At 53.2% G+C, this 140849-nt stretch overlaps 3 protein-coding genes across 20 annotated transcripts in view; 2 read left to right on the forward strand and 1 right to left on the reverse strand.

The window, feature by feature from the left end:
- IL1RN (interleukin 1 receptor antagonist) overlaps positions 1-11059 on the forward strand; it is a 12667-nt gene extending 1608 nt beyond the window's left edge. The window contains exons 1-5 of one of the 3 annotated variants that reach the window (XM_019716538.3): positions 6351-6503; positions 6642-6693; positions 8128-8216; positions 8766-8878; positions 9874-11059. In XM_019716538.3, the coding sequence (XP_019572097.1) occupies positions 6449-6503; positions 6642-6693; positions 8128-8216; positions 8766-8878; positions 9874-10086 (522 nt within the window). In that variant the 5' untranslated portion in view covers positions 6351-6448 and the 3' untranslated portion in view covers positions 10087-11059. The other 2 variants (XM_019716539.3, XM_019716535.3) reach the window with 2 other exon arrangements.
- Positions 11060-32313: 21254 nt separating this feature from the next.
- On the forward strand, positions 32314-62723 carry PSD4 (pleckstrin and Sec7 domain containing 4). Of its 9 annotated transcripts, none has more exons than XM_074332575.2 (17): positions 32314-32475; positions 49494-50483; positions 51500-51616; positions 51876-51957; positions 52420-52765; positions 54694-54903; positions 55252-55332; positions 55722-55834; positions 55972-56030; positions 56110-56199; positions 56669-56712; positions 56994-57154; positions 58086-58156; positions 58235-58383; positions 58810-58954; positions 59134-59277; positions 60587-62723. In XM_074332575.2, the coding sequence occupies exons 2-17, from the start codon at positions 49599-49601 to the stop codon at positions 60896-60898; spliced, it is 3009 nt and encodes a 1002-aa protein (XP_074188676.1). In that variant the 5' UTR covers positions 32314-32475; positions 49494-49598; the 3' UTR covers positions 60899-62723. The 9 variants fall into 9 exon arrangements, with proteins under 9 accessions (XP_074188676.1, XP_074188675.1, XP_074188677.1 ...); XM_074332574.2 differs by lacking the exon at positions 32314-32475 and adding an exon at positions 44065-44378; XM_074332576.2 differs by lacking the exon at positions 32314-32475 and adding an exon at positions 44065-44378 and having other exon boundaries at positions 51879-51957.
- Positions 62724-68270: 5547 nt separating this feature from the next.
- Positions 68271-115600, reverse strand: PAX8 (paired box 8). 8 transcript variants are annotated; one of them, XM_019716530.3, is made up of 12 exons: positions 115148-115584; positions 114726-114827; positions 91824-91989; positions 89951-90151; positions 88672-88760; positions 88301-88426; positions 87919-88073; positions 84479-84599; positions 83864-84070; positions 77841-77942; positions 72737-72823; positions 68271-71534 (listed from the first exon to the last, which is right to left on the reverse strand). In XM_019716530.3, the coding sequence occupies exons 1-12, from the start codon at positions 115395-115397 to the stop codon at positions 71458-71460; spliced, it is 1683 nt and encodes a 560-aa protein (XP_019572089.2). In that variant the 5' UTR covers positions 115398-115584; the 3' UTR covers positions 68271-71457. The 8 variants fall into 8 exon arrangements, with proteins under 8 accessions (XP_019572089.2, XP_019572090.2, XP_088652044.1 ...); XM_019716531.3 differs by having other exon boundaries at positions 89951-90148; positions 115148-115577; XM_088795918.1 differs by having other exon boundaries at positions 114726-114862; positions 115173-115252.
- Between the last annotated feature and the right edge of the window lie 25249 nt (positions 115601-140849).

Here is a 140849-nt window from a genome sequence, read left to right on the forward strand (position 1 = left end):
GCCCATGGGGGAATCGAACCGGCAGCCTTCGGAGTTAGGAGCACGGAGTTCTAACCGCCTGAGCCACCGGGCCGGCCCTGACCAGTCATTTTTAATGTTACTATTGTAATTGTTTTGGGGCACCACGAACCATGCCCCTATTAGATGGCACATGTGATCGATAAATGTGTGTGTGCTGACTGCTCCCCCGACTGGCTGTCCCTACGTCTCTCCTTGTCCTCAGGCCTCCCTTGTCCCTTAGTCCCTGCGACACAACCATGTTGACATCAGGTCACCTATTGACCGACAGTGGCCCCTAAGTGCCCAAGTGAAAGGGAGAGTCGTACGTCTGTTCCTGGCGAAGATGCTTTGAAGACTGTTGACATGACAAAAAAGGACTGAGAATGTCACATAAACTCAGTTGACAAAGCGGTGGCAAGTTTCAGAGGACTGGCTCCAATTCTGAAAGCAGTCCTACTGTGTGTCAAATGCTGTCAAACAGCTTTGCACGTTACAGAAAAAAAATCATTCATGAAAGGGAGAGTCGATCCGTGTGGCAAAGCCCATCGTTGTTTCATTTTAAGAAATTTCCAGGGCCGCCCAGCCTTCAGCAACCACCCCCTGACCAGTGGGTAGCCATCGACATGGAGGCAGACCCTCTACCAGCACCAAGATGGCGACTCGCTGTTGGCTCAGACGTGGCTAGTGTTTTTAGCAATAAAGTATTTTTTAATGAAGGTACATACATTGTTCTTTTAGATATAATTCTGTTGCATTGTCTAGACTTAATAGACTATAGTAGAGTGTAAACATAACGTTTACGTGCACTGGTAAACCAAACATTGTGATATTCGCTTAACTGCAGTGGCCTGGGTGGAGCCCACGGTGTCTGCCTATAGCAGCCATCATGTCCAAGTGTCCCCTGCAGGCCAGGCACTCTGCTTTGCTTGTCACCTGGCTCGTCTCTGTAGTCCTCACAACAAGCACGTGAGGAAGGGCCATTATGGTTCACATTTCCAGAAGAGCACACTGGGGTACACAGAGGTGAAGTAACTTGCCCAAGGCCAGGTGACCACTGCACGGGGACGAGCCAGACTTGCTGCAGGGCAGGGACACTGAATGTGATTATGGGGGGCAACCCAACTAAACCACAGCACTTATGCCACAGGCAGCACAGCCCCTCCTCCCCCATGGGTGTGTTAACATGTCGGCCACAGTCTTGTGTGTTTTTCAAATGTGTAGAGGAAGGTGCTGGAACCTATTCCAAAACTAGCAATAAACTGAATAAATCACTGTACTTAAAAACAGTTCCATCCAAAACACCAGCACATGGTGCTGAATAAATGTCTGCACTTGTATTGTAATTGCATAGCTGGAGGAGATTAAATATGAATGGCTAAATTAAAAATGAGTTGATCAATACTGTACCTACTATGGCCTCTTTTCTTAAATGGAAGACTTATGGTTTGGGGACACTCTCATATGCTCTGTCTGTCTGTCTAATAAAACAGGATGTACCTCTGCTGCTAAAACCACACTGAACAGGAAAGGGGCAGTAACTGTGCCTGCAATTTGAGGCACCGGCCACCAGATGGTGCCAGCACTTCTAAGGGCTCATGTCACATGGTGACTATCGCAGTTTTCCTGGGGATCAGGAGTTCCTAGGATGTGGGACTTTTCCAGGAAAAACCAAGGCAATTGATCGCCCTAGTCTGTAAGCAGGTAGAGCTTTCTCTTTATCCCATGATAAAGAATCATCTTTTTCTCACTGCCAAAAATTTCAAAACAGTTATGGGATAAATCATTGCTTTGTAAGCTGTGAGGTCTAACTGCGGGGCACACCATAAGAACACATATAAGCCTTGCTTCTGTGAACAGTGCAATGAAGCAGAGAGGAAAAGCCAGTTGCTGCTCTGGCAGGATGGGCACGGGGACAGGTTCAAATCTTGCCTCCGCCAGGATTGGGGCAAGTGAGCTCTCGGAGGCTCGACTTCTTATTCTACAAAGTGAGCATAAGAACTCACCCATCTTGAAAATGGTGTAAGTGTGCCTGCCCGGCACAGCTTGTTACTGTTACGAGAGCCAAGCGAGATCGGCATGAAAGAGCAGGAAACAGGGCCCGAGCACAGCAGGTGAGACACACAGCCGATACCTACCCAAGCTCCTGTCCCCCTCCTGTCTGCACAGAAGCTGCCTCATAAAGTTCATCATTGGGGCCCAGACGGCAAGAGCAAACACATACCTCTAGAAACACAACATGACGAGATCAAAGTGGCTTTCCAGACAGACACATATCAAACCCAGAACCTGATGGACCAAAATCATCTTGGGAGAACCTCGGGAGGATTTACAGCCAGTTGACCACTGGGACCTGGGAGGGGAAGCAGGAGTCTTGCACAGCAGTGATGGTGACAGTCAGCTTTGCACAGTCTCTGTACTGTCATTCACTGCAGGGCCCGGTGGTGGAGACAGACAAAAAAGACATGTGATGGTGCTGGAGAGACACACAGAGAGCATGTCTGATGGTACTGCCCCTCCCCTGTGCACCAGTGTGCTCTTGCACGTCTCAGGAAGGGTAACTGGAGCCTCTTAGGAAAACGTACAGTTTGTACAGCAGCACAGCCAGTGCTATGTGTTGTGTGCTGCGTGTCCAGGCACTCAGGAGCTGGCTGAGATGTCTAAGCGTGTGTTAGTCAGTAGCTGCAGAGGCACACTTGCTGCTTTATTGACAGTGCCTGTGTGACACGGGAGGCACAGCTGGCCATGTCTGCACTGGGATTCAATAAACTTCCCTAATAAACAGGATTTATCCATGGAAAGTGTTTTCTGGGAGGGGACAGGGCCTGTGGATGAGACACTGAACTGAGGAGGAGAGAGACTGTGGTTAGAAAGTGGGACGATTGCTCTAGAAAGACTGAGGAGCAGCCAAAGCTCCCTCCCCCCCTGGAGTTTTAGGGCCAGCGAGTCGCAACATCCCTCCCCAGCTCTGCCCTCAATGACATCATGCTAGTGGCTTGAAATCACCCATGCTAAGTGTAGTCACATCACAGAAGCTAGCAATGCTGTAAGTCAGGTGTCCTCTGGCAGTCGAGCCAGCACACCACTGCCTGCCTTCGGGCTTGTGTCTCACGCATGTGTCCACTGTGACCAGGATGACCCTAAAACAAATCTGATACTGTCACCCTCTGATTCACTTTTCTTCAAGGTAAGTTCCCTTCTCCTCAGTGTGGCGTTAAGTCCCCTCATCTTCCAGTTCTCCCCAAATGCTGCTTAAACTCCAGCTCCGAGAACAAGACAGGACACATGCCACATCAAGTCCCAGCTTCGGCCAGCGTGGCTAGGGCCCAGCTTCCTGCTCAGATGATGAGTAAAGCTGGACAAAACGTCTCTCTAAAAAATTTGAGGGCGTCGAAAACTGGCTAAGGCTTTGAGGAGCCGCAGAGGCTGGAGGTGGAGCAGGGCCTCGGGCCTTACCCAGAAGCATGGGCCAGCTCCAAAGGCTAGTGCTGAGCTTGGCCAGACTCAGGGCTTGGGCACGGGCAAGAAGGGCTGTGCTGTATCTCCCACTGAGGAGCAGGGCCCGATGGATGCCCAGGTTTGGGCGGGGACCTGGAGGACCAGGAGGGAACAGAAGAGGGGTAGCTGGCACAGTCACCGAGTCACCTCTAACCCTGCCTAGGTGAAAGGTGCCTGGGCTGCAGGGCCCAGGCCTCCCTGCCCAGCAGAGGCCAAAGTGGGTCATCGCTGGGCAAAGTCATCATTTGCAGCCTGGAGGGATCCTCACAGTGTTTGCTGTACCATGTTCAGTAGTCAGCAACCGGGCACAGGCAAGGTGACCCATTCACTGGAGGAAAACATGACTGGAGGAGGCCCAGTAGGGATTCAGGTGGGGGAGGGACCGGGGACAGTGACCGGGGACAGCATTTATGAGAACCACAAAAAATAAGCTCAAGGATTTGAAAGACAAGATTGAAAATTTGGCAGAGAACTGGAAAGTACACAAAAAAGAAACCCAATGGAAATTGCAGGACTGGAAGATGCAATTGACTGAACTTGAGGACGAGCTGGCATTTGCACGGGTGGCACTGGGCTTCTGAGCACTGCACAGGCATTAGCATTGAACTCTCGACCTGCCTACTGACACCGCAGTGTGATGTGGACACGGACAGCCTGCTTTTCCCATCTCCTTGCACGTGGGACTTGGTCCTTTCTGCTGTCACCAGAGTCCAGTCGGGCAGGGCTGAGCATGGAGAGGGCACTAGTACAACGGTGATGTCTGCAGCTGGGAGGGTAGGACCAGGCCGACTGGGAGGGCTGAGTCGACTGCGTGATGCAGCCATTACCCTCAGTTAGGGAAGTGGAGTAAGGGGCCTAGCGCGAGAACTGAGAGTAAGTTTAGTCAGATATTTCCTGTCGGCAGAAATCATAGGGACACTAACCTTTTTAAGACGGAACTAACAGTGGAACTGTGGCAGGGAGTTTGCCCTCCCCCACTTTGTGCCCACCCTAGGGAATGAGGGCCAGAGCACAGGGCATGGCTGACTGGATCAGGGACGTGTGGCTGGCCTCACCCACTTCACCTGGGACGAAGGTTAGGGCTACGCATATCACAAGTGGTACCTCAGTCCTTGCAGCCGCCTATGACATGACTTCTGTTATTAGTCCCAGCTAACAGGTAACAGATAAGGAAACTGGGACCAAGAGACCTTAGGCACATGTTCTGGGTGGCCTAGCTCATAAATGACACAGGAGGACGTAACCCGGGTCCTGGGGACGAACGCCCATCCCCAGACCCAGAAAGGCCTGTGGTCCACTTGCCGGGCACAAACCTGGGAAAGGTGGGGACCCATGACTTCTGCCGTCCAGGAGAAATCTGTCTCTGAATTTGGGTTGGGGTCAGAGGACTGGTCCCAGGAGCTGCACTTTGGGCAGGACCTTGACTACTGATTCGTAAAGGATACCTCCTTCAGGCATCCCTCCCAAACCAACAAAGACAAACAAAATGCTCCCCTGGCCCTCGAAGGGAGATGTCATGTCTCACATGTACTTCAGAGGCAGAGGACTCCGTCCCACCAGGTCACACAGCTCTGAGAACAGGGCAGGGGCACACATGGGTGAGCCACTTACTCCTCCATGCAAATGCCCAGGGAGGCAACTCAGTTTTTGCAGAAATGTCTCATGTGCTCTGATGAGGAGCTTTTTAAAGATCTGGGAAATTCCTTTGTCACCTTCCTCTTTATGTCTCTTTTATTGAGGCGTAATTGACATATTATATCAGTTTTGGGCCAGAACATGATGACTTGCCTGGCACCACACGTAGTTACATAATTCTTTCCTTGTGATGAGAACTTTTGAGATCTATCCTCTTAGCAACTTTAAAATACGCAGTGTGACCTTCCTCTTCAGAGGGTATTCCCTCATTTGAACACTGATTCGTTGGTTGAAAATCGCCAGACTCATCACGTTGCCTGCAGCAGGGGAAGGCCCCTGGTTGGGATCAGGAGGCCTGGATCCCTTCCTGGGTCTTTCTGGGTCGTCTTCCACCAGCAACAGGTGGGGTAGGAGGATGGCTGAGCTTTCACCAGTCCTGAAAGGTCAGTCTGCTTCTGCTCCGCCATGTGAACCCCATCACAGAGGTCACGTGGAGAGAGATTCTCCCACCTTTATTCCCCACACACAGCAGTGTGCTTGCCTTTCCAGCTTTCTGGGATGTAGTAAAGAAGGTGTTTACTCGTGTCCACTGAACGTCAGAACTATCCCCTTCCATCCAGTTAGCCTCCCTCCCCCACTCCCTTCACTCTCCGTGAAGTGACTTGTTCAAAGCCACATGGGTGGTTGACAGCAAGTGGCAGAAGGGGAATTTGAATCCATTTCTGTCCCGGTGCTGAATTCACCTCAATGTCCCCAAGACATGGACGACAGGGACAGAGCTGGTGTCAAAGCCCCTCACAAGAAGTTGGCTCTGGAGCAGAAAAGTTCAGGCAAAGCCAACTTCACCGTTTCTGTAAATAAAGTCGGTGGGGTTCAGCCCGCCTATTGCGTTATAGGCTGTCGACTGCATTTATGTGATGCCGAGTTGAGTAATCATGAGATCATGTGGCCCACAAATCTTAAAATGTTTTCCATTTGGTCCTTTTTACAGAACGTTCATAGTCCCTCGTCCAGAGTCCAGCAAGGACACAATGTAACATGAGACTGTCCCTGTGCTGGGGCCCTGCCACTAGGCATATTGGGAAAGGGGACATTAGGTCTGTTTTTTTAAGTCAACAAAGAGTCCCAGGACACCTGTTGGCACATGAGGGTGTCTGGTTCTTGCTGTGCTTCTCTTTCCAGGAGCTCAGTATAGGGAAATGGAAATCTCCACTTTGGGGAAATTGCACAGGGAAAAGGGGACAGTCATTTACAGCACCATGTTGCGACACTCAGCAGGGCTGACGGTGACAACAGCAAGGGTTTCTCTTTTTTTGAAATGCGAGGGCATTTCCGCTTGTCAGAGTGGGGCAGGGCGGTGACAGCTGTTTGGGGTGAGTGACTATCTTCTTTATAAGCAGCTCCTGTGGGCCTGAAATGGCAGTCCCCATAGCCAGCGTGCCACAGGATGGGGGCCTGTAGGTGGCCCCCCAGCCACCTGATCTCTCTCCTCCTCTTCCTGTTCCCTTCAGAGACAGCCTGCCGCCCCTCAGCGAAGAGGCCCTGCAAGGTACAAGCCTTCAGGTAAGGCTGGCCCCTGATGAGGTGGGTCTGTACTGCCAACGGTCCATTATTAGAGAAAGGAGCTGCAATGTGCAGCCCTCTGGGCTGGTTTTCAGAATGTTCTAGATGTGCAAGCCTGGCTGCCTTTGGAGACCTGGTTGACTTTTCCAGAGACGCCAGCAGCTCAGTGAATGATGGACACGTATGTGCCCAGGCGTCCAGTGGGGGTTTGGGTCAAGTGTGCTGGGCAAAGAAGCGGAGAGGGTGCCAGGAGCAGGTGACAGTTAGCAAGGCCTGTCTGTGTTGACACCTGGGAGGATCCCGTCCCTGGGGCCTCAACTTCCCCATCTGTGACATGGGGTTCACGATGACCCCCTGCCTGCCTTACAGGTGGTTGTGAAAATAACACTGGGACAGCGCTCTGTGAGCCGTCAAGTGCCCCCAAATGATTGTGATTTTTAAAAATTGGGTCAGGAGTTTGTGAGATGTCACCATCACTGTCGTGAAGACGACAGGCTGTGATGGGTCTGAATGTGCCCTCTGCCTTGTTAGCCCAGGGCTGAGGGTATCTGGGTGACCTCATCCTCTGGCCTGAGGCTGTGGGTCAGACCTGTGCAGACATCCGGGTTAGTGCCCGCTGTCCCAGCCGCTGGGAGCTCCAGGAAGGCTGTTCAGTCCATCACATGGATACTCACCCAGAAAGGAAGAGTAACTACAAAGAACTTTACAGTTTGCCTGACCATCTCACTGAGCTCACAGGCTCCTTAAAGCTGACAGGGAGGTGGGTGTTGGCAGCCACACTTCCCAGGACAGGAGATGAGGCACAGGCCCCAGGTCTGGCTGGTGGGAGGCAGGAAGTGGAGGGTCTATATCCACCTCACGGCCGGAGGGGCCCCCCACGAAGGAAAGAGTGAGCCAGAAATGGGCTGCTGGGCAAGCTGTACAGGAGGCTGCCCCTGCCAGGCCCAGAGCAGGCCCCTGGTGGGTGGATGACAGGCTCAGGGACATAACCCATGGTCTAGGGCTCAGGGTGAGTGACTGCAAGGTATCTGTCCTTTGAGACTTCTAACTCTGTGCTGTGGTGGCCACTAGTCTCAAGTGACTCTTTAAATTGACATTTCAATTAATAAAAATAGAAATTTAAAAATTCAGATCTTCAGTTGTACCACATCTCAAGGGCTCGGCAACCACGTGTGGCCTTGTGGGACAGCTGACAGGGAGCATCCTGCAGCCTGGAAGTCCTGAGGTCCAGCACTCCTCCTGGGAGCGGACGAAAGGGAGCAGGGCTGGGGTGAGACTGTGTCCTGGCCAGGGCCGCCCTCGGGGTCCTCCTGCCACAGGGGTGTGAAACCGTCGCCCCCTGGGCAGAAGGTTGGACGCAGTCTCAGCAAAGCCTAGGGACATAGGAAGGCTGGGGCTCAGTGCTGTCTGCAATGGGATCCTTTCTCCTTTCAGAATCTGGGATGTCAACCAGAAGACCTTCTACCTGAGGAACAACCAACTAGTTGCCGGATATCTGCAGGGACCAAACACGAAGTTAGAAGGTAAGAGGTTACTGGGGACACCGAAGCTGTGTGGGCTGGGTCACCCTGCCTGGTGGTGCGTCATAGTGGCCTCTGTGTGATGTCCTGGCCACTGGAAGGCAGGGAGGGGTAAGCCTAGGTTGGGAGCTGCTACCTGCGGGTACACTGGTCCCAGGGCCACAGCCTCCAGTGCACAGGCAGCCTGCATTCCTGTATTCAGACTCCAGCTCCTCCCACAAGGGACACACCACATGGGGAGGCTGGCCTTTCCCTGCTTCGGGAGGCCCAGGGTCTCTGGGGACAAGGTGGTTCAAGCCCTGGGATGCCCCTGTGACCTCGTGTGCCAGTCCCCTGCTCAAGGGCAGCATAGCTGTTGACCTGAAGCTCGGGTACAGGGGTGGGTGGGGCCAGCTGGGTGATGTGCCTGGTTTGATCTTCTATTTGGATACAGATGAGAAAGATAGGACCTCGCTGCCCTTATGACCTGGTTCAGTTAGGGGGAATCCAGGTTCCCCCTACCCGCTGCCCCCTGCTCTCTGCAAACTGACCCTCTGCTCTGCTCTTCCCCAGAGAAGATAGATGTGCTGCCGGTTGAGGCCCATGCTATGTTCCTGGGGATACATGGTGGGAAGCTGTGCCTGTCCTGTGTCAAGGCTGGTGACGAGATCAGGCTCCAGCTGGAGGTAAGGACCTGCCCAGACAGCAACCTCCCCACAGTCTTCCTGCAATTCTGGGGGCCGACTACGACCAGCCGGGCACTTCTGCTCCATGTGGGGAGCTGGGGCTGTTCCTGCTGCTGCTCTCAGCGGGCTCAGCTGTCCCTGCAGTGTCTGGATGGTACCCAGAGTTCAGTAGTCAGCTTCAGCCTCCCTACAGCATGGCTGCTGGCTGACAAGAGGGATTATCCCCCAAACACAAGCACTTATAAAACATCTGCTTCGTAAGTCTGGTACATACTGCTAATGTCCCCTTGGCCAGAGCCCATGTCACACGGCTGAGTCTAGTCTCAATGGGGGAGGGGCTACACAGGGGTCAGCACCAAGAGATTCATTTAGGGATCTCCACCTCTTGTCCAAGGGTCCCCACCCCAAATACATGCTCCCACTTCCAGTGAAGCCCCCCGTCCCTATCTGCTCAGACCTGCAGCCAGCACCCCTCGGTCCTGTGCAGTTAAGGGCTTGCTGGCCCTGGGAAGAGATGGCTTTGTCTCAGGAGCTTGTTGAACCAAATCTTAACCCAGTTGTGAACCTTAGTCCACAGTGGCCATAACTGTGGAGTTGTCACCTTACGCTGCTCGAGGGCAGGGCACCTCTCTGGAGAGGACTGCCTACTGTGTGTAGAACAGGGCTGAGGTTGAGTGGACTGTGACACTCTCTGCCTGCCTCCATTTCCCCAAGCTCGAGGTGTGGACCCCAGCACAGCTCAGCCTTCCCAGGCTGGGGCCTCCACTCGTGGCACCATGTGCTCACCAGACTCACCGCCCCCTAGCGAGGGTGGCCAGACCTTCCCAAGCCAAGCTGTGACGAGGGGGCAGTTTCTTTGTGGGGCTGCTATCCCAACAGGCACGTGTGGCCTCCAGCAGGGGTCCCCAGGTCAGCCTTCGCCCCACCAAGGGGGCCCCAGGGTGGGGTGGAAGGTGGTGGCGTGGGAATCCTCACCTGCTGGTCCTGTCCCCCAGGCGGTCGACATCACTGAGCTGAGCAAGACCCAGGAGCAGGGTAGACGCTTCACATTCATCCGCTCAGACAGTGGCCCCACCACCAGCTTCGAGTCGGCCGCCTGCCCTGGCTGGTTCCTGTGCACACAGCTGGAGGCCGACCGGCCCGTGAGCCTCACCAACACGCCCGGGGAGGCCATCATCGTCACCAAGTTCTACTTCCAGCAAGACTAGTGGCGCTGCCACACTCCCGCCTGGGTCCCCAGCTGTCATGGGCTCTGAGTGGCAGCCTCAGTGGGCAGACCCTCAGAAGGGGCTCCAGGGACCCTGGTATCAGAACTGTGTATCCAGGCCCCTCAGCTCCCCAGCCTCCATTTGCCCCACAGTGGTCTTTCTGTAGTGCAGCTCAAAGCCCTTCAGTGTCCTTCCAGGTGACACCCAGGCCATCGGCCAGCCTTCTCTCCTTCCGGGCTAACTCTCCACCCCAACCCACTAAGTGCCTTCTCTCACCTTCCACCACATGGCTCCCAAACCCCAGGGAAGCAGCATTTCCAGGGTTTGTGGCAAAATGGAAAATAAGGATTTCACGGTGTTTTTTAAAAGCCCATTTTATCCAATTTGAAGGAAAGTCTTTTCCTTGGACAAGATGTCCTTCCTGGAAGGGGTAGGGGATCAAAATATCCCTGCACTTGTGAAATGGTGGTGAAAGTCAGTTTTCTTTTTTGTTTCTCTTTCTTGTTTTTGTAACGCCCTAACCTGTAAAAATGAGAAGTTAGCAGACCACGTTGGTCCCTCATTTTTTGTTTCTGAAATGTTCCTTAAGTCTGGACCCTACCGCCCCGGTCCCAAGCACTATCTCCTCTCCAGATCTTCCACAGCTGCTGGCAGTGTCCCCCAGTTCCCAGCCCCCAAGTCACAGCAGCTGCCTTCTCGCTCTGCCCTGTCCCCCGATCTCCCGAGGAGTGACTCTCTCCTTGGCCATTTCAGCACTTCTGACACTGAGGCTTATTTGACAGATGCATGTACGTCTGTCTGTCTGCTCCCAGACTGGAGAAGGGATGTGACTCCATGTGTCTCTGGTCGCTGCAGGGCTGAGAACATTCCTGGCCCTTAGCCGGTGCTCACAGGAATATGTTGTATGTGAGTGGAAAGTTTTCCTGCTCTCCGTGACTCAAGTTCTGTTTTACAATAAAGCCTTGAAAATGCATCTTCATCGCTGGCTGTGTTCATGGCCCCAGGCTCAGGGCAGTGAATACTAGGGAATGGGGAGGCCGAAGGCTTCCTCACCTTGGCCAGTCCAGGCATCTGTCCTCTGGGCCTGTCCCTGCTGGGGCTTTCCTGTCGCCAGACACACTAGAGCACGTTTCCCTGCAGGAAGACGTGTAGCAGCGTTGTCCCCAAACCAGAAACACCCCAAGCCCCTGTCACAGGAGAGGAAGTGCCTACATCGCATGTGTTAACACAGTGCAGCTCAACAACAGACATGGGGAGCTCCAGCTGGTGGCACGCAGCAAAGTGGGGACTGTCATCCACAGAGGCAGAGAGCACAAACAGGCAACGCTGATGGGACAAACACAAGGACTAAGAACGTGTCCTCCCTGAAGGCTGGTGGCAGTGACTGGGGGACACGGAGGGTGGCAGGGGCACAGACAGTCAGGACCCAGGCAGCATGCTGCTGGTTGGCGTGGATGTGGCACTTTTCTGTGTGTGTTGTATTTCAAATTCTGAAATGTTTCACAAATGAAAAGGCTGCCCCTGGTCTGTGGGGGAGGAGGCGTCTGGGAGATGATGGGGTTGGCAGGGGCATTGCATCTGGCCCCATGAGGTGGATGTGTGAATCTGCAGGAGCCACTGTCATTAGACGTCCCTCCCCCGATGGCCTGGCGAGTGGGGATGCTCTCCTCCCTCCTGCCCAGAGTCCCAGAGTCAGGCTACCCGGGGCCATGATCTGCCCTGAGATCCTCACCACGGGGCTTCTTCTGGGCCGGTGTTGACCGAGATGCCGGGTACAAAGGGGACTGAGCACACCTGTACCCCTCAGCCTGCTCTTCTCCCCATTCCCAAACTGGGCGCCTGCCTGCTTGGCTTTATTAGAGGAGAAGAGCTCTCTGCTGAGAAGAAACTACATCAAGCAGGTTACAAGGCAACAGACGGGGAAATCATCACCGTCTTCTCTAGATCATGCGTCCTGTGATGACTGTGTCAGCACGGCCGTCCATCTCTGTGTCTCTTCCTCGTGTGCAAAGTGGAAGGAGCCACGCCTGCTCCACGGGAACCATACAAGAACAAAATGTGATGATCCAGGTAACATGCTGCGTGTGACAAAAAGGCCCAGGTGGCTGATGTGTCCTCAGTCCTGGTAAAAGGAGGACATTTAAGGCAGGAAACGCTTCAAGGCTGACTGGTGACAACAGCAACAAACATGTGATTCTCTGCAGCCACCAAGCCAGTCAGACACTTCATGTGAGGAGGTCGCACGGTCGCTTACAGATAAGTTCCAGGCTCTGGGCCTCTAGAGCCACTTCCTGTTTGCCTGTGCGCTGCCAGATGCGACCAGTCCGGGGAGTCTTGTCTTCCTTATGCCTAAAGGCAGGTAACAGCTGGTGCAAAGGGGCCAGGTTACCTCGTCAAATCTTTGCAGTAGCTTTCTGCTGGGCATTAACATTATTTTTGCTGTCATTGGTCCTGGAAAGACCTTTTGAGTCAGAGCTCAAAAGAATGCATGTCAAAGTCTGGCTGCTTTAAGCAAGGTCCCCAGATGAGCAGCAGCATGTGGAACCCCAGGCCTCCTGCCGGACTCACTGACTTACCAGGTGGCTCCAGCTCCCTGAGGACGTGACACCGCCCCCAGTGCCTCCTGGCTGGGGAACATGTTCTTCAGGCCAGAATGCCTGCCCCTCCCCCCACACACACCCAGGTTCCCATGTTTTCTTCTGTGACGCATCGTGAGTTCCCAGATCAATGCTCCGCGTCTGCTGGGTGCTCGAAATATTTGGTGACTAAATGAATTGACCACTGACATATCAACAGGGGGTAATGTCTTACCTGGGTCAGAAAATTTGAGAAAATGGGAACTCAGGCCAGCAGAATTTTGAAAGAAGCCTAGAGAAAGGGACGGGCCTGGGTGTGGGGAGTTCCCAGGGTTCAGGGCTCTCAAGGAACAAGATATGAGCACGAGCTGGCCGTGGCACACACAGTCTTTACTGGGTGATGCGGTGAGGGGCCCTGACAGCAGGAGACCGCTCAGTGGTGGTTGCTGCTCAGAAGAGGGCCAAGGGGCTAGGGAGCGAGATGGAAAAGGGCTCCTGTGTCTGGTGATGCACTCTGTAGTACAGCGGGCTCTTGGGCACAGAGATGCCAAAGGGCAGCAGAGCTGGGGTCCCTGTGGCCTGGGCTTATCCATAGCTGGCAGATGTGCGGTATGCGAAGCAAGCAGGCTCTAAAGGCTAAAAATCTGCTCATTTGGATGATGTTTAAGACAATGGATGTGGACATATTTGAATTTGGCAGAGTAGGCTACTGAGCCTGCTGTGAAGAAATCAATTCCCCAGGGCTGGTATGCAGAGGCCACCTTTGGCTCGTTGATGGAACTCAGGGCCTGGGTATAGTTTGGGAAGCCCGGCCTGGGCAAGACATCCATATGATTCAGAGGCAGTGTGCAAGGAGGATGAGAGGTGGGGGCTCAGGTGTGAAGGGAAAGCACTGGGGGGAGAGGGGGAGGACTGGGAGGAACGTGGCTTCAGAGTCAAAGGCTGAGGTCAAGTCCCCCCAGCTGGCTCTCAGCAGGAACCTACCTGGAGCTCAGCAGGGAGCAAAGGCGGGAGATGGCCCTTCACCTTGCAGAAATGCTCTACCAAGTCACTGGTGTATCCCAATGATATTTTAATTTGGGTTGAAGGTAGAAGTTTTCTGCTTTTTCAGTCACAAGGCTGGTTAAGACACACTTCAAGCTTCACTTTTCCTTTATTGGCATAAATCGTGCTCTAATAGTTGGTGTTAAGTTGGGTTAAAATTCTTGCAAATCTTGAGGGAACCAAATAATTTTGTTTTTTCTCCTCATATAATTATGAAATCTCTAAGCCATAGTGGCAAATCTCAACATTCTTTATATTAAGTCCAGTGCTCAGAAAAGCTTGGAGAGATAGTGAAACACATCTGTGGTGTTCTCAGCCTCAAATGGAAAAAAGCTTAAATAGAGTGATGTCCAGCTTCCAAAAGATCCTGTGGCCTCTGGGTCTCCTGGGGCGGCAAGTATGAGGGAGTAAAAGAGCAGTTCAAGAAATAACCACCAGGGGTCAGCATCTTCCCGACGATAATCCACACGCCGGCCTTGATTTCGGCTCTAGGCCCTGTGCCTGGGTGATTGACATGTGGAATTACCCCTACACTCGGGTCTGGGGTAACATTTGCCCCAGACCTTCCACTACTTGCCTCCTCCGCTTGTTCATCGGTGTCTGCGCCAAAGGCCATCTCCCCAGATAATCTCTGAGCCTCCGTACTCAAGGTGCCCCAGTGGGCTCCAAGACAGGGAAAGCATAGTTCCTCAGCTCAGTACCACTAGGTGGCTGCTGTGTCCCCAAATAGCACTCAATGCTGCCCTTGAGTCCCCGGTGAAAAACTTGGACTGGGATCGTGTTTCAGTGAGACACACACACTCCGCAGAGGCAACAGTGTGCAAGCGAGTCCCACCAATTAGGGAAGAAACATGGAAGCTGTGTGCAGAGATGTGGCCCCTCGCCTCCCGTCCATGCCATCCACGCCGTCCACACTGCCCACCCCATCCACACCGTCCTCACGCACACCGTCCACACCGTCCGCACCATCCATGCCATCACGCCATCCGCACACGGTCTACCCTGTCCACACCATCCACACCATCCGCACCCTCCACCGCATCCGCAGAACCGCTCTCCACTGCCTGCTTTTGGGATGATGGCTTTTGATTTGTAAATGCATAATCAAATGTCTGCATTCTGTGCCCAGAACAAAGGACCCACCTGCCCCAAATGCCTTCCAAGTGCTCATCTTTCCAAAACAATAAAATTGCTTCCTACTTTGAAATGACAATTGCCCACTCAACTATCCACACCGTGTTTTCAAGGAGATTGGGACCGGGCTGGTCTGGCTCTGACTCCCAGCCTCCAAGCTGGGGGCGTCTCCTCCTCCTGCTCTGTGACAAGGAGGTCCCCCAGCAATGCAGGCTGAGGGATTGTTTTACCCCTGACCACCTCACACTGCTCAACCCTCTTTCCGCAGTTAATCAGGAACAAGAGAATAACATCATATTTATGACTTACCCCTTGGAGGGTTTCAGATAGAATCTGTGGCATTAACATCCATCAACATGTCTCTTTTCTGTCTGGGAGCGTAAAGTCATTTAGTTATCACCCTCAGCTCTACATAACAGTTACCACTCATGGTCTCCTAGGGATGCTGGGGGAGTTAGATTCTGAGCCATCAGAGCCATTGAGTTTTAAGCTAAAAGATGAAAGGACTTGGTTAGCACTTTTGATTGAGGTACAATTTACAAACAGTATCACTCAGGATTTATACATATTCAGCCTGTGAGTTCTGACAAATACAGACGTTTATGTAACTACTGCCTCACCAAAAATGCAGACTGTTTCCATAACTACTGAAATCTTTTTTGTAACTGCTCCCCCAGGGCCACCCTGCACTGATCTCTACCCCACAGCCTTCCCAGAAAAGGACTCAGACCAAATGCTCTTTTCTCTGGGTTTCTTCCTGTTAACACAGCGTTTCTGAGATTGACCCACATTGTTGGGGGAAGTCAGAGAGCTTCTTTCTCATGCTGAGCCGAGTTCCAATGTCTGAATATATAATAATTGTAGCTGTGGACTTGGGGCTCTTGCCAGTTTCATGCATAAAGCAGTTGTGGGCATCCTTTCAGGGAGTCTTCTAGTGGATGTTCATTTCCAAGTCTTTGGATAAACAGTGAGTAGTGGAGCGTCTGGGTTAAATGGTAGATGCGTGTTAGCATCACAAGAAATTGCCGACTGCTTTCTAAAGTGGCTGCATCGTTTTACATCTGCGGCAGTTTCTCCATTTCCTCACCAATATTTTGTATCACCAGTGTTCAAATTATAGCCTTTCTTGTGGGGTGAAGTGGGATCTCACTGCAGCTTTATTCTGCACTGATGATGTGGAGCACCTGTCACGTGCTTATTGGCCATTGGTTTGTCTGTTCCTGTAATGTGCGTTCAAGTGTTTCACCATCATTTTAACTGAGTGTTTTGGTATCTACTATTGGTTTGTAGCAGTTGAATATAACCTGGAAACGATTCTTTCATCAGGTATGTGTTTTGTGAATATTTCCTCCCAGTCTGGGGCTTGCCTATCCATTTTCCTAACAGGGTATTTTGATGGACATAATTTAAAACATTTTTTTTTTTTAGTTTTTAAAAAATTTATTGGAATAACATTGGTTAATAACATATATAAATTTCAGGTTACAACTTTATAATAGGGCATCTGTATGCTCTATTGTATGCTCCCCACACAAAGCCAAATTTCCTTCTGTCACCATATATTTAACTCCCTTTATCCTCTCTGTCACCCCCCCCCCCCCCCCCGTCTCCCTTCCCCGCTGGTAACCATCATTCTGTTGTCTGTATCTGTGAGTTTGTTTTTTGTTTGTTTTTTTGGTTCATTTGTTACTTTTTATTTTGTATCTCACATATGAGTGAAATAGTATGGTTCTTGTACTTTTCCACCTGACTTACTTCACTTAGCATGATACTCTCAAGATCTGTCATGTTGTCAAAATAGCAATACAGAAAAAATTAGTATTGATTTACTTTTTCTTTTTTTATGTCTGTGCAAAAGGAATTTTACTAAGAAATTCTCATAGAAGAGAATTTCCCACTGAATTTTTCTTTGACATTCAATATTATTTTATATTAATTTCAGTTGTAAAGCATAGTGGTTAGGCATTTATATAATTTAAGACGTAATCCCCCTGACTAGTCTAGGACCCACCTGGCACTATAAATAGCAGTTATTACCATATCATTGATTATATTCCCTATGCTGTTCTTTACATCACACTGATTGTTCTGTAACTATGAATTTGTACTTCTTAATCCCTTCACTTTTTTTTTAACTTATTGGGGTGACAATTATTAGTAAAGTTACATAGATTTCAGGTGTACAATTCGGTATTACATCATCTATAAATCCCATTGTGTGTTCACCACCCAGAGTCAGTTGTCCTTCCATCACCATATGTTTGATCCCCCTTACCCTCATCTCCCACCCCCACCCCCCTTACCCTCTGGTAACCACTAAACTATTGTCTGTGCCAATGAGTTTTTGTTTCTCATTTGTTTGTCTTGTTCTTTTGTTGTTTTCGGTTTATATACCACGTATCAGTGAAATCATATGGTTCTCTGCTTTTTCTGTCTGACTTATTTCGCTTAGCATTACACTCTCAAGATCCATCCATGTTGTCACAAATGTTCCTATATCATCTTTTCTTACCGCCGAATAGTATTCCATTGTGTATATATACCACAACTTCTTTATCCATTCATCTATCGAAGGACATTTTGGTTGTTTCCATGTCTTGGCCACCGTAAACAAAGCTGCAGTGAACATTGGAGTATAGGTGTCTTTATGTATAAATGTTTTCAGATTTTTTGAGTAGATACCCAGGAGAGGGATTGCTGGGTCATATGGTAATTCTATTCGTAATTTTTTGAGGAACCTCCACACTGCCTTCCATGACGGCTGCACCAGTCTGCATTCCCACCAACAGTGTATGAGGGTTCCTTTTTCTCTACAGCCTCTCCAACACTTGTTACTATTTGTCTTGTTGATGATAGCCATTCTGACTGGGGTGAGGTGCTATCTCATTGTGGTTTTTATTTGCATTTCTCTGACGATTAGTGATGTTGAGCATTTTTTCATATGTCTATTTGCCATTTGTACGTCCTCTTTGGACAAATGTCTCTTCAGGTCCTCTGCCCATTTTTCAATTGGGTTGTTTGTTTTTTTGCTGTTGAGTTTCATGAGTTCCTTGTATATTCTGGATATTAGCCCCTTATCGGAGGCACTGTTCGCAAAAATTTTCTCCCATTCAGTTGGCCGCCTCTTTATTTTGCCGATGGTTTCTTTTGCTGTGCAGAAGCTTTTAAGTTTCATATAGTCCCATTCGTTTATTTTAGCGTTTACTTCCATTGCCTTTGGAGTCAAGTTCATAAAATGCTCTTTGAACCCAAGGTCCCTAAGTTTAGTACCTATGTTTTCTTCTATGCAGTTTATTGTGTCAGGTCTTATGCTTAAGTCTTTGATCCATTTTGAATTAATTTTGGTACATGGTGACAGATAGCAGTCCAGTTTCATTCTTTTGCACGTGGCTATCCAATTCTCCCAGCACCATTGATTGAAGAGGCTGTCTTTCCTCCATTGTATGTTTTTTGCTTCTTTGTCAAAAATTATCTATCCATATTTATGTGGTTTTATTTCTGGGTTCTCAGTTCTATTCCATTGGTCTATGTGTCTGTTTTTCTGCCAACACCATGCTGTTTTGATTATTGTAGCCCTATAGTACACTCTAAAGTCAGGGAGTGTGATGCCTCCAGTATTGTTCTTTTTTCTTAAGATTGCTTTGGCTATTCGGGGTCTTTTGTGCTTCCAAACAAATCTGATGATTTTTTGTTCTATTTCTTTAAAAAATGCCATTGGGATTTTGATGCGGATTGCATTAAATCTGTGTATTACTTTGGGTAATATGGCCATTTTAGCTATGTTGATTCTCCCAATCCATGAGCACGGAATGTCTTTCCATTTCTTTGTGTCTTCTTCAATTTCTTTCAAAAATGTCTTATAGTTTTCAGCATATAGTCCTTCACATCCTTGGTTAAGTTTATTCCTAGGTATTTTATTCTTTTTGCTGCAATTGCAAAAGGAATTGTTTTTCGTATTTCTTTTTCTGAGATTTCATTGTTAGTATATAGGAATGCAATGGACTTTTGTACGTTGATTTTGTAGCCAGCAACTTTACTGTATTTGTTGATTGTTTCTAATAGCTTTTTGGTGGAGTCTTTAGGGTTTTCTATATATATAGCATCATGTCATCTGCAAAGAGTGATAATTTAACTTCTTCATTCCCAATTTGGATGCCTTTTATTTCTTTCTCTTGCCTGATTGCTCTGGCAAGGACTTCCAACACTATGTTGAAAAGCAGAGGTGATAGGGGACAGCCCTGTCGTGTTCCTGAACGTAGAGCAAAGGGCTTCAGTTTTTCACCGTTAATTATGAGATTAGCTGAGGGCTTGTCATATATGGCCTTTATTATGTTAAGGTGTTTTCCTTCTATACCTATTTTATTAAGTGTTTTAATCATAAATGGATGTTGTATCTTGTCAAATGCTTTTTCTGCATCAGTTGATATAATCGTATGATTTTTGTCCTTTATTTTGTTTATGTGATGTATCACATTGATGGATTTGCGGATGTCGAACCATCCTTGTGCCCCGGGGATGAACCCCACTTGGTCGTGATGAATAATGTTTTTAATGCATTGTTGTGTTCGATTTGCTAGAATTTTGTTTAGGATTTTTGCATCTGTATTCATCAGAGATATTGGTCTGTAGTTTTCTTTTTTTGTGTTGTCCTTACCAGGTTTTGGTATCAGGGTAATGTTGGCCTCATAAAATGAGTTAGGGAGTACTGTCTCTTCTTCAATTTTTTGGAAGAGTTTGAGCAGGATTGGTATTAGATCCTCTTTGAAGGTTTGGTAGAATTGACTAGTGAAGCCATCTGGTCCTGGACGTTTGCTTTTGGGAAGGTTTTGGATGACTGATTCAATTTTGTTACTGGTGATCGGTCTGTTTAGACTTTCCAGTTCTTCATGGTTCAGCCTTGGAAGGCTATATATTTCTAAGAACTTGTCCATTTCTTCTAGGTTATTGAATGTGGTGGCATATAGTCCTTCATAGTATTCTTGGATGATCCTTTGTATTTCTGTGGTGTCCGTGATAACTTCCCCTTTTTCGTTTCTGATTTTGTTAATCAGTGTCTTCTCTCTTTCTGTCCTAGTGAGTCTAGCCAAGGGTTTGTCAATTTTGTTAATCTTTTCAAAGACCCAGCTCTTTGTCACATTAATTTTTTCTATTGTCTTTTTGTTCTCTATTTCATTTAGCTCTGCTCTGATTGTTGTTATTTCCTTTCTTCTGCTGACCTTGTGGTTTCACTTGTTCTTCTTTTTCTAGTTCTTTAAGGTGTAACATGAGGTTATTTAGTTGGGATTTTTCTTGTTTCTTGAGATAGGCCTGTAATGATATAAATTTCCCTCTTAAAACTGCTCTCGCTGCATCCCAAAAATTTTGGTAGGATGTATTTTCATTGTCATTTGTTTCTATGTATATTTTGATCTCTCCTCTAACTTCTTCTTTGACCCAGTCGTTCTTTAAAAGTATGTTGTTTAATCTCCACGTATTTGTGTTTTTTCCTGCTTTCTTTTTGCAGTTGATATCCAATTTCAAAGCCTTTGTGATCAGAGAATATGCTCAGCATGATTTCAATCTTCTTAAGTTTGCTGAGGCTGATTTTATGTCCCAATATATGGTCTATCCTTGAGAATGTTCCATGTACACTAGAAAAGAATGTATAGTCTGATGTTTTAGGATGAAGTGCTCTATATATGTCAATTATGTCCATTTCATCTAATGTGTCATTTAGGGCTGCTATTTCGTTATTTATTTTCTGTTTGGATGATCTATCCATAGCTGTCAATGATGTATTTAAGTCCCCTAGTATAATTGTGTTTTGGTCAATTTCTCCCTTTAGTTCTGTTAGTAGTTGCTTGGTATATTTCGGTGCTCCCTGATTGGGGGCATAAATATTGATGACTGTTTATTATGTCTTCTTGTTGTATAGTCCCCTTTACCATTATGAAATGTCCATCTTTGTCTCTTGTTATCTTTTTCACCCTGAAGGCTGTTTCATCTGATATCATGATGGCTACACCTGATTTTCTCTGGGTACCATTTGCTTGGAGTGTCAATTTCCACCCTTTCACTTTGAGTCTATGCTTGTCATTGTAGCTGAGATGTGTCTCTTGGAGACAGCATATGGTTGGGTTTAGTTTTTTAATCCAATCTGCTACTCTGTGCCTTTTTATTGGTGAGTTCAGTCCATTTCCATGTAGGGTGATTATTGATATGTGAGGATTTCCTGTCATTCTATCTTTAGTTTTCTGGTAAGGCTGTGTCTCCATTGTTTCTTTGCCTTTTTGTTGTTGTCTATTATTTCTGTGTGGTGGCATTCTATGATGTCTCCCACTGTTTCTTCTTTTATTACAGTATGTATTTCTGTTCTGGATTTTTTTTTGAGTGGTTACCCTTAAGTTTATGTAAAAGAAAGTTTGATATTTAGAGTGTTCCATTTTCTTCAGCACGTTTACTTTCTCCATTCCCTAATTCCGGTTCAGGCCTTTACTCTCCCCCTTTTTGAGTTTTGGTTGCCACAAATTGTCCCTGTTGATGGTGGTCGAATAGCCTCCTTTAGTATTTCTTGTAGTGCAGGTCGTGTATTAGAAAATTCCCTCGGCTTCTGTATGTCTGGAAACGTCTTTATTCCTCCTTCATATCTAAAGGATATCTTTGCTGGATATATTATTCTTGGCTCATAATTTCTCTCTTTCAATAGTTTATATATTTGGTTCCACTCCCTCCTGGCTTGTAGAGTTTCTGCTGAAAAATCTGATGATAATCTAATGGGCTTTCCTTTGTAGGTTACCGTCTTCTTTTCCCTGGCTGCCTTGAGGATTCTTTCTTTGTCGTTGATTTTAGACACCTTCAATACAATGTGCCTTGGAGAAGGCTTGTTGGGATTGAGGTAATTAGGTGTTCTATTTGCTTCTTGGATTCGAGGATCCAGTTCTGGTCACAAGTTTGGGAAGTTCTCATCGACAATTTGTTTGAATATATTCTCTGTTCCCTTCTCTCTTTCTTCTCCTTCTGGTATGCCCATTATTCTTATATTGCTCTTTCTGATGGAGTCAGAAAGTTCTTGTAGAGTGCTTTCATTTCTTTTAAGTCTCAAGTCTCTTTCTTCTTCCGTCTGTGTAATTTCCAGGTTTCTATCTTCGATGTCACTGATTCTTTCCTCCATCTGGTCAACTCTACTACCTAAGCTGGTTATTTCATTCTTAATTTATTCTATTGAGTTCTTAATCTCCAGAAATTCTATTTGGTTCTTTTTTAAAATTTCAATCTCTTTTGTAAAATGCTCATGTTGTTCTTTGATTGTGTTTCTGAGTTCATTAAACTGCGTTTCTGTGTTTTCTTGCATCTCGTTGAGTTTTTTCAGAACTGCAATCTTGAATTATCTGTCATTTAAGTCACACATTTCAATATCTTTAAGTTCCTTTTCTGGAGGCTTTTCACATTCTTTCTGAGCTGTCTGGTTGCCTTGGTTATTCATGGCAATTACTGATTTATTATTTCTCTCCCTAGACATCTACAGGAGTGGCTTCTGCAACAGGTTGATAGGAAGAGGTCTTTCTTTTGTTTTCCAGTACTTGTTGGTAGGATGTTTTATTTTCTCTCCGACTGCAGGCTTTTTTTTTTTCTCTCTCACACGGTAGTGCTATGTTTTCTCTGCACTATTCCAGCTTCTCACACAATGGGGTGATTTCCCTGGGAGACGGGCTTCTCCTCTGTTAATAGTTCGCGTGGGTCACAGGGCGCAGTGTCCGTGTGGGTATGCGGAGAGCTTTTGAAGTTCCAAAGCTCTTCCTGCACCAGATTCAGAGCGCGTGTGTTTCAGCAGTTCTGTTTACTCCTGCAGGGATCCGCCCAGATAGGTGGGGTCAGGGGAGGGGTGAGTTGTGAGAGGTGGCCCAGAGCAATGGCGGCAACCACCACCACAGCCAGTCCTGCTTCCACAGTCAGTCCTGCTTCCACAGCTCCCTCCCTGTCCTGCGGGAGACCCTGCTCGCTGTGCCATTTGTTGTGCGGGAGACCCTGCTCACTGTGCCATTTGTCATGCGCGTAGGCCTGCTCGCCGTGCCATTTTTCAGGCGGGGCGGCCTTCGGGGTATCAGCTCCCGCTCCCCACACAAGAACGCAGGATATGGTGAGGCCAAAAAGGAACACCCACGGAGCCATAGGTAGGGGAGTCATACCACTATGGTCTCACTGGAGGCTGGGCCCACCGGACGCGCGACCTGCCATCTGCCTTTCTGCCAACCGACCGACTGACGACTCTCCTCCACTCTCTCCACTCTGTTCCTCTCCTCTCTTCCGCTCTCCTTGGCTCTGCTCGGCTCCTCGGCAATACTCGGCAGTCCTCGGCAGTCCACGGCTCTCCTCCATAGCCGCAGCAGTTATACCGGTGGCCAATCGGCTAACCGGCCACAGCCGACAGCCAATCAGCGACAGCCGAGCCAGCACCCTTCCACGTGAGGCCGAGAGCCTGTAAACTACTCTCTGGGGCTCTGTCCCCACACTCCCCTTTGCTGGAACTGGTTGGGCTGCGAATCTGTGTCTGTGGTCCACAGTTCTCAGAACCACAAACATTCTGTTCTTTTGATCTGACACTGCTACTGTTCTGCTTCTAGCACCGCACCGGGCAGGTGGGGGCGGGGCGAGCTCTGGGAGGATAGGGAGGGGGCGGCTAGTCTCAGTGCCTAAGGCTTCCGTTCTCTGTGACAGTGAGGGCTTAAACCACCATTTTCAGCCTTCTTCCCTCAGTCTTTTCTCCGAGGTCTCTGCCATGAGCGTTGGGTTCAGCCGTGTTATATGCTGCCCCCTCAGCCCTGTGGGCCATAAGTGGAGCCCTAGCAGTCTGAGTTCTTCCCTCTCCCGCAGCTGAGGAGGGAAGGGAGAAGTGTGGAGACTGAGCCGCAGGCGCAGGACACAGACCTAACTCAGTGCTCGGAGCTCACTGCATCCGGGAACTACCACAGCTGCGGGAGAGGGAAGAACTCAGACTGCTAGGGCTCCACTTATGGCCCACAGGGCTGAGGGGGCAGCATATAACACGGCTGAACCCAACGCTCATGGCAGAGACCTCGGAGAAAAGACTGAGGGAAGAAGGCTGAAAATGGTGGTTTAAGCCCTCACTGTCACAGAGAACGGAAGCCTTAGGCACTGAGACTAGCCGCCCCCTCCCTATCCTCCCAGAGCTCGCCCCGCCCCCACCTGCCCGGTGCGGTGCTAGAAGCAGAACAGTAGCAGTGTCAGATCAAAAGAACAGAATGTTTGTGGTTCTGAGAACTGTGGACCACAGACACAGATTCGCAGCCCAACCAGTTCCAGCAAAGGGGAGTGTGGGGACAGAGCCCCAGAGAGTAGTTTACAGGCTCTCGGCCTCACGTGGAAGGGTGCTGGCTCGGCTGTCGCTGATTGGCTGTCGGCTGTGGCCGGTTAGCCGATTGGCCACCGGTATAACTGCTGCGGCTATGGAGGAGAGCCGTGGACTGCCGAGGACTGCCGAGTATTGCCGAGGAGCCGAGCAGAGCCAAGGAGAGCGGAAGAGAGGAGAGGAACAGAGTGGAGAGAGTGGAGGAGAGTCGTCAGTCGGTCGGTTGGCAGAAAGGCAGATGGCAGGTCGCGCGTCCGGTGGGCCCAGCCTCCAGTGAGACCATAGTGGTATGACTCCCCTACCTATGGCTCCGTGGGTGTTCCTTTTTGGCCTCACCATATCCTGCGTTCTTGTGTGGGGAGCGGGAGCTGATACCCCGAAGGCCGCCCCGCCTGAAAAATGGCACGGCGAGCAGGCCTACGCGCATGACAAATGGCACAGTGAGCAGGGTCTCCCGCACGACAAATGGCACAGCGAGCAGGGTCTCCCGCAGGACAGGGAGGGAGCTGTGGAAGCAGGACTGACTGTGGAAGCAGGACTGGCTGTGGTGGTGGTTGCCGCCATTGCTCTGGGCCACCTCTCACAACTCACCCCTCCCCTGACCCCACCTATCTGGGCGGATCCCTGCAGGAGTAAACAGAACTGCTGAAACACACGCGCTCTGAATCTGGTGCAGGAAGAGCTTTGGAACTTCAAAAGCTCTCCGCATACCCACACGGACACTGCGCCCTGTGACCCACGCGAACTATTAACAGAGGAGAAGCCCGTCTCCCAGGGAAATCACCCCATTGTGTGAGAAGCTGGAATAGTGCAGAGAAAACATAGCACTACCGTGTGAGAGAGAAAAAAAAAAAGCCTGCAGTCGGAGAGAAAATAAAACATCCTACCAACAAGTACTGGAAAACAAAAGAAAGACCTCTTCCTATCAACCTGTTGCAGAAGCCACTCCTGTAGATGTCTAGGGAGAGAAATAATAAATCAGTAATTGCCATGAATAACCAAGGCAACCAGACAGCTCAGAAAGAATGTGAAAAGCCTCCAGAAAAGGAACTTAAAGATATTGAAATGTGTGACTTAAATGACAGATAATTCAAGATTGCAGTTCTGAAAAAACTCAACGAGATGCAAGAAAACACAGAAACGCAGTTTAATGAACTCAGAAACACAATCAAAGAACAACATGAGCATTTTACAAAAGAGATTGAAATTTTAAAAAAGAACCAAATAGAATTTCTGGAGATTAAGAACTCAATAGAATAAATTAAGAATGAAATAACCAGCTTAGGTAGTAGAGTTGACCAGATGGAGGAAAGAATCAGTGACATCGAAGATAGAAACCTGGAAATTACACAGACGGAAGAAGAAAGAGACTTGAGACTTAAAAGAAATGAAAGCACTCTACAAGAACTTTCTGACTCCATCAGAAAGAGCAATATAAGAATAATGGGCATACCAGAAGGAGAAGAAAGAGAGAAGGGAACAGAGAATATATTCAAACAAATTGTCGATGAGAACTTCCCAAACTTGTGACCAGAACTGGATCCTCGAATCCAAGAAGCAAATAGAACACCTAATTACCTCAATCCCAACAAGCCTTCTCCAAGGCACATTGTATTGAAGGTGTCTAAAATCAACGACAAAGAAAGAATCCTCAAGGCAGCCAGGGAAAAGAAGACGGTAACCTACAAAGGAAAGCCCATTAGATTATCATCAGATTTTTCAGCAGAAACTCTACAAGCCAGGAGGGAGTGGAACCAAATATATAAACTATTGAAAGAGAGAAATTATGAGCCAAGAATAATATATCCAGCAAAGATATCCTTTAGATATGAAGGAGGAATAAAGACGTTTCCAGACATACAGAAGCCGAGGGAATTTTCTAATACACGACCTGCACTACAAGAAATACTAAAGGAGGCTATTCGACCACCATCAACAGGGACAATTTGTGGCAACCAAAACTCAAAAAGGGGGAGAGTAAAGGCCTGAACCGGAATTAGGGAATGGAGAAAGTAAACGTGCTGAAGAAAATGGAACACTCTAAATATCAAACTTTCTTTTACATAAACTTAAGGGTAACCACTCAAAAAAAAATCCAGAACAGAAATACATACTGTAATAAAAGAAGAAACAGTGGGAGACATCATAGAATGCCACCACACAGAAATAATAGACAACAACAAAAAGGCAAAGAAACAATGGAGACACAGCCTTACCAGAAAACTAAAGATAGAATGACAGGAAATCCTCACATATCAATAATCACCCTACATGGAAATGGACTGAACTCACCAATAAAAAGGCACAGAGTAGCAGATTGGATTAAAAAACTAAACCCAACCATATGCTGTCTCCAAGAGACACATCTCAGCTACAATGACAAGCATAGACTCAAAGTGAAAGGGTGGAAATTGACACTCCAAGCAAATGGTACCCAGAGAAAATCAGGTGTAGCCATCATGATATCAGATGAAACAGCCTTCAGGGTGAAAAAGATAACAAGAGACAAAGATGGACATTTCATAATGGTAAAGGGGACTATACAACAAGAAGACATAATAAACAGTCATCAATATTTATGCCCCCAATCAGGGAGCACCGAAATATACCAAGCAACTACTAACAGAACTAAAGGGAGAAATTGACCAAAACACAATTATACTAGGGGACTTAAATACATCATTGACAGCTATGGATAGATCATCCAAACAGAAAATAAATAACGAAATAGCAGCCCTAAATGACACATTAGATGAAATGGACATAATTGACATATATAGAGCACTTCATCCTAAAACATCAGACTATACATTCTTTTCTAGTGTACATGGAACATTCTCAAGGATAGACCATATATTGGGACATAAAATCAGCCTCAGCAAACTTAAGAAGATTGAAATCATGCTGAGCATATTCTCTGATCACAAAGGCTTTGAAATTGGATATCAACTGCAAAAAGAAAGCAGGAAAAAACACAAATACGTGGAGATTAAACAACATACTTTTAAAGAACGACTGGGTCAAAGAAGAAGTTAGAGGAGAGATCAAAATATACATAGAAACAAATGACAATGAAAATACATCCTACCAAAATTTTTGGGATGCAGCGAGAGCAGTTTTAAGAGGGAAATTTATATCATTACAGGCCTATCTCAAGAAACAAGAAAAATCCCAACTAAATAACCTCATGTTACACCTTAAAGAACTAGAAAAAGAAGAACAAGTGAAACCACAAGGTCAGCAGAAGAAAGGAAATAACAACAATCAGAGCAGAGCTAAATGAAATAGAGAACAAAAAGACAATAGAAAAAATTAATGTGACAAAGAGCTGGGTCTTTGAAAAGATTAACAAAATTGACAAACCCTTGGCTAGACTCACTAGGACAGAAAGAGAGAAGACACTGATTAACAAAATCAGAAACGAAAAAGGGGAAGTTATCACGGACACCACAGAAATACAAAGGATCATCCAAGAATACTATGAAGGACTATATGCCACCACATTCAATAACCTAGAAGAAATGGACAAGTTCTTAGAAATATATAGCCTTCCAAGGCTGAACCATGAAGAACTGGAAAGTCTAAACAGACCGATCACCAGTAACAAAATTGAATCAGTCATCCAAAACCTTCCCAAAAGCAAACGTCCAGGACCAGATGGCTTCACTAGTCAATTCTACCAAACCTTCAAAGAGGATCTAATACCAATCCTGCTCAAACTCTTCCAAAAAATTGAAGAAGAGACAGTACTCCCTAACTCATTTTATGAGGCCAACATTACCCTGATACCAAAACCTGGTAAGGACAACACAAAAAAAGAAAACTACAGACCAATATCTCTGATGAATACAGATGCAAAAATCCTAAACAAAATTCTAGCAAATCGAACACAACAATGCATTAAAAACATTATTCATCACGACCAAGTGGGGTTCATCCCCGGGGCACAAGGATGGTTCGACATCCGCAAATCCATCAATGTGATACATCACATAAACAAAATAAAGGACAAAAATCATACGATTATATCAACTGATGCAGAAAAAGCATTTGATAAGATACAACATCCATTTATGATTAAAACACTTAATAAAATAGGTATAGAAGGAAAACACCTTAACATAATAAAGGCCATATATGACAAGCCCTCAGCTAATCTCATAATTAACGGTGAAAAACTGAAGCCCTTTGCTCTACGTTCAGGAACACGACAGGGCTGTCCCCTATCACCTCTGCTTTTCAACATAGTGTTGGAAGTCCTTGCCAGAGCAATCAGGCAAGAGAAAGAAATAAAAGGCATCCAAATTGGGAATGAAGAAGTTAAATTATCACTCTTTGCAGATGACATGATGCTATATATATAGAAAACCCTAAAGACTCCACCAAAAAGCTATTAGAAACAATCAACAAATACAGTAAAGTTGCTGGCTACAAAATCAACGTACAAAAGTCCATTGCATTCCTATATACTAACAATGAAATCTCAGAAAAAGAAATACGAAAAACAATTCCTTTTGCAATTGCAGCAAAAAGAATAAAATACCTAGGAATAAACTTAACCAAGGATGTGAAGGACCTATATGCTGAAAACTATAAGACATTTTTGAAAGAAATTGAAGAAGACACAAAGAAATGGAAAGACATTCCGTGCTCATGGATTGGGAGAATCAACATAGCTAAAATGGCCATATTACCCAAAGTAATACACAGATTTAATGCAATCCGCATCAAAATCCCAATGGCATTTTTTAAAGAAATAGAACAAAAAATCATCAGATTTGTTTGGAAGCACAAAAGACCCCGAATAGCCAAAGCAATCTTAAGAAAAAAGAACAATACTGGAGGCATCACACTCCCTGACTTTAGAGTGTACTATAGGGCTACAATAATCAAAACAGCATGGTGTTGGCAGAAAAACAGACACATAGACCAATGGAATAGAACTGAGAACCCAGAAATAAAACCACATAAATATGGATAGATAATTTTTGACAAAGAAGCAAAAAACATACAATGGAGGAAAGACAGCCTCTTCAATCAATGGTGCTGGGAGAATTGGATAGCCACGTGCAAAAGAATGAAACTGGACTGCTATCTGTCACCATGTACCAAAATTAATTCAAAATGGATCAAAGACTTAAGCATAAGACCTGACACAATAAACTGCATAGAAGAAAACATAGGTACTAAACTTAGGGACCTTGGGTTCAAAGAGCATTTTATGAACTTGACTCCAAAGGCAATGGAAGTAAATGCTAAAATAAACGAATGGGACTATATGAAACTTAAAAGCTTCTGCACAGCAAAAGAAACCATCGGCAAAATAAAGAGGCGGCCAACTGAATGGGAGAAAATTTTTGCGAACAGTGCCTCCGATAAGGGGCTAATATCCAGAATATACAAGGAACTCATGAAACTCAACAGCAAAAAAACAAACAACCCAATTGAAAAATGGGCAGAGGACCTGAAGAGACATTTGTCCAAAGAGGACGTACAAATGGCAAATAGACATATGAAAAAATGCTCAACATCACTAATCGTCAGAGAAATGCAAATAAAAACCACAATGAGATAGCACCTCACCCCAGTCAGAATGGCTATCATCAACAAGACAAATAGTAACAAGTGTTGGAGAGGCTGTAGAGAAAAAGGAACCCTCATACACTGTTGGTGGGAATGCAGACTGGTGCAGCCGTCATGGAAGGCAGTGTGGAGGTTCCTCAAAAAATTACGAATAGAATTACCATATGACCCAGCAATCCCTCTCCTGGGTATCTACTCAAAAAATCTGAAAACATTTATACATAAAGACACCTATACTCCAATGTTCACTGCAGCTTTGTTTACGGTGGCCAAGACATGGAAACAACCAAAATGTCCTTCGATAGATGAATGGATAAAGAAGTTGTGGTATATATACACAATGGAATACTATTCGGCGGTAAGAAAAGATGATATAGGAACATTTGTGACAACATGGATGGATCTTGAGAGTGTAATGCTAAGCGAAATAAGTCAGACAGAAAAAGCAGAGAACCATATGATTTCACTGATACGTGGTATATAAACCAAAAACAACAAAAGAACAAGACAAACAAATGAGAAACAAAAACTCATTGGCACAGACAATAGTTTAGTGGTTACCAGAGGGTAAGGGGGGTGGGGGTGGGAGATGAGGGTAAGGGGGATCAAACATATGGTGATGGAAGGACAACTGACTCTGGGTGGTGAACACACAATGGGATTTATAGATGATGTAATACCGAATTGTACACCTGAAATCTATGTAATTTTACTAATAATTGTCACCCCAATAAATTTTAAAAAAAATTCTTAAAAAAAAAAAGAAAATGTCCTTATTTGGATTTCTATTTAAAATATGTTTTTAACTGGATACAGAACTGTAAATTGATAGCTTTTTTTTCCCCTCTGTCAGCACTTTAAATAGGTGTCCCATTGTCCTCTGGCCTACATTGTCTCTGATGAGAAATTAGTCACCATTCCTCTCCGTGGGTCCTGGAATGCAGTGTGTATTTCCCCCTGTGTTCTCATAAGATTTTTCTCTTGATATGTGTTAAGTCAGGAAATGTGAAAGAACCTGAGATTTGATTTTTCTCTGCTAGTAAGCCAGTGAGTTGGCATGTCACCGTTTTCATGTCATTGGGAGGATATCAGACAGTTTATGACCCTTAGCAATGGCAGAGCAACTTCATTGCATAGGTTCCCGACACCAATTCCCACAGGGTGATATGACAAAGGCCAGATATCACCTACATGGACAGTGGGCCATGTTGTAGCAGAGGAACCCCAATATGGGGAGGTCTTGATCTGACATAAGGGACACTGACAAACTCATCCATGTCCTCTAGACAGGGAAATCTTGAGGTGTCTCTTCATTCCAGGGTAATGGAGAGAGGGAGATTTCATTCCCTGGAACAGATTTGTCTATATTCCACTTAGTTGTTTACTTTTAAAAGAATGATGATTATATTTCTGCTGAAATTCCCTATCTCTTCACCCATTATATCCATTTTTTGCTGTAGGCTCTTTAACAGCTTTGTCACAGTTTTCATTTTTAATTCTGTATCCTGTGATTCTAACATCTTACTTGTCTGCAGGTGTGATATTGTGACATAACAATAAATATATATTTGGTGTCTGCCCCTGTTCCTGACAGAGCTCATAAACACCCTTGCAATTTCATGAGTGAGGGGTGATAGGGGCATCTTTTGTTTTAACATTTGGTTTTCATTGTATTGTAAACATTGTGAATGATACAATGTAGATGCTCTGGGTTCTGTTACTTTCCTCTGAAGAGTTCTCGCAGGAAGTGAAAATACTGGAAGCTCAGCTTGGCTTTGTGGAGCCTTGGTTTTTGATTTTGGATGGTTTTCTTTTGGCTCTGTCCCTAATTTTAGGATATATTCCGTAATACTGGGGCATAGTCTTTACTTTTTGTGTGTGGCTCTTCTGGGGTCTCAGTGGACAATCCAAAGTGTTTACAAAGCCCCTCTAAGATGGCAGGACTGGAACCCCAAATTCCCCAGCAGTAGGCCACTCACAGCTCGAATGTCGGCTCAGCTGCTGTTTTCCTTCTGATTGTTCAGATTTTCTCCAGTGTGTTCACTCAGGAGGCAGCAGAGCATCTGCTGGCCTCCTGTGCAAGGGGAGAGCCTCTCCCTTTGTGGCTCCCCCCTTTCCAGAGTTTTCCCCCAGGGAGCCCTCATTCCAGCACCAGTTACCTCACACCTGTCGGCCTCATTCCACCCCACAGGGCCGGCTCAGTGACTGACATGCACAGTAAGTACACGACAATACTTGTAGAGTGAACACATGAATTGCTAATAAGTTACAGGATTGCTGACCTAGCATCAGGGCCCATCTAAAAAGGACAAAGCGTCAGTGCTGCGTGATGACAAAAAGCATGGCCTTTGACAGACTGACCTCGTGGGTGGAAGGGTGCGCGGGGTTGGGACGCAGGAAGGGGGATGCTCAGGAGTCAGTGGAGACCAGCCCTGGGTGGCCACGGTCAGACCAGTCTGACGGCTACGCCCCGCCCCGCCCCTCTCCTCTTTTCCCCTCCCTTCCCCTCCCTTTTCCTCCCCTCCCCTTCCCGCCTCTACCGGCGCGGGAACCAGTACCTCCCGCGAGCGCACCGGCGAGCTGATGGCCCAGCCCCCGCGGCCGCCGCCTGCAGCCCTTGCTGCCCCCACACCTGGAAACCTGGGCACCTGACCATGAGGCGCCCGGGCGGATGGGCAGCCGGAGCAGGAGCCTGGTGGGAAAAGGGTAAGGCGGTGGGGAGGCCGGGCTGGGGGTCCCACCGCCCCGACGGGGCTGTGCACCGCTCACGTAGTGCGGGGCCTGGAGCACCTGTCCGGAGCTGGGCCTGGACGGTGAGGGCAGGAAGCCCGCAGCCCGGAAGACCCGGGAGAGGCTGCAGGAGGGTCTAGGGCGAGTGGCAGGTACGAGGACAGCAAAGGACGCTCGGCTGTGCCCCACCGGGAGAGTCGCCCCAGGCCTGGGCGCGGTGGCTCCACCAGCTGCTCCAGCTGGGCCTGGTGGACCTGAGCACCAAGCCTGCCAGAGAGCAGGAGCGTCCCTTAAGGCCACCTAGTGTTGGACTAGGGTCACCCTAAGGGCTTGCCCCTGCCTCCCTGCTCCCATTTTTGGTGCCTCAGTGGCCCCAGCCGGCCATGACCAGGCCTGCGCTGAGGGCCCCTGCTACTGGGGGCCTGGAGGGCAGGCTGACCCCCCAGGAGAGCACGGGGTGGAGGAGAACCCCTCTTTCCCACCCCCTTTGATGCTGCCCCTGCCCTTGGCCCTTCTGGGTGTTACTGGCCACAGGCATTGGAGAGATTCCTGGGAAGATCTACAGTGTCTGCTCAGCTGACAAACTCACATACCCTCCTGGGGCCCTTTCTGGTCCCAGAACTGAGTCTGGCTTGTCCTTTCAGGGGATCATGGGGCAGCAATGTGAGTTCCTGCCCTGTTTCTGTAGGCTACATGACGGATTTTGTTGCTCTGGGCAGTGCCCTCACCCAGACTCCTGGCCCTGTGCATGTCTAGGTCAGGAAGCTGGGATCAAAGTGAAGGCCTGGGCTGCCCTTGAACCTTCCCCAGGCCCAGAGTGATGGGTGTAATTAGCAGCTAATTGTGTGTCTCTGAGCCCCTGTACCTAGAAACACCTAGATGAGTGTAGTCCGTGGATGGTTGTGCGACTCATTCTTTTTTCCAGACGTGGTTTTTCTTGTGTGGAGGATATGAAGAAGAGTCATTCATTCCTTCATTCAGCAAGTATTGACTGCAAATACACAGATGGCGCATCATTTCAGAGCGATAAGTGCTATAAAAATGAAACAAACAGGGTGGTGGTGGGTACGACAGTGGGACAGGTGACAGCACCTGGCCCTCAGCTGGAAGAGGCAGCAGGCAGACCTTTGAGTAAGGCAGGAAGGCGGCACCGTCTCAGCCCAAAGCCCTGGTCACAGCGTAGGAGGATGTCTTGTCACTGTGAGCAGGCCACGGGCTGGCTGCAGGGGGCCGGGAAGCAGGGGTGGTGTGGGGGCAGAGCCCCAGAAAGTAGTTTCCAGGCTCTCGGCCTCACATAGACAGGTGCTGGCTCAGGTAGTAAATGGCCATCAACTGTGATTGGATGGCCATCAGCTGTGGCTAGTTGGCCGTCAGCTGTAACCAGTGAGCCATTGGCCACTAATGTAACTGCTGTGGCTACGCTAGCAGAAAATGGGGGCTAGCAAGAAGATGGTGGCTGGGCTGGCAAGTGTGGATGGCGGTTTGCGGACAGTGTGGATTCAGCCTCCATTGAGAGTATAGTGCCGCCAGAGAGAATATAGTGGTATGACTCCCCTATCTATGGCTCCGTGGGTGTTCCTTTTTGGCCTCACCATATCCTGCGTTCTTGTATGGGGAGCGGGAGCAGAGACCCCGCCGGACGCCCTGCACGACAAATGGCGCAGCGAGCAGGGTCTCCCGCATTACAGGTGGGCCGGCCCTCTCCGTGTCCCACGAGTGTATTTCCTGTTGGGGGCCTAGTCTAAGGCAGACATTTATGCTTCCCCAGAAAACATGTTCTGTTTCTCTTCGCTCATTGTTCATTCAGGTACTATTGAAGGCCTAGGTGTTCTAGGCTGTATTCCAGGTGTTACGGATACAGCAGTGAACCAGACAGCCCTTCCCCTCACAGAGCTTATTTTCTGGTGGGGAGAAATGACAGTGAACAAGAACAGCGCTGTTAATGTCATGGCAGATATGGCATTTTATAAATGCCATGAAGGAAAGCAGAGCACCTTATGGGGTTCGAAGGCGACTGGGCTGTTGTGTTCAGTAGAGACGTCAGGATGGACTATGCTAGGGGACAGGATTTCAGTGAACAAAGCACAGTCAGGTGACTCTCTGGGGAAGGACATTCCAAGCAGAGGGAACAGCATGTGCAAAGGCCCTGAGTTGAACAAGGCATGAGCTGTGCTAGAGGAACATGACAGAGGCCAACAGGCCTCTCAGAGTTTCTGGTTAGAGGAGGCAGGGGTGGGCTCAGCCTGATGACCACAGGCACCCAGGAGAGCAGATGGTGCTCCCAAGCAAACTCGGGGTCAGGCCTGCTGGTTGACCCCCAAGCAGGGGACAGTTGATCACCAGAGATGCGGAGTGTGTCTCTAGGTGGGACACTTGCTGTCGTGCGGGAGACCCTGCTCGCTGTGCCATTTGTCATGCAGGGCGGCCTGCGGGGTCTCTGCTCCCGCTCCCCACAAGAGAACGCAGGATATGGTGAGGCCAAAAAGGAACACCCACGGAGCCATAAGTAGGGGAGTCATACTAGTATATTCTTGCTGGCGGCACTATACTCTCACTGGAGGCTGGATCCACACTGTCCGTAACCAGCCATCCTAACTGCAATCCGCACTTGCCAGCCCAGCCACCATCTTCTTGCTAGCCCCCATTTTTACTGCAATCCATGCTTGCCAGCCACAGCAGTTATATTAGTGGCCAATGGCTCACTGGTTACAGCTGACGGCCAACTAGCCACAGCTGATGGCCATGCAATCACAGTTGATGGCCATTTACTACCTGAGCTAGCACCTGTCTATGTGAGGCCGAGAGCCTGGAAACTGCTTTTTGGGGTTCTGTCCCCACACTCGCTTTCCTCACACCCAGCATTATGTGCCAACAGGGAGTGCTGAAGTGGGGTAGACCTGTGCTTCTCAAATCAGTAAAGACACTGGAAACTGGTGATGGAGAGAAGAACTGTTGCCTCCTAGGGACGTCCCAGTAATCTTTCATTCTTAAATTGCTTAGGTGATCTCATTAGTTGGCTTGAAAGGAAGACAGGACATTTATTGAGCATGCATCGTGTGCCAGCCCCCCACCAAGTGCCTTATGTGCAGACACATTGCCCTCACAGCGCGTCTGTACAGGGTGTACCAGCGCTGCCCCCGTTTCACAGATGAGAAAACCGAGGCCAACCTTCACACAGCTGCTAAGGATGGAAGTCAGGTCACAGTCAGGTGGCTTTAGAGCCAAGTGCTGGGAGGGAGAGACTGGGCTGACAACTGACTGGGGAGGTTTGTCCCAGGGGAGATGTTTGTCCTAACGCAGGAGGGCAGGGGTCATTACAGAACCAGCAGGGGTGCTAAGCCCAGTCTACTCCACTTTTCCTTCTTTTTTAAGGTGATATTTGCATGGGTTACAATTTCTTTTAAAAATATTTTTTAAGGTAATACTTGCATGTGTTCAAAATGAAATGTTCTCACAAATGTTACTTCAGACAGGCCTTGGGCACACAGCAAACCATCTGACTCCCTCCTGTCCTCGGACCCCAGTTCTCTATTCCATTTCTTGAGAAAACGTTCAAAAGGATGTGTTTCTAAACAAGCACGTGTGTGTATGCACACACCCCTCCCCTTTCTCTTTCTTACACAAATGGTGCTAATACTCGGGTCTATACTTTGTAATTTTAATCTACTACCATTCTGAGTCCGGACGTACAGATGTACTTGTGGGGACAGAGCCCCAGAAAGCAGTTTCCAGGCTCTCGACCTCACATAGACAGGTGCTGGCTCAGGTAGTAAATGGCCATCAACTGTGACTGGATGGCCATCAGCTGTGGCTAGTTGGCCGTCAGCTGTAACCAGTGAGCCATTGGCCACTAATATAACTGCTGTGGCTACGCTAGCAGAAAAATGGGGGCTAGCAAGAAGATAGTGGCTGAGCTAGCAAAAGCGGGTTGCAGTGAGACCATAGTGGTATGACTCCCCTACCTGTGGCTCCGTGGGTGTTCCTTTTTGGCCTCACCATGTCCTGCGTTCTTATGTGGGGAGCGGGAGCAGAGACCCCGCTTGGCACCCTGCATGACAGTACTTCATCCTTGCTGTGTTAATGTGCCAGCTCCCAAGTGGAGGTCCAACAGTGGGAGGACCTCAGAAGCCTAGGGGGTCCTCTCTGGCTTTCGGGGTCTTGTCCCCATGTTTGTGTGTTTGCAGTAACAACAGCTTATGGAGCTTACTTGTACCTGTGCACTCGCTCACTTCTGCGTCTGCCTCAGCAGGAGGAAGCCACAGATGTGGAGTCATTATTGAAAAGCCATGTGTGTTTTAGGTTTTGGCTGATCTGCTTTCTGGCTTTCCAAGACGGTGAGACTTGGTCCTGAGTGGTTCCTTGGGGCTCCACCAACTGTGTGTTGCAGCTTTCTGTTCCTACTGCTTTGACAGAAACGGCATCACACTCAGGTTTAATAAGTGTTTCTTCATAGTGAGTGGCATTGTGAGTCTCACAGAAGTTTTAAGCTATTTGTCTTCCCCTTTCTGGGTCCTGTTCATATCCTTGGACTGTGGTTTAAATTGGGTTGTTGTCTTGTTCCTTTTTTGTTATTGAGTTATAATCACCCATCAGCTCTAGCCCCACTGACTGCCTCTCACTCCCACCCCAACCCTCACAGGTGGAGGCCACTCTGATACAGTTAGGATGCATTTATCCTCAGATCTGCACGCACGTTAGAGAAGCAGTATTGATTTACATATGCATGCTGAACTTGCACACATGGCATTGAGCCACGAATCATGGTCTTATTCTTAAAGCTGATAGTGTGTTTTGGAAGGACCTCTGACCGCTGTGTGAACTTGGCGGGCGCAGGGCACTCCATGGTTGGACTTAACTGTGTAGTCATCTAACAGGTGATTGTCGTTGGCTTAATCAGAAAGGTTGGAGAAATGGCATTTTGGGCGTGTGCCTTAGAGGATGGGGAAAGGGAACGGAGCTGAGCAAGTGGAAGCACAGGGACACGCTGACTAAAAGCCCTGTGACACTCAGGAAATCCCCGGGGATGCTGGGGTCACTCAGGGTGTGGGCATGTGGCCCCAGGAGAGGCTGGGTGGGGGAATCTCAAACTCCAGGATTGGGCGTTGCCTAAAGGCACCAGGGGAGAGGCAGTGGGGCTGGGAGTCAGTTAGCAAAGGTTTTCAAGGGCCAGAGTGGTCTCAGGAGGAGACGTGGGGTGGACTGTGGACGTGGACCCTAGAGGCAGGAGGCCCTTGCAGTCTGAAGACGAGAGAGGAGCGGGTGCTGAGAGTAGTGGGGCCAGGCATCAGAGGGGGCGTGGGGTCTAGGCGGGTCAAGATTGCTAAGTCGGGAAACCAGGTGGAGTGATGGCACAGACAGGACCTAGGGATGGGAGGCTCACCCTGCTGGGGGATCCCTGTTCGCAGTTAGGCCTCCTTCAGGCTGCAGAGAGCTCTGTGAACCTTTGGTGAGTAGATAGGAAGTGACTATGTGGCAGTGGGTGAGGTTGCCCAGGGACAGAGCCCAGGCATATATGCAAGGAGGAGTGGATGGACAGGCCCAGCCATCTAGGGACTCCTGGTGCCCTTTCGAACTCTGCCCTCTCCTGGCCGGAGGACCTCAGGAAAGCATCCTCTTAGCAGGGACCCAGGCTGGGGTTTGCTGTCCTTATAAACAAGGATATGAAGGAGGGGCCCTGCCCCTGGTGTCTGTCAGGGGTCTTGGAGGATGCATAGGAGTGCTAAGGCAGACAGGAGGCTAGGGGCTCAGGAAGCACAGGCAGATGGGCTCTGTTCCTTGGGATGAGCTTAGACCGGCGCTATTCCTGCTGGGAGTTGCCGGGCTTGCTGTCCCCTTGTCCCTGAGGGTGACTTTATCTGTAGAGTGTGGATCAACTCCTGCGGGCACAGAGAGGGCACTGGCCTGGGGCCTTGTTGCTACAGGCCTGGTGAGTGTGGACACCCCCAGGGGAGTGTGCTACCCTTCAGGTGTCCCAGGAAGTGCCTGGCTCTGTGTTCTGTCTGCCTCCTTCCCTGTGTCACTGTCTCAGCACACCTGTCCTCTGTTTTGCATAGCACCTGAGTCTTGCTTTCCTGCTAATCATGAGCCCGACGTCCTGTTCAGCACTTAATGGCAGGTCACAACTAATGAGCATTATTAGGAAGACTCAGTTTTTCTTCCAAAGGAGTAAATGCCGGGCACATTTTTGGCACAGTTTTCCACCTATACTGTTTGGCACAGTTTCCACCTTTATTATTTTTCCTTGAATACACACAATTTGAAAAAATAAAATAAAGTAGGCATTATATACTTTAGCATGGTCTTAAGCAATAATATCTATGAAATCATAGGTTGGCTATATCGGTTACTTTAATTTTTTTAATTTTTTTAAGGAGGGCACAGCTCATAGTGGCCCATGCAGGGATCGAACCGGCAACCTTGGTGTTATCAGCACCACGCTCTAACCAACTGAGCTAACTGGCCACCCTTATGTCGGTTATTTTTATAATGCAATTCAAATAAATGTTTAACTATTAAAAATGTTCTGCATCCCACACACCCACTCAGGCAAACCCAGCCGTGGCTGCATAGAATCACAGAGGAGGTGATCTCTGCTGTGAAAGACAGGAAAATCTTTTCCTCTGCCCTCTTAGATTTAGTTACTGGGGACTGCGAATTATACTGACGAAAGACAGATGAACAGTACAAAAGGGTTTATTGGTATACATAGTAGACCAATCAGAGAAGTAGCTGGTTTGTGACATGGCTGAAGGCATATGTACCTAACTCAGCAGGGGAAATGGAGGGACAGAAAAGGCTCCCATGGGAAGACAGATAGGTTTCTGTGGGCCATACGAGTGGGTTTCTAGAAAAAATGGGAGCTAAGAAAGTTTGCAGGGATGTTTGCGTCTTTCAGTCCCTCTGGGCCATAAATGTCCCCTGGCAGAAGGATAGGGGTGGGTTTCATTGAGTTCCCCACAGAGAGTAGGGCTGCTCTGAAGAGGAATTTATGGCAACCTGTTTCCCAGAAGTTGCTGTTTTTATCAGATAAGGGAAGCTCTAAGAAGGCTGCTTTGTGCATCTGTCAAATCTCAAATGTCTTTGCCTTAAAATAGTTTTCATACCAACTCTGGAGCTCAAAGTGAGTCCCCACATCAATATTAGAGAGGTCACACTGGCAGCCACTTGAGAAATGGTGACGGTGAGGGGCCCAAATAGTGACTGCCTGGGCAGACCCTCTCACACCCTTTCCCATCCCATATGGGGCTCAGCCATCACTGGTGATGAGGACAGAGGTTGGCATGGAACCTTCCAGCCTTTAAAGTGAGCAGAAATATTCGATCATTATTTAATGTAACAAATATAATTTTCTAATACCTTTTTTCTGCTGATGATAAACATAATACATATTTATTTTAAAAAGTTAGATACATACCAAAAAAGCATAAAGAACTTAACTGTGTGTACTGTTATCACACACAGAGAGCCATCATCAACCAATGTTTAGATATCTCATTACCTAAATACACAAACAACTTTTTAAAAGTTGAGATAATACTGAATATATAATCTGTTTTCTTAATAATATACTGTGAGCATCTTTCCACTTCACTAACTACTCTGCAGAAACTGGGCAGTCACATGGCTGTGTGGCTGCAGCACCATCCGCTTATCCAGTCCCCAGTAGTTGGTATTGTCCAGTAAGCATCCTTCCTCTGTAAGTAACTTCATGTACATATGTGTCGGCAGATGTTTTGCGAGCATCTTCTGGATGCCAAGGTGGCTGGGGGCCGGAGGTGAGTGATCCTAGAGTCCTACAAGAGGACAGACCCTTGACAAGTGGCTGTAGGTAAGGTGCTGATCTAAGAACACACTGAGTTGGGAGGGAGCCGAGAAGGGAGCCTGGGAGAGAAAGCCTGGGCCAGGGAGCTGTGGCCTGGGTGTCTGTCCACGGTCAGAGAAGGGACAGCCCGAGGTTACTGTGCCTACCAAATGATTGGGCAACCAGATCCAAGAGACAGAAGCTTGCCATTCACTTTCGAAATCACTTCCTGCCCCAGGAAAACAAGGGTAGTGCCAGTGTGCCAGGAGGCTGGTGATGGTTTGTGCAACCAGAGGCGTTAGGGGTGCCATTGGCCCAGGCCGTGGACTTACCTCCCAGCTCTGCTCCATCCCCAGGGAGCCCACAGTCAAGTTGGCCAGTGGGACTATAACCTCTGACCTGGCCTGGGAATATTGGGAGGCAATATCTGTCCTCAGGCCTGAGGTCTGAGAGGAATGGGCCTTTTCTGGAGGAAGCAGCATGTGGCTGCCCTACGTTCAGGGACACGGAGCCCCTTGAGGTGCTTCTGGCCTGGCTGTCATCCTGCCCGGGAACTGGTGCCCTTAAAAGGACAATGGTGAGCTTGCTCAGCTGCAGAGTTTTAAGTTGGAAGAAGTGAGTTCAGACTACACTGTCAGCAGCCCTGTGGACTTGGAGGGAAGGCTGCTCCTTCATGTCCTCTGGACGCAGAGGGCAAAGGGTGAGGCAGTCCCAGTTCAAGTCCAGCCTGAGTAACTGCTCTGACGCCCAGTCTCCTCATCCATCTGCAGCGTGGTGATAATGACAGCACCCCACCCAGACTCACAGGCGTGGAGAGGCTGCTTGCAAAGGGCCCCTTGGTTAAGGCCAGTCACCAGCCAGACACCCTTCCTTTGCTGCCTCTTGGAGGGCAGACCTTGTGCTGAAACTCCCAGAGCCCCTACCCTGGGGAATCCGCTCCCCTGCTGCTCTCAGTTCTGAGACACCACTTCCTCACCTATGCCCAGTAGCTTCCTCTGTGGGCAAACAGGAAGTCTCTCACCTTGAGGGTGCGGATGGCAGGCAGGGCTGCCTGGTAGGGCTGTGTGTCCTCTGGGCTCTGGGAAGGGGAATGCTGGGTGAGTTTGGGGGGCGCAGGAGATCTAAACTCACTGCTGGCAGGGCCTTGGGCCAGAGCCAGTTTCCCCTTCCGTGCCCTCATTGGAGCCACATACCAGCTGTCCTTGCGCCCAGGGTCTCCCAGCCAGAGCCATGCACCTTGCAGTGTGGAAAGGAGATAAAATTCTAAGAACCAGAACAGAGCTGACAGTACAGGAATCTGGAAGTCTCTTCCAGAAGTTTGCTATAAGCCATGTCATAGCCCCCAAACACACACACCATCATACCCAAGGCCAGGGCCTGGAGCAGAGGGAGAGATGGGTCCCCTTCCCATGGGTGGGTCTGGAAGTGGTCAGGAAGCAGGAGGAGACAAGGGCATAGTCACTCCTCGTGGCTGTGGAGCCAGACACTGCACAACCTGGGTACCGTCATGTGGGGGACCAGTCCTAGTCTTTGAGACATTCACAGTAAAGGGGCAGGTGGACCCCTGGCCCTCGCCTGACCAGCCCTATTCCAGCCACAGGGAGTGAGGACCACTGGGCCTGTGGAGAGGCTGGAGTGAGGCGGTGGGAGACTGACCCCCATCCTCAGCTCGTGGCCGCCTGGCTCCTGCCCCGTCACACGCACCCTCCCCTGCTGTCCATAGCTGCCCTGTGGCCACGTTCAGTGGTCACTTTGACTGCATGACTCCCTAGGCTTTGCAGTAGCATTCAGTAGATCCAACCACATCCTCTTCTAACCTCACCTCCTCTCATCCTCTGTGACGACACTGTCTTCATGTCTCACTCTCCTCCTTGATAGTGCAGCCTGTTGCTGGGCAGGACCCCTAACCCTCAGTGTGGACCCCTTTCTGCTGGTTTCTCCAGCCCTCCCTTCCTGTCCACTCCAGGCATGGTATCCAGTTCCCTGCTGAGTATCTCACAGGCATTGCAAACCTAGTATTTAAAAAAATCAAACTTGATTTTGTCTCCTAAGCCTTATCTCCCCAATTCTGTCCCATTCCAGCATATCCTATCAGCATCTATCATAGTGCTCCAGCGGAAATCCAGAAGCTGCGCCTACACCCCTCTCCTTTGCTCTCTGCAATCCCAATGTGGCAGATCCTGCCAACCACCCAATATATACCCCAAGTCCTCTGTATCCCCTCTAAGCCCCATCTGCCTCCCCAGCTCACTGAGCCCCTGTCTTCTCCATTCAGCAGTGGACCACCTTAAACACTAGCAGAAATGCTCTCTGACCTGTCATCTCCCCAGGACCTGGCCCTGCTGCTCCTGCCCTCCCCAGGCCCCCAGGCCAGCTGCTCCAGCCACACTGCCACTCCTGTTCGCTTAATTCAGGGACCTTTCCAGCCTCAGGTGACGAAGTAAACTGCAGTTTCCTCTTTCTACATTGCCTGCCTCATGCTCTCCACACGTGGGCTGCTTCTGGTTTATAATCTGGCATTGATTCATTCATCTACTTGTTTAATTCTGTCTCTGCCACTGGACTGGACGCTCCCTGAGAGCAGGGGTCTCACACAGGGACCAGGGAACTGAGTCCACAATCCAGGCACGAGGGGGCCTCACATGCTGGCCTCGGTGATTGAGTCTAGGTGTACATGCTGGGCAGTGTTGTAAGCGCCCAGACAGAAGGAGCCGCTGGGGTGGGGGTGGGGGTGGGTAATGATCCAAGTTCCACTGAGTTTGAGGTGCCCCAAACATTTTCCAGTCCAGAAAAAACAGTGGTGGCCCCGTCCAATATGGGAGATGTGTCCAGGTTATAACCACAGCTGACACACTGTCTCATACAGTGTGTCCTGTTCTACCTCCCATCGTAAGTAGAAATCAGGACCCTTAGCCCCCTGGGAACATGGCCACAGCAGAGCCCACCCAAGCCTCCAGCCCCACCATGGCCCCTTTCCCTTCCTGTTTGCCTCCCTACCCACAGATCCCAGACCCCCAGGTCTAGGGCTGTAGGGAGCAGCGAGGCTATGTCCCCGTGGGAGGAAGAGGCCATATGGCAGGCAATTCCAGGCTCCTGGGGCCCAGAGTATGTGGAGAAGGGCCTGGTAGCCATGGCCATGTAGCCCCGCCTAGGGGGTGCAGCTGGAGGAAGGCTGGGGTCAACACCCGGCCCTCTGCACTGAGAGCCATGTGGCCGGTCTAAAGGCACTATGTGTGTGGAGGGGTCTCCTGGGAAGTTACGAATTATGAGGACTGGAGCAGGGGCGGGGCAAGTCAGTGGTAATGAGGCCAGTACACAGGGAGATGAGACAGCATGTGGCCCCAGACCATCTCATGCTCTGCACGCCTGTGGCCTGTGTCCTACAGATGTATGTTGGGAATTCAGCATGGGGAACATACAGAAGTCGGTTCATGTCCTCAGAGGCTCTGAGCTCTAATCCATCTGTGCATCCCTGGACAGAGGCTCGGCCTCTCTGAGCCTGCCTTGGAATCTGTATGATGGGTACCCTGATCCCTCTCCAGGAGGTAAAGGGTGCCACTGGGGAACACTGTAACTACCAGACAATTGTATTAGGTCAAAAAATCGGACTGTTGATTGCCCGAAACAGAAAGGAACAGTTGCCCCACCCAATCTCCTGTGTCCCATGGGGTGCCCTGAAGGGAACTGAGAGCTGTGGGGATGAGAACCTGGTGACAGAACCACAGCAGGAAGGGGTGGGGCCTGTCACAGCCCAAGGCCTGCACCTTCCCCTTTCTGTCCCAGGCCGTGGGGGGTGAAGGGCGTCTTTGGTGGGTTCTCTCTGGCCCAGATGGGGGCCCTGGAGAAGGGGCCTGGGGGCACAAGCCTGGGAGCCAGGCTCCTATCTGTGGGTAGGAAGTAAATGTGAGGTGCAGAGCAGTGGGGAGCCACGGGGAGGGGTGACATTCTCTGGGGCAGGGGGGAGCGGAAGTCGGAAGCTCCAGCGCCACGGTCACACGCTTACCACTCGCGGGCAGACACAGTGCAGGGACTGCTGCTGGGGAGCCAGGTCACCCAGCCTTTCCTGGGTCCTGTGCAGGTGAGCAAGGTGGGGCTGCTGGGGTGGGCATGTGTGGGAGCAGGGGGAGCAGGGCTTGGTAGGGTCACTTGTGCCCTGGTGGCAGTGACAGGTGGGCAGGAAGGGGGCAGCTGGGGGCCTTGCTGTGCACTTTCCCACCGCCTTCTCTCTGTTCCCCTCCCCATTTGGCCTTCCTCTGACTCCTGCCCAGCCTCCCCAGAGCCCTTAGGGTCTGCAGTAGTGAAGGTGGAGGGCGTGGTGACTGCTGTGGCTGGATGTCCAGTGGGTGCTCTTGGGTCAGAGGCCTCAAGTGAGTCTTGGCGTATGACCTTTGAGGGACAGAGGTCAGACAGGCCGGGTTTGTGTGGGGGATGCGGTCACTGCAGGGAGCTTTGGGGGGCTCCCAGCCCCATTCAGGCTGCATGGAGGCTGGGACCCGTTTATGCCTGCTGATCTGAAGGGCAGCAGGGCCGGGTCACTCTGTGTCCCTGTGTAGGGCACTCTGAGGCCTTCAGGTGAGGCCAGGCTTCTGGGTGGAAGCCCCTGTTCTGGAGCCTGAGATGCTGTGCTGAGAGTCACTCCTTGGCTAAAAGGCTGAGAGGGGTGACCTGTCGTTCCCTGAGGACTGTGGGGCCTCGGCCAGGTATGAAGGCTGGACCCCAAATAGGATTTTCTCCCCAACTTCCTGGGGCATCTACAGACAAGGTAGATCCCCAGCTCAGGGATCACAGCTGCTGAGCTGTTGGTGGAGTTTGGGGGAAGAGGTTGTCCAAGAAGGGGTGGGAAGGTCAGCCTGGCCGGGGCCCTCCTGGTGATCCTTGCCCTTCCCAGGCTGCAGCTGCTCTGAGACCTATTGGTGTTCTGCCCCCATCCTCCTGCCCCCATCCTCCTGTCCCCATCCTCCCTTCCCCCATCCTCCTGTCCCCATCCTCCCTGTCCCCATCCTCCCTGCCCCCATCCTCCTGTCCCCATCCTCCTGTCCCCATCCTCCCTTCCCCCATCCTCCTGTCCCCATCCTCCTGTCCCCATCCTCCCTTCCCCATCCTCCTGTCCCCATCCTCCTGCCCCCATCCTCCTGTCCCCATCCTCCCTTCCCCCATCCTCCTGTCCCCATCCTCCCTGTCCCCATCCTCCTGCCCCCATCCTCCTGTCCCCATCCTCCCTTCCCCATCCTCCTGTCCCCATCCTCCCTTCCCCCATCCTCCTGTCCCCATCCTCCTGCCCCCATCCTCCTGTCCCCATCCTCCCTTCCCCCATCCTCCTGTCCCCATCCTCCCTGTCCCCATCCTCCCTGCCCCCATCCTCCTGTCCCCATCCTCCTGTCCCCATCCTCCCTTCCCCATCCTCCTGTCCCCATCCTCCCTTCCCCCATCCTCCTGTCCCCATCCTCCTGCCCCCATCCTCCTGTCCCCATCCTCCCTTCCCCCATCCTCCTGTCCCCATCCTCCCTGTCCCCATCCTCCCTGCCCCCATCCTCCTGTCCCCATCCTCCTGCCCCCATCCTCCTGTCCCCATCCTCCCTTCCCCCATCCTCCTGTCCCCATCCTCCTGCCCCCATCCTCCTGTCCCCATCCTCCCTTCCCCCATCCTCCTGTCCCCATCCTCCCTGTCCCCATCCTCCTGCCCCCATCCTCCTGTCCCCATCCTCCCTTCCCCATCCTCCTGTCCCCATCCTCCCTTCCCCCATCCTCCTGTCCCCATCCTCCTGCCCCCATCCTCCTGTCCCCATCCTCCCTTCCCCCATCCTCCTGTCCCCATCCTCCCTGTCCCCATCCTCCTGCCCCCATCCTCCTGTCCCCATCCTCCCTTCCCCATCCTCCTGTCCCCATCCTCCTGCCCCCATCCTCCTGTCCCCATCCTCCCTTCCCCCATCCTCCTGTCCCCATCCTCCTGTCCCCATCCTCCCTTCCCCCATCCTCCTGTCCCCATCCTCCCTGTCCCCATCCTCCCTGCCCCCATCCTCCTGTCCCCATCCTCCTGTCCCCATCCTCCTGTCACCATCCTCCTGTCCCCATCCTCCCTTCCCCCATCCTCCTGTCCCCATCCTCCCTTCCCCCATCCTCCTGTCCCCATCCTCCCTTCCCCCATCCTCCTGTCCCCATCCTCCTGCCCCCATCCTCCTGTCCCCATCCTCCCTTCCCCCATCCTCCTGTCCCCATCCTCCCTGTCCCCATCCTCCCTGCCCCCATCCTCCTGTCCCCATCCTCCCTTCCCCCATCCTCCTGTCCCCATCCTCCCTGTCCCCATCCTCCCTGCCCCCATCCTCCTGTCCCCATCCTCCTGTCCCCATCCTCCTGTCCCCATCCTCCTGTCCCCATCCTCCCTGCCCCCATCCTCCTGTCCCCATCCTCCCTTCCCCCATCCTCCTGTCCCCATCCTCCCTGTCCCCATCCTCCCTGCCCCCATCCTCCTGTCCCCATCCTCCTGTCCCCATCCTCCTGTCCCCATCCTCCTGTCCCCATCCTCCCTTCCCCCATCCTCCCTTCCCCCATCCTCCTGTCCCCATCCTCCCTTCCCCCATCCTCCTGTCCCCATCCTCCTGTCCCCATCCTCCCTTCCCCCATCCTCCTGTCCCCATCCTCCCTGTCCCCATCCTCCCTGCCCCCATCCTCCTGTCCCCATCCTCCCTTCCCCCATCCTCCTGTCCCCATCCTCCCTGCCCCCATCCTCCTGTCCCCTATCCTGCCCCCATCCTCCTGCCCCCATCCTCCTGTCCCCTATCCTGCCCCCATCCTCCTGCCCCCCATTTTCCTGCCCCCCATCCTCCTGCCCCCATCCTCCTGCCCCCTTCTCCTGCCCCCGTCCTCCCTGTCACCGTCCTCCCTGCCCTATTCATTCTTCCTCCCTCCCTAAGTCCTGGCTGACCCCACTACTGGGTCCTCAGTACCTGGGAGCCCCTCCCTACCTGTCTTTCTCTCTGTGCACATTTGCATGAGGCTCCTTCGTGTGGCAGGAAGTGGGCCTGCCCTAACAGTGTCTTGCAATGCGTAGGCCACAGGTTCAGGCAGGCACATCAGTCTTGCAGCTCCAGACGCAGGACTCAACCCTTGGCTCCTACCCTCTGGGATGACAGTCTGACCTGGTTCCTGCCAGGGCAGTTCAGGGAGAGGACAGGTCACTCCCTAAACCCTGGACAGACCAGGAAGGAAAACGTTTCAAGGGCAAAGAGAGGGAATGTTTGCCAAGTGTGGAAGCTTAAAGGGTGAGAGGGACTTGGGGCAGCTCTGGAGGAGGCTGAGGGCGAGAGTGCCCACAGAGCTGCCTGTGCTGTCAGGAACCATGTCTGCGGGTTTCTTTTCGCTTCTCCTCCTGGACCTGCAAAGCTGCAGAGAGAACTGGGCGTGGTATTTCTGAGCGTAGATATGGCCCAGCCCCCGCCCTGGCGCTCAGACCCATTTCCGTTTCACAAGCTGTGTACTAGCTTACTCCATCTTATCCTCTTATTTTACAGACGAGGAAGCAGGTGGGGTTTCTGAGCAGACTCAGTGGCTGGTCAGTTGTAGTTAGGATTTGAGTCCAGTCTGTGAGCCTCAGATGAGGACGTTGAGCGGGTCCTCGAGTCTCCTCTGCACCCAGCTGCTCCTGAGAGTGGGAACCCTCATGAGCATTTTTGGCTGCTGGCCTGGCAGAAACACCTAGGGACAGCTCTGCCTTCAGGGTGTTGGGCTTCCTGGGAGGAATGTGGTTGGCTCAAGGGGAGCCTGGCCCTTGGGTCATAAGGTTAGGATGCTATTGGCTCTTCAAGGTCAGGCTCCCCAGGCCTTCAGGGAGGTTGTTGAGGCTGCTGGGCTCCTCCCCACCATCCCTCCTCCTCATTGTCACAAACACCTCTGAGTGCTGGCGGGTGAGTCCTAGGGGTCAGTTGGATCTGAGGGACTCCTCACAGGGAGTTTGTGACCTCCAGGGAGGTTTAGTGGTGGGAAGAATAATGCTGGAAGAGCCGTCTTCCTCAGGCACCGAGTGCTCTCATCTCTGGTCTCCAGAAAAAAGCTGCTGCAGCTTGCCCACATTCCCCCTCCTCTCCCTAGAGGGACCCTGGTTTCATGGGAGGGCCTAATCCACATCTGGTGTAGAAGTAGCACGGACCTGTGCACATACACACGCTCAGAAGGACATGTTTGCAAAGATGGACATGTGGCACTCTCTCTTAGAAACTTGCAGGATGCCCTGCCTCCTTCCCTGCCCACCACGCCCACTCCCTTATTGGCATCTGAACCTTTCCTGTCACGCAAGGGGGTGATGTTGTGTCTTCCAGACAGAATGCACTGACCCACAGGGGCGCTGCAAAGGCCGGACACATTCAGATGCAAGTGTGGGGTGTAGAGGAACGAGGACCCAGTGAGAAGGGGTCCGGGAGGGGACAGCTCAGCCTGGGGAACCCGTGTTCAGGTCCCCGTAAACCCGTTTCTTCCCTGTGCCCTCATCTCCTACATGGAGTTGTTTTCCTAGTGTTTTGGTACCCTGTGGGCTGGTTGCTCAAGGAGGCTGCAGTGGGGACATGTCACCTGCTCCCACTTGGTTACCCAGTGGGCGAGCGTCCACTCTCCAGGGGCCCAGGCCCAGCTTAGAACTTAGTGGGACCTTGACCTGCTTTCCCTGAACCAAGCTGCAGGCTGTAAAAAAGGACTAGCCAGCTAGCCTAGGGAAGGACGCAGGCCAGAAAGATAGGCACCTCGGGCCGTGGACATAGGCAGGCTGTGGCCTCCTTTCCTGGGTGCCTGCTTCTCCTGCAGAAGACTGTTCTTCTTCACTCTAGTCTGTGTCTGTCTCGTTGCCACATGCTTTGGTCTAGGTGTCATTTTTGGCTTGCCACTGATTTCATGCTGCTTTAGGCTGCCAACCACCTCCACCCCTCCAATCCAGCTCCCCAAGAGGAGGTCCAATTCAGCCAGTCCAACTTTCTCAGTAAACCACTTGGGCCACCTTCAGCCCTCAGACGGGTAAGCGGTTGAGATGGTGGTGTCAGAGAGAAAACATGGTTCAGTCCCCCCTCCCCCCTGCAGGGCTGTAGAGGACAGTGTCCCCCAGCAGGGGCCATGGACGTGGCAGGCACTCCCAAACTCGTCTGACACACTAGATGTGAGCTTCCAGGGATGGCAGCCCTTTGCTGACCTTTATTTGCTTGGGCACTTCCAGGGCACGGTGGATTCCAGTTGCCCCCTGGCCAGCACACCCCCTGATGCACACCATGGGATTCTGAAGACGGACACTCCTGGGCTTCCACACCCTTGTACTTTGTGGATGATGGGTGATGACAGACTGTCTGAACATCCCAAGCCTATGGGACTTCTTAACATCTGTTTAGGAGATGACGTGCAGCCCCCTGCAGGAGTGCACCCAAAGGGAACGCCCACACCTTCCTGGGAACACACCTGGGCATCTGCCCCGCCTGATCTCACGAGGCTAGGCGCCCCTCCCAGTGGCTCCAATGCAGAGCCCATGGACCTGGGGACCAGCCCGTCCCCAAGGGACCCAAGGCAGAACCAAGGCACGTCCACGCAGGTGGTGTTTTGGGCAGGCATCCTGCAGGCCCAGATGTGTGTCCTGGACCTGGAGGAGGAGCTGGAGAAGACCGAGGGGCTCAGGGCTGGGCTGAGGTCCTGCCTCCCCATGGCCCCTGCGGACTTGCCCCCCTTTTCCTGCAGCCCTGCGAGCCCTCGGGACTTGGGCCTACTTCCTGGTCCACCTGTGGAGGAGGTCTCAGGGGAGGATAGCAGTGGGCCTGAGGGCGAGGACCAGGACCTGGTGTGGCCAGGCAAGGGGATGCCTGGCTCCTCCCTGGAATGGGGTGCTGAGGAAGAGAGTGTGTTCTTTGACAACCCCCTCTTTCTGGAGAGCCCCTGCTCAGACTCTGCTCCTGGGGCCCGCTTCTCCTGGGGGACCCCAGACGCCTGCGCTGCCATGGGGCTTGACAACCCACACACCCTTGAGCCTCCTGTCCTGGCCCCGGGAGACGGGGTGCCATGGGGGCTGGGCGAAGACCCGGATGGTGGGGAAAGCATTGCTGACTCCAGCGGGCACACCACCCCTCCATTCTCTGTGCCCACCTACAAATCCCACTCCTGGACTGTGGTGGACACCACTGACCAGGCTCCCACAGCACCTCCTGGCCTGGGGGACAGTGAGGTAAGCCGGGCCTGGGAAAAGACCCAGGGCTGTGCGTGGGGACACGGACGGCCCGGCCTTGTTCTGCACTCCACAGTCACTGGGCCCAGAACACTCTTCAGATGCCAGGGCCTTTGGGAACCCTAGAATAATAGAGCTGGAAAACCAGACCAGTGTGGCCTTGAGAATTGTGGGAAATTCTGTGCAGGCCATGAGGCCAACTGAACAGGATGGCCCTTGCATCCACAGTGTCTCTGTCTCGCCAGCTCTGAGGGCGGTGTCTGAACACTTGGAACTGGCAGCTCCTCCACTTACAGCCTGTTCCCAGCCTTTCTCAGACGCTACCCCTCCTGCCTCCCCACTGTAGCTGCAGGGTCAGCTGCCAAGGGCGACCTCTGCCCCTGACGGGATGCCCGAGAGTCCCGCCCTGTCTTTTCTTAGCGATTTCAGCATTTTGCTACTTTTAACTCACCATCTTTTATTCCCTCTCCCCTCCCAGTGTCAGTAGATCAGACCCTATGACAATGGCAGAGGTCCTGGATATCAGCTAGGACAAGTTACAGGGACAAGTGTGGGAGACAGCAGGGAGCACAGTTTTCCCAAGGAGGCCTCTGTGAAGAGATAAGGGAACTCCAGATGGCTGAGCAGGGCTGGAATTGTCTGGTATCCTGGGTCCCAGAGAGCAATGCAGACCTGTTACTCCAAGATCAGAGGGGCTTCTGACTGGCTGGGGTCTCAGTGTGAGTGGGACCCTCAGTGTGAGTGGGCTCTGGGGCCCTTGGGATCCTCAGAGGGAAGCCTGGGAGCCCCGCCCACTGCCTAGGGCTGTCACTGTGCCCCCCTCCCCCTGCCGTAGCACAGCCCCTCCTTGGGCATAGCCTCTCCTTGGCTGGTGCTGCAGGAGGCAGGGCCACCTGGGGGACTGGTGAGGGAGAAGGATGGCAGAGAAGATGGGTAGTCAGTGGACATGGGCCCTGGAGGCCTCGGTGTGGGACGGTCCCCCACGTCACACCTGTCCTCCCCTTTCCTTCTCTAAGACTCCTCTGGCAGGTGGTCTTGACCCTGCAGCATCCCATGTGGACAAAGCATCGACCTGGGAAAAGGGACCTGTTGTATCTAACCCTGACCCTGCCACCCATCATGTGCAACCTTGGGCAAGTCACCTCCCCCTCTGAGCCTCATCTCCATCTGTAAAGAAGGAGCGTGAACCCATGATTTCCAGGGCCTGGAATCAGCACCCCTAGGATGTGGGCCTTCTCTGGCCTAGGACCCTCCTCTGAACTCAGGGCTCAGGCCGGATGGGAGGACAGCAGGGTGGGCTCTGTGTTCACAGTCGTGCTCCCTGCTCTCTGCCTCGACCCTCCTCACCTCTCAGGGCCTCCAGACCTCACAGACACCCTGTGCCTCTCTCAGCAGGCCCTGCCCAGTGCCGAGGGCTGGCACACAGAACAGGGTCCTTCCTGGCGCCAGGTGCCTCTCATCTCCCAGGACAGAGGTGAGACATACTGTGGGGCCTGGGAAATTGGGTGTTGGGAGGACTTGCATCTGGAGTGGGACAGAGGTCATTCTTGGATCCATGGGTGTCATTAGGGGTCCCACTGTACTGTGTTGGAGCCAGACAGACTTGGGGTTAAATCCTGCTTCTGCCTGTGTGACGTCATCTGGAATGTGGGTTTCAAATACTCACTTTGCAGAGTAAATGAGGAAATATGCAAGAGTAGTTTAGTAAGTCCTAAGCCCTGGTTGCCTCGGGGCTGGAGACCTGGGAGCTCTATGCAGTCTGCCTCTGCATGTGGGAGGTTACTGCCCGAAGGAGGGACAGGACTTTCCCAGCACAGGGAGGAGCCCCACAGAGAGCGCCTGGAGGGTGGGCCCAGAGAACTGTCCTGGCTCTCCAGGATCCTTGGCCTTCAGCCTGCTGTTCACCCTACCAGCCTCACTCCATGCTCTTCCTCAGGTGACAGACATGCTGAGTGTCCCCAGGAGTCTGCTCTCTGCACCTCAGCCGCTAGCCCCTGGGGGGGCCCAGCCCCTTACCCAGAGCCTAGCAGCCCTGAGTCTGACAGCAGAGGCCCCGGCTCCAGGCCCAGCTCCGAGTCCTCCCCAGAAGGCAGCCCACGGCCCTGGGGCCAGCAGGCCGGCAGCATTCTGCCCATGTGGACACCAGATGCTCCCCGCCCGTCACTCCTGGAGACAGGTGGGGCAGAGCCAAGTTCCCAGGAGAGAGCAGCTCCAGAGTCTGGGAGGGATGTGAAGAGTGAGGGGGCAGGCCAGCCTGACGTGCACCGAACCTCCACAGAAGGGTGAGTGTGGGACTGGCTGGCTCTGGCTGCTGCTGCTGGGTGTGTCTGGGAGGGCCCTGACCTAGGAGCATGATAAGTGCACACTGGGACTGAACACACCCATGTCAGTTAAGCCAGGGCTATCTGCCCGGCCACCAGCAAGGTTCTGAGGGAGACGGGAGGGTTTGAAAGCACCAGAAACCAAAGAACAGACAGTCACACACGTGTGCTGAGTCAGGGCCTTGCGAGACCTGTCCAAAGCTGGACAGCAGGGGGCCAGTGCCCAGAGAGATGGCAGTCATGCCAGGTAGGTGTGGGGCGTGGGAGGTCAGAGCTTGTGACGTGGGATCACATATGCTATGAGTCTGAGGAGGCGTCTGGGAGAAACTCATGCCAGAGCCTGGGCCCAGGCTGCTGGCTCAGACCTCGGGAAGCCAGAGCACCAAGGGGGTTTGACTGAGACCAAGGGACAGGGTCTGGGGCACAGGTGGGACCAGGCCAAGTGGGAAAGCAGCTGAGGTCTGCCCCCCCCAGATGCTGCGTGGAGATGTCAGCCCCTGGGGTCTCCACATGGGGAGGGCTTTGTTCTTGGGCTGGCTGACGAGGGGTCACCTGATGCTGCAGTGACTGCAGGGTCAACCCCACTCCCATCGCAGTGTCCCTGGGTGGTGGCACAGAACCCATCAGTGTCAGGATCAAAGAGCTGTCCTCCTCGTGCGTCTGGAAAACTTGTCTCTGGAGACAGCTGTTCAGAGTCAGGGTCATTAGAGGGTCTCTCTGTATCTAGACCCAGAGTGTTCATTGTACCAAAATTAAAGTTAATTCAGCCCACAATGAAATAAGTAAATCCTCCTAAAATGAGAACCATACTTTTAGAGTAAATGATATACTAAATGTTCTATAAATGAATTTACTTAATCTTATATTTAATACAATATTGGAGGTCTAATTTTCCTTGCACGAGCTTGCCCAATGAGAGGCTTTCATTCACACTTGACTTTCACAGTGAGATCATAAAGGTCTTTCTGATTTTATTTTAATAGCAGCTTTACTGAGATGAATTTACACACTGTACAGTTCACTCATTTGAAATGTGTAATCACATGACAGTTTATTTTTGTTTAGTGCTTTTCCCCCCAAAGTGCCTCTCCATCTAGACACCATTATAGTAACGACACTAACCGACGAGGTCATTTTTGTAAAAGTATTTCAGGGCTTCGTCAGCTGATCACCCAGACAGTTCTCTCTAGAGGGGACGCATGTGTCATCCTCACATCCCGCTCTCCATTGCTCACTGGATGAGTGCCCCCAGCTTCTCCCCTAACCAGCTTTCCATGTGGTTCCTGGTCTCACAGCATCACTTTCATGGACTTCATGAAATCGTAGGGACTTTTTAAACAAGATTTGTAATTTTGCTGTTTAGTTTAGCTTCCATTATGTTTGCCTTGCTGGGTGTGTCTGAGTTTTAGGATGCAGTGAGAAGTTACCGGCAAGGACACTGACCCCATCAGGCCAGAGCCGGATGTGTTAAGTGGAGAGGGCAGTCTGTCAGTGAGCATTCTCGTACTATGATTTCTGCTTCTGTGCACAATTGCTCACTATGGCAGTGTGGACAATGACCATCCAGTAGACAAGGGTGCCTGGTTGTGATGTCACAGGGCAAACCGAAGGGTTGAGTAGAGACGGGACGTGGGGACTTCTGAGGTAATGTGTCTGTGGGGCTTGCCAGCTCACTCGTGTCCCGCAGTAAGGCCGTTTACCACAGTACAAGAAGGGAAAGGCTGGAAGCCACCTGAAGCTCGTCTAACTTCCCATTCTCGCCTCCTTCACATGCCTTTCTCGGCTCCAGATCTAGCAGTGGAGGCTGGAGCTGGAGGGTGGGGACGGACAGGCAGGTACCCTGAGGCCTCTCCACGACTTGACCAAGAACCCTTTCATGTCCATCCAAGTGGGAGTCTGATGACACCAATGGACTTTCCCAGGCTTCCTGAGAGCTCCATGCCCCAAGTGCAGCCCCCAGAGGAAGGCCAGAGGCCACAGGCTGGAGACAAGCTGGCTAATGGCGTTGGGACCAACAAGCTGGCCTGGGACCTGGCCTCTCGCCTCTATCGCCTAGAGGGCTTCCGGAAGTCGGAAGTGGCAGCCCACCTGCGGAAAAAGTAAGAGTCTCTGAGCCTGAGCAAGGCCAAGGGTGAGGCAAGACAGGCTCCCTCCACTGGCCACCCCTCCCTGTCCCTGTGTCCCTCCAGCTGACCTCTCACCCCATCATGCCTGTTCTGGTATCACCCCTTCTCATACCCTTGACCCAGCTTAGAGCCACTGGACTGGCGACTTTGCCTCTCTGCCCTGATCCCACGTATCTCTCCTACCCAGCAGACCACACCCTGGTTGATCCTTGCCCTCTCAGCCCCCTGGACCCACCTGTCAGGCCTCGGGATGTGTGCAGACCTTGGGGCCCCTCTGTACCTGTGGCCCCAGCCCAGCCCTGACCCCACTTCCCTCTGCAGTGACGACCACAGCAGGGCCGTGGCTCAAGAGTACCTGTCCTTCTTCCAGTTTGGAGGCCAGAGCCTGGACCGTGCCCTCCGGTAATGCTCTGCCCTCTGGTGGTGGGCAGTGTGCCTGGGCCACACCCTCCAGTTATGCTCCGCCCTCTGGGGGGGTAGGCTGTGGGCATGGGCCACACCCTCCAGTTATGCTCCACCCTCTGGGGGTGGACTGTGGGCTTGGGCCATGCCCTCCAGTAATGTCTGCCCTCTGGGTGTTGGGCTGTGGGCATGGGCAACACCCTCTGGTAATACTCTGCCCTCTGGGGGTGGGCTGTGTGCCTGGGCCACACCCTCCAATTATGCTCCGCCCTCTGTGGGTAGGCTGTGGGCTTGGGCCATGCCCTCCGGTAGCCCTCCGCTCTCTCTGGGGTTGGCTGCGTGTGACTGGGCTAGCAGCCCACTGGGGCCTGACTCTGGCCTCCGTGCAGGGGCTTCCTCCAGGCCCTGGTGCTCAGTGGGGAGACCCAGGAACGGGAACGAGTCCTGTACCAGTTCTCCAGACGCTTCCACCACTGCAACCCTAGGCTCTTCTCCTCAGTAGGTAGGAGGGCAGGGTCCCTGGGTGCTGTGGTTTGTTTGGGGGACTGTGAGAACCCTAGTATTTGGGGGTCCCCCACCCAGTGCGGGCAGAGGAAACGCAGGGTCTGGTTGCAGCAGCTTTCTCTCCACTTGGGGCAGACTCGGTCCACACCTTGACTTGCGCCATCATGCTCCTGAACACTGACCTGCACGGACAGGTGAGAGGGTGGGAAGGCCGGGTGGGTCCCAGAGTGGCTGGCTGGGGGGTGCCAACTGTCCTTGTCTCCACGACCACAGAACATTGGGAAGAGCATGAGCTGCCAGGAATTCATCAGCAACCTGAATGGCCTGCAGGATGGTGGGAACTTCCCCAAGGAGCTGCTGAAGGTGTGACGCCCACTCGGGCCTGGCTCTGCCTAAATGGCCTTGAGGGACTGAGTCTGTTTAGTGGAGGGACTGAAGCATCTGCTGGGGTCTGTTAGTATGTGCACGATCTGTTCCCAGTGCCCACCCTGGACCTACTGAATCAGACTCTGGGGCTGGGCCTGAATGGCCGTTGAGCTTCTAGCCCTTCCCACTCTGTCAGCTCCCTCCAAGCAGGATGGCATGTGGCTGATGTCATTTCCCTTCCAGAGAAGTAGCTCAGGCCTCACTCAGCTCAGGCTGGGACTACAACTGCTGTGGTCATCTTGTGTCTCCAGCTCCCCACACAGTGCCCGGAGCTCGGCAAATGCTCCATAAGTTGTCACATGTGTGGGGAGCGTGGATGGGTTCTTTCCTGCTCAAGGGAGGAAAGAGGACCCACTCCATCAGATGGAGTTGGGCTCCTCGGTCCACCTGTTTGCTTCTGTTCCAGGGCCTGTACTGGTCCATCCGAAGTGAGAAGCTGGAGTCCGCGGTGTAAGTGAAAGCCCTCCCCAGCCCTCCAGGACTCTGGGCAGTGCCCCTCAGAGTGGGGTGGGGCCAGTCTCAGAGTGGATACAGCCCAGGTGACACCTGGGGGTGCTGAAGGCAGAGGCTTGGGGGCATGACAGGAACTGATGGTTTGGCTTCGAAGGACAACTTCTGGGTGACCTGGGGTGTGGCTCCCCAGCAAGACAGAGGGTGGGGTTGCTGAGGTAGTGGGCACCTCCTGGTGGCCTCTGCACAGTCAGTACCCCAGCCAGATTCTCTATGTCCAGGGACGAAGAAGATGCGGCCAGACCCGAGAAATCCCAGCTGAGTACCCTGGCTGGCAAGATGAGCAACCCCTTCCTCCAGCTGGCCCATGACCCCACAGTGCCCACGTACAAGCAGGGCATTCTGGCTCGAAAGATGCATCACGACGCAGATGGCAAGAAGAGTGGGTGTCTGCTGTTTTGTGGGGCCTTTGTGTGGGGAGGGTGTGGGGAGCAGCACTGCTCAGGGACACCTGCTGTGTGCACGGTTGAGGACAGGCAGTCCATGTTCCTTCCTCGAAGGTGACTGTGCTGTGTAAGGTGCCCTGGGGGAGGGGGGTGTGCAGACACAAGAGGGGCCTAGTGTTTCTATCCCCAGAGCCCTGTGGCGAGGCAGGGTCTGAGTGGTATCTGGGAGCTAGGTCAGGTGTGGGGTGTGGAACAGGATTTTGTTTGGGGTGGGATGTGGGGGGCAGGATGGTTACGGCGTCTGGGAAACAGTGGGATCGGGGCTGAACCTTAGAGAGTCTGGGTATTGGAAGTTGAGCAGAGGGTGTCCCCCACAGAGAGGAGCAGGCAGTTTACTGCAAACATGGGGTGTGTGAAAGAGAATGGTGGGAGATGCACAGAGTTTCACTGCAGAAGGCTGGAGGCTTTAGAGCAGGGCAATCATGGAGTCCCAGATGGGACTGGTGGACACCAGCCAGGGAGTGAGCATTCCACGGGCCTGAGCTAGGCCAGGGCTCACCACAGGGGGACTGCCTTCTCCTGCCCAAGGGCATGAGCCCAAGGGATGGGTTTACAAAGTGGAGGTCATCTTGCAGAGGGACCAGAATGATGTCTGAGCAGGGCTATGCTTGTGGGTGGGTAGGGGTGTCCGGAGAGGGGATGGCCTGCCTGAAAGTCACATGTGTTGTAAACAGTTCTGGTTTGTTTTGGTTTCCACGTGACTGCCTGTGTGTGAGATATGGTCCGTGCCTGTTTGTGACTGTGTGTGTTTTTGCATCTGTGTGTTTATGTGCACCTGGGTGCTGGAGATGGTGTGAGGGGTGGGTGGGGGGCCTGAGGGTGTCTGGGTGGGGTGCCCCCACCCACCTGTGTGCTCTCCTGGAGCAGCGCCATGGGGCAAGCGCGGCTGGAAGATGTTCCACACCTTGCTTCGAGGGATGGTCCTCTACTTCTTGAAGGTAGGAAGGGGGTACGCACCCAGATGGGCAGGGCAACTGATGAACAGCTCTTTCCTGAGCCGCTGTGCCCTGTGGCAGGGAGAGGACCAGGGCCCTGAGGGGCAGATGGTGGACGAGCCCGTGGGGGTGCACCACTCACTGGCCACACCAGCCACCCACTACACCAAGAAGCCGCACGTCTTCCAGCTGCGGACTGCCGACTGGCGTCTCTACCTCTTCCAGGCACCGTGAGTCGGGGTGGGAAGCAAGCAGAAGAGCCCCGGCTTCCTATCCCTGAGCCCTGCTCACCTCTGGTGGCTTCTGGCCTTGCCCTGGTGGAGCTGCCAGTTGACCAGCAAACCTCAGATGGGCAGTGAGAAGGGTACCACGGCCCACCCTGCCATTGTGTCTGTCTCCTCCTTGCAAGCCCACATCAGCCTCCCATTCCAGAAAGTCACTAACAGTTGTCATTCTTTCATGTTTGGTGTAAAATCTGTTACCTTTCCTGATTTTCCTCTTTGGTGGATGAGCACGACCATTGGCACAGGTCAGCCTCTCTGCCAGCTTCAGGGTTCTGGGTTCTGAGCTGCTGTGAGAACACGAGAGGTGGGGGTGGGAACCGGCGACAGCTCCGACTCCAGGGCCCTGGGGACCCATGGCCTCTGCACTCGCAGCACTGCCAAGGAGATGAGTTCCTGGATCGCACGCATCAACCTGGCCGCGGCCACGCACTCAGCGCCTCCCTTCCCCGCTGCTGTCGGCTCCCAGCGCAGATTCGTGCGGCCAATCCTACCCGCGGGCCCGACCCAGAGCTCCCTGGTACGGCCTTGGGGCGGGAGGCAGCACGGCGGGAGGGTACAGGATAGGGTGCAGGGTGTAAACGGACCTAGAACAGAAGCGCGTGGCTGCGCACCTGGCCTAGGGAGGAGGAGGGGCTCCTGAACCGGGGAGGGTCGGGACAGCTTCTCCCACCTTCAACCCCCCTCCCCCGTTCCCAGGAGGAGCAGCATCGATCCCACGAGAACTGCCTGGATGCTGCCTCCGATGACCTGCTGGATCTGCAAAGGAACTTCCCGGAGCGGCGGGGCCGCAGCCGCGAGCTAGAAGAGTACCGCCTGCGGAAAGAATACCTGGAGCACGAGGTGAGGTGCTGGCTCACGTCCGCCCCCTTGTGGCTGCTCCCAGCCCTGCAACCTGCGCTCTCGGGCCGCTTGGGGCATGAGGTGCTTGTGTGCGCGCAGGGTGTGTCCGGGGACACTGAGCAGCCGCTTGTCTGAAACACTCTTAGGGACTTTACTTTTATAGTTTTTTTCCTCCTAAGTTGAACGAAACAACTATCTTAGCTGAATTATTTCTCCTAATGCCTATCTAATAGTAACAGGCTGTATTACTTGCCTGGATTACCTTGTTAAAATATCTAACGACTCTGGGGTAGGGACTACGATCCTCATTTTATAGATGAGGAAACCAAGGCACAGAGAGATCAAACAAGTGGTCCAGCCTGATAAATTTACGTGCTACTCCAGTCATTTGCAGTCTTGACTAAGAAATGACCTTGATTAGTTCTATGACCCATGCTGGGATGTTTTATCCGGCCTCCCCCAGTCAAATTCTGCTTTGGCCTGACGTCAGTCACATTCTGGGACCTGAGCAGGAGGGGTAGATGAGGGGCAGTGTGACAACAGAGGGGTCAGAGGCGATCCAGAGGCAGAGAAGGGAGCATCCGTGTTGCCTGCTGGCTGTGCCCACTGTACCCTGGGACTGCCCTCTCCCTTCCTGCCTGTTGCTGTCCTGTGCCCCACCTGACCTCCCAGACTGGGATGATGACCCAGTGGGATGGAGGGAGGGAAAGCACTGAGCAAACTGGGAACCAGATCTGGGGGATGCTCGTGACAGAGGCCTTAGGAGTGTTGAGCAGATGAGGGCAGTTGTCATCACACTCTCCAGATGCCAGTTGTCAAAATGCTGTTCAGGGCAGACGGCCGCTGTCTATGCACAGTGCTGCACAGATCTCAGGCCTGCTGGGCCACGGATCTCTCAGTGTCTGGGAGCTGTTACCGTTTTTCCCCGAAAATAAGGCCTAACCGGAAAATAAGCCCTAGCATGATTTTTCAGGATGCTCATAGTATAAAATAAGCCCTAATGCGTCTTTTGGAGCAAAAATTAATATAAGACCCGGTCTTATTTTCGGGGAAATACAGTAGGGCTCATTTTCCGGGTAGGTCTTGGTTTCAGGGAAACACGGTAGTTTCAGCACTACACATGTGGGCTGATCATATTATAATCTTGTCCAGGGAGCGGCAGGTCTGTAACACACCTTGCTGTGTTCTGTAGAAGCTGGTTGCTCAGGCACAACACAGACACTAGCCGTCAATCCAGCTTTCTTTCTGCAGGAGTCCTTATCTCCATAGCTCCCTGTGCACCTGAGCTATCTGTCCCTCTCAATTCCAGCCTTCTCCCCTTCTGGAGCCAGGTGATGCTAAGGTGGGGGTGCCTGTGTTGCAGAAAACCCGCTATGAGATGTATGTGCAGTTGCTGGTGGCCCGGCTGCACTGCCCCTCGGATGACCTGGACCTGTGGGAGGAGCAGCTAGGGAGGGAAACTGGAGGCATGCAGGAACCCAAAGCCAGCCTGAAGAAGTCCCACTCCAGCCCGTCCCTGCAGCAAGATGAGGCCCCCACCACAGCCAAGGTGAAGCGCAACATCTCAGAGCGTCGGACCTACCGGAAGATCATCCCCAAGCGGAACCGCCATCAGCTGTGAAGCAGTCACTGCACAGACTGGCTCTGCTCGGGAGCACACCTGGGATGAACCCTGTGGGGAGCCCGTCCCTCCCTCCCTGCTGAGGGGCAGCTTCCTGTTCTGAGCTTTCCAAATACTGCTGTACCTGCGCCTTCCATGGCAGGTCCTCAGCTGCCCCAGGCCCTGGACACTCCCGAGGTGGGAGGGAGGTGAAGGATGTGGTTGCACTCCTGGAGTTTGACCATGTCCCCCCCACCCCTCTAGAATCCAGAGTGGCCCCAGTTCCTGGGCCTGGGGGCAGCTCAGCACTTGTTTGAGACTCAGCATAGTAGGCCCTGAGCTTCCGGGAGAGCCTGAGCATCAGAGGCCATGAGGACGGTCTTGCTCTGGGAATCAGGTGACCTTCTGGACAAGGCCCTGGAAGACCACAGCCAGCCCCTTGTGGCTGAGGGAGCAGCATCACTCAGGCTTCCCATGGAGGGGACAGCTTTCTAGGCAGGGCCCAGTGAGGCTGATCTGGGACCTGGGCCTTTGTTTCCTCTTCTGAACTACCATGGTCCCTGTGTGCCAGCAGCAAATGAGAGAGGCCCTACCTCCCATGCCCAATTGCTAATCAACAGAGCAGAGCCGAAAGCCGAAAGGTGGGGGCTCCGGAGTTCTGCAGGAAGCCCTAAAACAAGGGGCCTTTGTGTCCCCAGAGCCAGAACGGAGGCCCAGACCCCCTCCTATACACTCCATCCCTTAAAGTTCCATTCCCCAAGGCCACCAGGCCCCCTGGGGGCCCCTTCCCTCCTGCCCTACCCAGGCGGGAAGTCCTCTTGAGCTGCCCTCTGGCTGCTCCCAACTGGGCCTACTGTGCAGGAGGATGGCATTCAGGACACTTGGATCTGAGGCTGTGCCTGTGGGAAGGAGGCTGGGCTGAGGAGCAGCCACCATTGTTTCTGTTCACCCAAGTGTGCCTGCAGGCTGCCCGCCAAGTGGGGCCTCTCTGCTGCCCACCTGCCGCCTGCTGGCTGATGCACTGCCTCTCCAGCCTTCCTGCTGGCCCTCCTCCCGTCCTTGCTTGTAACCAGCCCTGGGACCTGGAACTCCACCAAGAGGGGCTGGCCCTTGGGGGGCATGAGAGGTGTCTGACCAGGGACTGGGGCTGCACAATGCACCCAATGGGTGTGTAATAAATACAGAGCAGTGAAAGGAGGTGTGCACGAGTGTGTGGGGAGGGGAGGATCAAGCAGCTCTGAGCAGCTGGGGCCACCTGCGGGTGTCAGGCTGCCTTCCCTGTGCTCTGTGGGCACACGTGTGTCTGCGTGTATGTGTGTGTGTGTGTGTCTGTATGCATGTGTGTAGAGCACTGTTCATGAGCAGGAGTGACATTTACAGACTGTCAAAGCTGGAGGGGACCTCAGAATCATTCGCCCACTCCTTCATTTAGTTATTTCACAAATATTGGTCACTTTTCATGGGCCAGTCCTAGGGGACTCAAAAATGAACGGAACATGTCCCTGACATACCAGAGGTGACAGTGCTGCCCTCTGGTTCCCAGCTGTTGGCACACAGGCACACTCATTTTGCTGGGGCGGCAAGCTGAAGACACATTCCTACCTGTGCCCAGGGGTTTGGCTCTGTGGTCTGGGTCCAGGGTGGGGCATGCGCTCCTAGGGCCTCCTGGGTAGCTGTGTGTGCAGTTCGCATAACAGCCCAGCAGCGTCCAACTGCATTACTGAGGTGGATGTGACTTGGCCCAGGACTGATGCTTACAGCTCAGTGGCCTTGGGTGAGTTATTAGCCCCCACTGGCCACGTAGCCTTATTTATAAAACCAGAATAAAGGCAGAGGTTTGTGTGCATGCTTGCGTGTGTAACACTCGATGCTTCTTTGCTCATGTACAACTGGCACCTCTCTTCATCTGGCATGTGAGGCCTGCAGAGCCAGGGATGGTGGCTGCCAGGCACCCTGCTGAGCCTGCAGCCTAGGCGGGCAGACTGTGTTGTTGTGCTGCAGTTATGACAGGTGGCCACTGGGTGGCGGGCTTGCATCTTTCCAGCTCGGAGGCCCAGGTGTCCTGCTGCCTCCTGAGCTCACTGAGCGCAGGTCAGTCTGTCCCGACATCGCCAGAACCAGGAGTGGCCTAGTCCCGGCCTGCCAAATCCGGACATGTCTCTACCACACAGAGGGAGGGACTTTAGCATCTTCATGCAGATGAAAGCAAAAAAGTTTCTGGAGCCTTAAGGGGCGAGGCTGGAAGCTCCCACAGAATTGTCCCAGGTTATCTAGGAAAGTAAAAATAGCCCCAATCCTGGGTGTGGGGCAGGTCAGACCCACACGCCTAGATCTGACCTGCTTGCCTCCCCACCCCCTTTCCTACAGGCTGTGGGTTGGTCCATCTCTGCAGGAGTGGACAGCACAGGTTTTGGAGATGAGCTTGGGATCCAGAGCCCTATGCTGCCCGCCATTACCTATCCTGGTCTCAGCATCTCGGCTCGGGCTCGCTTTGTGCTGATGGCAGCATTTGTCTGTTATTTGCCAGGCACCAGGGAAGAGTAGCCGGTCACTAAAGCCCAGACCTGGGTGCATCCTCTGGGCGCTCAGACTCAGATGCAGACAACAGGTGGGGTGTGTTAGAGTTGGAAGGAACTGGGCTGCAGGGTGGAGGGAGGCGATGAGGGGGGCTGAGGCCAGATGGGAAGGGACCTCGCATGCAGCTCAGGGGTTGGTTCTGAATATGGCTGGAGACCATCTATGCTATTAGTGCAACTCGTCTGTAAGTCAAAATAAAAAAAATGAAAAGGGGAAAGAGACAGTGGCTTGGAACCTCGGGATGAGCTGGAAACCCCACACCTGGCCCGCCCCTGCCCTGTCCTCCAGGTGTTGGCTCTTAGGGGTTCCCTGAAGGCCAGGCTCCCTGCGCTCACTCCTCCCCCTGCCCTCTACCTCCAGCTCTTCCTGGTGCCCATGCCCTCACTGTTAGCAACGGCTTGTACCTTTACCTATCTGTTTCTCATCCCTCCTCCTGCCTGCACCTATCTGCGTTGCTGAGACTAAGCCTACCTGCTTCTCTGCTGCCAAGTCTGTCCCTCAGGGGTCCCGGCTGTGTCCATGGGCCTACTGTGTACCCCCTTCATTATCTTGCCTTGTGACTACCTTCAGGTGTCACCACCATGAAGGGAAAGGTGGTCTTTCCAGCTGTCTCCTTCCCTCACCTGGCTCCTTGCTCCTGCTCATACCTTGCAAACTGGCTTCTGCCAGACCCTCCCTAAAATGCCACCGCCAGAGAGGGGCCACTGATGACCTTTCATCATCAGATCCAGTGTCTTCTCAGCCTTCAGCCCATCCCCTCTTGGTGACCTTTGGCCCTATCGGCCACATGACCTGTCTGAGCTGCACAAGACTAGTGTGATGTGGCCTCGGCAGCAGGCCCTGGAGTTGATGGCCTGGGAGTGGTCCCAGCTGTCCCTTACATCTGACCAGTTACTTAGCCTCCTGTGCTCCAGTTTGCTTTTCTCTGTGAAAGGGAATGATAACACTGCTTATGTCCTTGGAGGATAAGGTGGAGCTGTGCATGTAAGTGTCCAGGAACAATGTGGGCGCGGGAGGAAAATGGGCAGGCCAGCTGGCAGCACAGAGCCTCTGGACCTTGGTTTGAGCTCCGCCCTCGGACATGTGAGTCCCCTTCCAGTCTGGTGTCTGTACTCAAGTCACAAGTCTCAACTCAGATGGGCTTCAGCAGGAAAGAACCTTGATTGGTTCCAGCAACAAGACAAACTGCGTGCAAGTGAGGCTTACCCCAGGGCTCCTAGGCCAATGAGGCTGGAGCCGCCTCCTGGTCCAATATGGCCCAGCAGCTCCCAAGACCCCCTCTTCTGGGCGCAAATCCAGCACACAGACAATATCTGCTCCTTCGGGATTGCAGACGCACATCCAGGAACAGTTTTTTGAGCAGCCTACTGTGGGCCATGTGCCCATCTCTGAGCCAATCACTAGGTCCAAGGGCTTCAGCCAGTCAGAGCCCATCTTCTGAGATGGGAGTAGGGTGGGGAGGAGGCAAAACCATCAAAGGACAGACACTGGGACCAGCTGTGGAGAAATTCTGAGTCCTATTAAGAGTGGGAAGGGGAGAAGCCACAGACATCCAGAGGCTACCTCCTCCAGGAAGCCTTCCTTGCGCCCTCCTCCCAGTTACTATCTATCACACGGTGTCTGTAACTCTTTCCATCCGTCCCCTCCTTTCCCATTTCCCAGGAGAAGAGTCAGGCTGGTTTCCACTGCATCCCCAGGGCCTTGTTCGGGGCCTGACACCTAGAGTTGAAAACCGTGAGCCTCACGCTTTGTCCTCCCCAGCCCCCAGCACTTCTGTCCTGCATGTTTGTTTTCTGTCTTTGCTCTCAGACCCCTGAATTCAGACCCCACAGGTCTGGCTGCCTGCAAGGCGCTGGGAAGCTGCGGGGGACTCTCCTAAACTGACCCATCCCATCTCTGCTCTGACTCTCAGACCCGCAGTTGTAACTGCCTGCAGGACTTGGCCTCTCGATAAATCCTCCTGGAAATAGTCAATTTCTGGACAGATGTTATTTATGACACCTAAGTCTGAGCTTGGTGGTGTCTCCTCCCAACCCCTGTCTGTACTGATTCTGTGACAGCTCGCCAACCACTTTGACAGACAGCACACCAGGACAGTGATGACACTGGAGCCAGACAGGCCTTCTGTTCTCTGATCTCTTTGTCCCCATCTGGTGTGACAGGCACAGGGTCAGGAGGTACATGCATAGAGAATCAAGGACTCTCTCATCCAGCAAAAGAGCTAGGCCCACAACCGGACAGCCCTTTCACCTGGCCACCGAGACTCAAGGCCCATGTGCAGTCCCCTCACTATGTCACCTCGGTCCTGAGGCTCTGTCTCCTATTTGTATTTTGCTGATTTACTGTACTCCCTGTGAGCTGTCCCAAACTCCCCATGGAATAAGGTGGGGAATGCATTAATATTTACGATAATATAAACAGAATGTCAATGTGTGTGTGTGTCCTAGGAGGGACATTCCTGAAGCGCAAGGACCATGTCTGTTTGTACAGCGCCTGGCATGGTGTCACACTGAGGCTTAACAAATGAGTTCTGGTGAAGACAAGAAAGGAGCTGGATGCACGAAGATATAGAGGTGTAGACCTCCAGCTGGGCCTCATCCAAATCCCTGAGCAAGGGCCACCCTTCCCCCACCTCACCCTGGCCTACACACACTGCCCGTGTCCATGACCAACTGTGCCTCACCTGCATTGCTCTCTCACACGCCCCTTCCTGCTACAAGTACCCACAGCCACACTCACTCACACTTCACCTGAAACATCCACCGCCTAGCCCACAGGCCCGTCTGGGGCCTGGCAGCAGCACGTGGTGTCAGGAGATGCCAGCGGCTGAGCCCTTGGAGGTGTTGTCCCCAAGCGTGCCTTGGCGCTGTGGGGGCCTCCAGCCAGGCAGGGACCAGGCAGAGGGAGGGAGAGGAGAAGCTGCTGCAGAACTCCAGATGCGGTTGTTAAAAAGAGGACAGAGGCAATGATCCTTCAAATTGCCACATCTGTATAATCTGCCTTTTATTTTCTGCTTCATGAAGTTTTATTTCCTATTATTTATTCACCTCCCCGCCCTGCCCTCCCCCACCTCGTTCCTCAGCAGGCGACATGCTCAGATGGGCCCTGAGCCCTGGCCTGGGTGGGCCACCCCCAGCCCACCCTCACTTCACTGCCCTTACTCCCCACCCAGCTGACTGCCCGAGAAGGCTCCTGCTCCCCTCCATCGTGTTTCCACCCCTGCAGGCCCTCCCTCCTCCCTCCAAGTACAACTGGAGGAAAGGTAGATGGGCAACGGGTCAGTCAGGGGAGCTTGTCTCCAAAGCCCCACCATTGTCACCACCCCTGAGCCGGAGCTTATGGGGAGGAAGAGCCAAAACCTAGGATTCAGCTTCTTCCCTGCCCTCTTCGCCCAGGACCCTCCTCTCTTCCCTCCAGCTCCTTGGACCTGTGGTCAGGGAGCTGGGCTGGCCCCAGCCTGGTGAGGGGGCTGGTGAAATGGGAAAAGCGATACCAGACAACACCACGCAGGGAGGGGCAGCTTCTGATGTGGTTTGAGGCCCCGCCCCCCAACCTGGCCCACTGTCAAAAAAATAAGCAGTTCTTGTCTGGGGGCCCAGGCTGGAGGGGTGGGAAAGGACATACACGTCTTGTGTCTGCTTGCCTAGCATCCTCCTCATGCCTCCCTGGGATACAGAAACACAGGAGAAAAACCCTTTCCCAGGAAGAGGGTCCCACTTCAGACCCCAGGTTTAGGGTCTGCGGTTGGTCCCCAGCGGCTGCTTATTGCAGGAGAAGGGGGTCCGACAAAGGCCTGGAGGGCGAGGGATGTGCACACAGCCCCCCACGGCACACACCTCACTCCTCTGTGCCCATCGTGGCTTTCCCACCTGGCTCTGCAAGTGACTGTCATGAAAGCCTCACATCTAAGCTCTGCCGGTTTTTATCTTCTAGGTGCCTGTCACAGGGTCTGGCACATAGTAGGTGGTATGTGAAAGACTTTCGAATGAATGAGTGTGACTTCTCCTGCCCAGCCTGTTTTAATTGTGGCTGGTGAGCCCCGGGTCTGCACCAGCCTGGCCACCTTTGGACACCTGCTATAGCTCAATGAGCTGAGACAGGACCCCAGGGCCCCCACCGCACCCCAGGGACCGGATGCCAAATGTGAGAACGTGGTTTGCCCGTGGTGTTTAGCGGAAAATTACCTGGGGCGTTGGGAGGAAGAGGGCTTCACATCTGACCCAGTCAGATGAGGCTGATTGCCTTTCACTGACACAGGTGACTGTGGGATCAGTGTTAGGACTGGACGTCATCCTGGCCCAAGCCTGGTATTTCACAGCTGAGGAAACAGGGTCCCCAGGAATTGCCAGTGGGGAGGCAACACCCCAGGCCCAGGCTCTTTAGCAGAGGGGTTGGGGATGAGGGCGACGAGCTGATGACCAGGGCTGGTTATGATGACAACAACTAACAGGCCCCAGTGACCACCCCCAGCTCGGCCCCTGGAGGGGCTAGCAGAGCAGCCACCCTCAGCCTGCAGGTCCTGGCTGCTTCCTCCCTTTGTGCCTTTCTCTTTTTCCCTTTGGTGGGAGATGAGTTTCCATTCAGACCGAGCTCATCCCTTACAGAGAGTTTCTTTCCTGCTGCACTGAGGTCCCTGGGTGGTTGGTAGATTGGGGTACGTGTCAGGGAACCAGTGTGGCCCCCAAGAGGCAGAGGGCATGCAAAGACGGCCTGCCATTGGTGGGGAGATGAAGAAACCAGAAGCTGAGGTCCCAGCCAGGTTCCCAGCCAGGCCGGTGCTGCCTATCAGTGCTCCCCTCCCAGACAAACACAAAACAACGCATAGACATTTATTTGTAAATGTGCTCATCTCCCATCCCAGGCAGACCCTCCAGATTTCGGGGCGGCATCTGTGTGACTGTGGCACATGGGCCTGGGCTGGGGGGAGGAGGGGAGTGGGGGTCTTGGTGCGGTGGGGTGCTAGCTCCATGGTGGCGCTGGTTTGATTTATCCCTAATGAGCTCTCAGCACTTGGCTGCTCCCGGCCTCCCGCGGCCCAACCCCCGACTCCACAACAGCCCCCGGATCAGAATGAGCCAATTTCCACACTGCACAGTCCGCTTCACTCACGGGAAGTCACATTTCCCTGGTTGGGCTGCGGGCAGCGTTTCGCTCCTTAGGCTGGCCCGCTGCCACCAGCACAGACAGAGATGCTGGGTCCCTATCCAATGCCCCACTCCCCCTCCAGGAGACCCGAGCTCCCCCACACCCCCAAATCTCCAGGCGCTTCCCTGCAGCTTGGCCCTGGCCCCTGCTACCTGGGAAGAGTAGGAGAAGGTGCTATCCAGGGAGGAAGCTGACTGGAGGGGACTGATCGTCCCTCCCTGCTACCACCTCAAGCTTTCTCCAGGAAGCTGGGTGCCCAGCTCTGTTTGAGGGGCTTAGAGATTGGAGGTGAGCTGATGGTGGCATGTGCCTGTGTGAGAGGCGTGGAGTGGGGAGGTCTCTGCCATGAGAAGGTGAAGGTCCTGTTTGTCCCCAGCGCCCCAAGGAGCCAGAGGAAGAGAAGAAGGTAGTGAGGACAAAAGAACTCAGAGAGAAGGTGGATGGAGAAAGGGCGTTTCCTGAGCTGGGCCATTCCCACACCCTGGGGACACAAAGACCTCTCAAATGGTGGCAGCAAAAGAAATAATTGCTTTGGACACAGTGGAAGAGCAACGAATTAGAAACTAAAAGAGGTAAAAAAAAAAAAAAAAGGAAGGAGAAGGCAGTGAGAGAGGAGGTGGCCTCTGTGAAACAGGGACTGTGCCTTCACCAGAATCACGAACATGGTCAGCTCAGCTCAGTCACTGCTGTCAGAAGGTGACAGGCAACCTGGGCACAGGGACATCAGGCCTCCTTCAGATGGGGGCTCTTCCTGACCCAAAGGCTGGAGAGGGGAAACTTAGGGAAGGGTGGGTCAACCTGGGACTCCTCCTCCATGATCTGATGCTGACCTGTGGGCCTTTCATCCAGGACAGCTTGCCTCCTGGGCTGGGAGCAGGTGGCTGTGCCCTAGGTGGCCAGTAACTGTCCCCACAAGCACAGTACCTGAGGCCTCTGCACAACCCTGGCCATGTCCAGACACTGGAGGCCTCAGGCAAGGGTGCGGATTCGGCCTTAGGTCAAGGGTCAGGCTGCGGTCCCAGTCCTGTGAACGACCTTGAAAAGGTCATCTCTCATTCTCAGTTTCCCCAAGTGTAAATGGGGCCAATATCCAGAATCAGGAAAATGGACATGGACAAGCTTTACAAACAGAAAGACACTAAGGCAATGTGAGGGCTGTCATAACTTCCAAGGGTGAGGGAGCCCCCAGCCCAGGAAAGGTGTGTGGGGAGGGAGCAGAGCGGCGCACTCAGCAGGCCCTGTGTGGGCAGTGGCACTAGCTCCCCTGCCTGAGCTGTCCCAGTGTTCAGTGTGTGCCTGGCACAGGAGGGGCAGGAAAGGGTGTACTGAACCATGTCACCCACAGCACAAGCGCTGCGCAAGTCCCTTTGTCATTCAGGGCTGGAGAGGGCCAGCCCCGGAGGCTCCCTGGGTGCGCTGCATCTCAGTGATTCATGGGTAGGGTTCCCTGTGGCCCCAGAACTAGGTGGGGGCTGCCTCAGGGCCTCGGACGCAGAGGTTCAGGAGTGCAAGGAGTCTCAGGCATAATGGGGTCCAGTGCCACTGCCAGGCTCGTAGCCAGAGGGGAGTCCTGCTGTTAAAGGACCAGCCTCATCTCGCACCCCCTCAGAAGAAACAGTGACCAGTTTCCTCTGTGGGAGGGTCCCCCCACCCCGTGGCTCCATGCTCTCATTGGTGAGCACCCTGACCTCTCCTGTCTCTCAGCTTTGGAGTCCCCGGGGTATTGTGTGTGCTGGGGGTGAGGACGCCTTCCCTCTGACTCAACCCTGCACACACCACCAGCTTTCAGCTGCTTCTGTGGGCCATGCCCAGGCAGGCGGTCACCGCCTCCACACTGACTCTGTTTTGGGTGGCTACGACTGGCTGGCCTGTGCTTATTTTATACTTGCATTTTCTTGGAGCTGCAGGACACAAAGCATGGGCTAGGTGGTGTGTGGCGTGGCACAAGTTACAGCGGGGGCTCCAGTCCCAGGGATTCCCAGGCAACCCCGGAGCCTGAATGGAGTCGTGGTTTATTGAGTTGAGCGGCAATGGTGGGCAGCCTTTCAAAAAAAGAAGCAGCAAGGGGAGAAGCCCAGCACGGCAGAGGGACAGTTCACTGAGAGGCCCAAGTGCACAGAGGGAAGCAGCCCACACAGAGCTTCATTTACAGTATTTACAGTCAGGCCTTGGGGCACAAGCCCGGGCAAGTGGGGCAGAGAGGGAACCTACATCACTAGCTGGGGTGACGGGGGTCTCCTTGCTGGGGCCTCCTTGGTAGGGCTCTGGGGGCCACAGGGGGTCTCCGCCTGTTCTGCCCGGGCCCTTTGGGAACTCTGTCTCCCAGTGTGACAAGCCCGTGCTCTTGACATCCCAACAGCAGGCGAGAGGAGGCCCCCTGAGCACCACTAGAGCTTCCGGTTGACCAGACCCAGCACTCAGCCTGTGGCCAAGGTGGGGGGCGGGGGTAGGAGGGGCCAAGCAGGCCAGAGCCTTAGCTCTGGGGCAGCCCTGCAGGAGGGACCCTCAGGGTGGCTATGATATGGGATGGACAAAAGGACAGCTGGGGCCCTCAGCCCACTGTGGGCCCTGCTGCCATATGTCTGGAGCTCCGGGCTGTGCCTGTCTCCCCACATTTCTCGTTCTGGGTCTTTTGGGATGGGAATCCTGCCCTCAGTGGAATCTTGGAGGAGAGTCTGGCCTTCTCCGAAGTCGTCCTGTGTCTCATGGTTCATTAAGTCAACCACACAGGGAGTGACCCGCAAGGCTGGACTTGTGATTTTCATGTAATAAATAAAGATTCCTTTCGGTGATGCTCTGGGGCCTGTCCCAAGCCAGGTCCTCTTGCTGCCCCAGTATTCCCACTGTCCCCATGGTGACTACAGGTGGTCAAAGGCTGTGGCGGTGGTGGGTGGCGCACTTGGCCTCGGTGTGGAACTGTAATAATACGGGGAACCTGGACATGGCAGAAAGTAACAGCAATGCACTGATCAGAATGGGCCACGGCTCGGCAGCCCCCAGGCTCTGCGGACCTTTTAGACACCACGCTAACCACTGGCCCCACCTGTCCCAGCACACAGCCCATCTCCTCTCCACTGGTTTCCTCCTCTGGCCCGGGCCCCTAAGACTGCTGTGACCTTCCCTGTCCTTGTTTCAGGGAGAGAGCAACCGAGAGCAGTGATGTCTGGATAACCACACACACTGGGGGACCATAAGGGTCTCCCCAGCTTTGCTCAGAGGCCACAAAATCTTCCTCCTCAGAACCAGAGGGACTGAAACCCCGACTGGTCAAGGGGACCATGGGTTTGAGGGTCTCCACAGGGAAGGGGGGCTCTGTGAGGGGTGCCTGACCCCCCCATGTCTCAGTGCCTCCAGCACTGATGGCTAAACTGGACAGAAAGGTGGCTTGGAGTTAAAGTCACCTGGCAAACAGAGCCCAGGTTAGCCACCACCCCTGCAGACATTTCTGGACTGCCAGGAGGTAAGGGGAGCGAGGGAGGGGGAAGGGGTCTTGGGGGACAAACGGTCCTGCAAGGCCTGTAACCATGCCCACAAGTTCAGCCACACTCACACGCTGCTTCTCTGGGACCCAGGTCAGCTCAAGGTCACCACCCGGAGGGATGAGTGCAGTTCCCCAAGTTCCCCATTTCTGGGGCTTGGTTTCCTGAAGAGCTTCTCTGCGCACCTCAGGCTCCGAGTGAGAGGGGCGTAAGCAGCTGAAGCTCAGCCTATGGGCCTGGCCCCTGAAGCTTGTCCCTATCTCAAGCCACATTCCAGTGCTGCAGTGGAATAGAGGACTTCTGTGCACAATGGGCATGTGTGACCACTCGGGACAGTGCTGCCATCAGCACGCTCCCAGGCAGGGGCCCCCACCACTGTCTGCTGCTGCTGGACTGAGAGCCCCTGAGGGCATGGCGTCCACTACGAGACTTTTGCCATCCACCCAGACCCCCAAGGCCCAAGCCTTGGATTCTACTCAAAGCATGGATCTTGCAGACGTGGCCTTCAGCAGCAGGAGGGACAAGGCTGCAGGGGAGTCTCCCTTCTCCAAAGAACCAGACACACCACCTGCCCACCTGCATTATGTGTGACCCTGTCTCCCAGGTACCTTGGCTAACCCAGGCCCCACATGTCCCTGCACAGCCCCGTGGCACTTACTCAGCAAGCTGGAGTTGGGGAAGCGCCAGGCCTCGCTGTAGGAGGAGTAGGGAGTGTGGCCATAGGCGTTGCCAGAATAGTCACTTCCTGTTGGAGGCACACAGGTGAGAGGTGAGATGAGCGCAGCACAGCAGGGCTGGGCTGGGGGCTGTGCAGGGCTGGCACAGGGAGCCCTGGGGCACAGATGGAGCCAGGGCAGGACATGGGACCCTTGGAACATTTGGAAGGCCCTGCCCTGACAAGCTTGGCCCTCACAGGAACTGCAGGAGGTGGGTGTCACTGTGATGCGTTTTCCAGGTGAGGGACTGAGGCCTGGGGTCTGCAGGTGCCCACAGTGCAGTGTGGGAGCTGTGACTCCAGGGCCCAGGTCCCAACTACTTCTAGTGCCCCTGGACCGTCTGCAGAGAGGCAAAAGGGGGTGAGGGGGACGCCACAGCAGGAACCGGTCATTGTGCAGACCCGTGTTTTTTAGGGATGGCTGTTCACGTCCCATCAGTGTTCACACTGCCTCTGAGAAAGTCATCACTGTCGGGAGCTGAGTGCCTCTGCAGCTCCTGGTCTCCTTCCCAGAACCAAGGGAGGCTGGGACCGCTTGGCCTGGGGGTCACATCCCCGCTCCCCACTTCCTGGCTGTGTCACCTCGGACAATCCCTTAACTTCTCTGAGCCTTGGTTTCCTCATTGTAAAAATGGGACACATTGTGGTCCCTGTCTCCTGGGGATTTCATGAGGATTGAATTAGCTAATGTACATTAAATGCTCAGCACCATGGTTGGTATGTAAGAAACACTCAAGAAATGCTAGTTTTTATTCTTCTCCCATTAAGCAGGTGCCAAAATATAGTGTCAACACCTGGGTTAGGGTCAGTGGGCTGCTTCCTTGTCTGACAAGAAGGCACTTGTACAGGAGGGATAGAAGTCAGGGCAGGAAGGCAGGGGCCCAACCAAGGGAAGTGACAGCAAGCCCTTGGGGCGGGGTCTCCAACCAACTCAAATCAAAACATACGTGCAAAAGAGGGAGGGATAGAGGGAGAGGGGGAAAAAAGCAAAAGAAAAAGAAATGAGGAAATGATCTAATCCAATCATTGGTTTCCCAAATGAAGAAACTGCTACGAAAAAGGGAGTGATATTAACCCAAGGCCACGTGTCCCCTGAGAGCTGGCACTAGAACCCCCAGCTCCTACTGCAGTTCATCCTTGCACCCCACAGTGTGCACTGCCCCATTTACCGCTGGTGTGCCCAGACCCCCGGCTACCCAGCAAGGGCCCCTGCCTCTGCCCCACCCAGTGCCAAGGCTGCTGGCTCCAAGAGACAGGAAGAGAGGTGGGATGCAGTTTGCTCTCTCGTGTTGTCACTCACTCAACACACATTCACTTATGGAACATACATCTGCCTGCCCAGCACTGTCGGCTTCAGTCAGAGGGATGCTGGGGTTGGGACGGGGCTTAGGAGGGGTACAGCATCTTCCCACCACCAGGTCTGTGAGTGTCCCTCACCCACAAAGGGCTGGCCATCCTGTGGGCTCTGCATCCCACCTCATTCACTGTTCCAAGGACTTGGCCACTACAAGGGAGACCTTCTCCTTTCTGCTTCATCGGTCTCTCCCTTTCTAATTCATCACTCCCTTCAGCCAGCAAAACATGCTCTGCTATCCTCTAAAAATCCTCATCCTAGCCCATGTCCATCTCCAGCTCCCAGCCCCATCTCTGCTCCATGGTCCCCACCTTCACCTCCACACCCCCCTGCATTCAGGCTGATGCCTCACACCCCACATCTTCTATCCAGCCACTCCAGTGGTCACTTGTGTCCACTACCCCATCTTTCTAGGTGTGCATCCTGACCCACTGGCCTATCCACGTTACTCTCCTTCAGGTTCCTTCTCTACGAGCACTCTAAAGGTTGGAGAGACCCAGGGCTTGGCATGGAAGCCTTCTGTGATTCCACATCCACAGTCTCTTTCCCATGATCTTGTCTAATCCTCAGCATTAAATAGCAGCTCTGAACAATGGCGGACATGTACACCCTTATCAGAATGTTTTCCTGACTTCACACCTATGCCGTGCCTACTCACTTCTTAAACAGAGTACATAGGGGGTATCGCGGTCCTAATCTGGCCCAGTAGAACTCTTGACCCCTGCCTGCCATACACTCTAGCTCCAGTTCTCCTAGTCTCCCCCACACATACTTGCCACCACCACCCAGGAATCTTCCCAAGCCCCAAACCTAGAGGTCATCCTTGTTTCCTCCATTTTTGAACCCCTATAGCCAATTCACCATGGATAGAAGATGGGTGGATGGGAGGATGGATGAATGGATAATGAAAAGATGGATGATGGAAAGATGGATGGACAGATGGATGAATGGATGGGTACATGAATGGATGGATGGAAGGGTGGATGGATGACGGCTGAATGGATGGAAGGATGGTGGATGGATGGAAGAATGGATAATGGAAAGATGGATGATGGAAAAATGGATGGACACATGGACAGATGGATGGATGGAATGATGGGTAGGTAGAAGAATGGATAGGTGGACGAATGGATGGATGGGTGGGTGGGTGGGTGGATGGATGGGTGGATGGATGGATGGATGAATGGAAGAATGGATGATGGATGATTGGATGGTGGATGATTGGATGGTGGATGAATGGATGGATGGTAGGTGGATGGAAGAATGGATAATGGGAAAATGGATGATGGAAAAATGGATCGACACATGGAGATGGATGGATGAAAAGATGGGTGGATAGAAGGATGGATGGGTGGATGGATGGATGGATGATGGATGGACAGAAGAATGGATAGAAGGATGGGTGGATAGAAAGATGAATGGATGGCTAGAAGGATGGATGAGAAGTTATATGAATGTATGGAAAAATGTGTGTAAAGATGAGTGGATGGAAAGATGGATGGGTGGATGAAGGGATCAAGCTATCTGGAGCTGTTTGATCAGCTCCAGAACTGGTGTGAGGGTTATTAGTTGTGTTGATGCAGCAGGAACAATGACAACTAGAAGGCAAAACAAGAAAAGCCTGTGTCTTATCCTGTCCCTGTGTTGCTCTCTTATAGCTGGTGTGGTGGGAAGCAGTGTGGTGTAGAAGGAAGATCCCTAGGTTTGAAATCAACACAAGTAAGCCACTTGGTGTGGTTATGACTCTGAGCACACCACTTTGCTTTTCTCAGCTTGTTTCCTTATCTGTATAAAACCAGGCTTATGGGAGAGATCAGTGAGAAATAAAGTTAGATCTGTGAATGGTCAAGCATACAGAAGTGCATAATAAATGATCTCTGCCTTCCTTCCATGACTGACTGAAGGCCATCATTGGCATACCTTTCTTGAAGGATTTATTATGTATGTAGCACATAATAGGTGCTCAATGAAGGTTTATTGATCTTAATAAAAGGAACCCCCATAAGGTCAACTGGGAGATTATGGCCAATGGTAAGAGATGGACAAATAATTTTCTACAACAAACTTAAGAATTAATTTACTCCATGGAGTTCCTAGAAATCAGGTGAAACATTTAAATAGCATTACATTTTATGGAAACGAATTTGCATGTAACTTATTGGGAGCCAACCTAGCACACAAGGCAAGGCCCCTCCCTTTTGCAATTCACTTGCTGTGGTTCTGCTGTTTTTGTCTCCACAACACCACTCAGGGTGAGGGCTTTCTGGAAACAACCCAGGGGCCTTTGGTGAGAGACCCATGCCTTCCAGCTACCTCACAGGTCAGACTCTGGGCCCCCAGAACCCTTGCCCTGGGCCTGCCCCAGGGATGATCCCTAACTAAGAGGAACGCCTGGGCTGTAGCATCACCCTCCCTCTAAGCAGGCAGCAGGGGAGGTGGGGAGGATGCAAGGGGGATGGGGAGCCAACTGGAGCCTGGGATTTTGATTGAGAGGCCCCATTATCCACACTCTTGGAAAAATAACCGAGTCTTTTCCTTTTTTATCTTAACCAATCTCATTTCACGCTCCAGAAGAGGAAGGGAGGGAGGGAGGGAAGGAGTCTGGGCCAGGAGGGAAGAGGAGTCGGTATTCTGTATTTTCAACGCTGCATTAAGCACATCGCCCTGGTAACCAGGCAGCAACAAGTGCCAGCTCAGCAGGTTCCCAGGGAGCCAGAGCACCTCCTCTCCCTCTGCCTAGCACAGCCCAGCCCCCGCCTCACACAGGGCACCAGACTTGGTGGCTGGCAAAGATAACCCCTGGGTGGGGGGCAGGGAACAGGCCTGGGTGAGGGCACTGTCTCTGGGGTCAGGCCAGGGAGGTGGGCCCAAGGCTGGCATGGGGGTCAGAGCCCCTTCCAGAAACTCCAGTTCCTCGCCCCCTCCCCCACATCCCCTCCCCCACCCTGGGCAGTGGAAATGGCTGGATTCTACCCTGTCCATCCTTCTTATGTGGTTCCTAGAGAGACAGCCGCCCAAAGAGAGTATTTTTGTCCTCTTCACTTGTCCAGATCTTAACACCCCTGGGGAACCACTGGGTGATGACAATGTTGACAGACAAAGAAACCCAAATGCCTGGCAGGCAGGATTGCAGGACAGCCCAAATGATGATGGACAAATGCTCCCAGCTCATGTCACACTTGGGGTAGTTGGGACATGCGTCCCACCCATGCAGGGTTGAGTGAGTGTGGGGTGTGAAGAGGGCTGTATTTCAGCCATCGTCATTATGATTGTCACCAACACCATTCCTATTCAGATGTTTTAGAAGGTAAACTGAGGCTAAGCAGAGTTAAGTAACTGGGCTTATGTTTAGCCCCCAGAGTTTTGTGGCCCCAAGAGCCCTCCATGGGGCTCCCCATGGGTGGAAGGGGTGAGCTGGGGTCTGAGCAGCCGTCTGCCACAGTTGCCCCCTTTTCATCATGGCGGGATGTGGGATCACCTGGGAAGGAGGACACCAAGCTGGGGACAGTGAAAGAGGCCAGGTGACACTGGGGCCTCTTCGCCAAGCCTGTACGAGGAGATCCCTCTCGGGCCCACCCTGCAGTGCCCTTCGGGAAGCCTGTGCACGGGACGCTCGCCCCTCAGCCCCTCTTGCTCCACCTTTGGCCCACACTTCATCTCGGCAATGCCCCCTCCTCACATCCCTTCCCTTACCTGCCACCATGCCTGCGATGGCAGAAGAGGCATAGCTGCCCTGCCCGCTGGTGGGGATGTGGGGTGGATATCCGGGCAGCGTGGGCCCCACCATCTCTCTTCCTGGAAAGACACAACAAGGAATCATTGGCTGGGTCCCTGTACTTCCTCCCAAACCCGTCTCCCCTGCAGCATACAGGCTCCACCTCACAGGGAGCACTGGCTATTGCAATTCTGCGGTTGTCCCCTGTTCTCATGATTTTATCTTCGGGAATCTCACTCACCCACAAACACATCTTGGATGAGGAGGCTGGGGCTGTGTCTTCCGGGTCCTCCATACCCCCACAGCATCCAGCATAGCAGCAGGGCACTGCTGGCCTAAATGAATATGTTCTAGGCCACTGGACTGAGAGCTCACACCCTTTTAGCCCCAGCTCTGAGCAGAACCAAGAGCAAGGCCCTACGGAGGGTGGCACAGGGCCGGCCTGCTGGCCCGTTGCTAGCCTTCCTTTGGGACTCGTGTCAGACAGCGCTAATCAATCACTGAGCCAGAGCGGTACTCCTCCTGCTGCTGGCCTGACCAGGGATACAACCCATCAGATTTACAAGGGACAGGAGACCACCTGCCTACCCCGACTCAACAGGAGACGCAGGCTGAGAGCTATGCAGCATTTATGCATGGCCATGACCCACATATCTGACAATCCCATTCCTGAAAAGAACCATTTTCAGCAGAATAGACACCAGCTTTTTGCTTATCCATTTGGTGACACTGAGTCAGCTCTGCGGGGTCCCATGTCCCTGGCTTCACCTGTGCACCTGTCCAACCTTCCTGTTTGGAAACCCCACCTGCCCAGGGGGGTGTCTCACCCCTGCGCCCTGCTCTTCTTCTCAAGTCCTGCAGGCCCAGCTCAGACTCCCTCACCGAGGAGTCTTGCCAGGGGGATGACATTCTGGCCAGCCCAGGTCATGGCCATTGCCCCAGCACGTTGTCAGGAACACACATTCCACTCTCAGAATGCCCCAGTTTGGAGGATGAATTATTTGTCGTGTTTCAGGGTTTCTCAGCCTCAGCACTGCTGAGTTTGGGACCGTCCTCTGCACTGTGGGGTGCTCCCATCCTAGGCCTCTACCCACTGATGCCAGGAGCAGCTCCCACCCAGTGTGACAACCAAAATTCTCTTTAGATGCTGCCATATGTCACCTGGCTGCAGAATGTCCCCTGGCTGAGAACTGCTGTGTTAGATTGTGACCACTGTACCTGATACCTTCTGCCTCTGCCACATCAGGGGCTGCATTTCCAATTAGGACTTAACGTGGACCCCCTGAGTCCCTGTCAACCAGCTTACCAAGTGCGTGCCCTCTATGGTACTGCCGGACCGACTTTCTTCCCACCAGTGCCCATGACATCCTTCGTCCCTCAGTCCCATCGGGGTTGTCTGGTGATGACGGAAGGGAAGGCGTGTGCCATGGACCCTATAAGCCATCAGCGGCACAGTCACGTATCCCTCCTCACCTCTCCTTCTGGAGAGTCCCTGAACACAAGCTGCTAATTCAGGAAATGCTTATGAGGAAGCATGATGAACCGGGCACTTGTGGGAAGCTGGAATGCCAACTTAGCAAGGCCAGGCCCTAAGTCAACAAGGGGCATAGATTAGGCGGAGGAGGGAGAACTGAGAGCCAAGCACCAGGGGTCAGAATCAGGACCAGGCCTACTGAACTTATGCCCTTCCTCTGCAGGGGGTCACGGAACCCCAGGACCTCAGCTGGTCTTACCCCACTCCTGTGCCTCTTTTCCCAAGTGCCCTCAGACCAGGGCCTACATTTCCAAAGCCTCAGTTTCCTCACATGCAAAATGTGAAAACAAAGTGGCCTTAGGCACCTTCTCACCATCGCCGTGATATTGTCGGTGGAATTCAGAGCCAAGGTTTCATGCTCCAGGTGGACGCTGATTAGTGACATCAACAGACTGTATGAATTATCACTTGTCACGGGAGCCCTTACATAATAAATCCTATTTGAAATGAGTCGTCTGTGTTCATTATTTGGATCTGTGTGACTGTTGATAAAAGTGAACACAGCCTCTGAGTTGCTTGACCTTCAATGTCCAGCTGTGACTTGTGCTAGAACACAGAGAGGGGACCCGCTGGGGTTCTACAGATGGGCTCAGCTCCCTTGACATGGGATGGGAACGCAGGTGAGGAGAAGGGGACTTCCGCGTATTTGCAGTGGCAGGAGAAGGCCGCACAGATTACCGAGCTACAGCCTGACGTAAAGGGTATCTCTCAGACTCAGCCCTCAGGCCTTGGGCCAAGTGCCTGGCCAGCAGCCTGCATAAGCAGGAGTGACGGGCATCTTTGAGGGCCAGTGGCCTGAGCAGGAGAGTGACCGAAGAGGTGGTGGCCAACCCAGGCTGGACACCTTCTCCATTCCTCTTCCCTTGAGAGGGGGTCTAGATCTAGGTCAGGTTGTGGCTAAGACACAAACCACTTAAGCCCTCTGAGCTACATATTCCCGTGAGTCTCATGAAGACCTGGGCTGGGTGACAGGCTCACCTTACTTTTTGATTGAGTGCCAGGGGCTCCCCGGGTCACTGTGCTGGAAAGGACCCTGAGGCTGCATCTGTGTGACTACAATGGGGCTGGAGGTGAGCAGGCAAGTCTCGGTTCTCAGGCCATGGATCTCCAGGGCTGCCCCTTCCTCCTGGCCTCATCCTGTCCCCTTCATCCCCTGAGCCTGCTGCTTCTTCAGGCAGCTCATTGGGCAGAGCACCAGGGCACAACCTCCCCTTAAGCTGCAACTCAGTTGTCCCCTGAGTCAGCTCCCATGAGAACTAGCTCCCAAATTTCTCTTGGAAATTGAATTCATCAGCCTCACTCCCCTGTATTCTCAGATTTTAATCTTCGTGCCTCTCAGTCACCTAATTTCATCCCAGTGGGGCAGAGACATCTGAACCAAATGCTGGCATAGACCCTAAGGCCTCCTCGTGACATTGGTCTCCTGGACAGGCCGGTAAGACTCCCTTTAGGGCAGTCCTCTCCCAGACTGTGGACATAAACGTTTCTGCTAGTCCCACAAAACTCTTCACTTCAATTTCTTAAATACACGGTTTCTTCCCTAAGAGCCAAGAACCTTGCATCCTTCATAGAAATGAAGCCATAAGGTGGAGGCCCTCCATGGCGGCCTTGCCACGCCCTTTCATCCATTTGTTTCTAAGGCTGTTCACCATAAGTTTATCTTTGGTTTGTAATTCCCATGGAAATACACTTCCAGTATGGTCCTATTTTGAAGAAGTTGGCCTAGCGTCAACAGGTCCACGTCGACTGGCTGTGAAGTGGGGTTTATAAGCCAACACTAGCACCCCAGTAAAACGTTGGCAAATTGTGTAAAGCCTGCTGGAAAGCAGGATCAGAGCACCGTGACGCGGAGGGACTCAGAGGGCAGAGGTAGTTTCAGACCGTTTTATTTGCCCCCTTTGATGTCTGCCCTCTACCTGACCCTTTTGAATTCCTTATCTTGTTCCGATAGCAAGGAGGATTTATGGCAATCCTGAAATCTCTCTGGCAGGGCTAAATATAATTTTGCACAAAAGGATGGAGGCGGGTAATGGACTCTTTGATGATAAAACCAAACTCAAAGCCTTCTGACCAGCAGAGCTAGAGCAGCCAGGACCAGGTACCTCCAGAGCACTCCTGGCAAGTATGTTGGGACCCCAGACAGGGCATCTGAAGGGAGTGGGGAGGAATGTGGGGTGATCCTACATTCCCCAAACCTGGATACTGTTTGGTCTTGGCTGGTTGGGGAGAAGCCCGGAGCCAGGAAAGTCAGAGCTGCCGGGCTGGGAGAGGAGTGACCCGGGAGACTCTGCCAAGCAGCAAAGGTGGCAGGAGGTGGCAGGACGGTCCTTAAGCAGCCTCAGAGGAGGAGGGTCCCCGCACGTGGGGGCTGAGCTGGCCATGGAAAGAGCAGTCACCAGCTCCCTCCTCTCCCCTTGGCCCTCGCTTCCTTTCCTTCCTTTCAAACCCACTTCCTCCTCCCTGGAATAGGTGTCCAGCCCCCACTCCCCAGCCCGCAACCCTTCCTTCTCTCTGGGCCTCCCAGTCTGCTCACCCTGACTTGGACACATGGCAGGTACTTAGGTCCAATCTCAATCAGGGACCATAGGTGGACAGTCTTTAAGGAGATCCAGGCCAACACCTGGGCTTGGCATGGACACCAGCCATCACAGGCCTTGTGCCCAGCCACAGGGCTGGCCCAGCTCTGTGAACTACGGGTTTTGGCAACCTGCCTGGACCCAGTCCCTTGAGGCTGGCCACCACTAGCTCCTCTCAGAGCCCCTGCCTCTGTGCGGGCTGGGCCCTGTGGCCACCATTGGCCCTCATGGGGTTTACACCCTGCACCTCAGCAGCACTGAGCCTGGCGCTAGGCCACCACCTAAAGAACACCTGCCGGTGCACAACCTGCAGCTGGTATAGAGAGCGAACATGTCACCAATCTCAGAGCTGGTAGAAGTCAGAAGCATCCCTGATCTGACTGTGTTTGACAGGGGGTGCTTGAAGCCCTGACAGGGTGACAGGGAGGGAAGGAAGTGTGGGGGCTTCAGGGTAAGGCATTTTCCCTGGGCTGTTCCAGCTACACTTCATGCCACTACCCAGGCTGTGCTCTGAGCCCTCTGTCCTCCCTCCTCACTCAGATGGTCTCATCGCGCCTCTGACTGAAGCCTGCTCTCTGTCCTCTCATCTCATATCTGCATCACTGGGCCCTCCCGGCCCTGCCTGACATTCACACGAGGCCCACAGGGAACAGGGCCTCTTCAGCCACCTCCCCCATTCCATTTTCTCTGGCTGACGTCACCCCATGCAGCTCACAGACTTCTCCTTTCATCACTTTGGTCAAAACAAGTGACCCATCTCCACTGACTTCACCCTCTTTTGAAATCCTGAATTCTGAGTCAACACTTTCTTCCTTGCTTCCTACACACGGGGCTTCCCGTATTAGCCCTTTGCCTCTGTGCCTGCCTCCTCCAAGACGACCTCCCACATCAGACGTGGCGCACGCAAACAGATCCCAGGTGTGCAGTTGGTTCTAAGAGGGGAATAAACTGGGCAGTGGACAAGCAGTGGTTTTCAAGGAAAAGCTTTCATTTCCAGAAAGAGTGGTGAGGTCCAGCACGTCTGAAAACCACTGGTCAGAGGGCCATGCCCCTTCCTGCTGCCCTTTTGGACCTGGTTCCATGCCCGGCCCACGCCTGAAGCAGCGTCCTCCCGGTGGAGGCCCCTCAGATGTCTGAGGGCCAAATGGGACACTGCCCCCACCATCATTCTGTCCAAACAAACACCTCGTGCTTTCAGCCACTGCCCTGGGTGCACAGGCCAAGCATCACCTGCCGACACCAGGCTCCCATTGAGCGCTTCAGCCAGGCCCTCCTCCCCCAGCCCTTCCCCTCTCAGTATAAAGGGGGTTTGCTCAAACACCCCTAAGGTGCTTCCAGCCTGGAATGCTTTGAGGCCATCACTGACCGTGCCCCACTCTCATCTCCCAAGTGTGTGAGTCACTCTGCTGAGTGTCCTCCGAGGGTGGCACTGTGAAGCCTGCACCACCGGAGCTACACCGCATGTGGGGACCCAGCTGTGACTGGCCTCTTTCTTCTTCAGAAATCTGATCCAGAAACTGTCTCCGAAATCCAATGACTTCCCTCCAAAGTTTTTTTCCTTTTTCCCTCTCTTTTAAAAGTGTTTTACTCAGACCAGGGGCTCATTACTTCACAGTACCTGGCTGCTGGCCTCAAGGACAGGTTCTGGAAATCTTCAGGGCACCCCACTTCTACGCACCCCCATAGTACCTGCCCCCCAGTGGCCTGAATTTGCTGCCTGGAGACCGGCATCCTGGCACCTCCAACAGTTGCTGGAGATTTTGGAAGAGGTGATGGTGGCAGGACAGGGGCGAGAGAGGAGGCCGGACCCCCTCAAACCAGGGGACTGGCCCTGAGGTCCCTCCCCCCGCCAGGACGATGATGGCTGCAGGCCCGGCCCTCCCTGTCGTACCTGAGAGGAGGGCCTGGCCCGCGAGCTGCCCGTACACGGAGGCAGCGTGGGGAAAGGCATTGAAGGGCGGGACCGAGGCTCCCGCTGGGACCCCGGAGCTGGCTTGCTGCAGGTCCAAAAAGGCGGAGCTAGATAAAGAGGAAGGGGTGGAGCTAGAACTGGACACCTCGGGGCTTTCCTGCTTTATGGCGAAGGGTGAGTGAGGATCTGTGGGGGGGAGACAAGGACAGAGGGTGAGATGAGAGTGAGGCATGCACAGCCAAGCCATGAGATGGGGGTGCGGGGTGCGGGGCGGGAGGGTCACCCTCTTGGGACTGGGGGCAGTGGGAGCGTGCTCCCCAGGCTGAGAGAGGCAGGGAGAAGCTCCACCTCCCTGCCGTGCCTCTGCCAGTGTAGACAAGGGCCGATGTGCCCACCTGTCCGGCAATGGGGTTGCTGAGCAGACGGTAGGACCCTTGTGACCCACCAGGAGGCCCGGCCGCACAGCCCCTGTCCTGTCCAGTCCCAGAGTCCTAACTCCTTCCTCCTCAGGCCAGCCACTCCCTGCCCTCACCTGCCCACCAGCCCAACCTCGGAGCTGGGGCCACAGGGCCCAGGAGGCTCCAGGCACCCTACCTGCCACCACGGGGTAGGTCTGATGAGTTGAGAGGTTGCGCCCCAAGGGTGTGTTGGACGGGGTCAGGGTGGCCTTCCCGTCGTCCAGGGCGCTATTGAGCAGGGGCAGTGGGTAGAGACCCTGAGGAGAAAGAGAAGTCAGCACAGGGGCACCTGGGGTGAGCCTTACCTGTAGCCGCGTCCCGGAAAACACTCCCTCAGTGTCCCCTGCTCCCACTCACTCCACTTAGCGTGTTCAATAGGTCTTACTCTCCCCAACAGCCCTGCTGTTGTCCAACCCCAGGCTCACAGGGCTGGTGGCATGCAGGATGGAGCGGCTCCTTCCTAGGACCGCGCTGCTGGACAGTGGGGCCCTTTTCTTGTCTGCTCACAGGGTTTGAACCCAGCCAGGACAGGATGTGGAGTGGAGCCCTCGGCCCATGGACTGTGCTGAGTACCTCAGTCAATTCATTTGTTTATTCCTCTCCAGTAGGAAACACAGGCACAGAGAGGTCAAGAAACCTGTCACTCTCCCATAGGGGCGGAGCCAGGATTAAACCCAGGGTCTGGCTCCAGTGCCCTGAGCTGGTTGACATCACCACTTCTACATTTGCAAAGGGCTTTGCCTCTGTTGTCTGATCCATCCCTTGGCAGCCATGTGATGTGTGTGAGCAATGTCAGGTATGTCCTTCATGTGGACAGCCTGGAGCCCCGAGGTCCCTGGCCCTGCCCCAGGCACTCCCCTTCAGTCACTTGACAGCCGCAGCTCCCACCAGGACAGGAGGGCTCCCTGCCTCTCTCTCCATATCCAGCAAACAGAAATACTCGGCTTCAGTTTGAAGATGAAACAGGCTTTTCTTCTTTCAACAACATTTTAGAACCTACCTCTCCCCCCACCCCGCTTTTGACACAAGCAGGGCCGTCTTCTCAGGTGCTCCCTCCAGAAAGAACATGTTCAGTTAAAGGTAGGCATGCACCACCCCTCACCGTGACCCCTATCACCAGGGGCCAAGGCAGCACACAGCACACACACGTCACAAACATGCCGTAAGACACTGCAAAACAAGTCAGGGGACGCTCCCGGCTAAGCAGCAGCCAGTGACGCCCACTGAGCCTGCTCTCCAAGGAGCCAGGCACCTCCGAAGTTCACCAGGGCACCGTGTCACCGCACTCACTGACTCAGTGGTGCTCTGGTCCCAGGCCCTCTGAGGGCCTGGCTTCAAGGCAGGGGAGGTGGGGACAATCTGACAGCCCAGCTTAACGAAACCGAATGCAATACCTAATTTCTAGAGTAAGGAAAGTCTAAAATGCCTTACGAATGTGTCGCTTCCATACCAAAATACCTGCTGAAATCCTATAGCTGCTCCCAAACCCAGTGAAAATCCCCAAACCTATGTAGTCAGACATTTTGGTGATGTCGCACAGAACAGCTCCACCTCCCGGGCTTTCAGGCGGGCACTGCACTGGAATTGGCCACAGAACTTGGGTGAACCCTGGCTCTGCTCCAGCAGCCAAGTAGCTTAATGTCCTGACCTCTCTGGGCCGTGACTTTGTCACCTGTGCAATGGCTGGCAGGACCTGCTGCATGAGGATGATGTGAGGTTTGTGTGAGCATGGTGCACTGAGTCCAGAGCGCTTGGGGACGTGTGTGGTCAGTAAATAGTTACTATAGGATGACTGTTTCGGCCACATGACAGGTTCTCGTCTCTGTCACTGTAACATTCACAATCTGTCGGCCTGCTTCTTAATACACTTGAAGAACAGAGGGACAAGCACTTCACACTCCTAACTATACTTGGGAGTGACAGTGGCCGCTTCTGCCCAAAAGATGGCATGTTTTCGCCCACCCCAGCCAGACAGCCTCGCCATCCAGGTGGGAGAACACGGTGCCCCTGGGCGGCACTGTCAGCCACAAAGTCAGGAAGGCACCTCTCCAGGGCTGTCCCTGCCCCCTCACCTGAAGCCAGGTGGGGACGAGGAGTAGACGACTGATGGGGGAACCCTGACGGACATGTTGGGCCTCAGTGTTCCCATCTAACACTGGTGACCGGAGGCCTGTTTGAGTGACACCAGGGGCTCTCTATCCTCCCTGGCCCTGGCTCATCTCCACACAAACGGAGACACTGGGCCCAGTGGTCTAGAGATCTCTGTAGCTGTGACTCACTGCATGATTTCCTGTGCACATACAAGCATGGTAGGGTCTTGGTTTCCTTGTCACAGAACAGGGTCCCTTGGGGGGCTCAGGTGTGGGCCCAGCAGGTGCCCAGGACCTCCATGGCAAGGTCCCTTGGAGCCGTGTGCTGGCCCTGTCCCCAGCTGCTGTCCCTCTGCACCCCTCTCCCAGGCCGACTGAAGGACTGATGTAGGTTGCCTGCCCAGCTGTGGGTACTAATAAGGGCCAAGCTGCCCAGATGGCCACTAGCAATGGTTCAGCCGACGGGTGGTATCAGCGCCATTGTCCTACTCAGATCTTAAGGGAGTAAGGGCTTGCCTCACTCCTGGACAATGACAGTGTGAGCAAAGAAAGGAGGGCAGACAGCACCCTAAAACTTCTGAGGTGCTGACTGGCGGGGTGCGGGGGGTACTTGTGGCAGTTGGCAGATCGTAACTACCAGAGGCAGTGTCCTGGGTTCTCTGTCAGAGTGGAGGGACTCTGCTGGGCCATCTCTGCCAGCCTCACAGAAGCCAGCCCATGACAAGCTGTCACCTGCCCTGAGCGCTGCAGGTGACAATGGCCTTGGAGCTTGCAACCGTCTGTGGGTTTCTCAGCTCGGTCATTGAAACCACCCTTACTGAGCATCTCTGCCAACGGGCACAGGGCTTGGTGCCAGAAATTTTAAGTGCCCCAAAATGCTTCCCACTGTGTTGTCACACCTCTGTCCACCAGACGACTGCGATCCAGCATGACAAGTGACCAGGAGGGAAGGGACGCACGCTTGGGCAGCACTGATGGGCAAGGTTGTGCTTCGGCTGAGTCATAATGGCCGAGCAGTATTTTTCCAGGCAGAGCAGCGGGAGGAAAGGCACTGTACACGAGAGCACGCAGTGTGCCAGGGCAGGGAGGCATGACGAAAGGGCATGCTCACATCCTGAGTCACGCGGGGTCATGGGGGGCAGGCCTGAGTGGCCAGAGGTGGGGCTGCAAGTGCTGGCTGAGGTCACCGTGCAAGGCTTCGGGCGGCAGGACCTGACCCTGCGTCTGGGAGGGGGATGGCACAGCCAGGTGGCAGGGTCCCCTGAAAGGGCTGAGCTCAGTGTGGCTGAGGGAAGGTGAGAGGCCTGGGGGGATGAGGAGGGAGTGCCAGCACCCCCGTAATAGCTTGTGTCAGGCTCAGAGCTGCACGAATCTTGTGCCGAGGAGCCATTGAGGGGACTTCTGGCTGCTTTGATGGCAGGACCGTAGGCAAGTTGGGGGTCCTCAGAGGCCTGCCAACCACCCGGCACCCTGCACAGCCTCTCACCTGCTCGCCTTTGGTGTGGCTGGGGGAGGCGTAGGCCTCGGGATAGAGCTGTCGCTCCAGGGGACAGTCAAGCGGCTCCAGGTGGTGCTGGCTGAAGGTGTCCGTGCGGAGGTGTTTGCGGGCGTCCGTGCTCAGCCGGCAGCTGTCTTGGTCACCTGGCATCCCCGGGCAGGGACAAAGCTGTCAGGGGACCCTCCACCCACCTGGGCCAGAATGGGGAGCAGACTCAGCTGCACAGGGATGAAAGGACCCATTGCGACCTCGGGCCTCAGGGCTGTGGCCAGCTCAGTTAAGCTGCACGCTGCTGGCCCCTGAGCCTAGGAAGTCCTGGGCCGAAGGGGGGCTTCTGCACCCCAACCTGCCCTCTGCGCCCCACACTCACTGTCGTCCATCTTCCTCTTGCCGTCGCTGCTGGGCTGGGCAATCCCTAGCAGCCCATTGATGGAGTAGGTGGAGCCCAGAGAATCGGACTGGGGTGACTCCGGGGGTGTCACGGCTGAGCTTGGGACTGCAGGGTGTGAGAGGGACAGGGTCAGGATGTGGGGGAGCCCCTGCCCCTGAGAGCCCCTACTGCTGGTGGGAGGGACTCTGCAGTCAAGGCTGCATGACATGCTTTCACCCTGAATATCTCAGTGTCTGGTCCCTGGGAGCCTAGCAGGCTCCTACCCCATGGAAGGGCTCGGTGCACCCATGGTGTGTATGAGACCCCATGTAGGACCCGGTGTGGGCACCTGCAGGCCCCATGGCACTCACTCAGAGTGTGCCCTGGGCTCAGGGACTTGGTGGCCACGCAGCTGTCCATGGGGAGGTTGAACGGTTGCTGCACTTTGGTCCGGATGATTCTGTGAGGAAGGGAAGAAAGGCCGGTGGAGACATGAGGAAGAAGCAGGATCGCTGGCTGCCCCACCCCACATCCAATGCCTTTTTGAAACCCCACTTGGGTGTCTCAAGGGCACCTGACACTCAAAGCCCCACGTTCCCCTCACACCTGATCCATCCTGGGGTTCCCATCTCATGGTGGTGCCATCGGTCAGTCAGGGCAGAAATGCCTCCTTGTGCCACTGTCAAACCACCATTGGGTGCTGTGATCTGACCCCGCTTCCTGGCTGCCAGCACCCCTGTGCACCACCACCCACCGTCCAGGCCATCCACCACCCACCCCATCCATGATTGACCTTTCTGTTCTCTTCTCCCTATAGCAGCCAGACTGGACTCTTTGAAAGGCAAGTCAGTCTCCTGCTTAAAACTACCATGGGATTCTCGTCGCTCAAGGGTCAGAGGCAAGGACATGTAACCTGCACCCTGACCCCACTGTGTCCCCTGCACAGACAGATCCCACCCGGCGGCCTTCACTGGCTGTTCCATGCCAGCCAGCCTCCTGCTCCCCTCCTCTCTGTCACTGGCTGTCTTTCAGCTTCTTGTATAAGAGCCATAGGGCCTTTGCGTGTGCTGTCTGAGAGCTCTTTTCACTCCCTTCTCAGCTAGTTAACTCTTATTCGTTGTTTCTTACTCAGGCACCTTCCCCCAACAAGTCACCCTGTGGTGGCTTGCATATCTTCGTGTTCCTGTCCTGAGCAGGACTAGAGCTGCAGTTTTGCAACTGTGTGTGTGGGTACTTGATTAGTGTGTGTCTTCCCAGGTGACTGTGAGCTCTGTCAGGCCAAGGATTGTGTGTCCCCAGGGCCTAGCATAGTACAATGAATTGTGTACGTATGAATGAGTGAGTGTGAGCAAATGATTGAGTAAGGTGGTGACTGAATAACTAAATGGCCAAACATATGAGTGAATGCCTGAATGAGGGCCAGGTTGTGGCCTAAGAAAGGATCAATTGAAGAAGAGGGCTTTTTCACTGAATAAAGAGACTGTGGAGTGTAAAGAGGGGAAGTTCAGAGAGCACAGCCAGGCATATAACACCTGCCCTGTGCCCGGGGCTCCTGGCACGAGGCCCCTTCCCAGCTCTGCCCCGTAAGCCACAGCCTTCCCCCGGTGTCTGTCATGACCCTCAGGCCCCTGGCTGCTGTCTGCATCTCACCTGTTGATGGAGCTGACACTGGGCACAGTGTCATTGTCACAGACACCCTCAGCCAGGAGCCGGTCTCGGATCTCCCAGGCAAACATGGTGGGGTTCTGCCGCTTGTAGTCGCCAATCTTCTCCACCACCTTGGGGGTGGCCACCTTGGGCTTGGAGCCGCCAATCACCCCAGGACGGATGCTGCCAGTCTCGTAGTACCTACTCCATTAGAAACCAAAGATTACCCAGGAGGCAGGAGGGTCTCCGGACACGGACTAGCCCTCAGCCCTCATCCCCTGAGGCTTCTGGGAGTAGGACGTCACCCAGGGCTGGCTTCGGACACTTGCTGTCCAGTGGCTGTGTCTCCTACATGGACAGGTTGTGCTGCTGCCCAGCCAGACCTCACCCCTGGACGCTTGCTTCCCCCTTTCCCTCCCCTCCGACCAGCCTCCTGTGTCTGAGGCTACCATATGTGGCAGAAGAGTCCCCTCTGAGAGAGGAAAAGTTCATGTTGATGCTCTGTGAATGCCACCTCACCAAGGCCATTTCCTCTGTCTCGCTTCTCTTGGCTACAGTGTGACTCACTCTGTCCTTGACGGTCCTGCTTTTAGCCCTCACCAGGAGGCCAGCTGGGGTGGCTGGGCCCCCTGCCCTGTCTGCCGGGTCACGTTTGCTCCCTGTCCCCCAGCCCACGCTTTGTAGCAGGTTACATGGCTCAGGTTGAGGCCACTCCTCACGGACTCTGGAATCCCAGCCGCGTCTGGATTTCTGGCCACATCCAGCTCCTTAGGCTGAGCCTTGTCTCCCTCCCAAACACCTGCTTTGGCTATCCATGGCCACGCCAGGATACCCTCCCCTCCTTGGTCTGGAAACTCTGGTTTCCTCTACAAGAAATAACCTCTGCTCTTGACACTGTTGCCACCATCCAAAGCTCAGCTCGTCTCTGGGACACGTGGGCCAGCCCGGGTCCCCTCTGCTGACCCCAGCAAGAGCCACACTCTTCCCTAAGTCCTTCAGTCAGGAAGCCAGAGCTCCCAGGTTCAGTGACAGCTCAAGCCCATTCGCCCCTCTGAACCAGAGCACCCCTGGATCCTATTGTGGGTTGGGGAAGGGAGGCAGGTACCCTCAATTGACTGGGGTCCCAGCACTTTGCCTCAGGGTCCCTTCTGATGGGAGAGGCTGCATCAGCCTCAGTCTGGGTGGACTTTGCTGTTCCTGGTCCCCCGAATCTCTGCTCAGTGATTCTCAACTCTGTATAAAACCTAGGACCCACCCCCCAAGGTTTTGCTTTGAGGGTGTGGTCAGGGGCCTAAACCTTGACTTTTTATTTAATTAAAGCTAGAGGTGATGCTAACATGCAGGGAAGGCTATGAGATACTGCTCTGGGTTAGTGTCCATGATGAGTGTCACCTGTCATCTCATTAAGCTCCCAGCATCCAGGCCTGTGGCAGGTTGGGGTGGGGGTGGGGGCTGCGTTCCATCAGGCCACCCGGTGGCTCTGTGGAAGGTGCTCTGGGGGTTACAGTCTGAGAAGCAGGAACTCAGATGCCCCTTGTGCAGTGGTTCGACTTGGGAGCCAGTCATGATCGTGTGTCCCCTGCCTAGTGGCTCCATCTCCCTTGGTCTCCGCAGAGGGCAGGGACTTTAGGGATGAATCTCCTGCTTTGGGAGCAGAGAAGCCTCTGGAAAGTGAGGCACAAGGTGAGCAGACAAGGGGGTAGGGAGAAACGAAAGGGTGGAAAGGAGGTCAGGGGCACACTGAAAGCAGCGGCCGAGTTCCAGAGGCACCCCATACCCTCTCTGGTCCCAGGTCACGGGAGGGAGGTGGCTGTGTGGTGATGGAATGTGGTCATGGAACCTGCAGGAGGTGGAATGTGGTGAATTTCGTGCTTACCTGCCCAGGATCTTGCTGACACAGCCATGGCTGACACGGAGCTGGCGGGAGATGTCACAGGGCCGCACACCCTGGTGGGCCAGGTCCACGATGCGCTGACGCACCACTTCGGGCAGGGGTCTGCCATTCACGAAAGCGCCTCCCAGCTGGTTCAGCCCCCCATGGCCTGAGAAGATAGCACCATTGTCAGGCTGGCGGGCCACCCACCCACCTACTCAAACACACGTCTCAGCAGGCCAGCATGTGAAGGCCTGCGGGTACTGGGCAGAGCATGGCGGGGTAACCTCTGCCCCTGCCTCATGGGTTTATCAAAGTGGGGGCCAGACCACCAACAGCCTATTAACACACCACATGACCGCTGCTGGGGTAGGGGATGCACAGGGGTGTGGACCCACAGAGGGGACAAAGCCCAGACTCAGGAACCACAAAAGAGTTTCAAAAGAAGTTCACACTGAGACTGAGAGTAAGAGGTAACTCAGTGAAGGGAGAGGGACAAAAGCGTCCTGGGCAGGGGAGCCCCAGGCTGAGGCTGGCAGGGACTGAGATCGCCATTCTGATGAGGACACCGGGGCTCAGAGCGTTTTAGCGGCTCGACCCAGAGGACCCATGTGACTCAGCATGTGTATATTGCAGCCAGGCCCAGCCAGGACCTATGGTTTCCACTGGCCCTACTGCCTGATGTGGGCTCTGCTCAGAAGCCACTGGCACCATGGTCTGGGCATCAGGACATCTGTTCTCAGCAGGCCAGGATGTGGTGACTGGCTGCGATGGTGGGGCCCTGGGGGTGGCAGTCGGGGGAGCAGGCAGGCGGGAGTAAGGGAGAGCCAGGCCTTCTGCATGAGCCCATTAATGACTGTCAATGGCCTCTGCTGGGCACACCGTGCCCATTAACGCCCACTGACTTAGCTCATTCAGAACTGCATGCAGCGTCTCCTCAGGGCCCAAGCTGTCTTCAGCACAACAGTCAATTTCCCTTAAAAAAAAAAAAAAAAAAAAAAAAAAAGCCAAAAGCCTGTGGCCTGGGCACTAAGTCAGAAGGAAAAGCCCTTCGGGCAAACATAGCAGGAGGGACACAATGACCCGTCTTCCTGGGGAGCTTGGGCACAGTTTCCACCTTCCTGTTCTAGGCAGCTTGTCCCCATCTGGAGGGCCGTCAGTGCCACCAGATGGCTGAGAAGTGGCCCGTGCCCTGAGAGCATCCCGCTGTCTCCTCACTGAACAAAGCTGGTCCCTGAACAGTGGTTGTAGCCATTTGACCCTCATTCCATCCATTGCCTTTTGGCTCTTTGGGGTGCACACACTGAACACAAGGGGGCGCCAGACAGCTACCCAAACCCAGACAGGTCCCAGGTGTCCAGCTCTGTTCCCATTTCCCAGAGCGGAGGCCCCAGGACCTCCAGCCGTGCTTAGGTGTTTGTGCTAGGATTTTTGTGTCAGGGAGCGAGGCTCCCACAGGTGGGGTTCTTCATCCCTAGATAGGCAACAGGTTTAAAAACCCAAACACTTTTGGGTGGCATGAAATGGGTCTTTTGCCTTTAAAATCATCTCCCCTGTTTCTCCATTGACGCTGTAAAGGCCAATTTCTTCTATCTTCTCGAAGGGCTGGCCAGGACCCTTAGAACCCAGCCCCTGGACCCCCCGCAAATGTTGTTAACTGGGTCGGCTGGCGTGGGTGTGAAGGGGAAGACGTGTTCGCACCACTGAATTCCGAATTCTCGGTGCTTTGCTTTATTTTACCAGCTTTGTAGTGACTTGTGCGACTGTGCAGAGAACGGGGCCAGATTCCTGCACTGACGCAATCTGTTTTAATTTTGTCATTTGGGAAAGCAGGGTTTTTTTCAGCCTTAGTGTTTTCATCCATTGAATACAGCTAAACAGACTCTCTGGCCATCTGCTAGCCCATAACAGCTGCTATAGGAAGATGGAGGTGAGACTGGACAGTGTGTGCTTATCTGAAAATCTGGTATAAACAGAAAAGTTTTCTAATTCAAATAGTCACATGGTTGCCTGTTACAGCCCAAGCTTGGCCCTACGACTGGGACAGTGGCCCCCAGACTTTAGGGTCTTTGATAAAAAAAGGCTGCTGAGCACAGTGAGCTTCTGAATCGGCGGGTCTGGGACGGGACCTAGGACCTATGTCTGAGATGGTCCCAGGTGGGGACGCGCCACTGGTCTGAGGCCACGGATGGTGAAGAAAATCTAAGAGAACAAGCAACCACTTGTGTACCTCCCACCCCAGGCTCACCTTCTTCCAGAACAATAGTTCTTATTGTTTGCATATTACAATTCTCATTCCTTTTTATCTCAACATAATGTACTCAGTGCTCACCCGGAATCAGGCACAAAGCCCTGAGGGTGCCAGAAACCAGGCCCATGAGGGAGTTACAATCCTTGGTGGAGGGATGTAATTCAATAGTTGGGGGGTCTTCTGCCAATATGGTCGCCAGAGGTAAGTCCAGAGGCTCGGGCACCCATAGTGGCAGGATGACCAGGGGGTGAGCAGTGGAGACATCTGGTCAGGAAGGAAGCCCACGCACAGGGTCTTGGCGCTCTTGAGACATGGAAGATTTGCTGCGGCTGGGGACGGGCAGGAAGGAGAGCCTGAGCCAGCCTCTGGCTGCAGATGGAGATGGCCCCTCTGTCTTGAGTCCCTGTCATGGAAGGACGTCTGTCCCTCCTGTGTCCTGTGTACGGGAGTGGACTCCTTTGGGTGAGTCACACCAGATGCCCAGAGGTGGGTGCCACCTTCCTTCCTGCCATCGTGAGGGCTGCCCACCCATCGTACTGACCACCTTTCCACGCAGCTGTGGATGGCAGGGCTTTGAGGCCGGAAGCGAGACATGAGTGGGAGCCCCTGGTTGGGCCGGGGGACGGTGGGGACCAGGACGAGGGCCTCAGCAAAGGCCCTCTGCATGGTCTGGAGGGTCGTGGGCGTGAGGAGGACACGATGTCTGGCCAGGTCCACACTGTGGAGGTCCTCAAACAGGTGCTGCTAACTTCCCGGGACTGTGAGGACTCACACGCCCTACGGTGAGGACATGTGGGCCTCTGCAAAGCTCTCGGTGCAGCCTGCTGTCCAGACATGTACACGTAGCAAAAGTGACTATTTGGGGACATCTTAGGACTTTCTTTGATAATTTCTTCACCCCTTACAGGCCTCGAGGTGTACAGACGATGGAAGGGGAGAGTCTCATTGCCCAAAATCCTTGCTACGGTCACTGACACCCAAGCCCTGAGGATGTGGTTATGGTTTTCCTGTGCCCTACAGTCCTTTGCACAAGTCTGTCATAGCACTGGTGGCAATGAGTGGCCTTATCTGTTTACATTCCTGTGTGTGTTCTCCTGTGTACCCAGCACCTGTCACAAACTGTAGGTAATGCTTCAGTGAATAACACACGTGACAGACGAACACTTCACACATGTAAGGGCACTGCAGTCCTGGTGAGGGGGTCCTCACACAGGAACCCCAAGTCCTAGACTCAGTTCTTTTCCTCTTGTCCCTGCTGTCTGGCTTCTCACGAATCTGTCCTAAAGTGACAATGGTCCCAGGTGTTGTTCTGTGAAAATTTCCATGTGACTACCTGGGGATTTTTGCTTTAGCCCCAGAGTGTTGTGACGACAACCTGAGTCCTGACAGGACGAGGGTGGGAGTTGGGGTGTCCTTTAAGTCATGCAGTGCCTTTGGCCCTGTGCAAATGCGTGGCGGGCACAATGCCACCTGTCTCTGGCATCTCTGCCTGTGGCCTTGTGTCCCCAGCACATTCACTTGTAGGCTGTGATCTCCCTATGTGACCTCCCAGCTGTCCCCCATGGCATAAACCTAGTGTTCCAACCTCTTCCACCTTCCAGCCAGGTCTGCGCCCCGGGCACTCCCGTATCCGTGAGGCTGTGGGTCACCTGGCACACAGGCCCTCAGACGAGGACAAAGGGGCAGCACACTGAGAGCAGCACCCACGTCTGGCTTCAGCCCCGACTGGCTGACTGTGCTTGTCCTTATCCTCTGAAGGGAACTGGAGAGGAAATGGCAGCCCTTTCTCATTGCCCCCTCATCCCCTGTCTGTTCTGGAACCGTTCTCCATCAGCTGTCCCCCACTCCTGTCACATCACTCACCTCTCCCTTTCTAGGTCCTTCCCCTGGATTTGCAAACACAGTGAACCCCACCTGTGCTGCCGTCCGGCCCATATGCACAACACACACACACATACCCCTGCCCTGACTAGTTTCCAACCAGACTTCTCAACAAGTCTTCCTACTTGCTGGTCCTACTTCCTTCATATCCTCCTTGCTATGTGGTAGTCAGCTCGCTGTGTGCCTCAGGCTGAGCATGTGCTCAGACGCTTGGTGACACGGAGGCACTTGTTCCTCCCTCTCAAAGGGCTTTCCATGACAATGTGTCTTCTCGTTCCTTACACCTTCAGTCTTGCTGTGGATTCCTTCTAACAGTTTCTCTGCTCCCCTGTGTCCCTTACATCCATTTCCGCGGACTCCTCTTAAATCTTGGTGCTGTGGACACTCCACACAGCTGTCCTTGGTGATCCTGGCCACTTTTACGTTCCACTTCCCATCAGAAACCTCCTCTTTGCTAACAAACAGGCACCACCTCTAGTGCTGTGTGTGTCTCCTCCACCTAGAATCTTGTCCCCCCGTCTTATCTAGTTACCTCCTAACCACCCAGTATAGTTCAGCACAGTCACTTCCTGCAGGTGGCTCTGTGTCACCCCACAGAGCAGGTTAGGGCTTCCATCCAGATGTTCTCACAGCTCCCGTGGCCTTTTCTTGCATGGCACCACTCACATTTCAGTTTCACATTTATTTGCATGGCTATACGTACAAGCAGTGACTCTCTTCACTCACCAGGCTGAAAGCTCCACAAGGACAGGACCATGTCTGTTAAATTATATTAATTATATTAGGTGTTCAATTTGTATATGCCACACGAATTAACTAACTGCCTTTAGCTTCTTCCCCGCCCGATATGGAACACTCACCAAAGCGTGACGTTTTCACCTCCTAAACATTTACCTAAGCAGCACTGTCCAGCCACTCCAGCATGTACACACCCATGTGCTCGTTTCTCCACTCGACACTTGTCTATGGAGTTTCTGTTCCTGGCCAAGCACTTTACTCGAACTGATGACATGGAATTGATCCTGCCTCATGGAGCGATCAGTCCACACACAAGTAAAAGCCATTGTCATTCGAACAGGGGCTAAGGACAGCAGGGTGTGGTATTAAGGAATGTGGGTGAGGATGAGAGATGGAATTAGTTCCAGGTGACCAAAGAAAATCTAAGTGACGTACACTCTGGGATGCAGGTGAATGGGGGCTGACCAGTCCCCTGCACCCAGCCTTGCATGTACCCCTAAAACCCAAACCGGACCATGTCACTTCCATGTGTAAGAAACCTTTCGGGACATGGACCATCACCTTATGGTGAAGCCCAAGCTAGCAAATCTGGAGGAAGGTGCCCGCGGCAGCTGGCCCAGCTGGCCTCATGTCCCACCTGTCTGAGCCTTCAATCTGATGGGGCAGCGTCTGACTCTTCCCCATGTCCTGGTTCGTGCTTTCCTCTGACCAGAAGTCGATTTGATCGATTTATACTCATAGCTGAATTAGTTTCAAGAAGTTGCCTCCTATAGGAAGGCCTCCCTGCCTTTCCTGACTGTTGTCTCCGGTACTTTATTTTAACCACGCCAGGGCACATCTCTCCCATTACATGTAGCAGAACGTAAGTGTGTATTTATTCTGTGTGCCCCTGAGGGGTGAGGGGCTGCTCTATCGTGGAACCCTAATATCTAGTGCAATGCACAGTAGGTGCCCAGCAAATGCTGGTTAAGTTAACTACTGAAGGGAAGGAAGTCTGTCCAAAACAAGTTCAGTGGAGCCCACACATTCTTTGCCCTGAGCAGGACTCTTAGACAAGGGCTGTTTAAAGAGGGGTGCAGATGTCACTGGCAGGAGCAGAGGCTTGCCCTCCTGCAAGGGCTCGGGAACACTGATGAGGCTGTCCTCTTGGGTCTTCCCTCAGGCTCCAACATCAACATTACATGTGTCAGGCTCAGGCCCTGTGAGGAGCCATATAGGCTATGAGGCTGCGAGGACCCACCTCAGCTCCCAGCGGGCTACCCTCTGAGTCCTGGCCAATCAGAGAGTCTCCTGGGATCCTGGGAGCAACAGGATAAGAAGTCTTCTTGGATCAGTCTGAGGGTGGAAGGCAAGCGCCACCGGTCTTCTATCCTGAATAGTGAGAGTGCTGATGGGGGGAGGTGCACAGAGGTGGACAATGCACCTTCCTCTAGGTGGCTTATAGCTGGGAAGCAGCAATGTTGGACAAAAAAGAAGAGGAAAGAGGGGAAAGGGGGAGGGAACAAGGCTACTGTCAGTATGCAGTCCCCGCCCTGTGAGTCAGCGTTTAGAATGCACACCTGCGTGCTCACTCTGGAGCCAGGTTGGATTCTCCTAACAGTCCTTGCAGGGGGCACACTAGGCCTACTTCACAGGTGACACACTGGTAACCTGCAGCGACTGTCTCTTCAAGCCTCCACCATGCGAGCTACTTTCCAAACAAAGCCCACTTCAAAATCTTCACCAGGGTTCATTTTGCTGGGGCCTAATTTTCCCTTTTTCTGATTTCTTTAGTGAGAGAACGGACCTATTTCTGTTACAGTTGCCCCTCTTCCATGTTGGTTTATCCCCAGTCTCCCCGCCTTTGCCCCTGGTTTATCCTCTGTCCTGTCTCTTACAGTTGCCTTGCTCTCTTTGATTTCCACCCCTGCTGATCTCCCTCCTCCGCCATGCTCATAGCCTCCCAGCCCCTTCCCTTCCCAGTCCCTGCCCAGCCACACATAGCAACCCTCCCACCACGTCTCCCACCCTTCACCCCACGGAGATTTTCCTTCCCTCTGCCATCAGCTGGCCTGTCCCGCTCCCAGCACCATCTTTATTGCCTGCATGACTGCTCAGGTTCCTCTCCCCTCAAAGGCATTCACAGCTCGCTGTTATTCTTGTATTAGCATTGAACCCATTAAAGCTAATTTGTTTGCCCTAATCTCCATTTATTTTTCCCTAGTTGATATTAGATTTCCGTTTCTATTGCGACAGCATGATTTTCTCTTTGTCTTCCTAATGGTCTGCCCCCCTCTCTCTTCCTCTATTAATCTGGTTGGCTTCCCTGGTTTCCAGGCCTTTCTCCACCTCCCCCAGCCCTTAGATTAACCCTGTCACCTCTCTCCCAGGATGCCTACGCCCAGTGGATTTCGGGGGATAGAGCTGCTGCAAATATCAATAGGCCTATGAGCCCCTTAAGCAAAGTGTCCCTGAGGAGAGGCCCTGCCTTGTCTGGACAACTCAGGGGGTCACCAAGGCCAAGGGTCCCATGGCAAGGTTCCCTTTGGGGCAGTCTCAAAGATTTCTGGAGACCTCTGCAAGCTTTCTCAGATCCTATAAATTATACCAGTAGGCCAAGCCCAGGATGGGCCACTTTCTCCTCTGTCCCCATTTCCCAAACTGAACACATTCCCTCCCCCCTTCCTGAAGAGGTGATATGGCTTTGTGGCTGGCTAACCCTCATCCTGCACTGTCCCCTGCATGCACCCCAGAAGAAAAGCCTTCCTGGACCAACTCTCAGAACCCCTACCGGCCCCCCCACCGCCGCCTTCCCCCCACCTTCCCTCTCCCCCATCCCCCTCCCCCCCACCATCCCCCTCCCCCACCATCCCCTCACCGTCCCCTCCCCCACCACTGTCCCCTCCCTCCCCCACTGTCCTGAACAGCACTCCATCTGAATCTCACTTACCAAGGCCTTTTTCTGGGCCAGTGCTCTGCCTGCCCAGTGTCCCTTCTGACTCCCTCAGGGAGGAGAGCTGAGCTTCCCACCCTGGCTGCTGCCAGCCCGGCTAGTTGTCACTTTCTACCTCTCATCAGGTCAATCAGAATCTCTGGGCATGGTATCCCCAAACCTGAATTTTTAAAAAGCTCCTCTGCTGGTTGCCCAGAGTTTATATCCACTCAGTGGATGGTCAACAAATAAATAATGAAAGCATTAATTAATTGATTAAACACCGACTTCCATTGCTGGATGGAGGTCCCCTAGAGGTTATCCATCCCGGCTCCTTCCCACTGAGTTTCTAGATGTCCCAGACTCCAGCCCAGGCAGTGGGACCCCTGAGTTTGGGGGACAGTGGAAGTGGCAATGCAGGTGTGCCAGCGCCTGCTACACTGCACTGAGGAGCACAGAGTCTGCACAGACCACTCCCTCTGGGCCCAGAGGCCTGAGAATACTAGTGCTGTTTTTTTTTTTTTTTTTAAAGGGGCCTATACTGAAGCAGTTTTCAGTTCATTAGATGTCAATTGAGTGAGTACCTTCGCTGTGTCTAATAATATTCCAGAGGCTGTTCGTGCAGGTGGCTTCTGAGCAGATGACACAGTCCTTGCCCTTGAGAAAGGTATACGTCAATAACCCCTGAGAGTGTCTAAATCCACTCACAGGCACTGTCTCCTGCAGCTCTTCCTACAACCCCATGGGACACCCATGGTGTGTGTGCATGTCTGTGTGTGCACATCTGTGTGTGTGCGTGTCTGTGTGTGTCTGTATGTGTCTGCGTGTCCATGCATGTGTGTGTGAGGTGCAGAGCTCTCAGGGCAGGGAGTGGGCAGGGGGCCTGCAAGTCCTCAGGAGTGACACAGGGACAAATGAAGAAATGCTATTTCAAGCCTGACACATCGAGCAAAATCTGTGACAAAACTGCGTATCTGTGGTTCCCACACCTGTTGAAGGCACATTCCTGGAATGTGACACCTTTGCAAAGAGGATTATACTTAAAAGCCTCTTGCTGCTGCCTAAGGAAGCTGGAGGGGACAGAGGGGGACAGACACAGCCTGCAGGACAGGGAGATGGCCCATCTAATGGCACAGCTCGGGCTCACACTATCTGACCTCAGTCGCCGTTTACTCCACATCCAGGGTCCTTGGGGACCCCGGTGCCATCTTGGCTGGGGCCACCCTGGCAGACGGGGGAAGAGATGCTGGACTGGGCAGAATGGGTTCTGGACATGGCACACCTGAAAGCTTTCTGGTCCTTTTATCCACTCGCTTGTCATTTTTATTTTCATGGTAAAAATGTGAAGTTCTTTTCCGTGGGCCCTGGGCTTGGGGAGCTGAGTGCCCTCCTCTGTGGAGCTCTGGGGTGGCACAACAGGAAAGGCTCCAGAGAATACGTGAGCTTCCCCTTGGTCACTTCCAGACTGAGCCTCCCATAGCTGGTGTCCCTCGGACCCAAACCCACTGAGAGCCTGTTGACGCTGGTTGGAGAGCTGAGCAAGACCAAGAACATGCAACACACGGGTTGTTTTGAGTTGGACTGTGTGCCCCAAATCTCACACATTCAAATCCTGGTCCCCAGTGTGTCTGAATGTGGCCTCATTTGGATAAAGGGTCTTTACAGAAGATCAAGTGAAGAGAATGTCATTAGGGTGGACTCTAATCCCATTTGTCCTTAAGTGCAGGTGACACTGGACACAAAGACAGGGAGAACACCATGTGAAGGCTGCACTCATGCTGCCACAGGCCAAGGGTCACCACAGATGCCACCAGGAGCTGGGGGACAGGCCTGGAGCTCACCGTCCCTTTCAGCCACAGAAGGAACCCAGCCTGCCTCACCTGCTCTGGGTCTTCCAGCCCTCGGAGCTGGAAGAGGGTGAAAATCAGGTGTTCTAACCCCTCAGCTGGTGGCACATTGTCACTGCGGCCCTCTGTCGGTGAGCCCGCCTCTCTCACGTCACCCCCTCCCCACAGAGTCAGCAGCCTGCTGTCTACTCCTGAGCCAGTGTCCTGTGCCAGGTTGTAATGCAAGAGTGTTCAGACATCAGCAGAGGCTGGGCCCCAGGCCACCAGGCTTATAGGCTTCTCCCCCACTCAGAACGTTCTGGACCCAGTCCGAAGGTTGGCCATGAACCACCTAACATTTGCCAAACCCGTTCAAAGTGCTGTCAGGCCAGTGATTCTGAAATTTAACTCAGTTCAACAAATAGCCACTGGTCGGATCTGGAACAGGTTTTCACACTGTACGAAGAGCTGGGCTGGCACTTTGAGCCCCGTTTTGTGCGTGAAGATGACAATTTGGAGGTTTTGTGGCTTGTGCACAGCTAGGGGCCAACCCAAGGCTGCATCTGTGTCTGCCCCAGTCCTGAGGTCTCCGGGAGCAGGGTGCTGCGTCAGTGGGAGGGCTGTGTCCCCAGAAGGCTTGAAGACCTGTGGCCGGACCTCCCACCTACTGGTCTGCAGCACAATCCTGACTCCAGGCTCCATGAGTGCTGACAGCCCTGGGATGTCCTGATGCTGGAGTGGACACCACACTAAGAAGCACTGTGCTGAGCAAATTAAAAGGAGGGCTCTTTCTTTTACCAAATATTCACAGAGTATCTGCTGTGTATGCACCATGTGCCAGACATTGTTTGGGCAGTTTCCGTCCCAACCTACAGAATCTTGTAACTGCTGGTCCTCACAGGCGCTCTGCCCTAAATGTGATTGGCTACGCTGCCCAGCCGACACCTAGAGTGGGTCCCCTGTCAGGTCAGAGTTGCCTAGACCAGCCAATCTGCTACTTCAGTGGTCACTGCTGCCCCATCTCACTGCCCTGCATCTGAGCCCAGGACAGAAAGACGCCCCAGCACCGGGGAGGTGTTTCCTCAGCCCCTTAGTGGCCACTCTTTATAAAGAAAACAGAAGAGGAATTACAGCAACATGACATGGGAGAAACACATGTGCTTTGTAATAAAGCTCAGACATAAAGTTAGGTCCACTGGCAGAAGAGCCAAACATGTTATTGTACAATTACGTGAAAACTGCTACCGTGGACACTTGTGAAGCCCTCATTGTATGTGGGATTCGTGTGATGTGCTGGGGAGAGGGTGAGAACCAAGTTCTTACTGTACTCGGCTCTGAGCAGGACCTCACGTGACACGATGAGATAACTGGACCCAAGTGGGATTGAGGGACAGAGAGCCTCCGAGGGACAGCCACCACAGGGGAGGGCATCAGGCGGTCCTGGTGGACAAGGTGAGACTTGACTGCGCATGTGCGAGGGAGGCCCACTGCATGGCACAGGCATGGAGGCTGGGAACAGACTAGGCTGGGACCCGAGCTCACATATGCAAGTAGTGGGAAGTAGGGTCAGGCGTCGTAAAGGGACCTCCCCGGGTTGCACACCAGCCATCTGCCTGCAAATGCCAGTTAATGATTGGATTGAAAGGAAGTACAAACAGGACTCTAGGATTGTTCTGGAAAATCATCAGTCTGGGAAAGGAGAGAAACCAGAACGTTCAACGGTGCAGACCCTCTCGCTCATGCAGAGTGATCCCATGGCTGTCCCTAAGGAAGAGAACACAGAGCCAAGCAGGACGAAGTAAGTGGATGGTGGATCTGGTAAGAGGGGCGAAGGGGACACAGAAATCGACACCTGTGTGTGTGCCGAGCAAGGGCCCACGGCCCAGGCACCAGGACATCTGCGCCTGCCTGTCAGAGCCCACAGCAGTCGTGACCCCAACCCCCTTGTCTTCCCGTTGCTGTCTTTGTCCCTGCTCCCAGAGCTGACTCCGGGCTTGGGCCACCGGCTGGGTCCTGCCCCTGGCCAGCAGGCTCGCACCCCACCTGCAGCAATGCCTGTGTTCCCTGGTCTGCAGAGTCCACAGCCACTGCCCACCCTCCTGGGGGCTCGCACGTGTTCACTGCTGAACTGGGTGCAAAGCTTGATGCCCCTTGAAGCGACCGGGAGTTAGAACTCAAGGCCTGTGTGGCCAGGGGGGTGTCTGCATGAGTGACAGCACATTGTGACAACCCATGTGACTGAATGTAGGTGCCGTGAGTGATCACGCAGGGTCCTGTGGCAAGTGTGGGCATGCCAGTGGTCGGGGGAGGAATCAGGTGCTCCTTTAGGAAGTGGGGGGTGGGCGGACACCAGGACACCCTTTATGAGCTGCAGTGAGACCACAGGGGACCCAGGCACAGGGTCCACACTGAGCACCCACCCAGGACAAACAGGCCAGGAAGGGATGAGTGGGGTCGTCACACGACGTAGAGGGCTGGGAAGAAGAGCGTTTGGGTAACGAACCGAGTGGTCTGTGCACTGAGGAGAAAAATAAATCACTATTTCTGTGGGTGGTGTTATGGGCTGATGGTTACATCCCCCCAAATCCACATGTTGAAGCCCTAACTGCAGGGGGCATGTGTTGGGAGGTGGTGCCCTTGGGGTCATCAGGGTTCGATGAGGTTGTAGGGTGGGCCCCATGGAGGGGTTAGTGCCTTCTGAGAGAGGGAGAGATAGCAGTTCTCTGCAGGCACAGGCACCGCGGAAGACCACGTGAGGACACAGCAAGAAAAGGCCGTCTACAGCCAGGAAGGGGTGCTGACCATGCAGGCACCCTGACCTCAGATGTCCAGCCTCCAGAGCTGTGAGAAATAAGTGCCTGTTGTTTAAGTTGACCAGTCCGTGGTGTTTTGTAGTAACAGGCCGAGCTGAGGAAGGTGGTGGGAGGGGGCTTCAGGGTGATCTGCAGAGCAAATATCACAGGAGGCGTCATGGCCCCAGATGTGCACCAGAGAGGCTAGGAGTGAGACAGAGGGGAGGCTTGCACTAGGTGTGATGGGCACGTGGACGCTCAGTAACAGGAGATCGGGGTCCTGTGTGTGTCCTTACAGCACCACAAAGCCTGCGTTTCTTAAGGGACTAACACACGTGCCTGGAAAGGAGGTGAGAGGCATGGCCCTTTTCAGTTATCAGTGATGGAAATGCTCCGGCTGCCTCTGACGCAGGCGTGTACAGCTCATCATTCCACACGGCCACCATGTGACATCAGACAATGCCAGCCTCACATCAACACCAGCTGTCCTGGCCCTGGTCAGAACATGGGCACCTGGAAGGTGACACAGTGCTCTGCCAAGAACACCACAGACCAGGCTGGATGTGGCGGAGGCTGGAATGAGTGGCTCCATCAAATCTGATGTCCTAGGGGCCGGTCTCATGCAGTGGTGGTCCTTAAACAGACAACATGACACTCTCCCCTCAAAGGACTTTATCCACAAGTGTACGTCCTCCTGCCACTGCTGTTGTTTGTTACACCAACGAGCATCCCTGCTCACATTTCCTGAAATTACACAAACACTCGACTGAATTCACGAAGCCCTCATGACACCAGTTTGCAATAATCAGTGTTGTGCACATAGACTTTGTAAAGTCTTCCTCATGTGCTCATGTGTGAGTACTGTGCGTGTGTTGGATAGGTGTGTGCGCACGTGTGCACATGCGTGTACGTGTGTGCACATGTGCAGGTTTCCCCAGTCCCCGTCAGTAGGTGTGACGGCCCCTATGATCCCCGGCCTGCTCAGCCCTCACTCTGCCCATATGTGCTCTGAAGGCAACCCGGGGTCAGCAGCAGCCCTGCTCTGCCAGGTCGCTGTGGGGTCTGGGCACGTGGCTCTGGGTGTCTGCGCCCCTGCCTGGCCCATACCAACTTGGGTGCAGCTGCACATTGTGGTTAACAGGAGCCCACAAAGCTCTCAAAGTATGAGGGATGTCCTCCCAGGCGCTCAGGTAGCGTGAGGCTAGAACGTGAGAGCCACGGAGGTAAGGGGCCTGCACAACGTGGAGGGCAAAACAGGCCTGAAATAAAGCGCTGGGCCCTGGGGAGTGGGGAGAAGAGGGCTCGCCAGGGCCTAGGCTGACATGCTGGGTGCGGGGCACCTGCCGCGAGGCATCTCACAAACATGAGCTCAGTCCGTCCCCAGCAGCCCCCGGAGGCAGGAGCTGTGAGTCCACATCACTGTGGCCACTCAAGTGTCAGCGGTTGAAGAGAATTCAAACCCAGTGTGTCTGACCCTGATGGTGCAGCCATCAGGGGGCACAGAGGTTCCCTGGCAAGGCAGGCACCATCATGTGGGGAGAGGATGCTGAGCAACCGTGTGTGTGCTGCGGTACAGACAGTGACTTCCAGGTGGGAACGGAGCAGCGTGGGCAGGGCACGATGTGTTCCTGGCCTCGGGCCCCCCAGGGAGATGGACATTTCTAGCCGACAGGACCAGCCAGGCCCTGAGGACAGCAGATGTGTCACTGCCAGCAGGACTCCCGAGAGCTGGTCCCACAGAGAGGGTGCCCCCGAGGCCCAGTTAGGGGCACCTGTCCAGACAGCTCTGTGGCCAGCAGGAGAGGGGACCATGGGGGGAAATTGGGACTTCTTGGTATGGACACTGTCATATCATCACAGAATATGGAGACTGCAAGGACCCAGGACTTGTCACCCTGTCAAAGAGATAGGAGGACCAGATGGCCGTCTGTGGTCTGCATACCTCTACAGGTACGGGCGTTAAGCTCAGGCATGTCCAGCAAGCGTTTTTATTTGGCAGAGGTGACATGTTTCCCCAGCATTGACATCTACAGCTCTGTTCGGTGTTGCCAGGCTAGCTGGCCCCGCTGGTTCCATTGGTTCCATTGGTTCTGGGCCAGCTAGCCACCCTGGCCCAGAGCCAGTGGAGCCCGTCATGGGGCCAGCCAATCCTATAGGCTCACAGGCTGCCTGTCTGGAGCAGGGAGCGCCCCAGGGCCTAGCAGGCTCAAGGCCGAGCAAGGCTTATCTGGCATTGGCCCCAGTGTGGACATCCGGGGTGGCTTCCAGATAAATGGCTTTGTGCACCCGCCAACCAGGGTGTTACTCCAGGCCTTGCCCTGCACCGGCTAGTTTGGTCTGATCCCTTCCCCTCTTGGTGCTGGTCTGTCCACCTGAGAGGGACTCTCAAGACTCCAGCTGCCGCCCCTGAAGGCGCCTGTCACCATCATCCACCATGACTGCATGGCACCCTGCACACGGCAGGTGGCCGGTTAAATTGAACTGAACCACTGGCCCTCAGATTGCAGCTGCTCCTAGCAGTCCTCTCCGACAGCCTCCCTCCCAGCCTCACTCCCCCTGGTTCCCACCTTGAGGTCACAGCCAGATGCCAGGACACCCCCTTCCTGCCACCTCTATTGTGGCAGCACACAGAGCCATCTCAGTGCTGGAGAACAAAACAGAGCTGGGGCTGGTAGTGTGGTGCTCAGCTCGTCACAGGCTCTTGGGCCAAAGTGGGGTGATTGTTGCACAAAGTTGGGAAATACAAGACGGGGGCTGGGGAGGGAACAGAAGAAAATCGAAGGTGAGTGGGTTTTAATTTTTTAAAAATAAAAGTGTGGTTCTGAGTCACTTACGAACAAATCTTCCTGTCTTAGCTGCACACAGAGAGCTGCACCCTCTTTGGTTCAACTTCTTCCAAGACCAATTCTAGAATGTTCTGGTAAAATGAAATACAAAGTGCTTTTCCACGTGGCCTGCTGATCACGGCCACGGGCTCTGGACCAGCTCGACCCACCACCCTTTCCTTTAAGGCAACAGCCTTGGGCCAGAGGCCTTTGCTTTCATCCACGTGGAATATTAAATTGTCTGCCATAAATTTTAACTGGAACAAAGTTTCAATGCTAGGTTTCAAGTTACTCACGGAGAGTTTCACAGGAAATATCAAGGAAATGTAAGGGTTGGGCATCTGCCCTGGGACTTTGGGAGACTACCCCCCGGTAACAGCAGAAATTTCCTGAGTAGGTGCTATACACCAGGCGAGGGTCCTGTCCAACTTTCAGGACTTCCTGGAAGTCCTGCACTGTCCTGGTATTTTATACAGATGAGAAAATTCAAGGCAGAGGGAAAGTTGACTTGCCTCGGGTCACACAGGGAGAGAGCAGCAAGGTCGGGGTGAAGGTCAAAGCCCAGGCCTGCCCCTCCTGCTCCCACGGAAACGGGGGTCTGCCACAGGTCCTGATCCACAGCGACTTCACAAATCACCCTCTTGACACCTCACTCCCGGAGTGTACTCTGGAATAATGGTCCTGCTGTCTTGGAGAAGCTGGGGAATCACAACACACAGAGCGCCCTGAGTCTGTGTGAATACACAGTTCCCATGATGACAGCAGGCTGAGCATCGCCTTGCCATTCCCCTGGCCTCCTTGCTGTGCTGGTCTGACAACAACAGCGTGTCCCACGGGACTCATCAGCACTAAGTACTCAGGCCACTCCAAGGCCACTTAGGAGATCCGATGGGAAGACAAAGCTGATGAGTGTGGCCGAAGGCAGGAGGAAGCACAGTTAAAAGAAGGGGTGGAAGGCATGACATTTTCTTCCTTCAAGCTGTCTGCTTGGACCACAGAAGTGTTGTCACATAATAAATGCCATCGGCTCCCACCAATGTTACAAGTTCAATTCACTGGGCAGGAACACAGAACTGGGTTAGAACCTGAGTGGATGGACCCAAGGACGCAACAGACCAATGGAGCCTGAACTCGGGTAGCTGGGACCCAGCACCACAAGTGCCCACTCGCTGCCTGGGCAGTGTGTCCAGTCACGGCCCCTGACTTCATTCATGACTTCGTGGGCTCCTCCCAGTGACTCTGAAGCTGATTTCATCCCCCCACTGACCCATCAGTCTCTGACACGGGCCCTGCAGAGAGGTGACACGTGGCCTGGAGACACCCAGGACTAAGTCCCTCTGTGGCCTGTGACTTATTGGGGTGCCCGCGGAGAGTTGCCTTTCTGCAGTGCAGGTGGGAACACGACAGCCTTGGCAGATGTGTTCAGAGAGAGCCCCATCTGCCTTTCCTGGGGGCTGCTCATCTCCATCCCCCTCACAGTGACTCCAGGACCGGCATGGGATAGGGGCCAGCACTGAAAGGGGGCTGTTTTAATTGACGTGGAGAGTTGAGGCCATTGCCAAAGAACAAAGCTGAGAGAAGGCCCCGTCTGTCACCGCTGTTGGTACAGGCCCTGTGCCTTGTCACCAAGGGCTCCCGGTGGAGTTGCAGGTGCAAAAAATCCACCTGTTGCTACAAGGGTGTGATGAGCTGGGCTCTGGGAGGGGGCAAGGGAGCAGCAGAAGTCGGATCAGCCTCTCTGAGCAGCGGTTCCATCCCCCATGAGAGTCAAGGCAGTTCCTGCCTGGGAGTCCTGAGACCCAGCTCTCCCAACAGGCCCAGGCCTGTGGCTGGCGGATCACATGCACACCCCACTGCTGGAGGACTCACAAGCACAGGGCACGCGCAGCCCTTCCTTTGGGTATAAAAGCGGCATTGGCAGAGCTGGAGCGGCTGTTCTGGGCCTTCGCGATACCTCGCATCTCGTGTGGCATTCATGACTAAGGAAGATGCTCAGGCATCAAACAGAGATGCAAATGTCCCTGGGGGACAGGCCTCAGGAAGGACACTCCTGGGGAGGGAGCTACAGTCACCATAGAGCAGACTCAGTGATATGACTTGTGCCCCATGAAGAGTGCTCTGGTGTGTGGCCCCTGTGAGAGATGTGTTCTCACCGTGTCCCACCTGGCCAGGGCAGGGGACTGGAGGGGCTTTCAGAAACCCAAACAGGCATGTGGACCCTGACTCTGGACCAGAGGAAATAATTACGAACACTCAAAGAGTTACGTGCAAATGCAGTGACCCCGGATAAATAAGGAGGGGTGGGTGCTCTGCCCATGCCCCTGACCCAGAGACTCCACCGGGCCACTGACCGTGGGCTGGATGAGCCAGACCAGCCTGGACTGGGGTTCTCTGCACCTCTTCCAGCCCCTCTGCAAACAGCCTGGGCTAAGGTGTTTCAGGGTGAACCCAGAAAAAATCCAGGGAATTGGGGGGTGGTCTCATCTGTTCACAGGTGCTTTACACCCCTCAGTTCTCTCTCTGAAGGGAATCAGCCTCCCCCCCAGAGTCTCAACTACAACAAAAGAAGGTGCAGTCTCACCCAGGGGCACATTCCTGTTCCCCCACCTTTAACATCATCTTTTTATTCTTAAACGACATTGTTCTCTTTGGTTCCTTGTGTACCCAGAACCACAGGGCTCTGAGCTTTCTCTTCACAACTGGGAGCTCAGCCCCTTATGGACTGACGAATATAGAAGCTTCAGAACACTAGGAGCTGAAGAGAGACCGACTGTGAACACAGAGAAAGAAACACATCCCTGCACAGTGAGCCCAGCAGGCTCCTCCTGAGATGGCCAAGTGCAACTGCTGCGTGAACAGGAGGGTGCTGGAAGCCAGCACAGCCAGCAGCCCTGTGCCCCAGAGGGACCGGCTGGACGTCCCTAAGCGTCTCAGAGTCTGCCAACACAGCCCCGCTGGTTTCAGCCTGGAAACATCCCAGGGGCTTCCTTCTTTTGGTCCAAGGGGGCCCCCTCTCCACCCCAAGTGCTTTGTATGCAGGTGAAGTTCCCCAGTGAGAAGCTGGGACTTCTCCCAAGTACGGGGTGATCACTAAGCAATCTGACAGAATATTTGAGACACTTTTCCTATGAAAAATAGATATTTTAAACGCACCTCCAAACACACACACACACACACACACACACACACACACACACACACATTGTGTTTATGAGAACCAATTAATAAATGCTAATTCATTCAGGCGTGTCTCCACTAAATTACTGTTTCATTTCATTGCAGGGAATTTTCCATTACCAAACTCTCTCTTGCTGATTTTTTTTTTTTGCATTATTTATATATTTTCACTTTCACTAATAGTGAGGTCGGTATGCGATATTATCTGCTGTTTGTGCGTCTTAAATTTCTTTTTTATCTGGACTGTTTCCTCATTCTTGGAGCCCCACGTAATCTGGGAGAGACATCACTAAGAGCAGACGAGATTTTACACACAAATGATTGGAAAGGGTACTGGCTGAAATCAGACTGACAGGAGGACATCCTGTCCGGCTGTGACCCTCGTTTCAGATATGCACGTGTGTGTGTGAGTGTGTCTCTACTCTGGGCTCATGTGGACATGTTTTCCTATGCCAGTGAGTCACAAGACTATGCGTGAAAAGATTGTGGGGGACACAACCAGGAGTGAAGATCACAAGGGCTTTAATAATAAAATCAACAATACAGATCTCTCTATCAGCCCCCAGAGCTCAGTGCATTGTTTCCTGCCCCTTTTTCATGGACACAGATCAGGACTTGGACATCTAGACTCCGGAGATCCAGACAAGCAAGCTCCCTAAGGTCGGGCCCCTTCTTATGCCAGGAAAGTAGGGGGTTCTGGTGGTGCTTAGGGGTGGCTTGGGGCTGTGGCAGGAGTCGTGTTCAAAAGGGTGTGTTCTGAAGTAGCTTCAATTTTCTTCAATTCCATGGTCAATGTGCCCTGCACCTGGCTACCTTAGGTTCTGAAATGAGTTCTTTCCTCTTTCTCCTCCAGCCACCTTCTCTCCCTGCCCCCACCACTGCGTCCTTTCTGTCTTTCTTTTTCTCTTTACTCTTCCCCTTCTTTCTTTCTCTTTCACAGTTAACATCTAGAGGATGTGAATGATTAAGCTGTTTGCTCTGAGGCTTAGGTATGAAAAGGCATGTCACCGTAAGTCAAGTTTCACCTTTATACCAACTCTATCAATAATTAGAGAACAAGCATGACCATCAGTAAATCTTTCTTACCATTAGCTCTTACAAAAATGATGCCATTTCTTCTGAGCATTCTAAGTTCTGTTGATTTTACTTTTAACAAAAATTAATTACAAAACAGAGTAACCTCCCACGTGAAGTCAGCACCTAAAGGGATTGTGGGATACTGTATATCTATGAGAAACATATACCCATAAAGCATGTACCCCATTAAAATTCGAGATTTGAGGCCATCAATACAAAGTTTTCTCATACTAATGTATCAACAGATGTTATCCTTTGAACGAAAATATCTCTTAGTAATTAAAAATCCATGAGATTGATTTTCGTTCTGTGTTCCTTCACTTCCTTTGTCCTCTTCAGCAAAATTAGGGAGTCCTTTTGGGTGTAGACAGATAAAATTAATTAACTTCCCTTCTACCCCAAAAAAGTCCCAAATAAATGCTTCTAATAGACATCAAAAAAAAAAGTGTCAATTAGAAATAATTACTTCTTATCAATCAGTGGTGCAATTAAAGTGACAAAGCTTGAAAGGATACTTATCTTAAAACTAATTCACAAGGTAGCTAAATTATCTCCTAATTGACTTGCACTGAGGAGCCGGGGGGGGGGGGGGGGGGGGGGGGGGGGGGGGGGATGGATGTGTTGAAACAAAGATGGATCGAGGAACCCAGTACCTCTTTCTGTTCCTCCTGATGTTTCTGTCCCAGGAAGACCTTATTTTCAACCGAGGGGAGAGATCTGGAAGAATAGACACCCTCCCCAAATGCCCTTTCTTTTTTTCTAAACCCAGAGGCGAGCAAGGGGCTTCACATCTCACATCTAGGGAGTTACAGGCACTCTCCTCCACAGTCTGAAGTCTGGTCACCACTTGAAAAACCGACTTTCAGGAGCTGGGCGACCGAGTTGCAGCAAGTTACTGCACAAACTTTTAATGACAACCTGCTTGCTTTTTAAACTCTCTTTGCTGAAAGCATATTGTGTATGTTTTAATATTCATGTGGGGTTTCTCACTCATGCATCTTTGACAATTTAAACAATGTTTTTGCTTTAGAGGATCTTTGTTCCTCGATGCTACAAAATTCCCGCTGGGTTTTACGAAACCTGCAGCCCATTGCTAACCAGCACACACTAGAATGATTCGCTATTTGCTCTCCACATCCCTTCAGAATAAAGCTGTAGAAAAACAAATATATTCAGACCTGTCTGCAAAGCAAGAGGAGCCGAGTGTGGGCCAGCAGCCATGGGCAGGGGCGCACAAGACACTCGGGAGCCGGCACCTCTCTCCTTGGAAACGGTGTGCCTGCCCGGTTCCTCCGAAGGGCCCAAGCGCCAGCAGCCTGAGCCCCATCCTGCCCCAGAGGACACTCAGATGGGGGTCTCCAGGTGAAGCCCCTCAGAAATGGAAGTGCCGGGAAGCTGCCTACACCTAAGCGAGAAGTCGGCTTACGAAACCAGGAGGGGCCAGTTTATGAATTGAGTTGTAAATACTGGCAGCAGCGTCAAGTAAAGGAAGGGTTTGCCTACAGAGGACTTAGAAAAGGAGCAGGGCAGCGAACCCCCTGAGTTGCGTTTTAGGCAATTCTCTTCTGTGTTATTAGCATTATATTAAGACAAAGGAGAAAGTCTCATTCTCCCTTCTGCTCAGCCTCTTTTCTTTGTTTTGGGGAGGAGGAGAAGCCCCTCTGCCTCCCAGGACTGAAAAAAAACGCCTCTGCCCTCTGTGGCTCCCCCAAAACCAAGGGCGGTTTGCATCTGAGCTCACAGGAAACTGCGCAGCATCTGGGCCTGTTGCTGATTTAAAATAAAGTAAAAATAAATTGTATCTTTTTTTTCCCTTTCCTTCTTTTATTCCTATTTATGATAAAGAGTATGAAAGCCAGCAGCAGAAACAAAATCAAGTCTGCCCAAGGGACCACGACTTCATCTTACTACTTGAAGGGTCTGGTCCAGCGCTGTAAATTTGGGGTCCGACAGCACCCACTTCTACCACCGCCAGGAAGGTCAGGGGAAGGTTAGGGGAGAAACGACCGGCGTCGGAGTGGAAGCAGCCAGACCAGCCCGGCATGGAACCTGGCACTCGGCGCGCTCGGCCTTGGAGACCGTCCTGCTCCCGAGGCGGCCGACGCCCGGTGTTGTACCGTTTTTTGGCTAAAGACTAAGGGGCAAAAACCTAGTCCTCGCCTCAGAAAGTGCGCGTGACGCCCGGGCGCGGCTGGACAATGGGTGCTGGGCCGCCCGCTTGTCCCCTGGCTCCAGGAAAGGCCGCGAGGTGTCCGCCCCGCGCCCGCAGAGGTACGGCAGCGATGGGGCGAAATGCTGACTCGGTCTCCGCCGTAGAGCAAACCAGAATGAGAAATCCTTCCGGTGCCCCGGGCTCCCGGTGCCCCTCCCGGTGGTGCCTTGGCCCCAGATCCGAGGCTGCGCGCGAAGCTGGACCGCGGCCCTCTGGTTAAATAGAGATCTCAGCCGCGCGCCCCGCTGATCCGACCCTCCTTATTATAACAAATGTCCCGTTTGCCGAGCGGACTTCATATTCGCCGAGAATTCATCTGAAATATTGATTTCCTCTCACTTCGCCGGCCCAAATCGATAGCGCTGCGCCCTGGCCTCATAAATCGCCTTCCCCCGGCCGACCCCGTTCCATCCATCACGGCGCCCGGGCGGTGCCTCTGCCCGCTGCCCACACTTGCTGAGCGCTGGGCGGCTGTGCCCAGCGCGCCCACGGGCCGGACCCTGGGCTCCTTCGCGACACAGACTCCACCCCCACCCCGACCTGGGAAAGAGCAGGCGAAGCGGCCAGGGACCCCGAGGGCGTTTGAAGGCCCTGAGCCCGGGCGATGGGGAGGGGGTTCGGCCCCGCAGGCAGCTCAGTGCTCGCAGGCCGGACGCCGCGCGCCGCTCCCCGCTTGCCCCACGGTGGACCAGAAGGAGTCCGAGCCCCTGAACGCACTCACGGCTCCCAGGCCCCCGACCACCGGCTCCTTTCCCTCTGGCTTGAGAGTTGCGCAGGGCTCAGGATCGCGCTCGGAGAGCTACCGGCGAAAGCTGCGGGCACCCGGACCGGACCGGAGCTTAGAGGTCGGGCCAGGGGAGCTGCAAGTCCTGCAGGGCGCGACCCACGGCCTGAGCGCTCAGGATGCCCATTCTTAAAGGCCATGCAAACCAGGGTGGGCGCGAGGGAGTCCTCTCTGATCCCAGCAAGAGTTCCTCACCGCTCCGTGTGGTCCACAGAAACCAAGGCCTGGGGAAAGCGGCTCCGCCAGGCCGAAGGGACCTCAGGGCCAGAGAGCGACAGGGTGGCAGTGGCAGAGGCCAGGCCCAGGGGCCCCAGAGGCTATCTACGTAAGGGGTCCGGCGAGCCCGGCGCGCACGCCCCCAGCCTCGCCGACCCGAGCGCACGCTTAGACGCATGGCGACGCCGGGCTCGGGGTTCGGGGAGCGTCCTTACCGGATCTGATGGAATTATGAGGCATCGCTGGACCTCTCGCTGCCCGCCTGGGGCTCAGGGCGTCCTCACGCAGGTCCCCGCCGCGCCCGCCGCGCCGCTGCCCTGCAAACCCAGGAGAAGGGGCATCAGATTCCTGTCTGCTGCCTTAGACCTCCTCCCAGGCCCTGTCCCCCTGGCTTTCGTCGCGCGGCAGCAGTCGGAGGGTTTTAGGTGAAGTGTGGCCAACCTCAGCCTGGCCTGGCACACACATGTGTGCCTGGCCAAGTCCAGGATTTGGGGTCCGCCGATTAAGCCCCAACTCCAGCCCCGGTACCCAGCCTCATCCAGTTTAATTTGGGAGGGAAAAGGCTTCCTGGGACCCTTTCCCTTCTCTTATTACCCCTCGATCCCAGTGAGCTTGCAGCAGACCCTGGGCGGCATACCTGATCTGGGGCCGCGGGCCCTCACTGCCTGGGTCCTCTGCCAGGGTGCCCTGGGCCCGCTTCTGTCCTCGGTCCCAAGTTTGTTCCCATCCACCCGGCATCGCGGATTGGTTTTATCCCGCCAGGGCCCTGAGGCAAGGGTCTGGAGAGGCTGGCAGCCTGCGGATTGGCTGGCTGGGTGCAGGGGGTGCGAGAAGGGGAGGATTTTGCAAGGGGGACATGGCTGAGTGGGCGCTGGAGTTAGAAGCATTCACTGGAGCTTCAGTTTCCAGCGGAGAAAGGAGAGGGAGGCAGCTGAGCCCTAACTCAGCAGGCCTGGAAATGTTCGAGGAGTGGGAGAAGGAGGCCTGGGCCTGAGGATGAGGGTTCCTGGTCCTCCGGGGTCACTGAGAGACATGGCTGCTGTGCGACACCCTGTCCTCTTCTGTCCTGGTCTGCTCCTGGGCAAGTGGCCTTTTCTTTATAGGAGGGACTTCTGTTTTTGTGCCTGGTTTGTAAGGTAGAAGCTGCTCGCAGGGCTGGAGGCCACAGGTCCCACCTTGTCACCACTGGGAGGCCACCCTCAACAGCCCCTGAGCTGTCCCGTCCTCACCCAACAGGGTCCACACCCTCACATCACTAGGCCCACGGAAACAGTGACACAACCCACGCCACAGGACTGCCGACACACAGTGCTAGCCCTCTTGCTCCTGGAGGATTTTGAACTTGGGACAAGAGTTTAGAGGACTGGCAGTGAGGGACTCGATTTCACTCAGTGTGGAAGGGTGTTAGAAAGGGACAGGACTGAGGTGACCTCTGGCATTGTCTGCAGGTCTCACAGCCTCAGGGAGGTGGGGGCCTGGGTCTCTTGTGTGGGACTAAGGAGCCCTTCATGGTAGCAAAAGCTGCCCCTCCTTCCTCACAGGACAGAATCTGGGTACAGGGAAGACCGGGAGAGGGGGCAAGGCCCTGGGTGCTTCTCCAGTCTCAAGTTGGGCTCTGGGACTCAGGGTTACAGCTGACAGGACGGTGGTGCTCCCTGGTCCGGAGGGGCTGTGCTGCCTAGAGGGGCTGCTGTGCATTACAGAGGCCAGAGGTGCTGCAGTGAGAGGGAGTGAGGGGGCAGAGAAGCCTTGTGAGTGAGTGCATGTGTCTGTGTGTGTATGTGTGTGTGCACATGTGTGTGTGTGCATGCATGTATGCACATATGTCTATGTGATAATACACACACTAAGTGAGAGGGAAGTGAAGGGGCAGGGGAGCCTGGGTCATTCAGCAGATATGTGCGTGCATCTGTGTGCATGTGTGTGTGCGTAAGAATACACACATTTTTTAAATTAGAAACACTTATCTCTCAGGTTAATCCATTCCTCCTCTCACGCAGCCTCTCTTGTTTTTCAAATTTAGCAGAAATTAATCATTTTGTGAACAGAAAGAGAAAAGAATATGTATGTCCCCAATGGATCCTCTGCATTTGCAAATGTCTCTAAACAAGAACCATAGGTGCTTTACGGTTTTAAATATTTCTCCAAATTGTTATCTACAATTGCTCTGTGGTTTCCAGGTGTGCAGGCACCCCACCTCTCTGGTCAGACCCCAGAGAAACTCCAATGGTATTGAGATGAAAGTGACCTCAGCAGAGGTGCTACCAGTAACTGGCAGCTGGGCCCCTGCTGCTGTAGGGGAGCCGTGGTTGTGGGGGCCACAGAAAGGCTACTCCAGGGACCTGAGCCCCAGGGAGAGCCTGACAGCCCTCATCTCAGGAGCTCTGCAGACCTCAGAGGGGCCATCCAAGGGGGAGGGGTGGCTGAGAGATACCAGCAGCCATGGAACCCACATACCCATTCTCAATGCTTTCCTCCAGCTCAACAAACAAGCCCCCTCCCCCTCTCCATTTCTGGCAAAAGTTCTCAAAGGACAAAAAGGGCAAGTCATCACAACATTCCTGTCCCATTTGTGAGCTTATTTTTTTTTAAGTCATTTTAATATGAAAACAGTGTGCAAAAAACACCTCCACACACTTTGAGGGCACACCTTCCCCAGACTGCAGGTGACACAGCAGATGGTCAGTTGGCTCTGCAGATAAGTTCTGGAGTCGAGGGGCCCCAGGCAGCAGGGGCGCAGTGAGCCCAGCCTCCAGCTCTGGCCAGCTCTCTGGCATCAGTGGGAAACAGGCCTGGGGTCCTTGCTGCTTCCTGGTTCTTTTAAACCAAGGCCAAGAAAATGGTATTAACAGCACCCCAAGTCCTTGGGGCCAGCCTCCTCTGCAAAATGAAGGGGTTGAGAGTATATATTTATATATATTTCAAAAATATCACATTCTTTTCTCAAACTTTAAAAAATCTATTATACTCTTAGTTAAGCATAACAATCTCAAACCTTTCTTTGATGTTACTTAAAATTTCAAAATAAACATATCATTATGACTAAGAGACTCTAAGACCAGTGGGCAATTTAGAACGTAGTTTCCAGAACCACCTTCTCTTCCAGCCCTTCTCAGATTTGATGGCTGCAAGCCTTTCATGCCGAGATTATCAACTGACAACCTGTGGTTTAAGCCCAGTTACAATCGTTGTTTTTAACTCAGTGTTTTTCCAAGAAAATTTAATTAGTTGCCAGTATGAAAATAAATAGAGAAGAGAGAGGAACTCTGGCTTGCCTTTAAAAATTGGACAGATCTGGCCACAGACCTGAGTGTTTCTTTGTGGAAATGAGTATCCTTTCAGATTTAACATCCAAAGAGTTTAATACACATGTCAACCAGCTACCTAAGCCCAGTGAGTAGTCTGTAACTTTTTAATTTCTGGTTGATTGGCTGAGCCTTCAAAGATGGCCTTCCTTCACAGGACTGAGCTGAAATGCACCCAGTTGGTGGCAGGGCTGTTCAGGGAGGAGACCAAGGGCATCTGTCCCCTGGATGTGGGGTTTTTGGTGCTAAAACGCAGCTATGCCAGAAAAACCAGGACGAGCTGGGTGAGCTGCGAAGCAGGTGGTTCGTTCGGGCCCTTCACAGGCAGCTTGGGACTCACACTGGCCGCTGGGCAGGTGTTAACTGCACCTCCTGGCCCAGGCTGCGTGGCCTCTTAAACTCCACTGTGGTCTTCGGCCTCTCCCCTCTGACCCGCACCCAGGAGAGGCCAGCCTGGGGGGAAGCCCCAACTCTAGGACTAAAGTGCACCCTTTGGGAAGAAACCTCCACTCTGCTTCGTTAGGAGGTGAGCATTTCTGCCTGGTGGTGCGGGGTAGGACCTTTCCTTTCTCTGAGCCTCAGTTTCCTCTTCTGTGGGGTGTGGGTGAAGGTAAGAAGGAGGCCCCCTCCAACCTTGTGAGGTGAATAGAATTATGGATGCGAAAGCCCTTTCAAAGGGCAGCTCTGCATAGAGTTAATTATTATCAGACAACAAAGGCAGGCAGGACTTCCAAGAAGGGCAGAGTTAAAACTCCACTGAAATTCTGCTGGAGAAGTCGGTTCCTTTAATCCTTTCACCAAAGCACTGTGAGTTTTTCAAGCAGCCACCTGAGCCCCTGGGTGATGGACAGGTGATTTCCTGTTGGCAGGAAAGGGGCAGGGAGTGCTTCTCTGTGTAGGGTGGGTGTGGGGGCTGTACAGGGGCAGGGGTGACTGTGAGGGGACCCAGAAAGAGGGAGCATGGCCAAAGGCAGAGGAGGACCCCAGGGGTACAGGGCACCCTCTCCCTGCAGACTTGCCCAGCTGTGCCATACCCACATGGGATTTCTACCCTGTCCCCACACCTCAGGAAATGGCCACTGCCTGCCCTGAGGCCTCCTGGTAGTTGTGCCAGAGAATCAATCATTAATTACCCCATGCTCCTCCCCTCCCCTCAGGCTTTCCAAACCCACAAATAGAAATACAGGTCCTGGCAGGTGAAAGGAAAGGGCCACTGGTAGTGGAGAGCAGTTTGGAAAAAGCCACTAGTGGCATTTGTCCAGTGGTTTCGGGTGGGAAAGGTGTGTCCTTGCCCATCTGCAGACCTGGTGGCTGCCCTTTGGGCTGCTCTTGGGAGACCTGCTGTCTCAGGGCTTGAGCCAGAAGGACCCTCAGGGAGGGAACACAGAGGAAGGTGACAAGGAAAGGAAAGGGGTGCACTGTGGAGAGGGGATAACAGAGACCAATTGTTTTTCTAGTAATAACAGTCTTTTAAAACTTACAAATAATGAGCCAGGCCCTTTTGCAATCCATTTTGCAGATGAGAAAACAAAGCCCCAGGAAAGAGAGTGCCACTTCCAAGGTTCTCAGCTGGTGGGTGGATGATTTAGTGTCCTAACAAACACTGGTGACCCAGGCCTTACCTTAAGTGTCAGGAATTCTGCTCTCCCCAGCCTGGTTCTTCCCTCCCCAGCACCTACGCCCTCCCTTCAGGAAGAAGATTCTGGAACCCAGGGAGTGGCCAGGGTGAGGTCAGACCCCCTTGGCTAGAAAACTTTCCTGCCCCAGGAGAGGGGACCAGGTCACTCAGCAGGAATGCCCTCCCCTGGCCAGGCCCCTGCATCCACCCCAGAGCAGCAGGAGTCAGGCCCCAGGAGCCCCCAGGCCACCCCCACCGAGTGAGCCGTCCTCCTGAGGACTGTGCCAAGGAAAAAACCCAGGCACGGGGCTCCTCAGCAGGCCCAGGGCAGCTTTGTTGTCTATGGCCTTGGAATGCCAGACGTTCCTGCTCTTGGCAGGAATCACAGAACAGAGCCCGCCCTCCCCTGACCCTGGGCAGTGCCCAGGGCCCTGCTGGCTGGGGAGTGGGACTGGCCCCTGCCCTGGAAGGAAGGCTGGGCTTCTGAGCCCCCGCGTCTGGAGGAGCAGCCCTGAGGGCTTAGGGCTTTGTGCCTATTCCTGTCTCCAAGCCCCCATCCTGGGTATGGTATGCCCTGTAGCAGGATGGACACACCCTCACTGGGGGACTGAGCATGGCGCTTCCTTCAAGTAACAGCAGCTACCTGTACTATCACTGGCAAGTATTGCTGAAAGCCGGGGGACTGTCACGTGCCTTCCGTAGAGCCACTTTATTTTCACAGCACCCAGTGAAGCAGCGTTTTGGGGCCACCAGGACATAGAGGCTGCTCTGGGTCACCCTGGTGCCAGCAGCCCATGGATCTGGATGCTGAGCCTGCGTCCTTACCACCACCTGTGTTTCCAGGGCAGGCTGGTGTAGCAAGAGCCCCAAGGAAGCCACTGGAGCAAACTAGAATGCAGACTAGAAAGGAGGCAGCCAGTGGCCTGTTGGAGGAAGCTCCACCCTTAGTAAAGGGATTTCCATGTCCCAGGCCCTCACAGAGGACAGGTAGAGAGAGGACAAAAGACATCAAAGCCACCACTCCTGCCCGAATTCCTGCTCTCCTGGCACAGCATGGACACCGCACACGTTGGTAGAAAGACTGAGTGCATCACCCAGCTGCACGTTTTCCTTTTTTTTTTTTTTTTTTTTTTTTTTTTTTTGCTTTTCAGCTTTATTGAGGTAAAATTGACAAAACTGTAAGATACTTAAGGTGTACGTGATGGTGATGATATAAGTACCTATCGCAAAAGGGTTCCCCAGATGGTTAACTCACACACCCATCACCTCACACATCCACTGTTTTCATGGTGACATTTTAGTTCTACTTTTAGCAAATTTCAATAATGTAACAGCGTTCTCAGCTGTGGGCACCTTCTAAACTTGGTTTTAGAACTCTGCACTCAGGCATGTCGTCTTTGTGTGGCAGTTTTTCCCTTTATTTGTCCCAAACTCCCGTCCTTGTACCTCATAGACTGTGCTATGCCTTGGGGACTGAGTTTTGCTTCATTTCCTGTCACTTGGCAGACTTGGATCCATCGGCTCTGAGACGTCCACTCCGTGGATATGGCCCAGCGTCCAGAAGGGTCTTGTCCGACTTGGGTCCAGGCACTGCCCTTCTGTAATGCAGACACAGTGTGGGGGTCGCAGCAGATCTCAGAGCTGGGAGCCTGGCCCACTCCAGCCCAGCTGTGTGACCTAGTGCATTTGCCCCACTTCTCTGGGTCCCAGCAGTGACGCCAACAACGGTACTTGTGTTGTGATGACTAGTCAGACAAAGCGTGTGGGACACCTGGGTGCTCAGTGAATGTTAGAACTGAAGGTACAACTGGCCACAATAAAGACACGGAGCGGTGACGTCACTGTTACCAGACTCAGGACAGGAGGAGACAGGGACATTTTCCACTGGGGGAGGGGACAGGGCAGGAGTAGAACTGAGCTTGCAGGTCCCTGGGACAAGCAGAGCTCAGGACCTCAGGCCTGGGAGCTGCTGCCTTCATCCACCCGGGCTCTGGGTGTGCGCTCGCCAGGCTGGACTCAGAGTACCCAGGGCTGACTCCAGGACTGACCGGAGCCTCTGCCTGGAAGAGCTGCTAAGTCCTTCAGCCTGAGATGTCTCCTCCCAGACAGCATACCTGTGGCTCCAGGGGCGGGGCTCAGCACTCAGGACACCCTTCCCGGGAGGGCAGGCATGGGGCTCAGCTTCCTGGGACACTGTCTGACCTAACTGCCGCTTCACGGTTCATTGAGAAGCAGAAGTCTTCTCCAGTTTTCTTTCTGTTTTCACTTATTTATTTTAACCTATACACATAATGTAACTTAAATAATTCACTGTGAAGATAAATGTCTCTTCCTTCAGCCTCAGGTGACCCTATTATTATCTGATGCTGGTCCTTGCACACTTTTCACATTCATACTGTGTTTCCCTGAAAATAAAAGCTAGCCGGACCATCAGCTCTAATGTGTCTTTTGGAGGAAAAATTAATATAAGACCCAGTATTATATATTATATTATATTATATTATATTATATTATATTATATTATATTATATTTTATATTATATTATATTAATCATATTATATTCCCGATCTTATATTATATTAAAATAAGACCGGGTCTTATATTAATTTTTCCTCCAAAAGACGCATTAGAGCTGATGGTCCAGCTAGGCCTTATTTTTGGGGAAACACGCTACCTATGTCTATTCTGTGACAATGAGGACCTTGCCCCAGGGTGTGTGTTTGGTACCCAGCAGCGCACAGCATGAAGTCTTGCTCTGCAAGTTGCTTTTATTCCCTTACAATGTCTTGAACGTCTTTCCATGTCAGGACGTGTAGCTACCTTGTTCTTTCCAACTTCTCCATCAGAGTCCAAAATGTGGATGTTATGTCCTAGTAACTGGCCCTTTTCGATAGAGATGTCTCTCTCATATTTTTCTCATCAAAATTGCTCTGCAGTGAACTTTTGTGCACACATGTGCACATTTCCCTAGAAAAGCTGGAAATGAAGAAAGGGAACTGCAGGAGCACAGGTGGGTGCCTGTGAAAAGGAGTGTTCTTCCCACAAGCCTCCTTTGCCTTCTCTTCTCATTAATCTTGAATATTCCTCTGAAGACTGAAGGTCAGCAGGTAGGCAGGTGAGGAGGGGGTGCTGGTGAGCTCCCCTAGTCCTCCAGGCAGTGAACATGACAGAAGCTCAGGCAGACATCCTGGCAGGGGAAAGCTCTGTACCCTGAGATTACCCTTGACTGCCCAGAGTTAACCGGGGAACAAAGACAGGCTGACCTCAGCCCCCGAGACCCCAAAGCCACCTTCACAGGTCATACTGGTGACTAGTTATTTCTCTCCTTCAGGATTCAAGAAAGAGCTGAACCCCCATGCATGTGACTCAGTCTCTCTATTCCAGAACCTGAGAAGCTGTGAACTCAGAGAGCCCTGGCTTTGTGACACAGCCCTGCCCTGAGGTGTGGTCTTGGAAGAGTCACTGTGGTTCTCAGGTTCTTTGCACTTAGTTTAAAAAGGGTGTATAATATTCACATCCTACAAGCAGGGTGGTATGAAACTGATTTGTAAACTGTTAAGAAATGGAGCAATGTGAAGGAGGGTGAATTTGGATCAATTATGATGTGAAGGCCAGGGTCTCCTCAGCAGGAGAGCCCTCTCTCCCTTCCTCCTCTCCTTCCCTCCATTTCCCCCTCTGGCCTCTGTCTCCTCCTCCCTCCTCCCTCCTTCCTTTTCCCCCTCCCTCCCTCCGCTCCCTCCCTCTCCCTTCATTGCCATGTATTTCCTCGTACAAATACTCATCTACTCAGTGCCAGGCACTCTGCTAGGACCTGGGAACACAGTGGTGACAAAAACAAGAGTCATGTCTTCATGGAATAGACAAGTGCTTGCAGGGGGCAATGGGGTTGGAGTGGAGAGCAGACCCCTCACACCTCTGTTCTGAAGAGACTTCTAAGCAAAGATGAGAAAGAGGAGGTGGTGACAACCTGGCAAGTAGAGGGACCAAGAAAGTGAAGATAGAATGTTCTGGTATGGGCAGAAAAAAGGCACATGTGAAGGTCCAGTGGCCAGGGTGGCACTGGGCACATTTAGGGAACTGAATTCACAGTAGTGGGAAATAAAGTGCAATTACAGGGTGTGTGAGCATGCACACAGGTGTGGTGGGGTGAAGACACAGGACTGGAAAAGGCTGCAGGGTGAGATCCCAGGTCCTTGAAGGCAGGGTAAGGAATTTGGACTCTATCCTCAAGAGCCAAGGGGAGTGTGTGAAGGATTGCTCCAGGGGAAAGGAATGGCCAGACCCCATTTTAGAAAACCCTTCTGGCTGTAGTGGGGACAGCGGGTTGCAGCTGGGAAGGCTGTTCCCATAATTCCCTGAGGGCTGATGGGAGAATTGGGGGTGGGGAGGGACGATGACAGGGACAAAATAGTGCACACATTGGACTCAGCTACAGACTCTCACAGTCACCCTTGGACTACACCCTGTGAAGACCAGACCCAGTGTGCGCTCTGGCTGTGCCCGACCTTCCTGTGTCCTCTGAAGGGCTCCCAAAACGGCTGGGCAAGAGAGTGGGGAGCTGCTGGTGCAGCACCGACAGTGTGCAATGGCTGACGGGATGGGAAGCAGGCTGGGCCTAAGGTTGCCCAGCGTTTGGGTTTCAAATCCCACCCCACATGGAGGCTGGCAGCACCCCTGAGGCTGAGGGCAGAGCAACACTCACTAGGATGAAGGAGAGTGGAAAGCTACACAAGACATGTCTGCATCTACAGGACCGGGAGGAGCCTTGGCTGCGAGTCAGGAGTTTAGGGGCCCAGACTTGGGACCTTGGGACCTTGGGGAGGTCATTCAGCTTCCCTGGGCCTTGGGGTCCCTGTCTATAAAGACGAAGGGTGTGGGAGGTAGATGGTGTCCTTCCTGGCTCTCAGCTTACAGTGCGGGGGGAGTGGTTCCCAGATCTGTGCTGTGAGCAAAAAGCATTCTCTCCACACCGTGTTTTCTCACTTTTTACACAAAGTGCTAAAGGACAGCTTCCTTCTGAGTCTCATTGGGTTGGCTCTTGTGCACATGTGTGTAAGCACTTTGAAACCCCCAGGGTGAGTGACACTGGACCGATGCAGCTCTTCACAGTGTGGAAATGCTACCGCATCCCTTACGTCATTTACCACATTTGGTGCTGGGTGTGCTGGGTCGCTACTGTGCCCACTATGTAATAATGTACGATACTGTATTGATACGACACGTTACCCTGCATCTCAGAGCAGGAGCCAGGTTCTAACACACCCAGTTCACACTCAGAGCGAGACGACTTCCCACACTGGCCTCCAAGTCCCACTCCGTCGCACATCCCTCCTGCAAGTCCTCTCCTCTTCCCACTTAATTCTGCTCCAGCCACACTGGCCTCTCTGTCCCCGAGTCCCCCAGGCGGGCCCCACGAGAGACCTTCTTGTTAGCTAGGTGCTCCCCCTTCAGCTCCACGTCGGGACTCAGCTCACCTTTTCAGTGAACCTTCAGTCCCCAATTGCAACCCTCTCCCCTGTTACTGGGCTTCTCTCCATCATCTGACATGTTACACACCCTTTACCCAGGCAGGTAAGGAGCAGTTCTTTTCATTTCTGCATCCTCTGTGCCTAGAGCAGTGTCTGGCACATAGGGGGCACCCAGTAACCTTTGTGCTGGCATGATGTTTGATGAAGGGGTGCGAGCGGCAGGGACAAGGTGATGACCCCCCTGTGACGGCATGCATCCAGGCACTAGGCACACAGCGGTTAACAAGACAAGCACTGGCCCAAGGTTTTAGCTATGTGCGCCCCTCATTGGTTCTTGGCAGCTGGTGGTTGAAGCAGAAACACAGTCACTTTAACTCTTACCCAGGGTGGTGCCTGCCTGACTCTCCTTTGTCCCAGGCAGCAGAGGGTCCTCTGAGTAGATGTACATGGGTGGTGGGTTCAGAGACAGGGAGAGGTGTACAGGGAGTGGCTCCCCAAGTCCTGGCAGTGGGAGACAGCCAGACCACTCTCCTCCTCTTCAGCACACAGTCCTGTTACCGAAGTCTCCAGAACTCTGGGCAAAGGTCACAGCACCTGCTTCCCACAGGACAAGTAACTATTTAAGCACTGCTGAGTTGGAACAATCAGGTCACTGTACTAAAAATGCAGGTCCCCTTGCTAAGCAACACCCTATTCCATCATTGCCAGACCTTTGCTGGATGCTGATTTTCAGGGGCCTCAAACTGGAGAAGGTGGTGTCCCAGGGGATGAGGGGCCTTGTCGGAGACCCTGGGGAAAATAGATGGGAGGAGGCAGTGACCCCATGGGGAGTAGCAGACACTTACAAGACCACTACTGTTTGACTCTTGGTGACACTCGGACATTAAGCATTGTCCTCCAAAGTTTGCTTTGAGTGGTGGAGATTGGATCACTGACTGACTTTTTTGTGAGAATACAAAGGTTTTCCTCCTGTCATGACTGGGTCTAGGAATCGCCAGTAGGTACACGCCGAGCGGGAGACTTTCCTTTACAGAACTGGTCCTCGGCAGGCCACTAGACAAGGAATTGGCCACTGAACTCCGGGTGACCCTTCCAATAGCACAGAGCATGGGGGGCAATGAGGGTGACGCAGCGTCAGACCGAGCTGTCAGGGAGAACATCTCAGCTTTTCCACTTTTAAGCTAAGTGGCCTTGGGCCACCTCACCTCTCTGAGCCTTCATGTTCCCATCTATAAGACGGGTCTCGCACAACACAAGTGTGTTTGTCACTGTCCTTCTAGGAGTGAGGAGCTGCACCCTGCAGACCCTCAGGTTTCCCGCCACAAGTCATTTAGTGACTGTAAGGGATCCTGCCCTGCTTGGGGCGCTTACTTTTGTCACTATAGGCGACTTAGGAGAGATGGCGTGATGAGGTGTCACAGTGATCTTGCTTTCAACAGGCAGGTGAGGAGGAATGCACCTTTGCTGGGTGGACTGCGAGGTCCTCAGGTGCTTGGCGGGCAGTGAGTGTAAACGAGAGCTGAAACTGAGTCAGGACCACCTGAGGCCTGGCTGTTCATTATGGGTTTGGAGACCCCGGTTCTACTCTGTCACATCCTCAGCTCACCTTTCCACACACACAGAGAGAGACAGTAAACAGCACGCATCCCTCTCCACCTCACCTGCAGGACAGGTGCCAGGTGCACCTAGATGCCCTGACCATCAGCAAGGCCCTTGAGGCCCAGCCAGCGATTTCTGTGCCCCATGTTTTGTCTTTCCAGAATCATCTTCCGGGGGACACCCCCACACCATGTGAATGGAAGGGCATTACAGTTACTGGGCACAAGGGCTGTGTGTACCCCATTTCCACATGCTGTCCTGGGTGTCCTCATCCCTGAAGAAAAGGCCCCGAGACCTTGAGCTCTGGAGTTGGATGGTCTTGGAGCCTCTTCTCTGCTACTTACTGTGGGCCACACAAGGATTTAACCTCCTCTGTGAGGTCATTTCAAGGGCTGCATGGGGGTTAACTGCAATGAGATAAGTAAAGCCCAGGGCACAGGGCTTAAGGGCTCTGCACATTTTAGGGGTGATGATAACATGAAGTCGTGCATGCTCTAAAAACCTCCCTTGATGTTACCCTGGGCCTCACTGCTACTTGGAGCTCAGAGCTTGACTATTTCTCACTTGCCTGGTCACATGGGGTCATTCCCTTCCACCAATTTCCATTCTGGGGTCTGAGAGTTGGATCCCCAGGCATTGGGCCAGCCTGGCTATGTTAGAGGTATTCCAATGGACAGAATGGCCCTCCCCTCTCCACTTCTCCAGTCTCACCCCCCAACATAGCGAGGGTGGGCTACCCCTTCCTCCGTGTGTGTTGTGGGGGGTGGTTGTTGGACCAGCCCAGGACCAAGGAAAGGGTGAAGCCTGAGGCCGGCTGGTTCTCTCACTCCTGCTGCCTGGGCAGCCTGCGACCTGCTCCAGTTCTTTCCTCCCACCTGCTGGTCTCTAGGTGCCTCCCATTAATTAAAAGCATTTAGCCTTCATTTGCATTCTAGCTGGGAGGTTCACAGAGCATTGTCACAGTGTTGTCCAGCAGTGTCCCAGGACAGCCCTCTGAGCCCTGTGCCCCATCCCAGGCTCCCTGCCCCAGTCCACAGGCAGCCAACCCCTCCATACTTGGGCCAAGCTGCCAGGGGTCTCCAGCCCCTCCGCCGCTGCCTGGCTTGGCCCCCAGCCCTCCTCCAGGAAGTGCATCCCAGATGCTCCTCTGTCCATCGTGCAAGCCAGGGAGTCCTCCTTGCACATCTGAATCCAGGAGAAAGGTGGTGTTTTCTAGTGACCTATGTTTGCAGGACACTGGACTGAGTCCCCCAGGTATTTCAGGAGAGTCTCAACTCCTGTCTGCAAGGAGAAATGGTATTGGATATTGCACAACGAACCGTGATGTCAGTAAGAAGTCACCTGAAGGGGTGCTGGGCTTCAGAGGAAGGGAGGGCACCAACTGCTGGTCATGCCTTACTAGTATTAAAAAGAATATTCTGGTGCTCAGAAAAATCAGGCAGGTACACCAAGGTCATTGTACACACTGGTCCTTCCATCTTCCAGATTGTTCTGACTCTTCTTCCCTGCCCATCTCCAACTCAAGGTATGTTTTAATGTTGGGGACTTGGTCAGTCTCCTTTCTACACTCTCTCTCCTCTGGTCAACCCCAAACTTCTCACTTCAGCACTCCCTGCTACACAGGTAACAAATGTGTCTTTCTGGCCTGTCGGCAGAGCTCAGGGCAAACACTGCCACTTGGAAATCACTGAAGAGCCTCAAAGGTAATATACTCATATGCCTGCATAGCACCTCCTCCTCACACATGCTCACACACGCATGCAGACATGTTCGCACACACATACATGCACACACTGACACACACTCATACACATGCATACACAGATATGCACTCACATACATGCACTCACTCACACAATGCACACATGTACACACAAACACACACACACATACTGACATACACACACCCTGACCAAAGAAACAACTTGCTTCTCTTCTCAGCTTCCCTATTAGTAATACTAACACCACCATCCTCCTGTCCTTTATTTTCCAACTATTCGTGTAAGTTTTTGTGAAATTGGTTTGAGGCTTCCAGAACTACTGTGGCACTTCGAATGTGGAACCAATCCCCGGAGATGTGCCTTATTGCCATGTTGTCACCCCATCTTTCGACGCAGGCTGTGAAGCCTGGGGAAGTCTGGGCCGCACCGACTTCTGTTGGCTGAGACTCAAAGCAACAACAGCAAAAGCACAGGTGATGACAACCTGTTAATGCAGACACTGCCGGCCTGGTTTCGGACACAGGGAAGCCCAGAGCACCTCCTCTCCCATATGCCATTTCTGTTGGAGTGTGTGGCTTCCCCTTCAGTTCTGTATTCTCCCAGAGCCTCTGGTAGAGTGCCTCACAGATAGCTAACTTCCTGTAGAGGTGGGGGACGATGGTGTTTGCTGGGTGCTTGTCTCAGCCACAGAACCTGACATGCTTGCATTCAAGGGTCTGTCAGTGAGCAGTTGGTGCCCCTTGTCTGCAGCCTAGCCCTGGAGCCCGCATGGCAGAGTGTGTGACATGGGGGGTCAGTCCTGCTTCTAGTCCTTCATTCCATTGTTCTGATACTGGGGGACTTCACCAGGGCCCCCATGTGGTCCTCTGACATGCTGGACTAAGATGGCCATTCCTGGGCTGGGCAGAGGGGCCTCCACAAGCTCAGCAGCCTGCAGTGTGCACTGGAGAGTGGGGTGCGGGGTGGGGGCAGTACTGTTGCACATTCGTCCTGTCGTACTCCTCAAGCAAAGCATCCTGGGAGCCTTTAGTGATGGGCGGACCCTGGGTTCTGGAGGGATGACCAGGGGTATTCAGTGCTGCCAGTAATGGGGATTTTATCCCTTTGGGGACCTCCGGTGTTTATATGTAGCCTAAGTATTTGTTCTGTTCTCAAGGGTGCTGTTGGGCTCTATGGCCTCTTTCAATAAAGGGAGACTTGTCGGGCAGCTGAAAATCAGTGTCACTCACATAGTCATGTGACTCTAAAGAGGAGCTTGGCTCTGAAATGGTACCTGGACTGTGCCTTGTCATGGTGCAGCAGTTTATATACAGCAAGATGGACCAGGAGTACAGGTTTTATCGTCTGTTCAATTTATCTTATTCATAAATGTGTGAATGTGTGTGACAGACGGGTGCCCAGGCCCGAGGTCCAGGCACAGGGACCTGATGCTTTCAGGACACGCTGAGTTGTCTGGGAGGGCCTTTGGAATCTGGGCTGCTCACTCACGGAGCCCCGGACAGGGGCCCAGGCATTGTAGACAGGTGAGAACTGTGTCTCCCAAGGTTGAGGCCTTCCTGTTACATGAAGTCTCTGGGACCCAGTGTCCTTGTTCTCTGACACTCGATGCTCTGCATATGCAGTCTGACATTTAAGTCCACGAACTCATCCTGGAAAAAGTGCCACATACCCCATTGCTGAATATCACCACGTCACCTTCGAAGCACTCCCCTTGCGAAGCTAGGCACCGACGCCAACACCTAGTCCACCCTTCAAAGCATTTTGGAACTCTTTTTCTGGAACGACCATCAGAGCTGTCATTGTATTACCCTTGACATCCTGAATGTCATCAAAATGTCTCCCTTTCAATATTTCCTTTATCTTTAGGTAAAGAAAGAAGTCATTGGGGGCCAGATCAAGCAAGTAGGGAGGGTGCTCCAATACAGTTATTTGTTTACTGGCTCAGAACTCTCTTGCAGACAGTGCTGTGTGAGCTGGTGCATTGTGGTGATGCAAGAGTCGTGAATTGTTGGCGAAAAGTTCGGGTTGTCTAACTTTTTCACGCAGCCTTTTCAGCACTTCCAAATAGTCAACTTGGTTAACTGTTTGTCCAGTTGGTACAAATTCATAATGAATAATCCCTCTGATATCAAAAAAGGCTAGCGACAGCGGTGCAACAAATTTGCAAACTTAATTGCCAGAACTCGTATGGCCTCATTAGGCCACTGTCACGTAGGCTCTGGCGTCAGAGGGACATAAGGACAATAGGAGAGGGAGGCAGTGGTGAGGCCAGTGCTTGTGACTTCCTACCTGTTAGGTGCTTGCTGGGCAGTAAGTCATGTGACCCTCTCAGCAGCCTCCTAAGTTATGCACTGATCTCTTAATGCCCACTTAAAGAGTTCTCACTCAGAGAGGTTAAAAAGTATCCTCAAGCCACCCAGAGCCTGGCTGCACTGCTGGGGGAGCTGGGACGTGTGTGCTCACCACCCAGGTGGCCCTTCTACCTGCCTGGCCAGGTGGCTATGCCCAGCCTACCTGCACGGCTGGCGAGTGACACACAGTGAGCCTTGATTCCTGCCTGACAGGCAGAAGATAAACAGCTTCCAGTTAAATCTCACTTAATGCTGATATTTATACATTTATTCAGCTGTGTTTACTGAATCGCGAGAATCCCTAATAACATAACGTGCTTCATCTCACATGTTCCTACTAATGAGAATGCAAGTATTGCTTAATTTTTTTTTTTAACATTTCGTTTGCTTCCCTCTCCCCTCATCTCCTCCTGTAGTGGCTTGCATTTCAATCTATTGCCAAATTCTGGAAAATGTGGCCTCTAGTGAAGAGAGGACCAACACTTGCCTGAGATACTCGTTGGACGTAGCCCTGTCCACATGGGCAGCTCACTCATGAAGTCGGTGCCCATGGGCTCAGGGTGCCACAGGGATGGAGCACACTGACATGACAACAAATGCCTATTGTAATTTCTGCTGCCATTGGCGGAAGCTGCATGGTTTGGGTCAAATTTGCAGTATTTTGGGGTTTTAGGAAGAAGGAATTTAGGACAAAGGGCAGAAGCTAGTATCCTTGGCTTTAGAGAGACAAGGATTCTGGCCAGAATGACCACAGGAAATAGGCAACATTTGTGAGACTGTGGTGCATGTGTGTGTGTGTGTGTGTGTGTGCATGGTTGTAGTGTGGTGCGTGTGTTTGTATCTGTGTGTAAGTGGTGTGTGTGTGGTGTGTGTGTGTGCATGGTCGTGGTGTGGTGTGTGTGTATCTGTGTGTGTGTGTGTAAGTTGTAAGTGGTGTGTGTGTGGTGGTGTGTGTGTGTGTACATGGTCGTGGTGTGGTGTGTGTGTGTGTATCTGTGTGTGTGTGTAAGTGGTGTGTGTGTGTGGTGGTGTGTGTGTGTGGTGGGGTGTGTGTGTGTGCATGGTCGTGGTGTGGTGTGTGGGTGTGTATCTGTGTGTAAGTGGTGTGTGTGTGGTGGTATGTGTGTGTGTGTGCGTGCGTGGTCGTGGTGTGGTGTGTGTGTATCTGTGTGTGTAAGTGGTATGTGTGTGTATCTGTGTGTGTGTGAGTGGTGTGTGTGGTGGTATGTGTGTGTGTGCGTGCGTGGTCATGGTGTGGTGTGTGCGTGTGTGTATCTGTGTGTGTGTAAGTGGTGTGTGTGTATGTTTGTGTATGGTTTTTGTGTGTGTGTGTGTGTGTAGACAGCATGATAGCATAGACACCACTTTTACTGTAGTTTGATCTGCTCCCTATTAACATAAATGTCTTCACATGGCTGTTGATCCCACTAAAGTCAACTCTGCTGGCTACTGACTCACCAGGCAGCCTTCACCTGGCCAGGATAAGCCCCAGAGCAGGGCAGGGAGAGGTGGCATCTGGAAAGGCATTTTGGCCATAGTCTGATGATGGGGAGAACTGGGACGGTCTGTGCTGGGCTTGCCTGCATAGGGGTGGGTGGGAGAGGGATGAGGGTGGCCAGCTGCCTGGCCTGAGGAGTAGGATGCCAAGCGAAGTCCGGAATCACGTGCTGGGGGATGATGACCAGTGGGGCACACAGTTGGGGGAGAATAGAGAGAACGGACGCCCCCAGGAGGACAACTAGGGAAGGACATGGGATGCAGATCTCCGGCTGGCCCTCCCCCAATGCTCAGGGTGCTGCCAGAGGAGAGGCCATGGGGGACAGACCAGCACTGTGGCCCTCATCCTCCTTACACTTCTGTGGGCCTCCTGGCTCTGCTTGGGTGGCAGGTTCTGGTCTGGAGTCCTGTTACTGGGGGGCAGAGCAGGAGGTGGGCCTGGTGCTGGTGGCAGCTCCGGGAGCAGCTGTCTGCCCTTTTCTCGTTCGAGGCAGAATACGGCTGTCCTCTGGGGCCCGGCACTTGCCTTCTGGCATTACCCAGGCAACTCCCCGCCCCGCCCCGCGCCCCGGGGACCCAGGCAGGCTGGGCAGTCTCGGCCAGGACACAGGCTCCGGCTTAGTGTCAGAGGCCCGGTTCTGCCCAGCGCAGGGAGTGGACAACACACCACGTTCCAGTCTGCTCATCCGGACTGTGCCCTGCACTGAGTCCTGTCCCTGTGCGGTTAAGGACAGGCTGTCACCAAATGCCCAGTAAAGCCTCTCTAGCTCTGTCTATGGTCTAGGCAGCCCTAAGCCATCCACGGCGCAGGCCTGCGGGTTCACCTGGCAGCCCCTTCCCAGGGCCAGCACATGCTGTTCCATTTTGTTTGCTTCCCTGAGGGTCAAGGGACCGGGAGGTGGCCTGGATATCAGGTGTCCTGGGTAGCACATGCCTCTGTGAGGAATTTGAGGAGTCAAAAAAGAAGCCCCAGGCCCAGCCCCTGCCATGTCCTGCTTCCTCCTTGGAGATTCAGTCCTCTCTACATGCAGTGTGTCCCCGTCAACACACACAGCTCTGTGCCCATTGGAGTGGTCAGCCATTCAGGCTCCTCTCTGCTGGCTGCAGACCCAGGAATTTCCTCTTAACCCCCCTCTGGGCCTGGCTCTGTTTGGGGTTCCCTCAGGAGGGAAGGAAGGGCTCTCATCCCTGGCTTTTGTGCTACCTCCCCCTCCCACTTCCGCTCCCTGCCTGCTCTGGGTGACCTTTCACCCCTCCCCTGGATGTCCCTCAAAGACAGCTCCTGGGGTTAATAACTTCGGCTGGCAGCCCCACACAAAGCCAGGGCCAGAATCCATTGTCCCAGGGACAATGGTGGAGCTGCCCAATAATGGGGCCTCCACAGTGTTGTCTGACATCCCAGGTTGCCCTGGTGAAGGGGGAGGGGCACAGCCATGCCCTGCCTTCCTGGGTCCTCCTCCTGAGGCAGCAGGGTGGATGTCACCCAGAGACCCCAGCACACGCAGCTCTGTCCCCAGTGGGAGCACCTCCCAGGTTAACCATTGACTGGTTCTAGCCAATGGATTTGGTTGGGGGCTCTCAACCTGCCACCTGCAGCAGGCACGCATGACACTCTGGGCCTGGCCCCACCCCTTTGCTGGCTGTGTGACCTGGGGAGCTGGGTGGGAACCAAGAGGAGGGCTCTCAGCAGTTACCTCACAAGGGAGTGTCTGCCACCCGTGGTGGGTGAGGCTGGCTGCTATGTGAGTGAGTGGCCCTTCCTCAGCTATAATCTCACTTCTTACGCAGGCCCCTGCCTTGTGTCCCAAACCAGACGATTACTCAGGGACACATGCTATTTCTCCACCTGAGCCCTCTGCCCTCTGCACAGCGCTGGCCACTTGGGGGCCTGATGAAGCCACCGGAAGTGGCTGCTGAGGCTCTGTGTTCTCAGCTCTGCTGTCTGTCTGATTACCTGGAAAACCTTGAAAACCCCGGGACTTCTGACCTATCCTGTGGCCTGTGGCAATGGGACTGTGTGTGGGGTGACATGCCACCTGTCACTGATGCCTGAGCACAGCCTGTCCAGGGGAAGAAAGGACTGTGACATGAGACGTTCTTTACTTTAGCTTGAATGTCACCACAGGATTTGGGTTCAGGGATAGTTTTCTTTTTGAATCATCTTTATTGAGTTATAATATAAATATACCAAAATGAACCCATGCGAAGGACACAGCTCATGAGTTTTGAAAAATGTGTACGTCTGTGTCACCACTGGCACAGAATCATCTGTCACCCAGAAAGGCCCCTGTGGACGTGTGGTTTTCAGCCTCCCAGCTGGCTTTGTGCTGCAGCCTCTGCTCTGAAATCCCAGGGGAGTGTCCGTTGGCCGGTGCCCCTCACACCCCCTCACTCTCCCCCCCAGCAGGCACAGCAGTGGCTCAGTCCCAGGGTGAGGGGTGACATGACTGACAGGCCTGTGCCTGGACCTCCAGCCGTCCCCTCAGCCTCACCCAGATTCTTTATCCTGGAGATGTCTCTCTTTACTGCTCACCTTTTGCTGACTTATGGCTCCAGATCCATTACTCTGCCCCTGGTTGTGTACCTGTCACCCCTCGGGCGGGCGGACCCCTTGGCTTTTCTCTAGGGCTCACCTTGGATTCCATCTGCATGCGGGCCATACGCACCACACTCTGTCTACTCTGGACTCCATGTAAAATACCCTCAGGTAAGGAGCCCAGACACGCACGTGCCCCCCCAGGACTGGAGGGACAGGAGGTGCAGGGGCACAGAGGAGGAGGCTGCCAGTGATGTGCACACCTCAGCACCCCCGCCCAGCCTCTGACCCTCACTTGAGTGTGCTCAGCTGTACAGTGGGACACTCATTTCCACCTTGTGATTTGTTGGGCAGTGTTTGCTAAAGGCATGGCTCTGTGACTGTTAGCAGACTGTAACTCTGCTAGGTTCCCTTGAGGGCTGGATGGTAAGGAGAGATGGTGGGAGAGGGGACACCAGTACACAGTGGACACCCTCAGGGGGTGGAGACCATTTTAGAAGTATTACTGTTGTCATTGCTGCTGCAGGCTTTGCACGCACCCGACTACCATGGACCCCATGACCTGCACTGCTGGGAGCCCACTCCAGGTCAAGTGCTGGGGGCTCAGCATGGGTCCCAGAGCAAAGATTGACATGACCAGCACTCTTTTAAAATTTGGGTGGTCTTGCCACCAACAGGTCTTGTCCACGATTATGAGACTGCGTCCAACCACTCAGGAAGGACAGGAGTGACAGAGGAGCCAGGGTCCTGACCTTTTGCACAGAAACATTATAAATCCTTAGAATTCCCACGCTGGCCATGCAGAGAGCAGCGAAGACCTGCACCTCACAGTGACATGAGCCTCATGTCACACAGCTGCTGTGTTAGTAAGAGTTGAATGGACTGTTTGCACTTACCCTGAAAGCTGACCTCCTGAAGAAAAGCAACCGACTAGGAGAGCTGGACAGTAGACTTCCAGGGGCAGTGTGATATTCACAGACTTATGACATCTAATCCCAGTGTTCTCACCGTTATCGACAGACACGTGTATCAGTCATGACCAAGGTCAAGCTTTGGCTCACAAATAGGATGACTAAGGGAGAAGGGGGTGCGAGAGGAAGCAGGAAGCTCACAGATTTCCCTCAAGACACCAAACAACAGCCAATCAGTAAACAAAAGAGTTTGGGCCCTTCTGCACTAATCCTGAAGGTAGGGTCAATGAGGCGGGGAGGGAGGGTAGGAGGTGGACACTAAGCTTCTGCCCAGGCGGGACAGCCTGGTGGGGCATCAGTGGGGGTGGGGGAGGGGCAGCCCGCAGAAGGAGTGAAATATGTGCATGGCCAGGTGTTTGTACCTTGGCGGTGAGGATCCTGTGGTGGTGGGGGCAAGCTGTTCTTCTAATACCCTTGTCTTAGTTGGATTGGTTGTTTTCTCCCTTCACCCAGCATATATCAACTGGTCTACAACTGTGCTCCAGTTTTGGGGGTACAGTGATGAGTACAGACAGTCTCTTCGCAGGAGCTTGAATCATGTAACTTCACAAATGCCCGTAAATCTGCATGGTGATAGATGGCGAGTGTGGTCCTTCCTGGAAGGGTTTGACCTGTCCTCTCTGAGGAAGTGACGCTTGAGCCCAGATCTGAAGGACAGGAACCGTGTGCACTGGGAACTGAGAGTAAGCCAGTGGGGAGGGGGGTGGCAGCATGTGCGCGGAGGGAGGGTGGTGGGGACAGGCTCCCTGAGGTCAGTGCTGTGGAGGTGACACAGGAAGGAAGTGGGGCGTAGGAGGAGGCTGTGGGTGGTTACAGGTGAGGAAATGGAGGCTTAGATAGGGTGGGTGGTTTTTTGAAAAATATCACTCAACTCAGACCAGGCCTGGCACTCAGTCCTCATTGCTGGAAAGGTATGGGGCCCCTGTTGATATTTCCATATATCAGGGACTTTGTTCAATGTGCATACTTGCAGAATAACATCTTATTATCGTGAAAGAACATCTTATTGTCGCTCGTTGAAACGATGTTATGGATTCCTGATCAAGCACCTAGGAAGTACATGACACCACGATTTGTCTTATGCTAATAGAAGCATTAATTAAGTATGCACACAGCAGTCACATTCTTGCTTCAGTGCCAAGCACGATTCTGGACCTCGCTGGTGAGTGACACCACACCAGCAAGAATGAGTGTGGGCACATTGTGCCCCAGGGCCTCTGTGGTGCGGTGCAGAGCTGCACACCCGAGCACCATCCCCACACAACACACATGGTCTACAAGCGCCTCTCTATGTTGAAGTTGGGCAATTCACATGGTAACCTGAAGACTCTTCCAGAACCAAGTCTGATGTGTTCGCACACTTGTATAACACGTTTTCTTAAAGCAGGGCATACATGTACTATGTCCCAAGTCATTTATTAAGTCACCTTGAGGACTGACCTTGAACGTGGTAACAACTTTTGCTGTCTCCATGTGAACGGGTAGGAGGTGTACGGAGTGTAGGTCCACCTGTGTCTAACCTGGCAGTTAACATACATGGTCTACACCTGAGGTGGTATATAAATAGGTTGACTGGCTGTCTGCGCCAGTTTGGAAAGCTTCTTGGCAGAGGTGATCCAGGACAATGGAAGCTGGATGGCTGACCCTCCAGATCTCCATGCAGCCACAGGCCGCATCTGCAGTGACCTTCCCCTCCCTGGCAGGATGGGCTTTGTGCTAAAAGCCACCTCTCCCACAGGCTTTGGGGTCCCGCACTGGTTTCCTGAGCTGTCTGCTCTCACTGGCACTGCCAAGCTCCTTAGCTCATGACCTCCAAAGTCACCATCTGAGTCCTTGTGGCTTCTGTGTGGGTGCTGTGGCTCGCCACACAAACACATCTCATAGCTTTTGACCTCCACTGTCCTCTTGTGGACATTTGGTCTCTGCACTTGGCTGGGGCGAGGGGAAGTCCTTGATAGTTTGCAATGTCCTTTCTTGAAGGACTCATGGTGCTGAATGGGTGGAGGACTGAATGATGGGCAGAGGGCTCTGGAAACAAGCAGACCTGGGTTTGGATCCTGGCTCCACCGCCTACCAGAAAACGACTTGGCAAGTTATTTCCTCTCTCTGCCCCTCAGTTTCCTTCACTATTGAATGGTGAGGAAAACTCCCCTCTCATAGTGTTGTAGGGAGGAGTTAGTGAGAGAACGTACACAGACCATCTGGCACATGGCAGGTGGTAACAAGTCCCATTTTATTATGAACAGGTGGCACACACAGGAAAATCCTGACAGAAAGCCTAAGAGACCAGCAGAATTCTGTCAAGTTCAAGGAGCAAGTGCAGTGTCAGGAATGAGAGATAGTCCCCACATATAAGAAGTGGGGCAGACACTGAAGATTTGGCCACTTGAGGAAGGGGGAGTACATTTGTCAGCTGAGGCTGGAAGGTAGACCCAGCCCCCATTCACTGAGCACAGGCTGTGTGGCCCCACGGTGGCAGCAGTGGCCTTTTAAGGACCCAGTAGTGGGAAACAAGAGTATCCTTCTCAGGTGGAGCAAGCCCTCTGACCCGACCTGGAAAACTCCCCCTGCACAGTCTGATTGGCTGTGTTCTTCCAACCCTGAGATTGTTTTATGCATCACTCTGTTGACATCAGTTGTTCTTATTTCAACCAAAATAAATTTGAGTCTATGTCACTGTGTCTAATACATGGTAAACAGGGAGCTTGCTTTGTTTCTAAGGCTGAACTTGCACTTGGCTTGTCAATCATTGGTCTCAGCAGGTCCCAAGTTTCATGCTATAAAACTGTGATGATTTTATTGACCACTGAACATAGGTTAATGATAATTGTTTTTATGAAGGTCGGCAGGTCACCCTCTGGACAGCGGGTTGAGCAATGTCATCTCAGTCTTAATCATAGATCATAAAATGTTAGTGCTGGAAGGTCTCAGAAGTCGTGTTGTCCAACCCTCTCATTTAACTGGATAGAGTGAGGCCTAGAAGGTTAGACTCTGGGCAGAAAAGGCCAGCGGGACAGAGAGACTGGCCCCAGGAGGCGGCGTTGCTCCTGGGTGATCCATGGAGGAGGCCCATGGTCTCCTCACAACCGCGGGACATGGGCCTTCCAAGAGCTAGGTACATAGGTGATGTGGGACTGGATCTGTAAGGCCCCGGCTGTTTTACAGGCTGGATGACCTCTGAGACTTTGACCAGCTCTGACTTTCTAGGGCACTAATTTTTATGGAATGCGTGATACTGTACATGTAATAATTTACCTATTGGCTTGCATTCTTTCTCCTGTAAAAAAAGAGTCTTGAAGACAGGAACACATCCCTCACCTTTGTCTCTCCTGCAGCCTTGTCTATTGTATGTACTCAGTAGAAGGCCTCCTGGATGAATGGGTAGGTGAGCACATCTGGAAAGTGTGTGACAAGCACTGACCAGGTTCTCCACACAGACTGAGGTAGAGAGCAGAGCAGACTCCTGTGGTCCACACTCGAGGAAAGACCAAGGTGTGAGTGGGGTGGGAGAGGAATTCGTCTAGAATTGAAATGATGAGAACAGCAGCCTAAGGTTTTACTGAAAAAAGAAAACAATTCTTGCAAATGGCATTGCAGCTTCCTGGCTCAAGGAGAGAGTTTGTAAAGACTGGACATGGGACATGTGGTCACTTGGCTGGGGGCATGTTTAGAGGTGAGGACAAGGTTGGATCCACCAATTGTCCAAGGCCCTGTCATCACGTCCCCACAGCTCCGCCAGGAGACCCAAGCATGGAGAGCTGATGTCCCATGTCAAAGAGAGGACAGAACGGTAGGAATGCATTTCTACTTGGCTCACACCTTGGAGGGCTGCTTTCCTGCTGGCTACCCCCTGCACAAAGCTCCAAGCACAGCCCCACAGCCATTAGAACAGGCCCGCCACGTGGACACGATGCAGTCACCTGGACATCTGCCAGGCCAGAGGCTCCTAGCCCTGCTCACGGTTGTGATCTGAGCAATCTCACTTGTCCAAGCAAGTTTGTAGCTGTTACTTCTCATCAGAAACACAGGGTGCTGAGGGGACAGGGCTCTGCCTCCAGAGTGACAACAGAGAATTAAGTCTGCTTCCCAGGCCCCCTTGTCGAGTCTGGTGGGAGAAGAACGCAGGGAAGGGCCTCTGCGCTGTCCAGGGTCATCCCCACCTGAGAGCACCTTGAATCCCTCCTCTTCTCCTCCCCTCCCTTCTCTCCTCTTTCTTCACTTTAACAAGCATTTTCTGAGCATCTATGACGTGCGAGGCCTCACGTTGGGGGATGTGTAGAAGGAGGGGACATAGCAGTTGACAGACTCTGGTGTCTCTTTGGGAAGAATTTGCACACATGAACTTCAGAGAGCAAAGCTGTGCAGAGAGCTAACTGTCCAGCCCACAGAAGCGTGTCACGGGCAGGTCCATGCAGTGGGTGCTTCCTGCGAAGATGCAAGGCAGGTGCAGCAGGGGATCAGAGATGCTGCTGTGGGGGACATGTGAGCCGGTCTCCAAGCGGGTGCGCTGAAGTGAGCCCGCCAGAGGTGGTTTCTCACTGATTCTCATACTGGGAGGGTCACCTGCTCTGATGTCACAGGGCTGTCTCTGCTCCAGAGGGTCCGTGAGATTCTGCGGGGGCCTGTGCTCTCCTTCTCCACGCAGGCGGCCTCAGGCCTTGAGTGCTTGTGAGCCACAGGGAACTGAGCCTGCCTCAGGACTCAGTGCATCAGACGCGGTTGCACTGCTGCACCCAGGAGCAGACAAAACCCATACTTTTAAAACTATGTGTTTTAGAAAGGGGCTTTAGAATGTCAGCCACGCACCTATCAGCAGAGAGAAGTGCACTTTAAAGGGGGTAAAAACGCCTCTGCACACATTTTCACAGAGCAGCAATGCCGTTTGGGAGCACTGCGAAGCAGCCTTCTGCAGCCAGTCTGGGAGGCTTTCCTGGAGGAAGACTGGCCTCAGGGCCAAGCAGCTGGCTGGGAGGATGGGGCAGAGACGCGTGGCAGAGGTTCTGCGCCTCGACAGCAATGTGAGGTCCGGCACACATATGAACGAGCCATGACGTGTGTGCAGACAGTGGAAGGCAGACAAGACAGTGGAGAGGCTGAGGTGAGGGTCATGGACGGGCCTGAGATGTGTTGGGACAGAGCGGTTCCTGTGGGCCCCTCGCTGGGGCGCTGAGGTGCAGGGTGCTGCACGAGGGGACCCGGGCTGTGAGCAGTCACGGCCCTTCGGGGCTGTGAGTGGGGACGGCCCAGGAGCATGGAGTCTGAAAGTGGCTGT

The sequence above is a fragment of the Rhinolophus sinicus genome, chromosome 2 (genome assembly GCF_057876585.1).
Source record: "Rhinolophus sinicus isolate RSI-liver-muscle chromosome 2, RSI-T2T, whole genome shotgun sequence".
Classification (NCBI taxonomy): Eukaryota; Metazoa; Chordata; class Mammalia; order Chiroptera; family Rhinolophidae; genus Rhinolophus; species Rhinolophus sinicus.

Coding starts and splice junctions, on each gene's coding strand:
- PAX8 (XM_019716530.3), bottom strand. CDS start 115,397: ATGCTTCTAACTCCAGCGCCCACTCAGCCATGTCCCCCTTGCAAAATC. Junction 84,600..87,918: donor GCCACACCAAAGGCGAGCAG/GTGAGAGGCTGT, acceptor CTTTCTCCTCAG/GGTCTCTACCCACTGCCCCT. Junction 72,824..77,840: donor CATCGCAGGCATGGTGGCAG/GTAAGGGAAGGG, acceptor TGCCTCCAACAG/GAAGTGACTATTCTGGCAAC.
- PSD4 (XM_074332575.2), top strand. CDS start 49,599: ATGATGGGTGATGACAGACTGTCTGAACATCCCAAGCCTATGGGACTT. Junction 55,333..55,721: donor AGCCTGGACCGTGCCCTCCG/GTAATGCTCTGC, acceptor GCCTCCGTGCAG/GGGCTTCCTCCAGGCCCTGG. Junction 59,278..60,586: donor AAGAATACCTGGAGCACGAG/GTGAGGTGCTGG, acceptor TCTCAATTCCAG/CCTTCTCCCCTTCTGGAGCC.